The sequence below is a fragment of the Populus alba genome, chromosome 1 (assembly GCF_005239225.2).
Source record: "Populus alba chromosome 1, ASM523922v2, whole genome shotgun sequence".
NCBI classification, from domain to species: Eukaryota; Viridiplantae; Streptophyta; class Magnoliopsida; order Malpighiales; family Salicaceae; genus Populus; species Populus alba.
Genome location: NC_133284.1, coordinates 10,431,600 through 10,575,778, shown reverse-complemented (window position 1 = coordinate 10,575,778; position 144,179 = coordinate 10,431,600). Strand labels below are relative to the sequence as shown.

At 33.6% G+C, this 144,179-nt stretch overlaps 11 protein-coding genes, 1 long non-coding RNA gene and 2 pseudogenes across 19 annotated transcripts; 6 read left to right on the top strand and 8 right to left on the bottom strand.

Annotated features, from left to right (window-relative positions):
* The first annotated feature begins 5,186 nt into the window (after positions 1 to 5,186).
* Positions 5,187 to 7,609, top strand: LOC118036053 (ATP-dependent Clp protease ATP-binding subunit CLPT2, chloroplastic). The gene is made up of 5 exons (XM_035041745.2): positions 5,187 to 5,509; positions 5,600 to 5,641; positions 5,744 to 5,853; positions 5,964 to 6,143; positions 7,206 to 7,609. The coding sequence occupies exons 1-5, from the start codon at positions 5,283 to 5,285 to the stop codon at positions 7,364 to 7,366; spliced, it is 720 nt and encodes a 239-aa protein (XP_034897636.1). The 5' UTR covers positions 5,187 to 5,282; the 3' UTR covers positions 7,367 to 7,609.
* Positions 7,610 to 7,680: 71 nt separating this feature from the next.
* Positions 7,681 to 9,597, bottom strand: LOC118036052 (protein DETOXIFICATION 56). Its single transcript, XM_035041744.2, has one exon. It carries the CDS (start codon positions 9,482 to 9,484, stop codon positions 7,958 to 7,960), a length of 1,527 nt encoding a protein of 508 aa, XP_034897635.1. The 5' UTR covers positions 9,485 to 9,597; the 3' UTR covers positions 7,681 to 7,957.
* A 26,724-nt stretch (positions 9,598 to 36,321) lies between these two features.
* LOC118036050 (AT-hook motif nuclear-localized protein 24) lies at positions 36,322 to 38,168 on the top strand. The gene has a single exon (XM_035041743.2). The coding sequence runs from the start codon at positions 37,028 to 37,030 to the stop codon at positions 37,934 to 37,936; it is 909 nt and encodes a 302-aa protein (XP_034897634.1). The 5' UTR covers positions 36,322 to 37,027; the 3' UTR covers positions 37,937 to 38,168.
* Positions 38,169 to 44,248: 6,080 nt separating this feature from the next.
* Positions 44,249 to 53,328, bottom strand: LOC118036048 (kinesin-like protein KIN-UA). Of its 3 annotated transcripts, none has more exons than XR_012167588.1 (20): positions 52,904 to 53,326; positions 52,576 to 52,676; positions 52,361 to 52,483; positions 51,747 to 51,932; positions 51,369 to 51,590; positions 51,103 to 51,259; positions 50,569 to 50,718; positions 50,403 to 50,491; positions 49,944 to 50,147; positions 49,414 to 49,560; positions 49,106 to 49,240; positions 48,873 to 49,004; positions 48,313 to 48,451; positions 48,089 to 48,181; positions 46,958 to 47,083; positions 46,701 to 46,826; positions 45,552 to 45,695; positions 45,237 to 45,365; positions 44,732 to 45,150; positions 44,249 to 44,610 (listed from the first exon to the last, which is right to left on the bottom strand). XR_012167588.1 is itself a non-coding variant. In XM_073403772.1 (20 exons), the coding sequence occupies exons 1-20, from the start codon at positions 53,082 to 53,084 to the stop codon at positions 44,990 to 44,992; spliced, it is 2,715 nt and encodes a 904-aa protein (XP_073259873.1). In that variant the 5' UTR covers positions 53,085 to 53,328; the 3' UTR covers positions 44,612 to 44,989. The 3 variants fall into 3 exon arrangements, 2 of the variants coding, with proteins under 2 accessions (XP_073259873.1, XP_034897632.1); XM_073403772.1 differs by lacking the exon at positions 44,249 to 44,610 and having other exon boundaries at positions 44,612 to 45,150; positions 49,414 to 49,446; positions 49,477 to 49,560; positions 52,904 to 53,328; XM_035041741.2 differs by lacking the exon at positions 44,249 to 44,610 and having other exon boundaries at positions 44,612 to 45,150.
* A 4,525-nt stretch (positions 53,329 to 57,853) lies between these two features.
* LOC118036049 (zinc finger A20 and AN1 domain-containing stress-associated protein 1) lies at positions 57,854 to 59,815 on the bottom strand. Its single transcript, XM_035041742.2, has 2 exons — positions 59,545 to 59,815; positions 57,854 to 58,724 (listed from the first exon to the last, which is right to left on the bottom strand). Exon 2 carries the CDS (start codon positions 58,706 to 58,708, stop codon positions 58,193 to 58,195), a length of 516 nt encoding a protein of 171 aa, XP_034897633.1. The 5' UTR covers positions 58,709 to 58,724; positions 59,545 to 59,815; the 3' UTR covers positions 57,854 to 58,192.
* Positions 59,816 to 65,048: 5,233 nt separating this feature from the next.
* Positions 65,049 to 72,730, bottom strand: LOC118036046 (uncharacterized). Of its 5 annotated transcripts, XR_004685299.2 has the most exons (7): positions 72,361 to 72,730; positions 71,951 to 72,029; positions 70,820 to 70,888; positions 69,285 to 69,545; positions 69,162 to 69,187; positions 65,848 to 65,943; positions 65,049 to 65,728 (listed from the first exon to the last, which is right to left on the bottom strand). XR_004685299.2 is itself a non-coding variant. In XM_035041740.2 (4 exons), the coding sequence occupies exons 1-4, from the start codon at positions 72,669 to 72,671 to the stop codon at positions 69,438 to 69,440; spliced, it is 567 nt and encodes a 188-aa protein (XP_034897631.1). In that variant the 5' UTR covers positions 72,672 to 72,730; the 3' UTR covers positions 69,206 to 69,437. The 5 variants fall into 5 exon arrangements, 1 of the variants encoding a protein (XP_034897631.1); XR_012169003.1 differs by lacking the exon at positions 69,162 to 69,187 and having other exon boundaries at positions 65,049 to 65,745; XR_012169002.1 differs by lacking the exon at positions 69,162 to 69,187.
* Positions 67,418 to 68,461, top strand: LOC118036047 (uncharacterized). The gene is made up of 2 exons (XR_004685300.2): positions 67,418 to 67,890; positions 68,043 to 68,461. It is a non-coding gene; the product is annotated as an uncharacterized lncRNA (long non-coding RNA).
* Positions 72,731 to 78,792: 6,062 nt separating the features above from the next.
* On the bottom strand, positions 78,793 to 83,034 carry LOC118036081 (probable sodium/metabolite cotransporter BASS5, chloroplastic; annotated as a pseudogene).
* On the top strand, positions 82,918 to 86,848 carry LOC118036045 (uncharacterized). The gene is made up of 4 exons (XM_035041739.2): positions 82,918 to 83,357; positions 84,246 to 84,482; positions 84,583 to 84,800; positions 86,167 to 86,848. The coding sequence occupies exons 1-4, from the start codon at positions 83,094 to 83,096 to the stop codon at positions 86,339 to 86,341; spliced, it is 894 nt and encodes a 297-aa protein (XP_034897630.1). The 5' UTR covers positions 82,918 to 83,093; the 3' UTR covers positions 86,342 to 86,848.
* Positions 86,849 to 90,061: 3,213 nt separating this feature from the next.
* LOC118036044 (probable LRR receptor-like serine/threonine-protein kinase At1g12460) lies at positions 90,062 to 93,724 on the top strand. The gene is given in 3 exon segments (XM_035041738.2): positions 90,062 to 91,442; positions 91,444 to 91,880; positions 91,984 to 93,724. Coding segments are annotated over 3 exon segments (2,787 nt in total). The 5' UTR covers positions 90,062 to 90,584; the 3' UTR covers positions 93,476 to 93,724.
* A 6,178-nt stretch (positions 93,725 to 99,902) lies between these two features.
* On the top strand, positions 99,903 to 105,424 carry LOC118036041 (protein TPX2). 2 transcript variants are annotated; one of them, XM_035041735.2, is made up of 17 exons: positions 99,903 to 100,278; positions 100,437 to 100,574; positions 101,323 to 101,476; positions 101,860 to 101,965; positions 102,450 to 102,500; positions 103,012 to 103,109; positions 103,192 to 103,258; positions 103,357 to 103,419; positions 103,580 to 103,666; positions 103,852 to 103,904; positions 104,019 to 104,097; positions 104,186 to 104,242; positions 104,345 to 104,407; positions 104,581 to 104,658; positions 104,762 to 104,806; positions 104,894 to 105,000; positions 105,076 to 105,424. In XM_035041735.2, exons 1-17 carry the CDS (start codon positions 99,966 to 99,968, stop codon positions 105,092 to 105,094), a joined length of 1,578 nt encoding a protein of 525 aa, XP_034897626.2. In that variant the 5' UTR covers positions 99,903 to 99,965; the 3' UTR covers positions 105,095 to 105,424. The 2 variants fall into 2 exon arrangements, with proteins under 2 accessions (XP_034897626.2, XP_034897625.2); XM_035041734.2 differs by having other exon boundaries at positions 99,905 to 100,278; positions 104,186 to 104,251.
* On the bottom strand, positions 105,422 to 106,423 carry LOC118036043 (guard cell S-type anion channel SLAC1). Its single transcript, XM_035041736.2, has 2 exons — positions 105,624 to 106,423; positions 105,422 to 105,531 (listed from the first exon to the last, which is right to left on the bottom strand). The coding sequence occupies exons 1-2, from the start codon at positions 106,267 to 106,269 to the stop codon at positions 105,521 to 105,523; spliced, it is 657 nt and encodes a 218-aa protein (XP_034897627.1). The 5' UTR covers positions 106,270 to 106,423; the 3' UTR covers positions 105,422 to 105,520.
* Positions 106,424 to 110,314: 3,891 nt separating this feature from the next.
* Positions 110,315 to 112,928, bottom strand: LOC118036042 (probable sugar phosphate/phosphate translocator At1g12500; annotated as a pseudogene).
* A 10,072-nt stretch (positions 112,929 to 123,000) lies between these two features.
* Positions 123,001 to 124,233, bottom strand: LOC118036040 (growth-regulating factor 12). The gene is made up of 3 exons (XM_035041733.2): positions 124,078 to 124,233; positions 123,669 to 123,974; positions 123,001 to 123,470 (listed from the first exon to the last, which is right to left on the bottom strand). Exons 1-3 carry the CDS (start codon positions 124,124 to 124,126, stop codon positions 123,217 to 123,219), a joined length of 609 nt encoding a protein of 202 aa, XP_034897624.1. The 5' UTR covers positions 124,127 to 124,233; the 3' UTR covers positions 123,001 to 123,216.
* Between the last annotated feature and the right edge of the window lie 19,946 nt (positions 124,234 to 144,179).

The window sequence follows — 144,179 nt, the reverse complement described above, 5'->3', positions numbered from 1 at the left end:
TCTCGGTTAACTCGTCAAACACATTCATCCGGGTTATTAACTCCTTTGAGTTTGAATTATTTTTTTATTTTGTTATGTAGATAAAAATACAAAATTGATTTACCATAAATTCAATACTTAATTATAAAAATCAATAAAAAAATCTATATTAAACGATGAATTGTTTTTTTAAAAAGCCAAAAAGAATAAACAAAGGGTAAGAAAAACCCAAAAGCCAAATAAAAAGGAGTCAATGATCTATTATAACAAAGCCCAAGTATGTGGGCCAACAATCCAAGTAAAATAAGAAAAAAAAATCAAAAGATAAAAAACCAAAGGGTCCAATACAAAAGGACCCAAATGTGTGGGCCTAAGTGGCGATCTCAGCTTCCTTTGCGTGCTTCAAACTATAGCTACTACATAATGTTTGTTATTATACAATTAAAAATATATGCTAACTAGGTTTACTTTGTTGAGTAAATCCAACTTCAGCTTTTTTAGTTGTTATGACCCATGTTATATTATAGATTAAGTTAAAAAAATTTTTTTTTTAAATGTAAAATATATTTAGATGTTGAAGATTTTTTTTTCTAGCAGAAAAAAAATCTTAACCGTGTGAGGGTTGATTCTTATATAATTTAATTGATTTTACGGGTCTATAAACAATACATTAGACCTGTAAAAATCTAGTTTGACTAAAAATAATTTTAAAAATGATATTTTTTTTTTAATATTGAGATAACAATATATTAGATTGATTTGAATCAATACGAGTTAATAAGTCAAATCTATTATTTAAATTATGAGACTATGTAACGTAAAAAAAAAAAATTTCTAATTAATCTAAATTCTTTAAAAGCAAAATATTAAAATAACTTTTATCAGTTTGATTATTAAATATCTTTGAAGATTGATGAAACGTTCATGCCTACTAGTTGTCATTTTTTCATGTTCAATTGCCACTCTTTATTGCAACATCCATTCTTCACTTTGATGATGTTGAAAGCAAAAGAAATATGAGGCCATTTTGTTTACGTTTACAATGAAGTTGTTGAAATGAAGGCGATCCTTTTTCATAATTTTTCTTCCTCTATTTTCCTTCCACTCTTCCAATTGCAAGCTTTGCTTCAACGACATCTCTTCTTTTTTGTCTTCTTCTTTCCTTTCTCTTTTTATTGATAGCCTATACATACCATATTCTACTCAAAATTTATTTTGGTTTGACAAAGATGACGACTTGCAAATAGCTAATTTCTTTTTCCTCTCGCTTTGTATTGATACTCTACACCCTTTTGTGAATTCTATACAAAGAAAAAAAAATTATATTCAATACTTAAAATAAAAAGGAAGGTCATGTATTTGAAAAAAAAAGGTCGCTAAAAGTACTATAAAAGATCAAGAAAGCAAGTGCAAATCAATATTGTTGCTATTAGGCTCATTGTTTTTACCATGAAAGATTAACTTTATTTTTTTTTGCTCTTAATATATGATTAGAGTTCTTTTTTTTTTTTTTAAAAAAAAAAAATAGCTCATTTGGTTCTTATTGATGTTAGCTTTGTATGCCTATGTTTTTTCACTTACCTAGAAACATGATTTTGAGGATTGGGGAGTTTATTGATTAAACTAGCTTTTTAAATTTTTTTTATTTTATGCACGAAAACAATGACATTAAAGATTTTAAATATATTTTACTTTATGAGATATTTGATGAAGATAACAGTGATATAAATAGGGATATGATTTGGTTAATGTCAAATTAAAAATGGTCAGTTTAAATTAATTTTTTTTTTTTTATTTTTTTAAAAATTTAATTTGATTATTTTTTCTATGTTATCGTAGAGAAAAAAAGAGGAGTGGGAATGTAGAAAGAAATTGAGAATATTGATCGTAGTGGTAGTAAGAAAATACGGTGATGGAGAATAAATAAATAGGATTAAAGAAGAAAGAAAGATAACATTTTGTTAAAAAATATGCTTGTTATTAGCACACCATTAAGGACGGATAAGACTTAGATTTTTTCATGACTATTATTTTAATTTCAATTGCATTGATTGGTTTTTGAAGATGACGATGGCGACTAATGGTGGTGGATAATGACGTGGAGTATCTTGCTAAAGATCTTGGTATTATTGAAAATATTACCTTGCAAGACAAGGACCTGTTTGTAGAAAAAATCATAAATGTAATTTTATTTTTGGAATTTTTAAGAGTATGGTGCTCTTAGTGGGTTTCATTTCTTTACTTTCAAACCTCATTAATTTTGTATGATTCTATGTGTAATTTATGCCTTAAAGCTGTAGGGAATATTCTTTTTCTTTTATCTTCTCACTTGCGATTTATTGAAGTTTTTTTTTTTTTTTTTTTTTCCATTTTCCCCTAGTTTTGGCAATCTACAACTCTTAGAGAGACATAACTATTGATTTATGATCTTATATGAAGACAAGTGCCTCGTGACCTACAAAAGCTTCTCAAAGCTAGCTTTGTTTGCCTCTCTAATTTAAAGTTCTTGTTTTTAATACTTAGTTTATTGTATATATTAACAAAAACTCTAAATTCTACAATCAAACATGGTTCCAGACAAGAGCAGATCGCCCAGCTTGCCCTCGGAGGAGGAAGATCATTCTGCGTGCACTCCAAGAATACCCTGGTTCAAGCCCTATTTCAAAATTCAAAGGGGCCCAGGTGGTTCAAAAGACCAGACGGTGATCCAAGTTAGGTAGCAGCAGTTTGGTTATGATGATCCTTAAAGCCATGAAAAGGTGCAGTCGTGGTCCAGCTAAACCAGTGTTCCGGTTTTAATTAAGGATCATCTTACCTGGAGCCCAAAGATCCCACGATTCACGTCCCTCGTTCGTGTAAAAATGACGAGTCTCAAGATTTTTTAAATGACAGAACAATACCTTAAAAAAGAAGCGAATCCAGGTCAAGCGTGGGTCTGGCTTGCGCGCGTCTAGCCCACTACTGATAGGCCAAGAGTTAAGATTGACCTTTTGCTATAATTTTTTTTTTTTTTTTTAACTTTTGTTTTAACACTGAACAGATTTTACCAAACTCCTTTTTTTTTTTTTTTTTTTTTTTTTTTTTTTAATTTTTAGATGTTTCTTGAATATTATTATAAATTTTTATTTAAATTTTATAAATTTTATTTTAGTTATTATGTATATAATATCAAAATAATAATACTAATAATAAATTGTTAATGGAAATTTGATTCAAATTGTTATTTTATTCTTAAAATTTTTAATTAGATTTTCAATATAATTTTATCATTTTATGACTTTTTAAACTTTCAATTACATATAAAATATATAATTATTATTTTGATTTTTTTTATTGGTGTAATAATCATAGGATGTTTTTGTTTTCTGAATACAATTTCAATGAAAAACTTTATATTCACTGAGATAAATAAAAGATGTATTTTTAGATTTAGTAATAATTTTGATATCCATATTTTTTTTTAACATTTAAATAAATTTTGGTTCTTGTAGTGTAACGTAGGTGTTCCTATGTCATATTTTAATAATATTTAGATATTTGAAATTATTAAATACTTTTTTAAGGTATTGTTCTATCATTTAAAAATTCTTGAGACTCGTCATTTTTACTGACACGTAGATCAAGTGTTTTTATTCATATGGTTTATTGTAAAAATGTAATTATACTGCAAACTAAAAAAAAACAGGGTAAACGCAGCTGCTTTATTGTTCATGCCCCTCTTTTTTTTTTTTAAATAATATTCTAACATTTAATTGATTCTTTATTGTGTGAATGTTTATTTTTTTTTATTATATAATTAAGTAAAAAGTAATTTTAAAAATTAAAATTAAAAAACTCATTGATGTCTAAGACTTGAATTGTGGGTTTAATAAATTAAATCGTGAACTTCAGACCGATCTAATACATCATCTTTTTAATATTAAAAAAAATTATTTTCTTGATTTTTTTTATGAACAATGAAGCAAGTCGCCCTTGTTTCCCCCCATTTTGTCTTTTTTTTTTTTATAGTTTGGTTCTTATTTATTTATAATATATCGGCATTTAGTTTGTGTTTGATTTTATAAAAATCTATTTTTGTTATCATTTAACTAAGTAAAAAAATAGTTTAAACACATTTATTAGATCTAATAAAGTCCATGACTCAAGTCGCGAGTTTAATAGGTTAAGTCACGGAACTCGAGTTGATCTAATATATTTTCATATTAATATTAAAAAAAAGATGCATTTCTATATTTTTTAAAAAAAATTAAATCATGTTTTTATGCGTTATCCAAATTAGATTTAGATCTATCAAATTCTCCCGGTCACATTAAGACAACTCATAATAGTTAAATTGAAACTCTCAGTTAGATAGGGGATCATTTTTTTTTCTTTTCTTACAATCATTTTTTTTTGGGTTTAATTGAAAGTCTAGCTAGACAGGGGTACATTGAACCAAATTTAATAACAATGCTAAAGAGATTTCCATGGGGTCTCAATATTTTTTTACGTTCGAATTGTTTTTGAATCCTATTTAGAGTGTAGTGCAGGCTTTATTGTCCTGATTTTTTTCCTTGTCTCATTTTGGCCTTTTTTTTTTTCTTTAGTATCGTTTTATTTTACATTTATTTTATATTTTTTTATAATATTTTGACACTTGATTAGTGCTTAATTTTAAAAGTATCTATTTTTGTTATTATATAATTAAGTAAAAAATAGAATTTTTAAATCTAATAAAATTAATGTCCTGGATTGCGGGTTTAGCAGGTTAAACAACGAAGCCCTAATAAATTTAACATGTCGCTGTTTTAATATTATAAATATTATATTGATTTTTTAAAAAGAAACCATGTTTTTTATCGGTCATTTGGGTTATCTTTTAACTCATCAAGTTGATTAAATCACGTTAGAACAATTTTACATAATTTAATAAATATATATGCTAGGCAAGAAGGTTAGAAAAAAAAATTAAAATTAACTTGCTAGGATGGGTTTAGAAACAACATCAAATAATTTTATTCTACATGAATATTTTTTATGCTTAAATTTTTTTTATCCAACTAAACTAGTAAAATCTAAATATGCATTTATTGTTTTTTAAAATGCCAACAATGTTTTTTCTTAGTAGAATTGGGCCCCAATTTGGGTAAGTCGGGGCGAAAAGCCTCCAGGTTTGTCCAACTTAATTGCAGTCTCAAATGTAGACGACGTCGTCGAAGTACATGACCTTTTTTCCTCCTATCCACCCTCTATCTTCTGAAGTCCAAAAAAACAGATACAGAGAGTTTGAGAAATAGGTAGGGCGTGTGTTTGTCTTTCAGAAAATGGCAGCAATTTGTTTCACAAAGCTTCCAAATCCATCATCGACAACAGCCCAACAAGCGCTCAATCGTCAACGGCACCACCACATAACACAACCCCATTCTCTAATAGTACCTCCTCACTCTCTTAATCCCTTCACTTCATCACCATTTTCACGCAAAATCTTAACCACCCGCTTGTCCACCCACCTCCCCATCTCCGCCACTGTCCTCTCCAGCCTCCCTACTGCGTATTTTTTCCATTTAATTCCTCTCTCTCCTTTTTCGTTTTCTTTTCTTTAATATTTAGTCGACTAAATTGCAATTTCAGGTTTTTTCAGGAAGCCAGAGAGATTTGGTTCTTCCGGTGAGAAAGTTCCCAAGTGAGTCTATGAATTAATGAATGAATATATTTTAGTTAGTGGGTTTGCTGGGATTAAGGTAAATTTGATGTTTTCTTTTTGTTGGTGTGAGTGGAAATATAGGTGGTCATGGAAGGCTATAAAGGCATATACTATGGCTGAATTGGAAGCCAGGAAGCTCAAGTTTGCAACTACTGGCACCGAGGCTCTTCTTTTGGGTATCTTGATTGAAGGTGCTTTTTTTTTTTTTATAAATATTTTCTTATTCATTTGCATCGTTAATTTTGAGCCACTAGCCACTTGCTGTTTTGCTGTTATATTAATGTTCTTCTTTGAATCATAGGGACTAGTGTAGCTGCGAAATACCTGTGGGCAAATGGAATCACTGTTTTCAAAGTACGTGAAGAAACTATCAAGGTACTTGGCAAGGCTGACATGTACTATTTCCCTCCTGAGAGGCCTCCCTTGACTGATGATGCTAAAAAGGTCCTCGATTGGGCTCTTGATCATAAACTAAAATCTGGTAAGTCCTGATAATTTGCTCTGTTTTTGGTTGGTTTTTGTTCAATATGAAATATTATATCAATGAATGTCTTTTCAATGCAATCCTTAGTTTTTGTAGGATGCCATGTAAACTCAGTTGCTAGTATAAAGAACATGCAAACAAAATTTCTCTGAAGGGTGCGCTTATTAGCCAAGCTAATGAATTAGTGAGAACTAGTATCTGAAATTTGTGATCCACATGCTGTTATCACACTTGTATCATGTGTGATTGACTGTTGCCCGTGTTCGTTGATTTGATGACATCCTTAAAAGTAGTGGCTTGTAAACTTCATGGTTAACAAATCTAATTTATGGTTTCTGCCTTTTTAGGGCCCTAGTTTTGCAAGTCTTTATATTTGAGATCTCCAATGCAACCTTCCTAATACCATTGCCCAAGACTTCACCGAGACTCATGATGTTTTCAGCAGCTGCCAAAGATATTTTGTAGTATGTTTATGGTGCTGAAAGAAAAGTGATGTCATGCACAAATGTGTGAATTGTCTTTGTACCAATATTTTGCTGTTTGGTTGCCCCTTCTACAAGTTCTGGATTTTTACCTTTGAGTTTGACTATCTTGTAATATGCTAAGAAACTAGAAAATCTATATGATTCTCTAATCGCAACAAATACATGGCTTTTGTTATTAGAATCCGCTCATCTAACACCCCTTTATATCTTTGTAGGTTTGGGATGTTATATGGATTTCTTCCCTGTTACATATAATCAATATACTATTTTACATTTATTCTTGAGTGCAGTTCTTCCTATATTGGAAGAACTGCACTGTTCTGAAAAATATTCACATTCTCCGAGTTCCTGGTTGAGCTCCATTATACCTACATGGCTTTGTCTTTTTGCTTGTCCAAATTTTAGTTCTTGGCTGATGTAACAAAGCATGTTGTTGGTGTGTGTTTTATTTCCTGCTTTTTCTTGAATGAAACTTTGCTGGGAACTATTATCCAAAATAGAGGGAGACAAATAGCTGTTGCACCATGCAGAAAGCTTTTAATTTTTTTTCATCGATGTATCTTTGAATTTACAGGTGATAGTGGTGGGGAAGTTACAACAAGTGATATGCTTCTAGGCATTTGGTCAGAAGTGGAATGCCCCGGCCACAAGATACTGGCTGTCCTTGGCTTTAATGATGAGAAAGCTAAAGAACTGGAGGCTTCAAGTTCTGGACCTGGGTTTATAGATGATTGATACCTTCAATGTTCATGATGTCCATCGATGCAATTTTTGTAACTGGACATGGCAGTTTGAGCCTTTTGACTGAAATTGAAAACCCCATCATTTATGGATGCACAAAAGAGTCGTTTCAGTAACTAACAAAAGTTGGCATCTTATCCTTAGTGAGCTTTGTAAGTTGTTTTTTGCCCAGATATGTTTATTGAACGTTGGAAACAAGGAGTTCTTTTGTATTGAATCTTGTATATGTTCGACTTCCATCTTTTGCTTCAGAAACCTTTCTTACGACCCATTCATGATTTGATGAAACTATCTGAAGACAGAATCGTAAATGGCTGGCCATATAAGAACTGAAGCTACCAGGAATTGAAATTTGGAGTGATTCATGAACAGTGAATTGATGAAATGATGCCTTTGAATTACCGAAAGGCTTGAAAATGGATAGGAATCCCGAATTTTTAAAAGTTCCATTAGGGAGTTGTCTCAAATGAGTTTGGTTTTGCTGTAATTTTTCCTTAGAGAGTTGTGTCATGCCTTTTCGATTATACCAGGAAGTCCAGCATTTATGGGAGTGTTCGAAACGAGACAACCGTTTTCTGGTCATTCTCATGCTTCATCACCATCAACTGTTTCCGTGGTTCGGTGATTCACGCGTTCTTTAACGTCCACTTCTTGCACGTCACAGGACGCCAGTTTTTGTGCCTTTTCAGCTTCTACTTCCCAATCAATCCTCACAACAAATACTACCAACAAAATCAAGCACGCGACCACTCCAATCAAGAAACCTACCAGCAACCCACCGAGCCCTAGTGCTGCTTTGAAGGCTAAGAGTACTGCCACTGGTAAGGCTAGGAAGTAGAACCCACCAAGATTGGCATACATGCCCAACCATGGCCGAGCTGTTCCCCGGACGATGCCTCCACAAACTGCTAAAGGAAAATTTACTACTTCAATCAAAGCCATTAGCAACATCATCTTCTTTACACCTTTTATGATTCCCTGATCATGGCTAAACAGAGACCCCCAAACACCCCGGACTCCTACCATCACCAAGGCACCAATGCAACCTGAAATGGTGCTTGCTCCTAGAGACACATATGCTGACCGGTAAGCACGACCTGCTTGATTTGCACCAAGCTCATTCGACACACGAGTGGAAGCACAAGTTGCTAGTGATAGCATCACAGAGAAAAGCAAGTAGTCAAAGTTTAGCACAATTGCTATCACCCCAACTGCTTGCTTGGCATTTGGGAGTCGTCCGGTAAGCAAGATCAAGATCTCCCAGCACCACCATTCAAGGCAGGTGGTAAGGCAACATGGTGCACAAAGTTTTAGCAACCTGAGCCAGTCATGAACGCCCTGGTCTAACCACCCTCCCCCCTTCCAATTCCCTCCCTTCCTGTTTTCCATCGTCAACACGTATGAAGCAAGTAAAATCACGACCATAAGATCGGTTATCCATATTGCCATAGACACCCCTTCAAGACCCTTGGCTTTTGCAAGTAAGATGTTGATCGGGATGTGAAAAGCTAGGCCCAAAGCTGAGCTAAACATTATAGGAACTGTTACACCTTGTGAGCTCAAGTAGACTTTAAGAGGACATAACAAACAGGTGATTATTAAGTCAGGGAAGAGATAGAAAAGGTAGTTCTTTGCAGCACGCGAAATGTCTTCTTGTTGGCCACAATGGATTAGAATTTTGTCCACATTAAGCCACAAGAAAGATATAGGCAGGGTTGCTAATAGCAACAAGAATGTTACCATGAGGAGGGTCTTGTGTAGCAGCATGAAATTCTTAGCCCCATGAGCTTGACCACAGAGAGGTTCCATGGCAGCGGACAGCCCATTCAAGACAGAAAAGCCAGTGACGTTAGCAAAAGTGAACCCGAGAGTGCCGCTAACCAACTGGAGCTCTCCAAGCCTGCCTAAAAAAACAGTTGTGATGGCTGTTTTGGAAAACCATGTCAAATTCATTGCCAACAAGGGCAGAGTTATACCTCGTTGTGTTTTTATTTCCTGAAAAATCATTTGCATAAGATTTGCCGGCCATATTCGGGTGGTTAGTGAAGATATTGGTGGAGGTTGAGAGGTTTTGCCAATAGGGCTCTCTTCAGATTTTGATGGTGGAGACATGATGGTTGGGCAAAATGGATTGTTGGGCTTATACCAAATATATAATTTCCTTGACGAGAGAAGTAGTTTTGTGCTCTTTAAATAAGATGGATAGATATTTTCTTAGTGCGTGGTTTTCGTGAGGCTTCTGGTGTCTAAAGGAGGAACAAGAGGAAGCTTTTTCTTAGTGGTGGATTCTTAGTAGTGTGTGATGAGACTGCAAAGCCAAATCATGCTTACAGATTTCCTTTCAGACATGTAAGATAACGTTTTCAAATTAAGAGGATTGCTGACTGCGCTTGCACTGTGTAACTGCCACATGAATTCCCTCCTAAGCTAGCTGACAAAAACAATTTAGTAACTGGTAAGCAAGTTGGTTTTACTTGCCAATCATGCCTTAAAAACTAGGATATGTTCATCAAGCTTTTTAATTAGAACTGTGATCGACGGTAATTTTGACTCGAGACCTACTCCTCCTGCCTTGTATAAAGTGATATTGAGATCGTTTTCATATCTAAATTTAACCCATAAGATGTTAATGGATATTTTTCTTTATTTTTCTAGTTACTTTAAGATTTCTTTCTTAGTTAGGTTTTAGAATTTTATTTGGTTTAGGTTTCATATCTAAATTGAGATCGTTTTCATATCTATATTTAGCCCATAAGATGTTGATGTTCTTATTTAAACATTATTATGTTATTTTCTCAGTAGAGATTCCATATTATTTAGAATTTACAAAACAAATTTTCTCTACAATTTGAGTTGTAACATAGGGCTTGACAAATCCTGATTTTCCATCTTTTGCTATGTGTCACAAAATATCATTGTGTATGATGTGTTTTGGTCCTAGTTAGGGAGAACTTCTCGCGGAAAAAAATATATTCCTATATGTCCATACTACTTAACAAAGAAACTAAAAATGTTTGGGCTTTTATTATGCAATCCACATTTATCCTCTCACAATTTACTATTCATGATACTGTTTAACATGGAAGTTTTAGTTCTAGATCCCTCCAGTTTTGATCCATTTTGTTTTGATCATCAAAACTTTCTTTCTTATCAATTAAGTCCTTACATGTTTTTTTTTTTTTTTCATTTTTATTCAATTGTTTAATTCTTTTCATCTATTATCATCGTGTATCCGTGATGTCGAGGTGTATTCTAAGGTTAAATGACATGTAAATTATACATGATAAAAATTATGGTTGTAGAAATTAAAATTGAAAGGGCATAGACCAAAATTGATATTGGTAAAGATTTAACAACCTTTTCCCATGTTAACTGTGCAAAAATCTACACTTTAGTCCTTTAATTTGTAAACGTTTAAAATTTGATCCTTTCTATTTTTTTATTTTGTTTTTAAACTTCATTTATTTTATGTTTAAGTCCTTGAAATGTATGAAACTTCATTTATTTTATGTTTAAGTCCTTGAAATGTATAATAGTAGCGAGAGAATACATGTGATATTCAAAAGAGAAAAAAGCTTTTAGTTAGCTGAATTATGGCCACCAATAACTTTTATTTTGTGTCATTGGATTCAACTTTGAGAGATGAACTCAATGGAGGAGATTTTCACATTTAATGATATAAAAAAAAAATAGATTAGAGCTTAGAAAGTTATTTTCTTAACTTTATTTGATTTTAAGTTCTTAGAACAATTAAAATGTGTTTTATTACTAGAGATGAGGATATAGAGGTCCATGAGATTTTTTTTTAAAGTTTTCTAGTTATTTTTATTTTAGGCATACAAGGGTTGTTCACCCTTTAAAATAAAAAGATGTGTAGGCATGTGGGCCAAGCAAATAGGTCTATTCTTCCAGCCCATACATGTCTAGCCCTTCAATTCTTTTTATCTCATTATTTTTTTTTCTTTTAGTATTTTATAATTACATCAAACAATAACTAAATTTATTTTAATGATGTTTAAATAATTATCCAATTAGTTTTAACTAATATTAACAATTATATTTTGAATAAATATATATGAACCTAACATGCATGATTTTCTAAATGCAAATGAAATGAATATTTTTTTTTTAAATTTTAAATTTTATCAAGTTTTTATTATTATTATTATTATATTTTTTTAAATACATTCGCACCACTCATTGATTTTTTTTTTTATTAAAACTTTTTTTTAAGATTATGATTGGTTTTTGTTTAAAAAACTATACTTATGATTAAAAAATATATTAAAAAGGAGCACATTATTAAACGAAAGAGGTTTTGACTAAAGATATATTTTTGTATCCTTCTTTTAAATTATTAAGTTTTTATATTGATTTTAATTACTTGCAGTTTCTATACAATAAACAACATAGATAAAACAAAGTTAAAAAATACATTAATAGCAAAAAGACGATTTACACTAATAACTACATTTCTTTCTACATCGTTTAAACTATTCATTTTCTTACAAAATTCATTTTTATTGCTATATATTTTAATAAAAAAATTAAAAAAAACATCCTATATCATAAAATCAAATATCTTTATCTTTTAGCTCTTTGCTTTAGTCTTTGATTAGTGTTGACATCTTTTTTATATGATTTATTGATTCATATGATTTTCAATTTATTTTATTGAAGATACACATCGACTCTTTAATTTTCAATTAAAATTTTTTATGATATTAAAAAAAAAGATTCAAAATGTATACACATTTATTTTTTGTATTAAAATGAATTAAAATTTTAACTAATTTGTGCTAAAACAAATGGTAGATATTCAAAATCCGAATGGGTAAGTTAAAAAAAGAGAGTGAATTTAATTAAAAGGTTTGAGAAATAATGTTGTGGTCCTTAGTGACATTTCAAGTTGGGGTGGCTAAATAGGTTGCAAGGTTTTGAATTACGACAAATCAAAGTTTAATTAGTTGGGTCTTAGGTTGTTTTCTAGAGGTTACCAGTTCAAGTCTTATAAACCTTAGGACCACTAGAGGCTTATATGATCGTTAATTTCAGGGCCTGTAAGATTAGTCGAGGTGCGCGTAAGCTGGCCTGAACATCCACATTAATAATAATAATAAAAAAACTTTATGGGCAACCATATCTAAGGCATTTCTTTCTATTACTTAAAAGGCACTAACAATTTTGTATTTTATATTCAATCGTTTTCTTTTACCAAGAGCATCCAACTCTTGTCTGTTTTTAGATATAAAATAAGTCTCGCATGCTGTTGCTAACTGATGAATTTTTAAAAAATTCAAGTAGTTTAGGAGTGAAGTTTATATCTTGAATAATTGGTTAATTTTTTTAGTTTTATAAATCTATTTTATTTTTTTCAAGTTAAGGTGGTTGGTATTTGATACCTACAAAAAAGTTTTTTTAAGAAATTTGAAGACTCTCTGATAGTTAAGCCTGTGATTTTTTGACAGAAAAATGTGATAATATTATAGGTAAATACTTTAGAACCTTTTGTTTAAAGAATTCATGATCTATATATAGCCTACAAGTCTTTTTATTAAGACGAGAGGCAAAAATGTAATTTTGCATTGATAGTTAAAGAGAGAAAATATCATTGACATAAGTATTAATATAGATGGAAATATAGCAAGTTTTTAAAAAAAATTTACACACTATCTCTTACACAACATTAATATCAATAAAAATATAATGGGTTTTTGCAGGATTTTTATACACAGAGTAAAATTTAAAATGTAGCTATACTAAAAAAATAGATTCATCCCATCTGCTATTGATTCTGCTGCTACCAGATCTGTCGTGCGAATCCTAACCTTTGTTCTGCCCCCGGCTCCTCCTTCTTTGATTATCCCACAACTACTAGCCTCTGCACCAATGCTTTATTCCTCTTCCATTCTGACATCAGGTTCTTTGCCATCCTCTGCACCAACGTTTTATTCATCTCCTCAGTCTGCTAGTGAGTTCCTAACTGCTCCTTTTGTTGCTGATTTACATCCTTCTACTCCTAGTTCTCACATCAATTCTGTGGTTCCTTTATCCCACACACAACATGTTATTTCCTTGAAACAATCTCGTAACAACTACTCGTATTGAAGGATGCAGATGAAACCGTATCTCATAGGCCAAGCTGGTGTTTTCTCCTTTGTTGATGGTTCTCTACCATTCCCTCCCTCTCATATTATATCATCATGTTTGGTTGTTCCTGACCCCAATCCAACATTTATGTCCAGGAAACAACAAGACCATCTGATTATAAGTGCTCTTTTGTCCTCTTTGTTTACTTAACTCTTATACTTGGTTGTCAACTGCCACACCTCGTCTTTTATATGGTAGACTCTTGAGTAAGTTTTTGCATTTCCATCGAATTCTAACATTATGCATCTCCACGAGTCTTTCCAAGACCTAAGACTGTGTGATGACACGATCAATGTCTATTTACAGAAGGCCAAAATTGCACTGGAGGACTTCAATCTCTATATCTTTAGGGGTCTCCGTGGAGAATTCAAAGATTTGGTTACTAGCCTCTCCACCAAAGTTGAGCCTCTTACTTACATTGAATTGCATAGCTATCTACTCACTCATGAATATCTTCACAAGGGTTCTCTTGCCGGCACCACTATTACAGTACCCCTGCTGCCTACCTCGTCCAGCACCTTTTCAGCTTTCTTTGTTCAGCGTTAGCATTTGTCTCATGGATCATCAGCAGTGTATTTCCTAGCAGCAGTGTATTTACTATAACACTAAGCAACTAAGACAGGAACTTCTCCTAAAATATGGCAACAAATAAAATGGCCAAAGCAGAAGCAACTCACGTGTACCCTCGTGTTAACAGGTGACCAATACCCACTTCCTCATTTGAGAGAGTAAGTTGTTCAATAGTAGTATTATTGTGGCTAACTCAAGGGAAGGCCTCGTAACAGCTTCTAATTAGCTAGTAATAGTTCAAACTCATTCACACTAATGGTGACGGAAAAATAACGTCAATTCGAGATGTGAATTAGTGATCGTTTGGGGCACAAAAAAATTAATGTGCAGCCATGAAAGACGCTGAGAAATTGATTAGAGACTTGGATTCAAATGGGGATAGATATGTTGACTTTGTTGACTTGGATGAATTTATGGAAGCTATAATTGAATGTGGCATCAAGGAAGGTGAACTTATGGATGCTTTTCTTATATTTGACATTGATAAGAATGGATTTATATCAGCCAAGGAGCTGCAAAGGTACTAACTGGCCTAGCTAGGTTACAAGGGATGCAACCTTGAAGAATATTTTCCGATAATAAAAAGAGTTGACAAAGATGGAAATGGGCTTGAAGATTTCCAAGACTTCAAATCAATGATTGAAACAATCATTGTTTTGCTGCAAAATTTTTCTGGTGGATTCAGAGGTGCATCTACCTTGTGCTTGGTGGTACAGTACAATACCGAAAAAATAGAGGAGCACTACAAAATAAATCAAAAGCAGAAAATGGAAGATTAATTTTTGGTATTATAATAACTCTTGTATTAGATTTTTTTTAATAAGTATTTAAAAAATATATTTAGCTGTAGTTTAAAAAAATAATTTTTTTAAAATATATGTTTGATTAAAATTAATGAAAAATAAATTTTTATATTTAAAATAAATAAAAATCAAGTCTTCATGAATAAAAAACAAAACAGGATATTTTAACTTATACAAAACTAAAATTTAAAACGCAATTATATATATTAGATAAAGTAAAAAAAAAACAATACCCATTTCATTAATTAAATGATTTTTTATCAATGTCCAAAGTCATCCCGTCCAACAACAATATAGCATTCAAATCTCCTTCAGTTACTTTTACCTGTCCTCTATCAACTTGCCCTATGAATAATGAAAAATGGGTTGCAAAAACTGAAGTAATGTTATCTATTTCAAATCACTCAAATCATCCTCAATGAGTTGATATTATTCGCAAACTCATTTCAGATGAATATTCTTGGACGAGTGAGTTACTCATTGGATTATTCTGAAACGGAAATGGGAAAAACAAAGAAAAAGAAAGAAAGGAAAAAAAAAGGAAAAAAAAGAAGGAGAAATCGAATTTGTCCTAAAGATCCTGATTCCCATTGGGCCCATTGGCTGCAGAGTGCAAACTTGGTGATCTTGTTAAAGAGACAAGATCTTTGTTGGGTTAGGAAGAAAATTGGTCTGCCCCACTACATCTTGATTATCTCTCCAGAGAACAAAAACAACTGTGATATTTGCTTACAGTATTGTTATCGTTATCATATTATAAACCACAACTGCACATTCCTGTATTTCTTGAAATAATGTTTTGACTTTTAGCGTTTGTCACCGTCGTTGTATAACTTGAGATCCGTTTGGTTAGATGTTGGAAAAAAGAAAGAAAAACTCATAATTTTATTACGATGAAGATCCTATACATGCGAGCTCAAAGTTAAGGAATCCATGTATGTACATATCGGTTTAGATAATTCCTTTCATCATATACAGTGACTACCTACTTTCCAAATTCTGAACTTTGGTTTGACACCACTAGAAAAACGAATTACACCAACTGAATATTCCGTCAATAGAAAAATCGTTTATTTATAGGTAAAATCTTTCTGATAGATTTATCAATAAAACCATATTATCAATTAGAGTCGTGTCAGTAATCTCATTTTCATTAATAATTTCATCGTTGATTTAATCACCAACAGTTAGGCCGATATAATATTATTATTGATGATAAAAATATACAATGACTAATTTCTGATGATATATTGATCAATAAATATTAATAATAGACTTTTAATAGATAATCCGTTGGTAACATATCACATCTTTATGACAGATACCCGACATAATCATCAACAATCATTTTCTATTGGTGATTTTGTAGGTCTATATCAAAACACTTAGCAACTCTATGTAATTCTTTAAGGAAAATTGAGATGTTGTACTGACAGGGTTTTATACCCGTTGATGATTCTGTTGGTGGTGTACTAATTTTTTTTTTAATACTATCAAAACAATTTGATATTAAACAACATTAAACAATAGATTTAACTTGAAGAATACATTTGATATTATTAATTTAATTGTAAAAATCAATTACAATGTTTATAGATATTGCTAAATGCTAACACAATCATTGATGGACAACAATATCATTAGAGAATTACAGAGAGTTCGAGAGGAATTCAAGAATTTTTATTCTCTAATGGTTTTACCGATGGAAGATAAAATTATTGAATAATTACATAATTTTTTTTGAAGAATTTAGAGGATTGGATTCATTGACGGATATATTGATAGATGAAAAATCATTAGTGGTTTTGAAGGTTTCTATAAGAGTTTATAAATTTTTTAAATGATTGATGGAGTCACCGATGGTTTCAAAATTTCTATCGGTGACTCATCATTCCTGTGTTGACATGGTTTGTTATTGATGGATTCACTGGCATAAATTTTCATTGGTGATTTTAAACCTAGATATGTCAAGGCAATTCCTAGTTTTCCTCCATTTCCTCTCTTACCTCTAAATCCCCCCTCGCTCTTTAACAATAATCATCACTAGCACTCTCTCTCCTCCAGTAAAAACACTACAGCCCGACCATATATCCCGGGCTATAGTTATAGAGATACAATAAACTCGATTCATATTAGGTCCACAAGTTTTTCCAGCATCTGAACACAACTCTAGATTATATTCTGGATAGGTTAAAGGGTTCTCCATGTGTTTGGTATGCATGCCAGTGTTATATTGTTCCTACACAATAATGTATAAAAGGTTTAAAACTTGAGATACAATAAATACCTCAACTTGTCTCTCCACTAACTATTATATCCTTTTTTGTTTATCCTCCCTCTGTATATGTGTTTCCATATATAATTCAATCAAAGTTGGCTCGTGCCCAAGATGTGTAACCTACAAAATAAATCCTAGTTAAACATTATCATAAATAATAATAATTATTTTAAGAAAAAGTACTTCAAATTAAAATAGGCTCTCATACTAGGTGCTTTACATGGTTAGTACAAGGAAGCAACCTGTTCGTATACTTGTTAATGGAACCATGAGTCTCTTTGTTTTTGTTTGAGGACTCACTATGTAAATGCCTCCCAAAACCTTTTGATTTGAAGAACTTTAGATATCTCTTCTAGTTTCTCTTAGTGATGTGGGGAGGTATATGATTCTTCCACTTCTCAAAGTCATCTGACTCGATATATCTCTCAGTATGGATGTGTGTGTCATACCATAATTCACATAACATGGTTTAGAAATTTGTTAAGAACAAATATATAACGAAAAAAAGATTACAATTCAACACAAAAAAAAAATTAACTTCACATGTCAAAACTTACTTAGTTGTGATGTGATTTTTTCAGACTTGCCTTGCCACCTCAGAGTTTGCCTTATCCCACTAAAACATGTCATTGTAATAATTTTTGTAAAATAACTAGTTTTTAAATTAAAAAAAAGTCTTTTATTAATAATTACAAGTATGGATTATATATGAATAACCTTAAAATTACCCCACCGATCTTCAATCATGGGCATCTTTTCAAGATGCTTTTTAAGTTGACTTCATTGAAACAAGGGGACTTGCATGGATGATTTCATTATTGATGTTATTATTTATATAATTTCTATATTTGTGAAACTGAAAATCAATTAATTAATGGTTGACTATATAAACATGTAATTGTTAATTTCATTGTATGTTTGAATTAAATAAATTTTATTAATGCTCAAATTTGACTTCCATAATGCTATTAACTTGCCAGAATATAGGTCTCTAGAAGCTAGATCTGTGACCTATAATTGACGAGCCTACGATGTTAGAATGCGCATCAAATGCCTTTTCATGGTCGACATTGAAATGCACTATTGGCTTAGGAACACTAATGCTTAAAGATGCATAATCAGTCCATTTTGACCTTAAACTGTTCATTGGTATCTAAATAATATAAATCAGTAATTAAGAATATTTAATTAAATTCTCAATCTATTTTTTATGGTTTTTTGTTTTAGTGAGTCTATTCATTTAAAATAAATTTTGTCAGCACCTTTCCTATATGAAGCCTATTTAAAATTTTTTAAAAATACAAACAACCAAATACAACGAAACAAATTATCACCCACAAGCTAAACACAAACTTACTATGAATTCTTTTTTAGGACAATGTTTAAAGGTTATGAGCTACTAAAAATTATGATAATTAAGCAAACTTGATGATAAACATGATAACATTGAAAGTTTACCATATTTATTATTGCAATACTCATATACGATTCATAACTTATTCTCTCAACCTATAATTAGAACCAAGTTCAATAAAAATGCTATATTAATAGCTAGCTCATCCCTTTCAAGATTTAAACTTAAAAATTTGACCACATGTTAAATGAAATGATTTTTTAATTAGGCAAATGGCATTTAGCAACATGAATTATCATATTTAAAAAATGTATTGTAAAATTAATTATTTTTTAGTTTATCAACACACTTTAAGACTAATCAATAATAAAAAAACAAATTAGTAATTTATGTATGTAATTACTCAAAAATAAAATTATTTTATTAAAATAACTAACTAAATTACTCAAAAATCAAAATCATATCTAAAAATCAATAAAAAAACACACATTGTATATTTGCTTAGTAGTAATTATTAAAAAAATAATTCTTTCTATAGTCTATTCAAGTCATAAATTCATATAAGATCCAAGATTGACATAAACCCTAACTTCCCTTAAATTAGGGATTTTTCAATTTCAAACACATATAAGTGACAAAACACAATTATAATTGAAGAACGAAGTATAAAAAAAATAACAAGCAACACATAAAAGGGAAAAATATGAAAAAACAAAGGAGAATACATAACATGTCAATAATAGAGTCCAATAGCTTAAAAGAAATCAAACCTTGAGGAGAAAAATGCTAATGATGATTACCATTTGAGGGAGGGGGGAGAGGAAATGGGAAAAAACTAGGAATTGCTTTGACATATCTAAAATGTATTACAGAACTTAAGTTCTCATTGATAATAACACTCGTATAAATACATATTAGAGGTGTTTGAAAAACCTACAAACTAGGAAGGTTATAACTGATTTATGAGTTACAGCTACAACAAACAACATTTGAATCTATTGGAATAATCACAAGCTGATAAGGATAAGGGAGAGCCAAGGATAACAGAGAGCCAACGGATGATAAAGATGCAGCTAATTATCTTTGTTACATCTCTATTATGCCCCTCAAGATGGAGCTTGGGGGAGAATTCCAATCTTGTGTTTAAGCTGAAGAAAATGTTGGCGTGGAAGTGGCTTGGTGAGAGCATCCGTAAGTTGATCTTCAGAGGAGACGTGTGCCACACGAAGAACACCACTTTGAACTTGATCCCTGATAAAATGAAAGTCTATGGCAACATGCTTCATACAGGAATGAAATATCGGATTCGAACAGAGTTGAGTGGCACCGATATTATCACAATAAATGACAGGACATGATAGAAGCGAAATGCTAAGATCAGTTAAGAGATAACAAATAAAATTAAGTTCAGCAGCTGTATTGGCAACAAAATGATACTCTGCCTCTGTGGAAGACCTAGCAATTGTGCGTTGCTTTTTAGAGCACCATGAGATTGGATTGGGACCAAGATAAACAACGTAAGAACTGGTGGAGCAAAAAGTGTCCTTGTCCCCTGCCCAATCTGTATCCGAAAATGCTTGTAAATCGAGAGAAGTGTCAGAAAATGCATGTAAACTGAGCGTTGAGTCTTTGTAGAGTTGTAAGCCATCATCAACAGTGCCAACAAGATAACATAGTAGCCGTTTGACAAAGGACCAGTGATTAGTTGTAGGGCAGTGCATACATTGAGATAATTTGTCGACAGCAAAGGCAATGTCTGGTTGAGTTATAAGCAGACATTGAAGACTGCCAACAACCTTGCGATATTCAGTGGGATCAGAAAGTGAGGAACCTGATGTGAGAGTGAGAGTGGGACTGATTGGTAGGGGGTGATTACAGCTTTTGCGTCTTGCATCTTGGTTTGAATGAGAAGGTCTGTGATATATCTTATTTGTGAGAGCAGCAAACCATGTTGATTTGGGATAACTTCTACGCCTAAAAAATAAGTGAGGAGACCAAGATCTTTGATAGAGAAACGCTGAGTAAGAATGTCAATGAAGTGATTAACTTTGGTTTCATGGTCTTCTATAAGAATCAAATCGTCAACATAAATAAAAAGATACATTGTGTAGCCATCAACATGAAATATAAAGAGTGATGTATCAGCATAGGAATTGGGAAAACCAAATTGCAGGAGGAAAGTCTTTAGCTCCTGATACCACGCCCTAGGGGCTTGTTTCAAGCCATAAATGGCTTTGTTGAGTTTGCAGACATAAAAGGGGTGGTCAATGTCAACAAATCCCGGTGGCTGAGACATGTAAACATTCTCTGATAAATGTCCTTAAAGAAAGGTATTGTTGACATCAAGTTGCCGCAAGGGCCAACCACGGCTCACTGTAAGACTAAGAACAATTTGGACAGTGGTTGGCTTTATAACAGAACTGAATGTGTCGTGGTAGTCAATTCCAGGACATTGATGAAATCCTTTGGCAACCAAGCGAGCCTTGAACCTATCAATAGAACCATCAATTTTTCATTTAGTACGAAACACCCACTTACACCCAACAAGATTGTAACTACTAGCCGGTGGAACTAGAGCCCAGGTGCCATTCCTGACTAAAGCATAATATTCCTCAGACATGGCCTGACGCCAGTTATGATTTTTGAGTGCTTGAGTGAAGGTTGTCGGTTCACGATTATGACAGGTGGATAATTGAGTGTGAAGGTTCATTTTGGTGACAGGTTTGTGTATATTATTTTTGGCTCTAATAATCATGGTGTGAGTAGGTTGTGGTCGAGGTTCGGGTGGGGACTTATGGGATGAGGAGACAGTGAGTGAAGGATCAGGTGTTGATGAGGTAGGGATTGTAGCAGCATGGTCAAATGAAAGGGAAGAGGGATGGGATGCTGGTGATAGCTGAGTGGGGATATGCAGGGTCAGTGGCAAGCAAATTACATCGGGTGAGTGCTGTTGAGCTTCAACTGCAGATGACTGAGTGAGTGGTGGCACTGAAGGCATGATGGGAACGTGAAGTGGCGGTGGAATCCAAGTAGCAATATGATGAAATTGAGAATTAGAGACAGGAGCACAAAGATGTCTAAAAGGGAAGACATTTTCAACAAATTTAACATGCCTAGAAGTGTATATTTTAGAAGTGGAAGGGTCAAGACAGTAATAGGCACTTTGAGTCAAAGAGTACCCAATAAACACACATGGTTTGGAGCGGGTGTCAAGTTTATGAGCAGAATATGGTCAATGCCATGGATAACATAAACAACAAAAAATTTTGAGTTTGGAGAATTAGGAGTTGTGGCAAAAATCTGTTCATATGGAGAAGAAAATTTCAAGGTTGGAGTTGGCATACGATTTATTAGATAAACTGCTATGGCAAATGCGGAAGGCCAATAAATTAGAGGAAATGATGCATAAGAGAGTAAGGTTAGTCCTGTTTCAACAATATAAAGATGTCTACGTTCAGAAAAGCCATTGTGTTTAGGAGTGTGAGGTGGTGTAGTGAGATGAGAAATACCATTAATTGAAAGAAAAGAAGCAAGGGCAATATATTCACCACCATTGTCAGAATAAAGAGTTTTAATCATTTTATCAAAATATTTTTCAACAATGGCTTTAAAGCGAATAAAAATATATTTGACGTCAGACTTTCGCTTAAGAGGATAGAACCAAATATACCTGGTAAAGTGATCCATAAAAATGACATAATATTTAAATTCATTATGAGATATAAGAGGAGACGTCCAAACATCAGAATAGATAGTTTCAAGAGGTTGAGAGAACAATTGTGGATTGAGAAAATGATAATTTGTGACTTTTATTACTCAGGCAAGCATTACATGAAAAATGACTAGAAAGTGAAGAAGAAAATTCAAGTTTATTTTTGGAAACAATTTGTTTTAGAATATTGATAGCTGGATGTCCTAATCTTTGGTGCCACTCGGATAAAAATGTTTTGATGTTGGAAAAAGCAAGTAAAGGGGGAGATACCGGCCACTCATACACGCCATCTTTAGTTTTTCCCTTCAGAAGTATTGTCCCCGTGCGAATGTCCTTGACAAGAAAAAGAGTGGGTAAGAATTGAATAGAAACATGATTGGAGGTGCAAAATTTAGAAATGAAAATAAGATTCTTTTGCATTACAAGGACACACAGAACATTATCCAAAGTGAATGTATTATGAGAGGTGTGAAGAGAGGAAGAACCGGTATGAGTTATGGAGAGACCCGAGCCATCACCAATCATAATGTCATCAAAACCAGTATAAGGAGTATGCATCGAGAGATTGGCTAGATCAGCTGTAACATGGTGAGATGCTCCACTGTCAAGGAGCCAGGATGGCTGACGTGGATCATTGGATGCATAATTGGCCCTGGGTTGCTATGGTGTGGCAGATTGAGTGTGTGAAGCGGGAGAAGAATTTCTTTGTGAGTTGACTGGAACTAGCCGAAAGGAGGGACATCTCTGGGCAGTATGTCCTTGGATCCTGCAAATTTGACAAAAACCTAAGTAGGGCCGGGATGGACGAGTACCTTGGTTTGTGAATGAGCCATTGGATGGCATATGAGGGGACCTGTTATGGTTATTATTATTAGGACGCCATGCAAGAATACATGATGGTGCAGGGAAGCACCAAGGTGCTGAGTTTCTATGTGTGGGATTAGCTGTGGCAGGGCATTGCAGGAATTCCGGCTTGGAAGGGGATGACCAAAGCCTCAAAATTGAGTAGCTTTTCATTTAATTCTTTAAATGAAATAGGCATGTCTTTGGCTTGGACAGCACGGGTGAGTTTTTTGTATTCATCACCAAAGCCATCAAGTATTTTGTCTGTGAGATCCTCTGCATCTAGTGGTGCTCCAAGAAGAGCAAGTTCATCAACTTTGGCTTTGATAGATTGTAGAAAGGCAGTGACATTATCAGAGCCTTTAGTGAGCATTTTGAGTTGGCTTTTGGTTTGCTTTATGCGACCACGAGAAGGCTGAGCATAGGTGGTGGCCAAGATTGTCCATGCTTCACGAGCAGTTTTTGCTTATGTAATAAATGGTATGATGGCAGGAGAGATGGAACCAATGATTGCATTCAAAATTAATTGATCTTGTCGAATTCAGAGAGTGTGAGCAGGATTGGAGGTGGTTGTTTCATTCAAGATGAGATTGGCTAAGGGACATGGCTTTGAGCCATCTATATATCCTAAGAGATCATAACCAATAAAAAGAGTTTGGAATTGTAGTTTCCATGATAAATAGTTGGCAGAGGTGAGTTTGAGAGGGTTTTGAGCAGCAACATTAATATTAATAAGGGTGTTATGAGAATCATTTGTGTTTTGGATGAAAGGAGAAGAAGTAGCCATGGCTGTTGTTGAAGTTAAGAGAGAAGGAAGCGGAAGAAAAATAAATTTTGTTCCCTCTGATTGAGCTCTGATACCATGAAATGTATTGCAGAAACTTAAGTTCTCATTGATAATAACACCCGTATAAATACATATAAGAGGTGTTTGAAAAACCTACAAACTAGAAAGGTTACAACTGATTTATGAGTTACAGCTACAACAAACAACATTTGAATCTATTTGAATAATCACAAGCTGATAAGGATAAGGGAGAGCCAACGGATGATAAGGATGCAACTAATTATCTTTGTTACATCTCTATTAATATCTAGGTTTGAAATCACCAATGAAAATTCATGTAAGTGAATCCATTAGTAACGAAACATGTCAGCACATCACTAATGGAGTCACCGATGATATTGTTATATATTGGTGATTGCATCAATATTTAACATATCATCGATGAAAAGCATTCTATCAAATAAATCATTTGTTGGTTTACATTCTTGTATTCTTCCTTAAACTTGATAAAGAAAGCTCCAAAAAAAAAAAAAAACACTATGTTTTACCTTATTATGAATCACGCCAAAATTAAGAAACTTTTGCTTACCAGATTAAAAACCAAATACAATATCCATATACTGCAGGACTATATCATACAATTCTTCACCCAATAGTACTAGAGGTGCAACATCCTTTTCAACTTTATTTTCCAAGAAGTCTGTTATGTGTTTTTTTTTTATATATCAATGATGACTTGGTATGAACCCCCAGTGAAAAAAAAAAGCTTTATTATTATTCATTAAGGTAAAGACCTTGTTGTTTTCCATACAGTATAAACATGCTAATTTGTGGCAAAGCAAATGGGAGGAGCTACTATTTTGATTTGTAGTTTAAGAAAAAAAAGGAAGAAGATGAGGGGAAGAATTGAGCTGATGTCAGTTTTAACACTTTTAAATTTGCTGATAAAATTTTCAAGAGAATATTGTGATGGAAAATACCATTGATAAATTTGTTGGAAAATAATAATGTGTCATATTACTTATGAAATCACCAACATAATATTTTTTTTAATTATTTTATTTTGTTGGTGATTCCATCTTTAATTATTGATGAATTTTTTTCATCAGTAATTACATTGCAAATCACCGATATAAATGTTCATTGCAATTATAATCAGACATTACTGATGAAAAATATTTTGTTGTTGCTATTTTTTTATAGTGTAATAATTGGGATTAAACCACAATTCTTATTAACATATCATAAGCAGGGGCAGCTTATTCTTAAATGTTTTTTGCAGTTTAAGGATATCAGGTTAAAGATATTATTTACAACTAATGACCGCAAAAGAAGATTGATGGTACGAACATTCTTTAACATATATACTAGCTAACTAGTGGCCATTAATTAAACTCCAATAAGTTAATTATTTTAGTTCCATAGGAAATAGAACACTTAATTATATAAAATCATTGGGGTTTAGATTTTATATGCAATTGTACAACGTGGATATTATTAATGTGCTCATCAATTGAGATAAATCTATTCCACAAAGATTGGAGGTAGTACTCTTGATCATGTCTAAATAATTATAACATATATATATTCCTAACTTATATGTGACAATCGAAAAAAATTGTTCTCGCTTCATGCACAAACAACAAAGAGAAGAAATATAAGCATTATCCAGACATTTTATATATATTAATTACTTTTTAATCCTTCTTTTTCCTGTTGATTGCTCTCTAGTTAACATATAATACGGTCTTCCAATATCATTATCTTTTCAGAAATTAATATTCCTTGTAAACAGTAGTTCATGTAAGCCTGGGACAAATTAATATGTGGCAGCTAAAGTGATTCCAATAGGTAAAAAGTGATGTAGACATCAGGAATAGGGAGATCAATTCCTGTGCTAAATATTGCTTATAAAAGAAAAAAAAAAAAAAGACTATGTACTTGGTTTATCAAAAAAATAAAAATAAAAAGTCCAGCCCTAATTAAGGACAGAGCTCAGAAGGTTCCTTTTCTATTCCAAGTTAAATTAAGAGCCTTTTATATCATTCTTTTCTTAGAAAGCAACTTGTTGAGGGTCATATATATGTGATCCGCTTTGACTTCAAAGTTTTTCCACAAGCTTGAAATAATCCTTACCGACTAAGGCTAATTATCACCTTTAGGGGGGAAAAGAGAGGGGAAGGAGAAGTAAATACTCTATTATTAATAAAGATATTAAATCAAAGTTGAAAAAAGAAGAAGGAATGCTTCCTAAAATAATTGAAAATAAAAATAAAGCAAAGCAAAGCTAGCTGTCACATAAACTAAGTGAATTACTTTTGTAAATAATCATATATTAATCTGACCTACGGCTCTTGAATCCAATTGAGTTCCAAAATTGTCACATGGGTGGGATTTGGAATTCTCTCAACGCTGAGATTGTGAGGTCAAATGTTGAACAAAGAACCAAGAAAAATTTGCGTGGAGCGAAGGTTTGAACCCACAATTAACTCTGTCAGACCAGTCAAGCTAACCTTGGATCAAGCAGGACGGAGTAATTACCAGCAAGATTCGATCCACATCGTTATATATAGCCATCGATCACATGGGTCGTGCCTCGATTTGTCGTTTGCTCGGTCTCTAAAACAAGTCTTAATTAATCTACAGTCTATGAGCTACAATAAAGAGATTAATTTACATGTGAAAAGGCCACCCAAGAATGGTCCCCTGGAGAGTGATTAGCAAATGGGAACAACAGCCTAGAATCGTGCAGCACTGTTCCAGATTCGGTGGCTTTCACATGGGTTTAATTGTTTAACGAAGATGGTCCTGGTTAGGATAAGTTTCTTTAATCTTTTTGATTTCTTTAATGAATTGGACTTTGATTAAAATATGATCAACTCACTAGAGCAGAAATTAAGCTGCGATGGTTTCTAGGCCTTCACGTCATCTTCAACAGCTTCGTCCTCAAGGTAAGAGCCTGCCTTTAATTCTTGATTTTAAGACCCCAACAAACCATGTCAATGAAGCTAGTGGACTATTTTTAATCTGTCATTTTCTGTGGAAGGATAATTCTCCAGCTTGATTTAATGTTGACAATCAAATTCATGTGCAAGACCTCCCTCAGTTTCCATGCCCCGTGACAATGTTATCACCCACACAGCTAATTAAAATAAATTAATTAGATTGACAGGATGTATTTCATTTCTAATAGCCCCAGAACTCGTTAATTGCTGCATCATTTGGAAGACTTTGATGCGTGAAAGAAAGGGCTCTTAGCACTGTCGAAACTAGGATGTTCTTCTGATAGAGAGCAATATTCCCGTTCTTGTGGATCGACTTGAAAGTCTTGGCAGAGATATCAAAGTGAAAGAGCCAGTGTATATTAAGCTATTATTTACGAGTCAAGATATATGTGGTTTAGAATTAAGCGAGTATCACTTTCAAATCTATCTAGGGTTTAATTACATTAATTCCTCACAATTACTGCTGGTGGCGCCCCTGCTGTACGAAACATACCAAAGGCTGTGTTGTTAAAATACTACACAAGTATAGGTAGATTAACTTGTATAGAATTCTTCTTCTTCCCTTTTATTTCCTTTTTTTTTAAATAAAAAAACCATGTAGGTTATTATTAAATTCTCAAAGCGGATGCATTGGATATATTTGATCGAATATTGTATTGGCCTATATGTTAAGGCAACGCCTAAGTGTAAATTAATTCTTGTCTGCAGGGATTAATTAGAATATGACTCATACTCTGTTTTCTTGAAGATATATACATATATAGGACTTGTATTCCTTCTTCTTATTTTTTGAAAATAAATTTAGGTGCTTTTATGATCCACATGTGAATTAATAAGGTTAATTATTTGAGGCTTGAGTATCCTTAATATTGACGAGGAACATTTCTTCATTCATGAACAGTGTCTTATCAAGAATAATTGAGTAGTTTCTCTAGCTACCTTTTAGTTGGTGATTTTTTTGTTTCTCTTGTTCTTTGAATTAATTACCATCTTAATTAGAGTAAACAGCTTAGTTATATACTATTATTGTAATAATTAATGTGTATCATGATACATAAATTTCAATTAAAAAGAGAGGTTCCGTTGACCCAACAAGCTTGAACATGGACGTGAGTAGTTCAATTATATAGTTTTTTCTTTACATAATATGTTTGTTTTCCAAGAAAAATAAAGTCGCAGATCCAGCAAAAGAGACAAGAGAAGTGGCAAGTTGTCAAACGCAAGATTATTTTCAAACGGGGGACCTTTAATTCATGGATGAATTTATTTTAAAAATGCACAAACATGATGCATATTGACTTAGGAAGCTTGATTTCCAACAAAATGTTCGCTTTTGCTTGATATATAGGGATACTGGGGGTTCGAATTTCTTTCGAAACAAGGTAATTGAACATCAAGAACTGGTTGAACATATCACTATAGCATTTTCCTCCATCATCATGATCTCTAGCTTACCATTTGACTCTTATGAAAATGATGAGTAAGGGAACGGGAAGCTGAGCGAAGCTGAGAATTTTTAATGACAGATGGCATGAAGGCCGGAAAGATTGATGTGTGTCGTATTGTATGTCTGGTTTCTCCGATAAATTTAACCTAATCAAGATTAGATAATCATTCAACGTATAGCTCTTAGACATTGCGGAATACATGGCAGTATTTACTGAGGCTTTGGATTATCTACTCGTGTTTTTGTTTTGTTTTTTTCTTGGTCAACATGCGTATGATCAAGGTATAATGAATTCCTTGCGATGGGACAAAATTAATTGTCTAATATATATACATAAGGGACTTGGAGGTAAAAGAAACAGCTTTGATGATTAATTTGTCCCGTGTACATTTCAAAATGAAAATTAATCAATCAGTAATTATAAGATTTGAACTTTGTGTTCATACCAATATAACCAATTAAAAACATTTTAAGATGAATTGCCAATAATTTGTTGTTTTAGATATATTGCTGTTAATACTATAAGAATCGCAAATGTTTTGTAAGTCATAGTGTTGGTTTCTATATATAGAAAAAAATATTTTTTGTTTTTTTTTCTTTTTTTTAAAAAAATAGAGGACATTCATCTTACTAATTATTTGTAATGTATAAGAGAATAAAATGCAGCATATATTTACAAATTAATGTCTATAAAATACTAGCTATACTTAAAAAGTTGATTAAATTAATAGATAGAATGTCAAAGGATTACTTTATAACTCTATGCCTTTTGATGAAAATAAGAAAATTATTGAAAGTAAATATTTGGTATCAATAAGTTAGCTATATATATAGACTATGACATTGAAGAATCAAAGACATATTTATATGGTAAAATATAAGATCATGCTAATTAAGTCAAAAGTATGACCATATCTAATAAAAAAAATACTGAAGTTGTACTATATATTGAGATAAAAGTCCGTGATTATATATTTGCATTTAATTACGAAATTTAATGGATGAAGACTCATTTTTATAATTTTAGAGTTAGAAAAAATATGTTTTTTTTCATTAACTTTAAAGAAGATAGAATAGAGAATAAAATATAAAACTACTGTATTCTTTAAACTGAAAATTGAAACTAAGAACTGTTTCATTTATCATATTTATATAATACTATAAAGTTTGTGATGAATATTTTTTTTATTAAATAAATATATTAAAATGTTGAATAAGTTAAAGATGTATAATAAATATTAAAACTAGTGTTGATCATGAGTATTTTTAAATTAAAAGGTTGTTTTTCAATATATACTTAGAGTGCGTAATATAAATCTTGACATAAATTTTAAATTCTTTAAGTTATCAAAATGTAGTTTTCTATGATAATGGAAAGAAAAATAAAACTAATTTCTGTATAATTTGAGTGTTTATTATTTCTAAAATATTTAATATTATTAGCAACAAAACTATATAATTATGTAATATAATTGTAAAAAAAATATGTCCCGGCCCAAGGATAAGAGTTTAAAAGCATTTTTTATAAAAGAAGACATTATTAGTAATTAAATGGTAATGAAAATTGGAATCGTATATTTGAAAAGGAATTAAAGGCTAATAATTAACCTGTCTCCTCCACTTAAGAATTGTCAAACTTGTAGGAAGTTAGTACTTTAAAGGAATGATCCAATAGCTAGCTAGCTCCCTCCCTCCTGCTTCCAAGTCCAATATCCAATGAGAACAAATAGATTTGGAAGAGAAATTAAGTAATTGAAAGTCTAAGTGGCCAAAATGGTAGGGGAGAAAGACATTAATAAGGCAATGATCCAGAGTGTGAAGACAGAGTAAAGACGCGAGTGCCGCTGACACAAACTGCACCCGCGCCGGAGATATTGCTGCCGCCCTCATGCTTCTCCTGCACCCCCCCCGCCCTAAAAAAAAAAAAAAAGTCTCCCAATGCCTACGCCCTCGCAGCCTGACCCGCTCTCAGCGAACCCATTTGCTTCTACTTCTTTTTATCTATTAAAAGATGCTCTTTGTCGGCTTTCTCTCTCTCTCTCCTCTCTCTCTCTCTAGCCGATGGTGGCCCCTTCCCATCTATTAAAAGATGTTCATTTTTATTTGGTAAAACCTTTTTCAATTTTGTAGGTATTCTCATATTGTAAAGCTTTGAAATAGTTTTCCAATTGATTCCTTACAGGAAAGCCCTGAAACTCTTCTATAAGAGATCATGATAATTTGAAGTTGAAGGACTTATTTAGCTTTATGACTGACCTTGTTAGAGATTTATGTTTTTCATATCAGACTACCTATTCTATGTCAATCTGTCCTTTGTCATATATGTGCCATGATATAAAAGGGAGTTGTCATGGTATCAAGCCGATAGATCTAAATAAAATAAAATGAATTTAAAAAACTTTATCTAAAAAATTTCCTTGAAATAAATCCAATAAAAACACCCATTGGGTTTGGTATCATGAACTCAAAGTACAACAGAGGACAAAAAATAAAAGTGGGCTCGGGCATGGTAGCCTGAGCCCAACACTTAAAGTCTTGCCCGAGCCTATGCAGGGTGCATGCCTAGCATCGACGTGACATGCCCAACACCCTTGGTGTTAGGCGTGCATCCCTGTGGGCTCGGGCTCGAGAGCGTGCCCTGAGCCCAACTTGCTTGGATCTAGACAGTGCGTTTGTACTTATTTCTCATCTCTAATGAGCCCAAGCTTAATACTCGCCAGAGATTTTTTGGGACCCCACGCAGGTCGCTCAATATTTTATATTGATCAAATATGTATTATTTTAAGTATAATACAACTCAAAAGATTACAAATATGAAATTACATTCTAGCTCCTTCTCTCCACAAAAGGATAAGATTCATGAGCTATAAATATACGATCTTAATTTAACAACCATATTGATGTTATATATCTCTTATAAAACAAACAAAAAAGGTCAAATTCCTAAATTCAATTATATTTCTTATTATCAATGCAAATAAACGATCTTAATTACTTGTTTACTATCAAAACACTTGCAATAAATTCTTTCACTCTTATATTGACAAACTTTTTATCTTTTTCCCTATCAATTTTTTATATGAGTTTCCTCATATAACCTAATTGGAGTCAGTTCTCACCCAAGTTATTTTTCTTGTAAATTAAATAGTTTGTTAAAAGTCTCACTAATAAATAAGTAATTAAAACTTCAAGAGAAATAATAAAATATATAACAATAAGCTCTTACTAGGCGCTTTAAATTGTGGATAAATTAAATCACTCTTTTAGCATGCTTGCTCATTGCACCATGAGTTCATTTATTTTTATTTTGTGTGGATCTTGAGCACCTTGTAAAACCATATGAAACCACAAGTTATTGATGCAATGCCCAATTATGTTTTGTTACATACCTTGGTTTATAACCTTTCCAACTTCTGATGTTATTCAACTCGACCTTCTTAATCACTTATTTATAAGTATTATACAAAAAATCATGTAAATTGGTACATAAATTTATTAAACATAAATTAGAAAAGAAAATAAAAGAATATATAAGTTTACAATAATGTATCATTAATTGCTTTAAACTTACCTAATCGCATTGTGGGTTTTCTATAATCTCCTAACAAGTCGCTCTTGTTCTACCAAGAATTTTCCTTAATTGATTAGATATAAGAATTAGTTTTAAAGATTTGAAAAACTAGTAACTTAAATTAGAGACTATTTATTTAACTTTAAACTTTTTCCACTAAGCATATACCATGTACATCCATTCATGATGGTTATAAAGTTGACTCAATTAAAATAATAGTTCTTTGAATGGACACTCTATCGTAGAGGTGAAGAAACAAGTAGCTTCAATATTAATTGGTAAACCTGAAAACCAATTTAAGAAAGAAATTTTTATGTAATTATAAAAATTAAAACAACTCAATAAAAAAAAAATAACATCATAAGACAACAAAAATTATATAGAGAGGTCACCCTTCCATTATGTTATCCAATTGCTTGAAATGGGATATATTAAATAAAAGATGCTTCATCTATTGTTCTTAATGGTTAAGTCTTGGTCGACAACTTTTATATTAGATGCTTTTTCATAATCATCATCTAGATTCACTGCATAATCATTGACATTGGTATTTGATGAAGCATTAACGCTCTTTTTGGACTTGGACTTGTTTCTTCTTGAATACATGTTAACTAAAAAAAAATAATGAACACAATTCAAAAAAATAACACATACTATCAAACACAAATTCAATTATTTATTAACAATGAATCACAATTAACCTACATATTCACAATACATCATCATTTAACCCATTTAACTATCACTAGTAGCACTAATATCATTATCATAACACTTGTCGTCTCAAGTTCAAGTCTCGTGATTGCTAATATGATGGCCACTGAATGCTTATATGGTCGTTAACTTCAGGGCTCGTAGGATTAGTCGAGGTGTGCGCAAGTTGACCCAGACATCCATGTTAATAAAAAAAAATCATGATCATAACAATAACAACAACCACCACCACAACACCATTGTCGACCACACAACCACCATTATCTTTTTATCATTATAATAATCTTTTTATCACTATCTTATCATAGGTTTCCTTCACCTCATCACCACCATAACTAGTCATTATCATCACCCCCTCCTTTATTACTACTAGTTGTCACATCATAACCATTATCAATAACATTATTACCATAACAATAGTCATTATTACCACTGATATTATTAATATTATAACTATCACTACAAATGTTATCATCATAATTGTATCATCATCATCATCAATATCTATATCACAATCATCATAAATTTTTATATCATACTATCATCAATAAATAATAACAACAATCAATGCTCTAATTGTTATCAATTACACATTAATTTATTTTCCCCTATAACCCAACTAATTATCCATTAATTATTATCAATTCCACACAAAGTCAATTCTTTATAAATTTTTAACTTAAACATAAAATTAACACAAAATAATTGGTACCTATTAAATATTCTATCATTTCTTCAATTCTAACACGCGTAAGTTACACATAAATTCATTTCTCTAAAATCCCAAACAAGTTCTAAAATACAAATCATACATAACAAAATTATTAATATAAAATAAGCAAGACACTTAGATATACAAGAAAATTAAAAATACCACAAATAAATTTTAATAAACTAACTTAAAATTTAATTAGGTTAAAACATAAATAGATGAGTTTCTTTACTTGATGGAGTAAAGTTTAATAAAAACGGAACTAAGGAGGAAGCTGACGTTATTGGAGAGAGGTTACATAGGCGCTGACAGGTTCAATGGCTAAATTTAGGGAGGGGGGGTTTGCAAGATATTTTTTAGGAGAGAGAAGGCTACTGTAATTTTAATTTAAAGAAGAATAATAAATGGGGAGATGAGAGGATTGTCAGATTTTAATTTTTTTTTTAAATTACCAATGGAATTTATATCGATAATATGACACATTAGCAATGATGAAAAAATTGTCAACAAAACTTTTTTATTCTATCGTTGTTTTTGTCTTTTCATTGGTAAACAACCATTAAATATTTTATGTTGCTATTTACATTTTTTTTTATTTTCTATAAGTATAAATACAATATCTAAAGAAATCAGGAAAGCAATTGAGAAACAAAATTCTCTTACAAAAGAAAAAAAGATCAGGAATAGCTCTTCGATACTTATTTCATAACAATTTGGTAAAGTTTATATAATTATGATCAATTTGGTAAAGTTTATATAATTATGATCAATTTCAAGTGGCAATACAGCAGTGTAGTTGTATGTTTTTACGTTATTTACAATGGGAAAAACCTGCTACATATTGTGCATAATATATTATGGAGTTATAGAATAGCTTAGCTATTAGAAAGCGTACACAAAATATTAGTAATTAATGGTGGAAGTTAAATTAACCTCGTACATAAATCATCAACATTAGATGTCCATTAGATCATTTTCCCGTCCTAAAATGCGAGTTGTATAATGTTTTTTAACATAAAAAATACTTCAACTATTGCTAATTTGTTTTAGAAAATAAAATTGTGTAGGTTGACTAGATATGACCTAGTTCAAAGATAATCTAAATAACTGATAAAAATATATTTTGATTAAAAAAATTAAGATAGTCTTTTTAAAATATTAAGATGACAATATATTGAATTGATCCAGGTTAACTTGTCAAATCCACAACTATAACCTTTAGAACATGACAACCCTAACATAAATCAAACAAAAAAAATTATAAAGACTAATCTCAATTAACTCAATGTTGAATGATAAATTTTTTTTTTAAAAAAAAAAACTTATCATTCAACATAAAAAAAAAACACACGAGTAAGTTCAAGTTAACTCATCAAGTTCACGACTTAGGCTATAAGACTAAGATAGCCCTATTAAAAGTAAATTGAAATAATTATAAAGCTCAATTCTCAATCAACTCAATGTTTAAAGATAAAATCGAGAAAAAAAAATCAATTACAAAAAAAAACCTGAGTCAGCCCAGTTAACCTATCAAATTCGTGATTCAGGTCATAAGACCGAGATAATCATGAGGTCTAATTTTCAATCAATAAAATATTGAATGATAAAGTTGAAGGAAAAAATGATAATTTAGAAAAAAAAAAAAAAACCCTGAGTTAATCAGATTATTTTATTAAACCCGCGATCTAAGTCATGAAACTGAGATAATTTTACAAAATACAAATATAAAAAATTAAAATTTAATTCCTAACTAGATATTAAAAAATAAAATTAAAATTAAAAAATATATAAATTTAAAACAAAACAAAACATTGAAGTCGGAATATAGTTCTGTGCGAAATTAAAGCACCGCGTCTGGTGTTTTGTTAATGTCAATGTCCATGACAGGAGAAGTGATGTTAAAGTTGGAGTTGAGATTCTGTAGAATAGACCCGCAAGGAGCGGGGGAAGAGACACATGCTGTGAGCATAATAGCTAGAGAAAAAACGATGGAGGGGATTTTTTGCAGAGCATATATAGTCATGGTGCATGCACGGGGGTGATGATGAACATAGTCCAGTTTAATTAACTGTGCCAGCTGTCATTTTGCACTAATCACTATGAGATCCATGTCTGGTAGAGATCTTATATATCATCACCTGTATATAGTTTAAAACTCCATTAATTTAATATCGTTTTTTCTTAACTATATTCTACACACCGTTTCTTAAAAAAAATAAAATGTAAATTTACTCTTATATAATAAGTTTTTTTTTTCCTTCTTGGATTCTCCTTTGCATTTCAATTCAAAATAATAATATTTATAGAATATTAGAATCAAAGACAAAACTTTACCACTTCAGTCAACAATAAGATTTGATTACTAGTTTTTTTTATTATTATTATTATTACAAAGAAGAGGCTTGAACACGAGATTAGATTTTTTTAGGAGAGAGGGATCTTACATTGACAATTACTAGTTGTTATACATAAAAGCAAGCGATAATTAATGATGATCGCTTGTATTAATTTTTTTCTTTACGGTTTTTGTCCATCAAAACTAATTTTATTATCTCTGATTTTAAGCTGGGATCATATATTTGGATTAATGCATTTATATAAAAAAAATTATTTTTCTTACAGATTCATGGTAAAAGTATAGCTAGATTCCACTTGTTTATCAATGATTAAGCCACTAAGGAGTGCGTTAATGTTGAAAATATTTTTTTTTTATGATGCTATAGGAGAACTTGCAATAATAATTAGATGAAGCAAATTAAGCAACTAAACATACACACAGATATATATATATATATATATATATATATATATATATATATATATATATATATATATAAACCTTATAGTAATCGGAACAGCAAGAGAAGAAGAGGAAGAGAGGAAGGTAGTAGGTAGACGGAGTTCAAAAGTTGAAACTTGGAGATAAGGACCAAGGACTCGGTCGAGTTATGAATAATAATTAACAAGTATTATAACTTAATGCTGCATATATAAACCAGAGAGGGAGGGAGAGAGGGAGAGGGAGGGAGAACGTGGAGAGCTGGAGGGGACAAGAGAGAGAAAGGTGGGGACCCATCCACCGCCCATATGCACGCAGCCTTACCAAAACCAAACCCATCAATCTATCTATCTGTGATCGATCTATTCCTCAATCAAACCCTAAACCAAATCCAAAAATATACTTGCTTACCTTCTCTCTAGCTACCCGAAAAAACACGCTACTTTCCATCTCTCCCAAGCTCTTACCAACTAAACCAGGATAAACCTAGCTATAACACCTCTACACAAACACTACAGCTTGTTGAAAGATCAATAGATGGATCCAGCTCAGGATTTGATGGGTTACACACCAAAAATCCACTCATCTTTCTCCTTTTCTGAACCAGCTGGTGAGTGCTAGCTTATAATAGCATCTGGTTCTTCTAATTACTTGCTTCATTAGACTATCAAAAGAAGCCAGAAAAAAAGAAACCACCCCGCCCCCCAATAGTCTTCCATCTTATTATTTTATCCCCTTTCTTCTTCCACTAGCGGCGCCCCTCTTTCTTGAATCTTTAGTATTACTACCTAGCTAGCTAGTGTTTCCATTTTCTGGGTTTAATTTTCTTGCTAGCCACTTATATTTTTTCGTAAGTGAACCAGTTCTTTTAGATATATTTACTATTACTAAAAAAGAAAGTCGTAAAGTTAAAAAAGAAGGAAGACTCTTATGGATCCAGTAACGGCTCATGGCCATTCTCTTCCACCTCCTTTTCACACACGAGACTTCCAATTACACCACCAGCAGCAACAGCAGCACCAATTTCATCACCAACAACAGCAGAATTCAGAAGATGAGCAGAGTGGGAGTAGCAGTGGGCTAAACAAGTCCCTGAAACGAGAGCGAGACGAAAGTAACAATAGCATGGGCAACAGAGAAGGCCAAGAACTCATAACTTCAGGAGATGGAGATGGAGAGATCACAAGAAGACCACGAGGCAGACCTGCCGGATCCAAGAACAAGCCTAAGCCCCCAATTATCATCACACGGGATAGCGCAAACGCTCTACGCACTCACTTGATGGAGGTTGCTGATGGATGTGATATTGTTGAGAGTGTTGCTACATTTGCCAGGAGGAGACAACGAGGGGTTTGCATTATGAGTGGAACTGGAACAGTAACAAATGTAACCCTTAGGCAACCAGCTTCACCAGGTGCAATTGTGACTTTACATGGTCGATTTGAGATATTGTCACTGGCTGGATCATTTTTGCCACCCCCAGCTCCACCCGCAGCTACTGGCTTGACCATATATTTAGCTGGTGGACAAGGGCAAGTTGTGGGTGGGAGTGTTGTTGGTACACTGACTGCTTCAGGTCCAGTTGTGATTATGGCAGCTTCATTTAGCAATGCTGCTTATGAGAGGCTCCCTCTAGAAGAGGAGGATCCACAAATGCCTATGCAAGGGGGTGGAATGGGGTCACCGGGAGGAGTGGGGCAGCAGCAGCAACAGCCACAGCAACATCAGGTTATGGCGGAGCAAAACGCACAACTATTTCATGGATTGCCTCCTAATCTTCTCAATTCTATTCAATTACCAGCTGAGGCGTATTGGGCCACCGGTCGACCACCATACTAACAAAAGATAGATCCAACGCCATGTCAATTAGTTCAGTTTCCCACGATGATCACTTGCAGCTTACCAAAGAGGCGACAGGCTTTGTAGCTAGGGAATTTGGGTTGTTACTTGAGCATTTTCAGGTTTTGTTATTTCTTTTTTTTTTCTTTAGTTGTTGTTAATTTGCATTTGATAATTAGCTTAATTATATGCCTGATTGATGATTGAAGGACTGTAAATTTTAAGATCTTTATTGCTTGGGTATGATTTCATGTTAATAAGTGATGCAAACTTGTCCCATTTTGACGACGATGAAAAAAAGGAGTAAAACAGCCACAATAATGGGAGGGTAGTACACTCTTTCTATCAAATTTTTTTCTTGAACTCTCTTATAGTAATGTTCCTACGAGGTTTGATCACTGTGCCTTCATTTGGGACCAAAATTCCCTCAGTCCATTCTTGTTTAGAAAAAGCTTAGCAGCACAGCCCACTCTCCTCTCTCAAACCAAGACATTAAAACACAATTTTTCTATATATATATAGGTACATTTTTTTTCTTATCATTTCCTCCTCATAACTACAATAAATCGAAGAGTAATAAAAGTAATGAGAGTTATTTAGTGTTGCCACGATGATAAGGTCAAAGCAGGTTCCATTAAAAGCTGGCTACTGACGGTTTCAAGGAGGAGGCAAGAAGGTGTTAAACTATTTACGAGAAGAGCAAAGATGTGCGGGCTTAGAGTTTTCGTGTCTTTTCTTTGAGAAGTTACTAGGGTTTTAGATACAGCTGAAAGATATATGAAAATATACAGGGGGTGCTGGTTTACACGTGCACTGCTATGAACTAGCTCCTTTCCGAGGCAAACCATAGCACTTCCATAAAAAAGGCATTGCATTCTCTCTCATTTGGATCAAAGAATAAGGGATTGGGCACCTGTACTTTCAAGATCATACAAATTATAGAAAACATGCTCAGATTATCTGCACTGAATTAAAATTTGCTTTGTTGTAAAAGCAATATTTGAAGTTAATAGAGGCTTATCCACATTCATCTTTGGAGACACTACTAGCTGCATTCAAATTTTGCATGCCTTGTTGTTTCCTTTTTCCTTTATGCTCCATGATTATGTCTCAAAATTTTAAGTATCTTGAGGTCAAGATTTATATCTTAGATTATCGGTTAATTTTTTTATTCTGACAATCTGATCTATTTTCTCTACTCGAGATAACAAGTGGTTGGTGCCCTGATACATATAAAAGATCTGGTGAATTCGAGAACTTTTCAATGCTTAAATATATATCTTTTTTAAAGGAAAAGCCATTATATCTTAGATAGATATTCTTCTGAAATAAATATGCAGTGAAGAATAAAAGTTCCAATCTTTTTAACTAAAAAGTCTCTTGTGTATTTATAGCTCATGAGTCTATTTATGGAGACAGGGGAAAAAGTGTAAAATTTCCCTTATAGTTTTAGTAAGAAAAAATATATTTGATTTTATCTGAGGAAAATATCTTTATCTTTATCAAAAAAAAATTATCTCTGATTTTATTAGAGAAAAATATCTATGACTTTATCAGAAGAAAAGCAATGTTTAACGATGCCCAAAGACATTGGGTCTGGTAACCTTGCCAACCCCATGTATGATTAGGCTTAGGGTCTGGTAACCTTGCCAACCCCATGTATGATTAGGCTTAATACTTGGCTGAATTCAATGATACTAGGTCTTGTAGCTTTGCCAGACCTGTGTATGATTGAGCCCAGCACTTAGCTGAGCCTAAAGACATTAGGGTTGGTAGCCTTGTCAGACCTATATATGACAAGAATGTTGGGTCTAGTAGCATTTTCAGACCTATACATATTTGAGTTCAGTGCTTACATATGCTTAAGGTTTGTTTATACCATTTACCCATCCCCTAGTTGTTCTCAACGAGGATCCAGGTAAAAAACATATATGAAATACATTGATCCATCAGTTGCCTCCCAAGTCTTTGTGTATTCAATATTTAAAGATTTGAAAGGTAAAAAAAAAAAACTTTACTGAAAGATTCTAACTTCTATGAGATCTTGTTTGTCTCACGTAGAACTGTTGGGATCCTTGTAGCCAGGTGGCTCGTTCATATTGAGGTAGGTGTCCTTTAAAAAGCAAAATGATGGCTTTGTATTTAATACGGTAATTGAGTAGGTTTTTGGAGATTCTAGATGACGAGAAAGGTCATCATTCATCTAACAACGAGAGTGAAAAAGGTTTATCTTTATAACCCTAGTCGTTCTTGCTTTTGTCTTTTCTTTTACTTTTATTTTTTATGATTCCTAAAAAACTACACTATAGAAAAGACCTTAATTCATCTTTATTCTAATCTTAGAGTAAAAAACCTATTTCTGGTATTTTTCATCTTCACTGTTTACCTTTTTATGCCTTTTAACAAAAAAATAAATCTAAGGACATTCAAATCTGTCTCTAAAAGTAGAGATGTTGCTTCCCCTAAAAAGGAGTTTAGGTTTTAAATTGAGACTGAAAAAAACAACAAGGACAGGGGTCCATTAGATTGGATCCCAAAACAATAAGGGGTCACACACCAACATCCATCTCTTGTAGGGGAGCGAGTAGCTTTTCTTGTAGGAGTCATTTTTTTACTACTGCTAGGGAACCTCGAAAGAGAAAGAGGTTACCTAAACCCATAAGAATGCCACCACCAATAGTTTATGTGCCGAGGATATATGATCTATTGCTTGTCTTCATTCAGAAGAGTACACAACTCAGATGCTCGATGAAACTACATGTATCAACCAGCAAACCTTGGGCTATGTCCATGATCATTTTAAGATTATAGCCCTCATTTGTATATATTCAACAGGGTATTTCTTTTGCCTTTAAAGGTTCATGAGGGAAGTGTTCTAATACTACCAAGTGGATCCAAACCAGTTACATCCCAACAAGTAGATCATTTTGTCCTTTAATGATAAGTTTGTAGGCTATCAAAAATCAATGGTACAATTCATGTCTTCAAGAATTTTTATAATCTACCTTTGATAGGGATTAAGGATGTTAGTAACCCAACTTTTGAAAGAACAATCAATGGTCTTTTAATATGTTTCCCACAGACATTGTCAATAATGATGTCCTAAAATTCCAAGTAGCTTAGGAGCAAGACTTATATCTTATATTATAGGTTAATCTCTTGATTCTAACAATATGATCTATTCTACCTAACTGAGGTGACAAGTGGTCGGTGCACTAATACTTGCAAAAGACCTCCTTTAGTGAATTTTGGGACTCTTCAATACTTAAATGAGTATTTAAAAAAAGGAAAAGCCATGGTATCTTAGAAAGATACTATTCTGAATATAAATATGTAGTGGAGAATAGAGATTTTGACCTCTTTTGCTGAAAGGTCTCTTGTGTATTTATAACTCATGTGTCTTTTTATGAAAAAGGGGAAGAAAGTGTAAAATCTCCCTTATAATTTTAACAAGGAAAAATATCTTTGATTTTATTAAAGGAAATATCTCTAACTTTATTAGAGAAAAATATCTCTAACTTTATTAAAGGAAAATATCTTTGACTTTATCGTAAGAAAAGCAGTGTTTGGCATTGCCTAAAAATAATAGGTCTAGTAACCTTTCCAGACACATGTATGATTGGGCTAAACGTTTGATTGAGTCCAAGGACGATGGGTCTAGTAGCTTTTTTAGACACAACATGTATGATTGGGCTAAGCCTTTAGTCGAGTCCAAGGATGATGGGTTTGGTAGCCTTCCAAACACATGTATGATTGGGCTAAGCATTTAGCCGAGTCCAAGAATGCTGGTTCTAGTAGCCTTTACCAGACTCGTGAATGATTGGGGTTAGCGCTTGACTGATTCTAAGGATACTAGGTTTGATAGCCTTGCTAGACCCATGTATAATTGGGCTTAATGTTTGGTTGAGCACAAGAATATTGGGTCTGATAACCTATTCAAACTCACGCATATTTGGACCCAGTATTTAGTTATGCCCAAGGTTTGTTTGGACCATCTACCCAACCCTGGTTCTTCTTAATGAGGATCCACGTAAAAAACATATATGAAAAATACAAATCCATCACTTTCTTTTGTTGTTCATCCAAATTTGCAAAATAAAGATTGGGTTCTTAGACCTGAAGCTACCAATTGTTTTCTTCTTTTAGTAAAGTTTGTATTAATTAAGTTCACTTTTATTAATTCTGATACCTTCGAAACCAACCCATTCTATGTTAGGAGCTTAAACTTTGCTATTTTTTGTAGTGATACTATGTACTTGATCATACAACTAATTAGATCTCTTCTTCTTCCATTCCTTTTCTATCTTGAGAGTATCCACGCTTTAAGAAACTACATTCATTGACGCCTTCCTAGTCGAGTCTTATGGAGACAAGTCTTTCACATTTCTTCTATTGAAATTGATTTATATATTATTTCACTAAAGTTAATTTCAGGAATATTGTTAGCAACAATAAAAACATTGGGAGGAAATTTATTTTTCAAACAAAGCTACCTTGCATACAGTCGATCCTTACGAGTTACGAGTGAAGAGAATCTGAATTTGTACACAAATTTAATGCTTGATAGTTACTGCCATGCTTCATGCTAGTGTTGGGCAACTCGATTAGCCATCCATCTCAAATAGACATGAATCTATTGGTTTCTTTGGAGACATATAGAGGGATAGAAATATACAGGCTGGATGCTATTTGCATTTCATTAAAAGAGATTTTCCCTCTGCAGGTACTATAATAAGATAAAATATTTTTAATTTTCCTTCTATTTTTTCTTGTAATCCTTATGTTTTATCACGCATGAGATTGTAATGGGCGTTTTACCATTCATGCATGACGCACAACAGTACTTCAATCTTAGATTTTGACGATGGTTCTGCAGGCAGTGCTAAACAGTTCTACAATTTACTTATTTTTTCATATCCAAAATATGGAAGATATTGAAATTGTGTGATTTTTGTTACCTAGTTTGTACATTCTTAATATATATATATATATATATATACTTGATATTTATTTCTTTGTTTTTATCATGAATTTTGTTGATTCTGATCTCATATATATTCGTTTATTATCTGCGAGGGCCATTTTTTCCTTAATTAACAATGCTTTTGCCGGGGTTTGGTGGATCTCCTCCACTGAGTTGATTAATTAATCAAACCTTTAATAACTCATTAGAACAGGAAGTCTATTACAATAAAATTTGTTACCTCTAAAGCAGTAGATCTCTAATCATTATATAAATAAAAAATTCAAAGGGAAATTTTATTGCATATTCTTGAAAAGAAAACTGTACCAACATAAAAAATGGTACCAATTATGTTCTGAAAGTGATGTGTCTTGATCGATTAAGAATTATGAATGTCTTTCAAAAAAAGAAAATAAGAAAAAGAAAGATTTGTTGAATGGTTCACATCATAGAAGATATATGCAGATTATAATGAAATCAAATAGCAATGAATTGGTAATTGAAGAGGACAGACACAACCTAGTGGCTTTATTTATAAAATCAAAGTAGGCAGTGGTTTAATTCATAGGAGAGGTGGTGAGCTACCAAAAAATCTAATTAATTTAGTAGGAAAGTTTATATGTCTAATAGGTTAATCTCTTGGTTCTAGTAATTTGATTTATTTTTTCTAGTTAAGATGATTAATAGTTTATATTTGATGTCTGATAGGATAAAATGGTTGATGATCAATATCTATAAAAAGTTTATTTTTATAGATTTTAAGTCTTTCAAATATTTAAGTAAATATCTTTTTAGAAAGATAAAGTCTAAAAATATACATACTAAAAACATTAAGAATAAAAAGATTATAAACATGAGTTTTAAAGATTCATAAAGTATTTATAATCTATAAGTCTTTATTTTTTTGGATAAAAAAAGCTAAAGAGTCATTTCATCTTAACGATATTTTAAATTATATTTTACTTAAAATCAAAATAAAATGTATTGAATTAGTATAAAATATTAATAAACTAATATAAAATATTATCTAGAAAATATTGGAATTTAAAAGGGAAAAAAACCTTAGACACGCCACCCGAAGTTCATGGTGAGTCTGGTAAATTTGGTTTCATCAACAGGAAAACAAATCCATTTATTATAAAGCTCACCTTTCTAAATTATTAACGATGTTACTTCGTGTAAAAAAGATGATGCCTTTTGTTTTTTCTAACATTAATTTTAGCATGATAAATTGTTGTCTTTCGCCATCCACATACAATTGATCATTGATGAAATAAATGGATTTCTATTTGAAAGTCTCGGATTCAAACATTGAAAGCAAGATGGGATTTGGGGAAGAGAAAGATTACCCTTATCTTATATAGCCCAGGAGACATAAATGGGCTTGGGCTTCCGGAGGAGCTCATGCCTTTGTTGCCAAAGGTGATGTGAAGTTATGTGTGCACATGTATTTGATGTCTAGAACCTCGATTGAAATGATCGGTTAATTCCATTATGAGCCTGTTGGCCTAATGACTTAATTATTGTGATTGTTTCAGTTTTACTGCACCCTCCAGCCAGTTTACAGTTTTTAGTGTTCACCATACACAGTTTGGTAACACCTATGGTTGCGGATGCCTCTTCTCCTGTTTACAAGGGAACGCCACAATCACCGGTGAAGAGCATTGAAATCTTGGATCACAAGGAATTGTCTTTTACGACGAGTCAAAGCCTGCCGTTCAAAACAAATTACTGCACAAATCAATCTTGGTTTTTTTTGTCTTACAAGAAATACTTCCAAGCTAGTGTTCGCCTGTTCAGTTCATATACAAACAAATTTATACACTACCTACCAGCTGTGAGGGAGATGGTCTCACTAGGGTTAACAAGATGGTAACTTGATCAACAAAGCTGTACTCAAACTTAGGGCAGACCACAGTACAAACCCAAGTATAACAAGACTTGGACAGGAACAGAGCTGACAAGATCTGATTATCTGAAAGCCTTCCTGCTTTTTTTCTGTCAAAAGAGATCCATCATTTCACAATGAATTAATTTAATATCTGATGTGCTCTAGTTTATCTTCAACGCAACCAGCCACTACAAATTCATCAATGATCTATTCGTAGTCGTCTCATTTCAGCTTGGAAAATGGGACTGGAAGTTAGCGTTCGATGGGCAAGTGTCCTTATATCCTCCCTCAAACAGTCTCGTGAAACACGAACCAGTTCCCAGAGTGCACCTCCGCTAATCATGTCTCTTGCATTCACTTCTGCGTGGAGTAAAGGCTAGCATCTCAGATGACATTCAATTGGCGATCAGCTTGTTAGAACTTTAAAAGAAGGAAAACAAAATTACCATGTTGTGCTAAGTGACAGAGCGCAAGCTCTACATGGTGCCTGATTTGTGAGGCTTCACTGTTGGCATTCTGTACAATCCATGGAAGCACTCCATCCTCAATCAAAAGAGATTTTCCAGTCTTGGTTCCTGCATAATTGAGTGCCGACGTCATGCTTCATGTAGGTGTCATAGACAAGGTGAGGCTTCACTTGGATTTTAACACGGCACAAACAATTTTGGGGTACATAGTCTAGTAGACAATTGCGCGATAAGCAGAGCAAACTAAACACAGACAAACTTAGCCAATGCCTCTTTCTAAGCTATGTACCATACCTTGAGTAGATGCTCTGGACTCGCACTTGGCAAAATTTGCTATTCCACGGGCAACTTGTGCAAGTACATCAGGATGCCTACATCTATCCATCCCTAGCAAAGCCTTGATGCCACCTTCACTTCTTAGTTTCATCTGCAACTTATCTGAATAATTCATCATGGATCAAGGTTAAAGCTTACAACAGCATGCCAGCTGATAGACTAACTTGAATAAATTTTTAATTTGGTAGTAACCTTAAGTTGTAACAAAGCTCACATTCAAACCTCACATGTGCTGACTCATCATTTTCCTCAGATTACTTGTCTATGTACAAAACTTGTATGAAACTGAACTATTTCAAGAACTCAAGCAATTTATATTTTTGTTAGCATTTGAAAATTTCCAAAAACCTTAGAAATGTTAAGTTTTCAAGTGAATTGGCAGACCATACAGATTCTTGTAAACACATAAAACATATTTCTATAACAAAGAATTTTATATCAAACTTTTTTGGTTTTTTCTTCAGTTCAGATTAGACCATATTAATTTTGGCATAGCATTATAGCATGAGCTCAGTAACATGCTTTTGTGCACTGTCCATGCAAAATAGGCTAGTCATATTGAATGAACAGTTGTATAGATCCCAACATGTACAGAAACCAGCAACCAAAATGATGGCCTTAATAATACCAGCCTCCGGTAACAGCATCAACAACTAGCTTAGCTGCTAAATTTACACAGCTCCCAAGTTTTTCAGGTAAATTTGGATGCTAAGGCAACTAATTCAAGAGAAACCACTACTTTACTCATCTAAGGAGGCGGATATTTGCATTTATAATCATATCTAGCTGATCCAAACCATAAGATTGGATTCCTATACATTTGCAAATGCTAATTTAAACCAGCTAAAGTTACTGATGCAAAGTACCTAAATGGGAACCAACAACTCATATACAGTTGATTTTGTCCGTCTGTTTAAAGGGTGATTTCTAGCAGTGGTGAATGAGATCAGGGTTTGCTTATTTATTATTTCATCCATTCCTCACTAATGCGAAACAAACTCTAATCAGATATCCATTTTTGGAATTAAGTAAAGCTTCAAACAAGCTTACAATGCAGACAACTAGCAAACTCAGCAGAATAAACATCAATGGGGTCAAGAAGCTTACCATTGCCACAAAGATTTGCAATGGCTCCAGCAATCATTCGAAGTGTTTGAGGATCTTCAGCGTTGCCTGCTGTCATTGATAACAAACGAATGCCTCCTTGAGCCATTATTAGCTCTTGGTTGGTTTCTGATTGAATACATGAAGAACATGCATGAGGTGAAAACAAAATTTAAAGTACCCATGATTAAAGTAGCAGGAGTATCGCCGAGATATTCATGATAAATTTGATTATCTCCAGTAACGGATTCAAAACTCACCATTCATAGCAAGATTGGCAATTGCACCTGCTGCAACTCTATATATGGTTTCGTCCTCAGAGCTTCTGAGCAGTGTCAACAAGGAATTAAGACCTCCAGCTTCTACAATCTTCTCTTGATTTGTTTCTGCATATTAGATGGGAATTGCAATCATTTTGGACAAATCTAAAAGGAAGCAGGGCCTTTTTTCCCTAGAAGTGATCATGGTGTTTGCAGAAATATAATTTTGTTGTGGTGTAGACTGTCAAAGGCAAATCTATCCAAGAAAAAGTTGTCAATAAATCGAAACAAATTATGAGAAACAACTCTTAACACGACAAAACACTCATCTGATATTGCACAATAAAATTGAGGGCATGAATGTTACATTAGTATGCAATGCTGCAGTTCTTGGTAAAACAATATAAAATGAGGGAGGGCCTTGGAGCTTGAATTGTGCGATTCAAAATACATGATTCATCTCTTGGTTTTCCGGTGTTTGTTAATGCAATCTTTCGATAGACATTTTGAATTGATTAATCGATACTTCTTCCAGTAGAGTTTTTAGATTAATTAATACATCCTGTTGTGGTTATGTTAAACTTCTGCTTTGGGAACTTATGCATGTATAACAAATATCAACATCTCAAGTTTAAGACTGTTCAACTTAGAAACAGCCAGATGACAAAATAACAGTCCTTCGCATCCAATCTGCAATCCATAAATCTGACAAGGAGACAGGTGTTTTCCATTCCAAAGATGTGTCCCTTGCAACTCCATAAGTTCATAACTTAGCCCAGCATCTATTTCCATTCAGATAATCCCCCCAACTAACCTTTTTATTCATCAAAAATCAAGTAGGCAGGGAATAAAAAATGATAAAATAGATGTGAAGCTTGGCAATGATCAAGTCTCAGAATCGATGTTCCCATTTCAAAAGCAATACGCCTTTCAAGAGTTAGATGCTATCATGTTCACCAATATAAACTAGGACATGCATTAATAAGTATACATTAAACATATGTTCAGCAATCACTCAAGTTTGTGACACTCTACTAAAGAGTAGATCAGCACTAGCACAATTCTGAATAAGTTGGCAATGCCCATATAAAGAAGTTAAAGTAAAGTGTTGGTAGAGAACTAGAAAGAAACCTTCCGCTGCCAGATTTGCTACCACCTTCACAGCATGAATTCGCACGTCAGCATCTTCTGCTTCAAGCAAAGACAAGATCTTTTGCAATCCAACTGAAGAAGCATTGGATTTTGTAAGGAAAGTACAGTATGAAAGCAAATCCATTAACTACCACGCGGACCAAATTTAGAAAAAAAAAGAAGTTAAAACTAATAAACAACCGGTGCCAAGCACTGACTGCAACCTTGTTCAAAGAGTTTAGCTATTGAGGCCTTTTCTCCATTTCCTGAATCATTGATCTGAGGCTGCCTAACTTGCAACATCAGAGAATCTAGACCACCAAGAACTTCTTCAGACCCTCCTTTATCAATTCTTCTTGCTGTCTAAGAGATAAACATGCCAGTCAGCCTTTGAACTATAAATACCATGTGGATACATTAGCATGGATTCGATATGTGAACATTTACGCATTGGAAAATGGTAGAATAGATGCCTTTGTTGCCTGCTAATTTGTTACGAATTACAATAACTGATATTACAATCCATGGAAACCATCATCTCTCACTATTTTCTCAGCTTAGGATTCAAGAAGAAACGATCACACCTGTAACAATTTAAATGATTGTATTTGAAGTTTTCAGGTAATTACCAAGTTTTCTATCAACATAGACACTTATTTCCTCACTTTCTTCTATGAGAAATATTTTATTCTCAGAAAAATTCTCAAACAAACAGTTCCTGAAGAAAATCTGTTTCAAGGTAGGTTTCACTAAGCTATAGTTATAAATTGCATGAAGAGTATACCTCGTCAGCCTCAAAACTTATTTGCAACAGCTGACTTTGCAGTGTTGCTATTTCCCCTTCAAGCTTTTCTTTCTGACGAGCCTCATCTTCCAGCATCTTTTGAAGCTTTGAAATATCAGATTTTGCCGATGCCTAGTACATTGAAGTTATAGTTCTATATGAACCCAACCTAGTAAAAGATACAGATAACGGAAATTTAAGAAGTACTGGGAAGTAGAACTAGTCAAACATACCTCTGACTTCTTCAATCCTGCGAGTTGACTTTTAAGGATATTAACTTCCCCTTCAGCAACCTTCCTCAAGAGAGTTTCCTTCTGAAGCCTTTTTTTCATTTCAGCAAGTTCCTCCATATTAGCTACCCTGGAATCCTGTGAGTATGGAGGGAAAACAAAGGCTAAAATTGTTAGTCAAACAGCTGGGGGCAGTGGATATGCATCCACAGAATTTTGGAGAACTCTAGTTGTACAGTATGGAGACCATCAAGTAAATAAGGACACAAGAAAAAGGAGGCATCACAAGAAGGTATCAAGTACAGAACAACCTTTCCATTAGATATCGCATTTGAACTTTCATCTTTGAGTCCAGGTATGTTTTCTCCACCAGCATGCTTCTGCTGATTCATCATCCATTTCTCTTCTAGCTTCTTTATTGATTCCATATACTCTTTCTGATATTTAGTTCTTTCCTTCTATCGAAAGTGAACATAAGGAGTTAGCATATCCCATGCCACGAGCAAGAAAATGCCAAAGGAGATTCAGGGGGGCAAAAAAGACATAAGCAGTACAAGTAGTTTTGTTTTCCCACGTCTACCAATCCCAAGAGAGATATGTAAACATCCAAATAACCACAAAATCCAAAAGTTGTGTCAGCATAAGTTGGCAACAAATTATTATCAGCATAAAGTTCACAAAGGTCAATGTTTAAATTTTGCATTTTGAAATTATTGTGCACGTGACAGTACAAGGCATGATTTTATTCTAAAACAAAAACCAAGCAACCCCCCCCCCATGCTCTCTCCCTCACCAACATAAATGCCTGCACCAAATATTACTTCATTATTACAGCACTTACCTCCAATGCATCTGCATTGTTTCTTTCAGACTCTGAAATTCGATTTTGTGCTTCCATAGTTACCCTTTCAATTTCATCCTCAAATGCTTTCTGCTGCCTTTCATGTTCTGCAATAAATTTGTCTAATTGTAGGTCTAACCTTCTAGACAAACTTTTGTAATCAAATTCCTCCTTTAATTTCAACATATTCTCCACCTTCATTGCCTATGAGAGGAAACAACTTTTAGAAACAAAACAAGCAGCTTTTGCTAATAAGCGAACAATTAATACACTATTGATTTTGTGTCTAAGCAAAGTTCAGGGTATGATATTTAATGGTACCAAACATATCACTATTAAGATCACAGCTCGGATGAAGTATGTCAAGACATAATTGCAAGGACTGCTATGTACATGACAGTAGAAAACAAATAAATGAACTACACAGGCCAGGCATTGACTTCAGTTATTGGTACCCACTCTTTGTCCAAACATTATAGTACTTGCTGTTTCTCCTCGATGGCGGGGTGATGGACCAATAGTAATAACAAGTGAAGTCCTAGCTGTGCCTGTTAAGATTTCACAAAGTCAGGCAACACATATCATATAAGAAGATTAAATAATTCTATTAATGCAAATGTATTACCTCCAAATGAATCTCTAAGCAATCTAGTAAGCTTTGAATCACGAACTGGGACATGTGCGCTATTTTCTGCTAGAGCATTGATGCACTTCCCTAGTGCACTCAAAGAGAGATTGATGGATTTGGCTTCCTCCAATGTGTGTCCCTCACTCCCTGCCAAATAACGGATGAGTAAACAAACTTTAACAAGCAAAAGAGAGCTGGACACTCAGAAACTTATACCTAAAGAATGGCCCATAAATAAGCAAAACTAAAATGAAAAGGGATGAATATTTTCTTTTTTAAAACTGATAAAAGTTGACTAATCAAACCATCTATCAATAATTACACACTTTTTGCAACCCCCAAGCCACCATGCAGGAAGCAAAATTTACCAAAATGATAATTGGTTGTCTAATTTAGAAATGTATTGATAAGAACAAATTTTCCACATGAATGAAAAGCTGGCATATATACGAAGAAAATATTACTAGATCATGTTAACATGAAAGGCAGGAAGGGGGCGCTTTTAATGTCCATTTCTAGATTTCACGAAACCTGATTTATCAATTCGCTCTGAACCAGCAAGATCTACTATGACTAGCTTTCCCTTACGAACAATAGGAGGCTTCAGAATTTTAACCATGCGGGAGCTGTTGCCATTTTCGCTTGAAAGATCAGAATCTCTTCCCCTGACAGATCTCTTTACATGTACCTAAAGCATTTGCGATGTCTATTTCTTGTCAAAATCTCATTTCCAATAGGATTGCTGCAGTTTCAAAAGCACTAGAAGCATCAAAAAGTGTATAAGCAAATTTATTCACCATCAGTATAGCATGACTACGAGATGATTCGGCATTCAATTTTGTATTTGCAGCAAAGCGGTGAGCTTCTCCTAGTCGCAATAGTTCAAGAAAGCTCTGCTGATTCCTTATTTCAACTAGGCTAGCCCCAGGAAGCGAAACATCTCCACTTTTTGGGTCTTCCACAATAGAAATATTGTCATTAGTGGGATTGAGGAGGTCTTGTATGGTCTCCATATAAAGCTGCACATTTTTTAAGAACAGGAATATTAGAGATCCTAATTTGGATCTTGTAAAATTAAAAATATACAAAAAATAAATAAATAAAATAGCATAGATATTGAACAAGGAAAATTACAATATCATGCATACAAAAATAATCATTGTAAATCCAACAACCTGCAGATAGGATATTGAGACAGAATCGGTCTCTAGAGAAACATCTGCTAATATGTCCTCCATAGCACGAACCATAATTCCACGAGCAGCTGTGTCTTCCTCTCCAAGTCGTCCAAGAGTATATGTTTTACCGGTACCAGTCTGCCCATATGCCATGACTGTCCCATTGTATCCATCCAGAACACTCTGCAGTAGCAAATTACAAATTAGCATGTCATCGCAGTCCCACAAAGGAAAGAAAATTAAAAGACATAGGCTTATTGAACACATAAACTACGATCATTGTCTTTATGATTCGGTGCTACAAGCAGAAGAAGTGAAACAATTAATGAAGTTCATGACACAACATTAAAAACGAGTATCTGTAGCAACATTAATTCTAAGTTCCATCACAAATAATGAATCAGAGACTCTATTGGAAATTATGCATGCGGGAGATCCAACTAATTGAACAATTTCTAACTCTATTTGTGGAAGTGCCTAATCAAGCATGTTCGAATAACATTGCTATTTTGTGACAGTGAGCCCCATTTGGGCCAGTAAAAGGCATCTGAAACTATGGTCCTATAAAGCTTCAACAAAATCATAGAATTTGAAACTTCATTTGCTGATACCTCTACAACAGGCTTTGCCACAACTTCATAAACACGTTTTTGCGATGCAAACTCAGTCAGCAATTCATCAAACTCATATGTATCAGAATCCCAGTTGTTCTTCCTAAGTTTCAACCTCTTAACCTGAAACCAAACCAAAATAATAGTTAGGTACAAACAAAAAAATTCACAAAAATACTCACAGGCACATTTAAACAATTTTGTTCTAAAATTACCTCAGGCTGTAATTCTACACAGTCAGCAAAATCAGCATCAGCTACCATTTCCTCTGCATTTCGCGGTCGCAATCTCACTGCTACCCTAACTCTTCCAGGAACTAAAAATAAATAAACAAATAATATCAACATCAACTCGATAATTAACTCATCACTCAATGAATTAGAAAATCATTAAAAACAAGAGAATTCAAATTAAAGACGCAACCTCTTCACACACAAAAAAAGAAGAAAAAAAAGAGTAATGTTGCATATTAAAGAAAATTAAAAAGAAATCAGAAATAATGCAAGATCTCGATAATTAAAAGAGAAGGCCAGAATAATTAACCTCCAGTGTCATCTTTAGCAGCGCCAAGAGCAGCAGGAGCGCTCTTACGTAATGACTTGGATTTAAGTGAGTTTTTAGGGTTTGAATTGACAGAGGGAGGCCTCTCCACTTTGTTATTGTTAGTGATAAGTGAATTCTTACTGTAATTGCCATTTCTATAAATACTTGCCGTAGTAGCCATAGTTAATAGCTCAGTGAGTGAGTGAGTGAGTGAGTGAGCGAGGGAGGGAGCGGGAAAGCGAGCTCGTAAATCTGATTTCTCTGTGTTTTCGTTTAATTTTATGTTTGGCTAGCGAGAAAATTTAAATGAAGTTGCGGTTAGGGAGTGGAAGTGAAGTTAATGGAGAGAGAGAAAAACGGGAATCGTGTTTGAGTTTTTCATTTGAGTTTTTAGAGGGAGAAATGGATTGTGGGACCCGGATTTCACTCTCCATGATTTTAATTTCTTCGTGATTTAGGCTAGGTTACAGGAATGCCCTTGCTTAGATTATGAGAAATAAAGAAAGAGCGTGTTTTATAGTTGTGATTTGCGTGGCGGTGCATTTGATGTGTCGTGTTAATGGTGCGTGATCGATTAAAATGACTAAACTGAAATATGTTGCCGAAAATTTAAAAGGTTCAGGCGCAAGAAAGCAAGCACAAAAAAGCAGAAAAATAAAATAAAATAAAAAAGAAAAAGCTGATTTTATGGCTTAAATTAATAATTATATAAACTTTTAATAATCTTAATATTTATGAAACTTAAACTAATAATTTTTAAAAAATAAATTTAAAATCCAACCAGATAAGTTATATTTTTTAAAATTAAATAATTTTATTTTTAGGCAGAGAAGTAGATTTCAGTTGAAATAGAACACTTTCATCAACAAGCTTAGAATGATTTTTTGAGAGCAGAAACACGAAAGTTCTCTCCTTTTTTTAATGGACAATATTTGAATTTACAATTCTCTCTTTTCTTTTTTTTTCTTTTCAATCGTGATTATGTTATGATCACAATAGAGTAAAAAACACAAGATTTTTTCTTGTTTAAAATTATTTTTTTATATTTTAATATATTAATATTTAAAAACATTCTTTAACTATATATTTTTTTAATATATTTTAAAAAGTAATAACCATACATGCAATGCCAATTATGAGGACAATCTTCGAAACATATCACCACAAATTTAAAAGGTTCAGGCGCAAGAAAGCAAGCATGAAAAGGCGCAAAAAAAGAAGAAGGAAAAGCAGATTAAACAAAGTATAAAAAATTATAAAAAGGAGAAAGCAGGAATGCAAATGAAATTTTGAAATATGTAGCTGCAAAACATATTTATGTTAATCCGCTCTTGTTTTTTATCGATCGAGGTAAGCTCAACTTCAAAGGAAATCTCTCACCTTATAATTCAATCAACTGTCCTTTCAAATCATACTCTCACACACACTTTAGCTTTATTTTCTTATTTGCCATTCAGGTCCAATGATAAAAAGCTTTGCAGACAATAAAAAGACAACGATCCCACTCAAGCCTCCCTGGAAAAGGAAGAAACTTTCGCTGCAGACATTGTACACCTAAGTTGGACTGTCATGTAGTTTTTTACTAGCTATTTCACTCATGTATTGCTGCGAGTTGTAAGGTTTTTTTAAAAAAAAAAACTTAACAAATTAAAGTAGATCAAATATTTAATTTATTTATATTTATAAAAAATATTTATTAAAATAAATAAAAGATAATAAAAATAAAAAAAAATACAAAACTGATTAAATAAAATAAAAAGAAAACAATATCATGTAAAGCCAAACATATAAGGAATATTATTTTAGAATAAATATATTTTTATAAAATAAAGTTCCATGTATAAAATAAAAGGAATTATTCAAAAATTAAACACAAACAAAATTATTTTAAAAAAGACCTTTTTATTCAAAAAAAATTTGTAAAACTCACAATTTAAACCATGAAAATAGGATAAACCTAAAGAGAAGAAATTGAAGATAACCACGAAATCATTTTTTTAAAAGAAGATAATGTTGAATGATAAAATCATAAAAGAAAAAAAAAAACAATCCTTAACCATATAAATTTATCGAATTCGGTACCCATATCATTAGATTAGAAGTACCACAAATGAATGAAAAAAAAAAAAAAAAACTCTTATGGTTTAGGTTGTGGGTTTTGCAAATCTTTTAGAGCTCACAAAATGGTATTAAGACATGTTCATGCCGAGCATGACTTACTCGACACTATATTTTCTCAACCAACAATGTAACTACCAACCATTAAAAAATATTATTTTAAATAATCACCCACAAACTAGGTTAAAAAATGTTTTTTTATAAATACTCATTTCTCCATACAAATTATTGTGTTTTTTTATGGGTATAAAACAATAAATAATGTAAAATTCATTATTGATGCACACATTCCTCATTCTCTTGTCAACTATAGTTATCATCTTCTTTAGTATACCATGTTACATACAACACATAGCCTTCAAGACTATATTCCTTCTACAAAGTATCAAAGGCTCTCCAGAGCTCCGAGACTTGTTTTGTAGGTGTTTATGGGCTACTAATACAATGTTTCTTCCTCAACTTTAGTCCATTTATATGTCATTGAAAGATATAAATCTAATGAAATTTATCTCAAACCTTATAACTCTTCTATGTATCTATAGAAAATATAATTAACCACCTGAAAAGAAATAAAACACAACCTCAGCAATAAAGAATGAACTATAAAAAGATAGAAAGTATTTTGATATCATATTCATGTTCTCTCATGTTGGTGATCCCATTAAAATATTTAGTGTCACAAATAGAAAGAAGAAAAAAAAAAAAGATGTGATAATGTAAACAACTTTGCTCATTAAAAACAAGGATAGTCACCCCAATGGATCATCATTCTCCCTTTAAAAGAAGAAGAAAAGATAACAAGGTGGCTAGATCCTTTTCAAGTTGCAAAAGGATGCACATGATGAAAGCAATGTCATGGATTTAAACATAAAAAAGAGTGTTAGAAACAATTAGAAGGTTATTGTATCATGGTATTAATGTAAGATAAAAGTTTGTAAATATATATAGTAGACTAGTGAGCAATGATATTTAACTTATCATAATAAGACATGTTAAACATAAAAAAGTTTTAAAGAAAAGCCTAGAGCTCATACAAGTTTAAATCTATAAGCATGCAAAATAATAACTCATGACAAACATGTTTTTAACATAAATATAATAATAGAATATTAACATGCATTCTAATAATAAAAATATGTGCTGAGATTAAAATAAAAAAAGACACTAATTTGTTGAAGTATTTTGAAGTAATAAGACTTTTGTTATTTTTAATAATGAATCTTTTGTTCTTGAGATTTTATTGCGTCTCACTTGTGCAACTAAGATGTTTGCAATATGCTCCTCAATTTATCGGTCTCAATCCTCACCAAGTCTTGTCTTGGATTCTAATACCACCACCTTATTTTAGATGTACTTTTAAACAAGAACTTTGAATAAAAAAATATGAAACTCAAATATCTCTTAACAAGATGAATCCAAGCTCTAGATTTGAAAGGAAAATCAAAGCATAAAGCAAAATGAGAACACTAAAAAAAAGATGAGAAAGTGTGTAAAAATACAAAAAACTAAAGTTGAAAACTTTCAATCCCCCTTTTTTTATAGTGAATTTTGAAAGTTAAAAGGATGAATAATTAATAAAAAATAATTTTACTATTATTAACATTTGATTAGTCACCATAAATTTAAAATTAAATCAATAAAAACAAAGAGTTCTTTAAGTGGAAAAACTAAAAGTCATTTGAAATTAATTTTTCATTCACATATAATTTATTTAATTAAAAAAAATTTCCAACAGTTAATCCTCCAAGTTATAGTTCATAGTTTTAGAATTCATAAAGAAAAGAATATAGACAGAATATCCTTGTGACTCTGCAGCCAATTTTGACTGCAAGTCTTCAATGTCCTGTTTCGACGGAGCTTGACAAATTATATGGGATGCGGTTCCATTGTAGCTTTGTTGTATATTGATTCAATTTCCTTGCTGTAACTCTTCGACGTGATTTCAGTACGAGAAAACTCCAGAAGCTATCAAACTAGAAAGCAATTCGAGCCCCCAACAGACAACACCCTTGCTGTAAGCGTACAGCATCTTACAACTAAATCTTAAATCGGATGGCTGAGATGTTTGACTATTTCAACTTGAAAAATAGCAATTCAAACAAAATTGAGTAAAAAGCTAGAGCACAGACAAAATACAAGACTGGACTTGGACAGGTTCAAGGCTGACAATTCATTCACAGGCCGCCTCCTATCCTCACCATTTCTGTTGCAATGGGGCCTAGTAGCAAGAACAGAGACAGAATACAAGACAAGACTTGGTGAGGATGAAGACCGATAAATTGTTTAGTTGTGTGCCTGACAGGTCCCTCTACCAACACCATACAGATCCTGGCTAGAAAGCTTCTACCCTCACTGTTTCAATTCGACAAACCAGGGTGAGGCGGTAGCCGTAATACCAGGTGCTTCTGTAATACTCGAGGGTCCTGATAGTTGCTTCGCTTCTGCTACAGAATCTTTTGCATTTCCATTTTACCTCTTTCTCAATCTGTGCATTCCTATCTTAAACACATCAATGCTAATTATATGAACCTCCAATGATGCAATTTCACTGAGGTTCAACTTCAACTTCATAAAACAAAAATGAATCAAGTAGCATTAACCAGTCCAGGCAATATGAAGGAGAAAGTAGGAACCACTCCAATCTTGCGATCTCTGAATTAACCTTATGGAAGGGCATAATTAACCTTTACCTGTTGTACATACAGGTGAATGACAATAACGTGTAGCATAAACCTCTATGCTTATTTGAACACCCAGGAGGATTCAATACTTCAATTGCCATGGGAAGAATATTCAAACGGAGAACAGGCAATAAGGGAGAATCAAACATCCTAAAAAAATAGAAGGCGAGCAAATATTATATTGACAGATAAGTAGAGATACACTGACGTGGTAAAGATTTCTTATGAGAAACAAGAGAGGAAAACCATTCAAACCAAATTGCAACTAACAATCCATTGATCCACTTCATTATGGAATCGACCATCCATAAACCCCCCCAAATACATACCTGGTGCCCCCCTCCTAATCTCCACCATCCCCCATAAAACACTCAACCATAACCAGTATAAAAAGCAACCATTCACAGCCAACTAGCACTAAATTCCTAATTAAAACCAAACCCTGAAAAAAAGAACAATACCTAATTCACCAATCCTTTAAGGATCAGCATCAGAACCTCCCCACCTTATCAGCCTTAATCACAGGATTCGCCTTGGCAATAGCATTACGGCCAGCACCCTTGAAATCGAAGGAGCACTCGTGATTCTCAGCGTACCTATGAGTCCCACAGTATGTGCCACCGCATTTGCACATGAATCCTGTCAAGCCAACCTTCTTATTGCAGCTGAAGCACCTATTTGCCGGTTTCGATGACACCTGATCGCCAGCAGCAGCAACAGTTTCCGCCGACGAAGAGGCTTCAGCGGATTGCATGGAATTAGCCACCGCAACTTGAGGGGCATCAACAGCAACCCTGGAGTCAATATGTTGTTTTGATTTGATGTTTAGAGTCTTTTCCATAGCAGCCTTAGCAATGGCAGCTTGCTCTTCTTCAGCAAGAAGGTCACGGTAACACTTGGAGCAAAGGTTCATGTTTGCAGCCGTGCCAAAAAACCCACACCCATTAGCACAAAGCTGTGGCTGTGACGATGGAAAGCTTGTACCCTCGTTTTGCTCAGAACCCATGTTTTCCTTCTTGTTTCTAGAGTAAAAAAAAAATTCAGGGTTAGGTTAGTCGAACTTTTTCTTGTACTCAATCCGATGAATCTCTAGAGGTAGAGAGACCACCGTTCGTATATTATGCGTGGAGTTCTTATCAACCTAAAGTACTGTGCAATTTATAAAGAACTGCTGGCTTGAGAAATTAAATGTGAGGGGGGCATTTATGTATTTAACTGGAGGTACTTTTGTCAATTGGACCGAGTCCCTAACATGTTAATACTCGTGGAAATTTTGGAATTTACAAAGTTAAAAACGAAAGATAAACTAATAAATAAACGTGCAACTACATAAATACGAAAAAGACCCCGAGTAAGCTCCTCTTTTACAATAATAAGGAGGACAATATTGACTTTTCAAAACACCAGATACCGTAAAAAAGATTCCGGGACCTTCTTGAAGAATCCCTCCAGTTTATAGAAAGATTTTGTTTGGTACCGTTGTTCAACGGTGTTTTTAATTTTTTTTAAATTGATATATTAATATTAAAAATAATTTTTAAAAATAGAAAAATATTAATTTCATATAATTTCAAACAAAAAAATATTTTAAAAACAAACTTCCAAGCAGTATTTAAATACTAGAATTTAATAATAAAATCTGGATTGTCCAAATTCTTCATGCTTAAGGATCAAACGGCTCTAACACTAATATCCACCAAAAAAAAAAACCCAAAACAACGGCGAAGGCATCATAGGATTTCTCCAGAAATCTGTTATCATCGACGAACAACACGAGGAAACAGGAAGATCTCAATGGACAGACACGATCTGTTTATGCAGAACATAAAAAAAACTTCATACCTGGTGATAACCTGGAAAGAGTCGAAACTTTTAAACGCTCTCTAACTTCTGTTTGCGTGTCGTATCTTTTTTTTCCCGAATGATTGCTCCAAATCAACGATTAAGAAAAAACATAGATTCAATTAACATAAGAACGAAATTAGTTCTTAGGAAGTTGGAAGAGGGGGAGAGAGGAGGAGCGGGAGGAGAGAACAGAGAAGTGACCAAAAACCCTTGCTCCAGGGTCGATTGAGGGTAATAAAGAGAGCCAAACTGTTGTTTACGACGGACCCCCTGTTTTATTTATTTATTTATTTTTCTAATGTCGGCAAAATAACGCATATCGTATTATAATGGAACAACAAACCTTAGCTGTCCGATTGAATTCCAATCTGACTCTGACGTCAGTATTTTACAAATCACCGGTTCATTAATGTGGACTGTGGAGCCCATGAGTGTATTTATGTAATTTTTTATTTAAAATACTTTTTTGTTATCAAGAGAGAGAGAGAAAGACCTGCCTTTTATGAGCCAAATTCTTCGTTTGCACGCTTCCTCCCGATACAGGTACTAAGGCCCTACTTACTTTTAACTGGACCGGTGGGGCTCAAATCTAGAATTCTAAATCGGGTCACCTTGCTGTGGGCCAGTACAGGAAAAGATTTTCGTCAAGAAATGTGGTTTAATGGCAATTATAGTGAAGTTACCTATTTGTTTTTACATTTTAAAAATATTAAATTTTTTATTTTTTTCTTTAAATTAATATTTTTTTTAATTTTTTTAAATTATTTTGATGTGATGATATCAAAAATAATTTAAAAAATATATATATATTATTTTTATATATTTCTGAATAAAAAACATTTTTAAAAGCAATTGCAATCACATACCTAAATAAACCTTATTAATTTATATATTATTTTTATCATATTGGACCTTACACTATAAAACTATGCAACAATTAAATTTCCAAACACTAATTAATAATAATAACAATAATCATTAATATTTAGTTTCCTATTCAGATTTAGATAAATGAGGACTTGTCACACTATTTCTTTCCTCTTATGATAAACCATATGCATTTTTCTCTCCATATATGAATCTTTATGTATAAAAATCATAAATTACTTTCACAATACTAAGAAATGTTATTTTTATCCAAATAAGATAAACTTTTAGAAAATAAATATTTGACAATCATAGTAATTATTTCTCTAATCTCACCTTAATTGAAGGCATGGATAAAGTATCTAATTTATATAATTTTAAAAATTTATTAAAAGCTATTTGATACTTCTTATATATCCTAGAGGCATGATTTAACTAAAGATTATTATTATTATTATTCTTGGTGTTGTATTTTTATCATTTAACATATATTATTTATCTTGCACCGTCCAGCAATGTGATCTTACAACATTATATATTTTATGCAGTGTAAGTAATAAACTTTTCTCATGTATTTTGATTATTTATAAAATTAAAAGACATTTGTACTTGACTAGTAATTTTTATAATAAATTCTTATTATATTTACAAGTGGTACAACGTCGTATTAAAGTATTAGCAATGAATTGTTTTATTTATTTGAATATTATAAAATTTCATAACATCGATGAACCACATGGTTATCTTAATATATTCAATCATGCATGTAACGATAAGTTAAGTGTAAAAATGATTCTTTTATCAAGGAAAAATTTGACACCACTTTAATTATCTTTTTGTCTATGCACTTTGAAATTTTAAGATCAGGGGCAAGATTTAAGAGAATCGGATAGAAGGGTCCGCATTGACACAAAACTTAAAGAATAAGGACCTGATAAGTTCGTAAAGAAAGGAATTGGGGACTGGATGTGGGGTTCAAATTCAAAAGAGAGAGCGCCTGTGCGGGGATTTATGCTCTCTATGGCGTCACTTGTGACGTGACTGTCACGCATGAACGGGCCCGTAACGCCGTTGCTTTGCTGGGCGATTTGTTTTTCTCTTTGTTTGAACTGGGCTGACGATGGTTCTATTCCCTCCGTTCCAAATATTATAGGAAATCAAAAACTTGTATAGAGTTTTTTGTTTTTATATAGTAATGGATTACGGAACTCATTAAAAAAAAAAACATCTCCAAGTATTTTAGAACGCTATATAGATTTGAATTTAAGTGGAATTCAATTTATTAAAACCATACAAAAATAGATCAACCAGAGTCTAATTTGCTACAATAAACCATCTAAAATTGAGTTAAAATATATAATAAAAAAGACATAAAAATCCAATTTGCAGCACACAAGATCCTGTCTTCTTCCTTTTCTTTCACAATCACTCAAAAATACCAGTAAAAGGATCAATGCTTCTAGATTGGAAAAAAATAATCTCAGAATTGTGATTTGTGTTGGCGAAATCATGAATTGATGGAATCATCTTAATCTGTTTACGTTTCTTCATCAAAATGTGGTGAGATACAATTAGATTAGATGTTGATCTTGTATTTTTTAAAAAAAAAAAAAAGAGAGTTAAATCAGGTTAATATACCCGACTCATAATATGAGTTTTATACTAAGAGCCCGTTTGGTATTGCTGCCAAACGTTTTGTAAAAATTCAATTTTTTTTTTTTTTTTGAGTTTGTACTTTCTGGATCGTTTTGATGTGCTGATGATGAAAAAACATCATTTGCATGCTTTCGGCACGAAAAGCTATTTGAAAAGCAACCGCTTGCCAAACACGCTCTAAATTAACTTAAATTAAATTTAACAATTATAAATTTGACTCATTAAAAAAAACTTAATTTTTTTTCTTATATCGAATATATGTGTATCCACAAAAACTAAAGATTTAGAAGCCCAGTAATTGATTTTCTTTTAAAAAATATGAATTATATGTCATGATGCTATGCTAAATATATAACACTGACTTCAGATTTTGAACAAGTGATTCTATATTAAGAATCAAATTGAAACTTTATTCAATAATTTGATATTTATGGATTGTTTCTGTAATGAATGTATATCTAAAATAACTCTTTTTTTTTTTTTAATCTAAAAGAAATACAAATGACATGTCATCAATATTTTTATATTCTAATCATCATATAAGTGGTTGAGAAATGGAGATGTGAGATTTTAACTTAAAAAAATGTTCTTCAACCTAATTTAATAATATTGAAACACCTTAAAAACACCATTAGAATATCAGAAAAAATAATTTATTTGCCTAAAATAAACCTAAATTGAAGACCTTTATGGGGCTAGGGTGGGATAAAATTCAAAACTAAATTGAAGAGTTATTTGAAGATTAGAGGCTAAATTGAATGAAGAAAGAAAAACATGTCTAGCACATGTGTCAATATGCGAGGAAGGCTGCCGTATTAGGGAGGCAGGCGCATGTGGCTCCCTCAAAGCTCCATGACAGTTGTCTTTGATACCATTATAATTATCTAGGTGAGGGCTACATTATATAGTGGCGCGTGTTGATGTTGTAGCTCTAGTGACCCATTTTTCATTTTTTCCCCTCTCTTTTTTTGTTGATTTTCACACTTGATTTCTTCATTTTTTTCTCTTTAAGGGAAAAAAATTCCAAAAGAGCTATCATTTTTTTATTTTTGAATTTTCAATTCTAGTCCTATCATTTTTAGATTTTTGAAAAATGAAAATTCCAAACATATTTATGCAAAATCAAGTGTTTACTAAATATCAGAAGGTATTTTTGATACCTAAAAACCCAAAATTAAGTTTATTGAAACAAATTATTAAGTTTAATATCAAATCAATTCAACGAAAATAATAATAAAAATTTTAAAAATCATGATGGAAGGAAAAAAAAAAGGATGTCACTGTGTTAATCCACAGTGCCATTGGGTATGCAATAATATAATGATAAAGAAAAAACCCAGCTTCTTTAGTGTTTTGTTAATTGGCATCCTAAATAATACTAAATGAATCATTTTTTTGTGTGTGAAAAGGCATGTGGAAATATCATTATGGATGAGAGTGTACCAGGGAATTTGATTTATTTTTTTTTATAACAGGGAATTTGATTTTTAAAAATGAAGTTGTTTTTTCTTTTTGAGATCAAGTGGATCCAATGATCATATTCTCCTTGTATCCGTGCTTGAAAAAAAAAAATGAAAAGGAAAAAAAATAAATATCAAAATTGGTAAATTATTATATATCTGTGCACATTTATATATTTTTAATATAGATTATTATTATTTTCAAAAAAAGGTATTGTGAAAAAAATATATTTATTTATGACGGCAATTTTATATCACCTTATTGGTTGGTTATTGTACTCTAAAACAATATTTAGTATATAATGATGATATAATATTCTATATTAGTGAGCCGAGGTTCGGATAACTTATAAATTTTAAATCTCATTTTTTTCCCTTAAAGATATGCCTTTTCATAATAAAATCCAATGCAGGCTATGAGCTCAAATATAAAACAATACCTCTTGAGCGACAAGCCATGTACTGGATTTGAGCTTAATATTATCATTAACTAGGAAAGTTACTATGATATTAATATCCCAAAGGCTAGTAATGTGATGGGATTGTGTCAACATTATTATTAAAAAGACCTAAATTGTTTTTTTATTAATATGAATGTCCGAACTAGTTTGCGCGCACCTTAATTAATTTCACGAGTCCTGAAATTAACGACCATATAAACTTTCAATGATCATCATATGAGTAATCATAGGACTCGAATTTGAGACCACAAAAAAAACAAATCTTTTAGTTTTAAACTTTTATTACTGGATCACCTCCTAGATGATTCCTAATTTTAATTGATGTATAAATGGATCTGAAGATACCCCTAATTATTAATAAATAAATAAAACAACAATATAGCTAGCATAGTCAAAGAAATTAAGAAGAAGAAGATGAAACTGGGCTACCATTACCGACCCCACCTTATCTAAACTTGCTCCACGCATCCAACCTCAGTTAACTTAATGCTTTAAGTTTCTGAACTATAAAGGTCTTCTGCTGCTAATAGCATGAAGACATATTTTTTTTTTGCCAAATTAAACACCTCTCATATCGAATATGAAAAATGCAAATGTTACTTGTGTTTGGAGCCACAGTATTTATGCCTAGCTACTAAAACTTTCCACCGCTACCATCTAACATCTATCAATTTCTGCCAAGTCTTTAGCTATTGACTCTTGAGCAGGAGGCCATTAAAGGTCAAATAAGCGAGGCCATTATGATCATGACCCCAACTCCCAGTTTTCGTAGAGTAATGAAGCTGCCGTGGTCTTTTCATCTTTGGCAGCCATGATATGCTTGTTCTAATCTCCTAACCTATTCTAATTTTCATCATAAGAGGAAAAAAACAAAACACTTTCTAATTAATTCCCTGGCTGGCTTCCAAATACTGCATCTGACACTGTATTGAACGCTATCCTCTTGCAATAATCATAATTTTATGGTGGTTTCCTAGCTACCATTCATAGATTTGCAAGGGGTAACAGACATTACGTAATATCCATAAGTATACCCATCATAATGTACAAGTTGAAAAGATAAACACTCATGATTTCAATTATCAAATTGCCATGATACCCTGTGCACGATATATATATGGGTGGCAATGAGGTTGATGACAAAATGCACACACCAATATAGCAATCAATTGCAGTGCACATACAGGAGGAGATATAGTAGATGGATTGGACATTTAAATGGGAAGCTGTGGAGCCATCATAATTGATGCATGCGAGACCTAACGTCAAGGATGGTGTGCATGTTTACAAGTTTTTACGGCACTTGAAGAGGCAGGAGAAGAAGAGGAATTCCATTTATTTCATCGTTGACTATTGCTCTACTCTCGTGTGTGTGTGTGTGTGTGTGTGTTCTGAGTAGTAGAGGTAGTAAAAGAAGAAATAAGTGAAGAGTCCTGTGAGTGTGGTTCTAGTCATGCTCTCTTCGATTAATGGCTTCTCCCTTCTCTCCATTCAAAAAATGGCATGATTAGGGTTAGGATTTGCCTACACTATCAAGCATTACAGGCGTGTACGGTCAACATTCATATATATTTTCGGACCAAAGACACAGGTAGCATAATTTCTCTGGCATGTCCAATTGGTCCTTCGACTCGAGCTCCTCAAGGATTGGCTTTCATTTTAATCAAGATATAACTTTGTTACCTTGCCGAGAACGTTCTGTGGCCGGTCTCAGAAGGGTAGCACTCCTAAAAATCACTTGACAAATGAAGAATCTGCTATAATTAATTTATTTCTCTAACAGAAACAATTATAGCATGAGAATTATGAGAGTTATACCAAATTAACCAAGCAATTATTATCAAGGGATTTCTCACCATAATATGTGCAAGCAAGATCCATTGATTTGTAGGTCTTCTTCTTCTTCTTCTTCTATGGTTGTTGCAATTGCACATGTCAGGCTAATTATCTACCTGCATTAACAATTTAATATCATTGCAGCCATTATTAAGTAGTGGAGAAGGTCAAAGAAAGAAATGAAGGTATTTGGAATACATGTATGTGAAATATCTACTAGCAGAGAGGGCAGTGCAACAAAAACAGCGGCCTAACCTCTAGTATCACTTGAGACTCCCTCCTTCCCCCCCCCCCCCCCTTTTTTTTTATTTATTTTAATAAAGACAGCTAAAAATTCATTCCATTGGTTCATCATCAGCAAGTACATAATAATTATGGGTATGATCATGATCACTTGAGATCCTATTATAAAAGAGCTTAATGTTCGATACATGTGTAAATATAATTTAGGGTTTTTTTGTTTTTTTTTTTTTGTATTTAAGTTTTTGTTTTAATTTTATCCTTTAACATTGAGTTAACTGAAAAAATCTTTAAATTTATTTCAGTTTACTTTTTATAAGATCATTCTAATTTCATGACCTGAGTTACGGGTTTGACAGATTAACTTGAGCTAATTCAAATTCTGTTTTGTATTTTTTTTTTAAAAAAAATTATCATTTTCATCATTTAACATTGGATTGATTGAGAATTGAACTTCATAATTTGATTTGATTTTCTTTCAATTAAGTTATCTCGGTCTCATAACTCAGGTTTGACAAGTTAATTCAAATTATTTTTTAATTGATTTTTTTTTTAATTTTATCATTCAATATTAAGTTGATTGAAAATTAGACTTTGAAACGTTTTTTGATTTATTTTTTATGAAGTTATCATAGTCTCATGACTCGGATTGCAGATTTTACATGTTAACTTGGGCCAACCCGAGTTGATTCAAGATATTGTCGCCTCAATATTACACAAAAATATATCATCTCGAAATTTTTTTAGTCAAATTAATCATGTATTTTCTGATTATCCAAATTATCTTTAAACTTGTCAAGACAAGCGAGTAATATTGATTTAATCTCTACCCAGTTTAAATTTTTAAATTTTTTTAAAAATAATTGAATCAATAATGATCTATTGTCTACCTACATATACAAATTGCAAAGTGAGTTATCATGAACTTATTCCCCATTATTTTTATTTCTTTTTTTCGGCGATGCATCATTTGTCCCAAACGCAGAGAATACTAGTACCAAGGAAATGGTGGGGTTTGCAGGCCCTCAATGTCAAGTCTGACTCTTACATTTGTGTTCAAACCAAGTATAATGAAACATACAAAAGTGGAGCAAGGAAAGGGTGGAAATGAAGATGCCAACTTCCCCCTGTAATGGTCCACAACCCCAAAAGTCGAGAGAGAGAGAGAGAGAGAGAGTTAGGCTTGGAATGGGGCCATGAGACAAGGTGATGCCAAGAAGCCACTTGTAATCAGCCTAATCATCCATGGATGCTTGCTGACATGGAACTACGAATTGCCATCTCAGAAGGACCATTACAAATTTCAAACATAAACTCTAGTTAGCTTTTCCTAACGAAGCTGATCTTTTCAAATCAATAGCTTTAACATGAACAGTACTCATGCTCCATCGGTTCTATTAATTTTAAATTTTGTTACTCCTTAAGGCCAAGTGTGCAGGAAATGATCAAAGAGAAGCTTCCGTGATCTTAGGCTTTTCTTTGTTACTTTCCTCGTCCATCATCGATACAAGGGGTAGCTTCCCATTGCAATCATGGATCCAATATGACATCATTGCTATAGAAGATAAATCTATCTCTCTATCAAATGCATACCCACCATATGCCCTAGATAATCATGCACACTGTCATGACTCAAAACCACCTGTATATATAGGAACTTACATCCCACCCTCTTTTCTCAATTCGCTTTCTTTCATCTTTCCAATAGCAACAAATATAATGTGCACAAACGGAGTAGAGAGGTTCCCTTCTCCTTTCCACCCTTCAAAAAGAAGGCAAAGATCAAAGAAATGTAAGGTTCAAGTTATCGGGCTCACCTGCAGGTATGTCTTACCAAGCAAAAACTTAGCATCTGCTTGTAACGCAACCTTTACTGTCCCAAGTGTTTTGATGTTTCATTTGCTGTATAGTTCTTACAAAAAATACGTGTTTGACGTGAGGATTTTTCCTTGTTCTCTCTCCTTGTGTAAAGCAGGAGGTCAGGATATGAGGAAATGGAGGGGAAGGACATGGAGCTAAAGAACTTGAAGTTGTGTTTAGAGAACCAAAGAATCGTTGAAGAGAACGAGAAGCTGAGGAAGAAAGCTAATCTTCTCCGCCAAGAAAACTTGGCCTTAATGTCTGAATTTCAAAAGAAATTCCCTCACTTGGATCGCTTATCCACCACCCTACTTCTTTTACACAACACTAGCAAAATGTAACATGGTAAAGACTAACAACTCTGTTTATATCTCTATCTCTCAGTAGTCGTCCTTTTGTTTTTATCTTTTCTTTGCTGAATCAAGCATGTTAGTCACAAGATGTAATGAATTTTGCCTGGTAGTATATGTTATATAAATGATGGAAGCTTCGTATGTTTGCCAACTTATAAAATAAAATATCAATGATTCTCTCTGTTTTTTTTTTTTTTTTTCCTTTTACTTTGGAAGTTGATGCATCACCTAAATTTCAAATTCTAGTATTTGCTTATTTTTTAAGCCTGAAAATGAAACTGGGAAAGACTTTTTAAACCCAGCAACTAATCAGATACTTAAGCTTATCATCTTGAATAGCTGCAATGATACAGTGAAAGAGTGACAAGACAAGTGTTCTTCGAACGCATAAAGGAGGCTTTAAGACCCTATTTTGTCGTGCAAACAATCTTTCCCACCTTAACCCATCTAGCCCTAGCTGTAGTATTACTATAATTAAACATCCGATCCAGTCCCCGGAGTCTACACATAAATACCACTAACCTTTTCCATTGTTAATCTGTTATTATAATCTTTTTTTCACCCTAACCAAGAAAGCATAGTAAGAAAAGAGCATTCCAAGTCTTCACCCACATCTTGCATGCAACTATGAGTGCAAGGAGCTCTTAAGGTTTCCAGGTTCCAGCACTCTGCATTAAATGCTTACATTTTGCTTAGGCTGTTCTTTGTTTCTGTGAGAATTTTTGCTTCAGTGTTTTGAAAGCAAACGAACGAATATTAAACATAGTGCATTCACCTATTTTAAAGCATGAGATAACAAGAGTGTAAAGTTTGATTCTACTCTTATCATTTGAGAGTGCGTTTATTTTGAAGTTAAAAGAAGTGGGTGAATTATTACTTACCTGGGGATGCTTTGTGTGCCAATAAACTGAAGGAAAATTGTGGGTGAAAGGAGAGAAAATAAGGGTTACAAATATATTGGGGTGTGCTTTTTGAGGGAAAAGGAAAAGAGAAGAAAAACTTACATATAATAGCTGCTGGTAATAACAACTCTGAAGGGGTAACAAGGGTATGGTTAACTGTCTTCACAATTCCTTCCCCCTAAAATTAGACCAAACAACTGAAAAACAGAGATTTTACTTTCCAGAAGACATAATTGCATACAGGCTCTGAAACCGTCAAAGATTTTTGGGGCGTTCCTCTGACGACATGTGTATACGGAAAGCAGCAATACACATTGTGGCATTACCTATTACTGTCAGTGCGGCTTGAAGAGCTACCAATACCTACACCTCAGAAACAGACTATATTTATTTTCCATATTCTATATCTATCCGAGAGAAAGAAAAAAGAACCGCTAATTGTATTACAATAAGGTGGATGCATGTAAATAATCATGCTCTATATTGAGGGAAATACTTAAATGATCATAAAAATATGATGGAATGGGCCAGGGAGATGCTCTGAAAACAGTAAAAATCAAGTTCAATACCATGCAGCATACTGTGGTGAAAGAAAGGGGTGGCAATCTCTGATGCACCCAGCATTGATTGAACTGGAGCCAATTTAAAGTAAGTTTGGTTTAAGTTGGTCAAAATATTCAAAGAGCAAAATCAAGAGGTCAGATTGGTCAATCACAAAAAACAGTGGCCCCCACAACTGAAACACTGGCTAGATCCAGGATTTTGGGCAAAAATAATTATCAGAAACCAAATTAATTTTGATGTTCAAACCAGGATTGTATAACTTTGACAATAACTGCCTTCTGCTTGATTTATAAAATTCAGATAGATTTCTTGGGATTTTTTTTTCCAGATTCTTATGTATTTAAATCTCTTCAAACTGCAGCTTAATCTTTCCCTCGGTTAGCACAACCCCTATTTGATACCACACAGACAATTGGGCTGTTCAGAGTGAAATATCCCAGTGGTTCTTTCACAGATAAGAGTACAATGGTATGCTGACGGGTACATGTGACATTAGGGGCTGTATGGCATTTGATTTTCGATGAATGACGAGCAGTGAAAGGCGAAAGTGAAATAGAGACTATTCTCTCTCTCAAGACAAAAGGAGTGAAATAGATACTGTATTTTGTAATGGACATGTATAAAGGACTAGAGATATCTATTCAAGCTAAATGTCATGTTCATTTCCATCTATGCTCCCCGTAGGTTAATCTAAAGCCCCATTTGATCAGTTCATTTAAGATCTTTCCGGTATCTTGTTTAATTTATCAATTTCCAATCTATGCCTGTATGAAACAACAAATGCATTTAGCCATGAAGTGATGCAACTATTGTTATCTCAAGAGACTCGGAATAGAAGGAAGGAAAAAAAAAAAGCAACGATGCCATGCAAATGTATAAAGTAGAGCAGTAATATCCATTTGTAGCTAAGCATTGTATTCGAAATTATCATGCCATGCTTCAGAATCTAAACTCCCATTTGATTGGTTCATTTAAGGCTGTTTCCTGTATTTCAATTGATCTATTTATCTCTAATCTGCACCTGTGCAAACAAACAAATTCCTTTAGTCATGAAGCAATGCAACCATTCTTACCTCAAGGGACTCAGAATTGTAGAAGAAATGCCATGTGCATGCACAAAATGCTCCACCAAGTAAAGGAACCTAAAAATTAGTTGACTATAGTTAGACTAAGAAATTTGGAAATAAAAAGTGTATAGATTTGACTCGAATAGAACACACACAACAACCGCAGACAATAAAGCAATCTCTACAAAAGCTGAAAATCTGAGTACGAAATCAATAGAATTGAACAGAGTGGATATCACCCACATCTCAAAGACATTTCCTATCATATTTGTAACCGTTTCCCCTCAGTTTAGGCTACTCTAAGGTAAAGATTTCCCTGATAAATTGAATGCAAAATTCTTACAACTTACATAACTGTAACCAGTGGAAAATTAACAAACAAAATCAGAATGGCTATAATAAATTCAGGTCTCAAAATAACAGTTACGCCTGAGCAACAACCTATAAAATAAAAGTTTTTCACCATAAAATCTTGAACATACTCACAAGGCAAGAAATATTTATTAGCATGCTCAATATTTCTATGTTATTACCAGTTTCAAGACTTGGAAAAAAGTCTGGAGTGACTCGATATGCTAAAGTAACAAAAAAAGATCACTGGGGATGAGATACTGATTTAGCAAGCAGTTTGGAAGCAAAAACAATCCATATATAACAAAGTTATAAATTAAGAATTGTCATCGAAGAAAGAAGAAAAAATGGATCAGCATATTTAGAAGTTTTAACAAAAGGACAACTTTAAGGGTCATTTGAACACCCCATTGTAATCAAAAGAACCTTATGGTTGTTCAAAAAAATCTCAATCCAATATAATAAACTAAATAACAAATCATGAAGGCAGTTCCAAATTGCCTCAAGGAGACATTGTGGGTTTCAGGCTAGGGACCAAGTTGCAGCAGTGATAACAGACTTGCATAGAGTTTGTGTTCTAAAAATTTGCGCCTTCAAATCTACACCCCCCCCCCCCCCCAATCAACTTAGAGTAACGGCCTTTCAATCATTGAAATCTTTAAACCAGAAGGATATAGCAAAGCAATTCAAGACAGCCTTCATTGCTTCACCAATTTTAAAACTCGCCAACATCCAGATACCAGAATAGCAACATCAAATTTGCAGTGCTTTAAAGCTTTAACTCACCATGCCCCAAGCAAGTCCCTTCCACGATTCAAACCCCGATTTCTCCCCATATTGCCAAACCAATGCCATTGCTGCAATCCTGTTGATAAGAAAGTTCGCTGTTAACATCTCTATTATGGGCACAAAACCATCAAAACAAAGTACAATTAACTGCAATGTTTTACATTGTTTTCAAGAAAGCACCAAACTTTAGTTTTCTTTTCCTCGTTTTACTCAGCAATCAAATATAAATCAAACAAAATAAGGCTAGTGCATCTAGTAGTTAGCTAAATTATTCAGTTTCCGTTGAACGATAATCCAATCTAATCAACTCAAAAATTAACAAAAAGAATACTGCCAAGAAAATCCATAAGGCAAAGCAATAATACTATACATTAAAACCCAGCACCAAGAGTAATTTGAAAACTCACCACTCAACTACACTGGAAACGTGTATAGCCCAGGTGGGCAAAGACAGTGCATTGGCGGGTTCACTGAGTTGACCCAGCAAGGGTAACTCAGTAGCTGATGCTGGTTCCAATGCTGTCAGGGCCACACCTGCCCCAAGAAGACCCACAAAACCAAACCTGGCTAGTTTTTGGGTCACGGGTTGGGTTTGGAGAGTGGCAAGTGTAGGGGCAGGTGGCGGAGAGACAGAAGAGAAAATGGTTTGTTTGGATTTACGAGGGAAAACAGGTTCCGGAGAGAACAATGATAAGGTTTTTGTTGTTGTGGTTGCCATAGTGTTCTTTTTTGTGGCGGGTAGTTTGAGATTCTTTTGTTGCTATTATTTTGAGAGACAAGTTATTTATGTACCTAGCTTAGCCGTACTAATGGAAGATAGATCTTGTCAAAGACTTCGACAGTTGAGATTGTAAGATGGATGGTTATGATTATTTCCTTATTATTTTCATTTTCTCAATTTCAGTCTTTTATACACGAAAAATATTGAATTATGTTTAGTTTTGAAGGGAATCAAAACCATCAAAGAATCTTCATGGTAAAAAAAAAATAAATCAATTTCATGTTTTATCAACCAAAAATCACTTCGAAAAACACTTAAACCATATATTATCTAAAACATTCTAGGAGTGATGATATTAGCACTCCATCTTTTTCCCATTTAAATGAGTTTTTTTTTTTTAGTTTAACGTGGGTGTTCGGGTCAGCTTGCGTGTATCTCGACTAATCCCATGGGCCCTAAAGTTAATAACCATGTAAGCCTCCAGTAACCATCATATAAGCAACTTAGGACTCGAACCTGAAACCATAGAGGGAGCAAATCTCTTAGTTTCAAGTTCTTACCACTGAGCCACCACTTAGATGGTTAATTTCTTGATTAGCATGCAGGTTGGGGTCACACAACATGGAACCCATGCGAAGCCATCGATAAATGATATTATTCAGAAAACTTGATGCTAATGATGGATAATAGGACAAAGTAGTCAAGTAGATATTTTCGTGTGTCAGCATAATACAACTTGACGACGACAGAACTGCTGAAAAGGTCAGTGACTTCTTATCGGAGATGTGAACCATAACACCAGAAAAAGGAACCTATTTTGTTCTCTAGACACACGACATCAAAGGGTGCCACCGTATCTTGCCTCCAAGTGATACCTACTACCTTAAAAAAACCAAGAGCTTTTGAGTTTTGACAATTTCAGAAGCATTAAATGCAAATGTTGATAACGATAAGAATCATCCTACGTGATTAGGATCATCTGCATAGGATGTGTGCATATCTTGTATTTGAATCCCACGTAAACTATATCTCTTGTAAACAAACGTAGAAAGCTAGTTGTTGTATCAGATGTAAACAGTGTGGTTATATAAGCCAGAATACAAAGGATATCTAGCAACCTTTTCCAGAATTATTTCATGGTATCAAAGCAAATTATAGCTAACGCTTTTGTCAATCCTATGACTGCTATCACAGACACTTCTTTTTCTTCCGCTACTTTTCATCTTCCAACTCAAGTTATCTCCATTAAACTTGATGGAACTAACTTCCTTGCCTGGAGTGCTCAATTAATTCCTTTGTTTCGAAGCTATGGTCTAATGGGAATCATTGATGGTTTTGAGCCTAGCCCTCCTAAATTTTCCACTAACGAACACAAGGCCAAAGGGACTCTTAATTCTGCTCATGTAATTTGGCAGTATAAAGATCAAACAGTACTTGGCTGGATTATTTCCTCTTTATCTGCTACGGTGGTTTCCACCATTTATGGTCTGGAGACTTCTCGGCTTGCTTGACAAGCTCTAGGTGCACGATTTGTTGCACCTTCAACTTCACGAATTTCTCTTATCAAGAGGAAGCTACAATCTTCACAACAAGGTTCCATGTCTTGCCAATAATTTTTGGATGAAGTCAAATCCTTTGCCGATGAACTATCTGCTGTGGGGAAACCTATTGATGATTCAGATTTAATATTATTTGTTCTCAATGGTCTTAATTCCTCTTTTCACTCCTTTGTGACAACTTATATGTTGCTTGCTAAGGAGAAGTCCATGTTGTTTTCTGATTTCCATGCAGAGTTGCTGAATTATGATCTTATGCAAAAATTCCATAGTTACTCTATTCAACCTGAGGCAGGACCATATGCTTTGTACACGCATAAAAATGGTTCCAAACCTGGATATCGACACAGTATCAACAAATCTCGTTTCTCTGGATCTTTCAAACCCTCTGGTATTTTGTCTTCTCAGTTTCGACAACCGTTACCTCACATGCCATCTTCATCACCAACCACACCTGCTACTGCGACTTCTCGCTCGCGATCTCTTTGTCAAATTTGCAGAAGGGAGGGACATCAAGCTCTGGACTGTTTTAACCGCATGAACTATTCCTTTCAAAGTCGTCATCCTCCAACTGAATTAGCTGCTATGGTGGTTGAAGCTAATACCACTTATCTCAGTCACAATCAATGGTATGCTGACAGTGGAGCTAATGTTCATGTTACCTCTGATATTGCTAATCTGGCTAGCTCTCAACCTTATACAGGAGATGATTCAGTCGGCGTAGGTAATGGGACAGGTTTGATCATATCTCGTACTGGCACTGCTTCCCTTCATACTCTTTCTTCTACTCTCACCTTAAACAATGTTGCATATTGTCTTCAAGCATCTTCCCATCTGCTCTCCATTAATAAATTTTGCAAAGACAATAATGTTTACTTTGAACTCACAAGCTCTCATTTTTTTGTGAAGGACATCCTAACGGGGAACACGCTTCTGACGGGGCCAAGTGAAAATGGATTGTACCCAATAAACCTACGTCAACTTCCATCTTCCAAATTTCATGCACTTACCATGACAGTTGGCGTCAAGGCTTCTACCTCCACATGGCATTGTCGTTTAGGCCACCCATCCTCTGCCATCTTTCATCGTGTCCTTTCAAAATTTTCTCTTCCAGTTAATAATTCAATTAATAAACAACCTCTTTGTGTGTCTTGTCAACTTGGCAAATCTAAACAATTGCCATTTTCTAACTCTACAACCGAGTCCACAGCTCCCTTAGAAATAATTCATTCTGACGTTTGGTCCACATCCACACCTTCATTGAGTAGCTGTCGGTATTATGTAATTTTTATTGACGATTATACTTGCTTTTGTTGGATATTCCCTCTTTCTACTAAATCTGATGTTTATTCAGTTTTTGTTAAATTCAAACTTTTAGTAGAAAAACAATTTAATTACACCATTAAACAATTTCAAAGTGACAATGGTGGGGAATATTGCTTTAACATCTTTAAGCAATTTGTAAGTGCCAACGGCATTTTTCATCGTCTTTCATGTCCTCATACATCACAACAAAATGGCATTGCCGAGAGGAAACATCATCATATTATGGAAATGGGACTTACTCTTTTTGCCCAATCCGGTTTACCTAAACAATTTTAGGTTGATGCATTTCTCACTTCTATTTTCATTATTAATCGTTTACCTACCAAGGTTCTTGATTATTTATCCCCATTTGAATGTCTTTTCCACATTCCTCCTACTTCACTTATTTACAGGCTTTTGGATGACAATGTTTTCCATATCTTCATCCTTACTTAACTGACAAATTATCTTATCGTAGCAAGCCCTGTATTTGCATCGATTATTGTTCTAATCACAAAGGTTTTCGGTGTTTTGATCCATCTTCTAGGCGTGTTTATATATCCTGAAATGTGATTTTTGATGAAGGTCATTTCCCAGCAATAGTACAATCTATCTTCACTGACTCTGCCAGCAACATGAGCTCCTCAGGTAATTCTCATAATCTATTGTTTTCTCCTCCCTCCACTATATTTATTTCTTCCCCTGTTGTTCCCGCTCCTACTATCCCATCTTCACCTTCCCTTTCTCAAAATTCCATCTCACCCGTCCATGACCTCCATCCATTTACACCAATTTCCACCTCTAGTCATTCTAACACCCCTCTAGCCTCTCCCAATTCCTCTCCACCCATTCATCAATTTTCTTCTTCCCATAACAGTGAGCATCCTACTCATCCAGACATATCACCTTCTCTTCCCCTACCTCCCTCTCATATGGTCACTAGATCCCAGACTGGCCATCTTAAACCTCGTAGCTTTCCTGGTTTCCACATATATTACTCTACCCGTCACCCCCTTCAAGCTCTGCATGCAGGTATGGTCATCTCTGAGCCTTGCACCTATGCTTAAGCAGCTTCTCTTCTTGAGTGGCAGGCAGCAATGGACACTGAATTTCAAGCATTACTCAAGAATGACACCTGGTCTTTATGCTCTCGTCCTCCTGGTAAACATGTGGTGCCTTACAAATGGGTCTTCAAACTAAAGAGACAACCTGATGGAAGTATTGAACGTCACAAGGCTAGACTTGTTGTTGTTGGCTATTTACAAAAAAGTGGGATAGACTTTCATGACACGTTCAGTCCTGTCATCAAACCTTCGACTGTTTGTATGGTCCTTACAATTGCTGTTTCTTTCAACTGGGACATTAGGCAACTTGACGTCTCGAATGTCTTTCTCCATGGCATTTTAAAAGAAGAGGTATACATGACACAACCGAAAGGCTTTGAAGATCCGATACACCCTCACTTTGTTTGCTCCAAACTATCCAAATTTGCTGGGGAACCTCTTTCAGATCCAACTGAGTACAGGCAAACAGTTGGTGCCTTATAATATGTCACTCTCACGCGCCCTGACATTGCATATTCAGTAAATCAGCTATGCCAACACATGCAGACTCCAACCTCTGCCCACTGGACAGCAGCTAAACGTGTCCTACGTTATTTGAAGAATACACTTGATTATGACCTTTTCTACAAACCTGGTTCCTTCTCCATTAATGCCTACTGCGATCCTGATTGGGCTGGTGATCCCGATGATAGAAGATCAACGTGTGGTTATGGTGTTTATGTAGGTTCCAATCTCATTTCATGGTCGGCTAAGAAACAACCTGTGGTCTCCAGGTCTAGCACTGAGGCATAATACTGTTGTTTAGCCCTTGTTACAGCTGAAGTGTATTGGCTGCGTATGCTTTTGTGTGAGCTCAAAATTTCTCTTCAAGCTGCCCCTGTTATTTGGTGTGACAATATCAGTTCTTTAGCCCTTGCCTCCAATCCAATTTTCCATGCACAGTCTAAACACATCGAAGTTGATTACCATTTTATCCGTGAAAAAGTGGCCAATCAAGACATAATTTTACAACATGTCCCCACTTCTTTGCAGCCTGTTGATGTTTTTACAAAGGGATACACAGCTGATCGTTTTTGTTTTCTGCGGGACAAACTCTCCGTGTTGGATCTTCCAGCTGATTTGCGAGGGAATGATAAAGATAAGAGTTGTGTTGTATCTCCCTGCTAAATTGCGAGGGAATGATAACGATAAGAATCATCCTACGTGATTAGGATCATCTGCATAGGGTGTGTGCATATCTTGTATTTGAATCCCACGTAAACTATATCTCTTGTAAACAAACGTAGAAAGCTAGTTATTGTATCAGATGTAAACATTGTGGTTATATAAGCCAGAATACAAAGGATATCTGGCAACCTTTTCCAGAATTATTTCAAATGTACCCTCAAACAATGGATTTCATCGACTTGCAGAGGCAATATCTCATCACACTGCTTTCCTTTATTCTTGGATCAGAGATGGTGAGAGAACGAAACCGCCTAAGGTATGATTACAGACAGCACAGGACAAACTTGTGGTTTGCAAAAGCATAGGACATGATTACTGTCTGCAGTCACACAATGAGCTGCTATTTCTCAGAATTCTGTATGAATATGAATGCTAGATAATATGATGAAAGAACAACCCAAATCTAAATCATATGCGTCGATCTTTTAATTTATGTCAAAGCATTCGACACAACATCAATTGCAGTTCTAATCATTAAGAAATTTAAAGTTAAAAAGGTCAACGAAATGAATGGTGTGGGCAAACCTAGAAAATAAAGGGTAACATAAACCATTTGCTAATCAATGCACTGAATCCAAAAATAAGAAAAAGAATGCCTCTGTGGCCGAGGCTTCTGTCACGTGCAATACAATATAATAAAAATGTCACTCTCCTTTGTGATGTATATACATAATAACCAAGTGTTAAGGATTAATCAGTGATAAAAATGGAAAAAACTGAACCAACAAGATAGCTTTCCCCTGTTTAGTTTCCCGTTACAGTTGCCTCCATTGATGAAAAGAAAGTGCGGCCAGACTATGGAATGAACTGATTACTATCAAACCTCAGAGAGAACCATATGGAGGATCACTGCACATAATGTTGCTTATAACATAAATTATTTTTTAATTGCTGAAGGTAGCAACCACAATTTGCACCAGATTTCTTTGTTAAAGATAATCGTCAACTAAAAGCAAATGTGAAGTTTTAACTTACAAATATGGCTGGATGCACAGCAACAAGTGGATCTTTGAAAAACTTGTTAGCAAGAGCGAGAGCTAGAAGACTGCTCTGCATTCCTGCAAAGGAAAATATTGTCAACTAGAGGAGTATAATCCATGAAAAATGACAGTTGAAAAGGAAGTTGGTAAGTGTCTTACAGGACATCGTTCTCTGCAATGCTTTTAAGTTAGATGCCTCAGGGAAGACAAGACTAGTAAAAAAACAACAGCAACAAATGCTGATAGATGAAAAAGGTGATATAACGGGGTCAACATTAATAGCAGGTGTTGCTCCAACACAACAAGTTGTTACTAGCACTAATAGTTGCGGCAAAATTGGATGAATAACTCTAGACAAGTGTGGAAACAACCTGCAGGCACAAGTAAATAAGACACAATGACATCTCAAGGAAGTTAATCTTAAAAAAAGACACTTGTTTGGATTGAGCATATCACCTGTTTACAAGTAAGCCTGCCTGCAGCAATCGGAGCAACTACAATCTGCGTAATGCTGTATACCATGAGCAAAAGTGATAATAATGGTGTAACAAAAACTGCAGTAGCTGTGGACATATATATAGATGTCATGACAATGCTCAGAGGAGCCATCGTAGAGTCTGTCAAGAAAGAAGCATAGTTTGAAAGCTGAGCTCTGCTAACACAAGATTACCAACATGATCCCAGCACCTGATACGTACATGCACAAGAGGTATTGATACAGTCTCAACTACTTTAGAAATCAGGTAAGCACAACCTCACCTATTGGCAAAGGAAGCCCAAATACCGACACGGGAATTATGTCAAGGAATTTATTCTTATCATTCTGAAAAGGTTCGAATATACCTTATTCTTTTCTCTTGTTATTTGTCCAAATTTAAAATAAATTCATCAAATAAATATTGATAATTACTCATTAAGTATTTTAAGAGTTTCTCGTGGCACTAATAATAGGAGAATTGAGAAGTTAATAATTTAGAATAATTTAATTTATTAATTTCAATGAAATTTAGCTAGAAAAAAAAAAACATACATTAAAGCATTAAAAACTATATCAAGTGCTCAGGGTCCTAAATAGGCCGGCATGCCTAGCCTATAACAAAATAGGTTAGATGCACACAAGCTGCAAGGCCATGCAAGTATAGTAACCAATTTTTTTTAGTTACATTATATTTGGAAATGCTGTTGAAATTATATTCTTTTAAAATTTATTTTTTTTTTATTAATATTTTTTTATATTTTTAAAATTTTTTTAACATGTTGATCTTAAAAAATTAAAAAAAATATTATTTTAATATATTTCTAAATAAAAAACACTTTAAACCATAACTAGACCTTACATAAACAAATAATAAGTTATTTGTCCATTCTCATAAAAAAAAAAATGTAGATTGTTATCTACTGATAGACTTTTAAGCCAATTTGAGTGTTTGAAAAGTTAAGTCCTTACTCCTTACACTAAAAAAAAAAAAAAAACCAACCTGTTTTGAACTTTTTTTTTTTTTTCACTTAAAAACATTTTAGAAATACATTATAAATTCCAATAAACCCATTTCAATACTTACAAAGAAAAAAAAGAGATGATTAATAATAAAGATTATACCAGATAATTTAAACAGAAAGAGAGATTGTGAAGCATGTCACCATAATTACAGGTCTAGAAAACAGAGAGATAGCAGGGAGAAAAAAAAACAAGAAGAATGATTAGGACGAGACGATTTAGATTGGTTTAGAAAACGAAGACACATTTGTTCTTGTTTTTTAAAAAATTTAATTTTAATTTTATTTTATTTTTATCTTAAATTAATATTTTTTATTGTTTTTAGATTATTTTGATATTAAAAATAATTTTTTTTTTAAAAAAATATTTTAATATATTTTTAAATAAAAAACATTTTAAAAAATTATTGCAATGTCAGACAGACTTGAAATTACTAACATAAACTTTGAATAAAATATTAAAAACAATTGTATTCCTTATCTTCCTGTTAAAATTGAATTGGATTAGGGGTATAATTTATCTTTTTTCTGTAGGTTTTTGTTAATGTAAGTGGGGCGACTCAAGTTCTTTGGATGCCTTGCTCGCATGTCATGTGTTTCACCGTGTATCAATTGGAAAGGAAAAGTTATATATTTATATATGACACAATGAAACATTTCTTTTGGAGCATAGGACGATGAAATTGCTAGATTTTAATTCTGTAAGCTTGAGTGGTCTTTTAAATTTTTCGAAGGTAGTGTTGATTTGGCCTCCATTGAAGAAAATTAGGAAATTGCAAAACCTATATCTCAAAAAAAAATATATATTCTGAAATCACAAAACTACCAATTAAATGAGAAATATAATATTAAAAAATACGAAATGTAGTATACATTCAAGTAGCATTAATGAAATATCACATGAAAAGAAACCTACGCTTCTCAATGATTTGATGAATCTTTCGACGAATGATTTTGGTACAGCACAGGATTCTGTCATCTCTTGGAATGCAAGTTTTCTCAATAAATGAAATCAGTAACTACTTCCTTTTCCACTCAATTGAAGTCATTAAAGAAGCAAAGAATAAATTCCCAATGCCTTAGATAATGTAGATCAAAGGGCTCGATTAGTTTTTTTTGGTCTCGGGTTGGTGCTAAATGATTTTATTTTTTTATATTATCATCTTAAGTTTAGATCTAAGGAAAGAAATCCTCATAGATATGCAATTTCTGGAGTTAATCAACATCCTTGAACTTAATTACAGAAATAAATATTTTTATTGTGTACAATTAGATTCAAATTGAGAATACTTTTTTTTTTTCATTTTTAAAGAGGTATTAATATTTAAAAGTTATTTAATATTACGATAACAGTTATTCTTTTAAGAAAATTTTGTTTGATAATACATCAAAATATTTTTTAAAAAAATTATTATCAAGATTAATATGTTAAAATAATTAATAATATAAAAAAATTCATAAAAAATAAAAAAATAATTTTTTATTCACGAATACTTTCATTCCATTCCATGGATTCCCAAATTAACGCACCTAAGATCCCTAGTGTGTTTAGGAATGTAATATGATTGAGTTTGGTAGCTTTTCTTCCTCTTCTTTTTCCTGTACAACCTGGCATAAGAAAACAAGAAAATAATATAAAACTTGCTGATAATATTTTGTATATTAAATAAATTATTTTTAAAAAATAACACATGCAACCACTTCACACCTTAATTTTGAGCCTATTGTTTTAAAAAATATAGTACTGGTTTTTTTAAAAGTATTTTTATTTAAAAATATATAAAAATAATTTTTGATACTAATTTATAAAATAATTTAAAAATAAAAAAATAAATTTTTTTAAATAAAAATAAAAAATCACCGAACACGGTTTCATCATCAGAGATAAACAATTACTGAATGCCTGTCCTTTTCTCATCACACGCGTCGAACAAGACCAGACACTTACGAAAAAAATGTCACTTCTCGCTGTATCTTAGCTGGTTAGCAAAAACCCCAACCGAGTCAATGAACACGGAAACTCGGTTACCAACTCAGCGTCTTAAAATGTACTACTCCCTTGACGGTGAGGCCACGACAAAAATAAAAATAAATCAACACCCGCACTCCACGTCATCAATACATCCAATCATATCACGCCACGTACCTTAACGGATTCCCCCACGACAGCGGTGCTCTTCGGCCAGGTCCTGCATTTCCCACAACTGTAAGCAAACGACCTCAAACGACAGCGTTGTAATGGCTGGATTGTAAATTCAGACACCAAAAGAAGCCAAAAATGTAACGACAAAGTTACTTAACAAAGGAAAGGACTAAAAAGCCATGCGCGATCCCCCTACGTTTTATAATTTATCAAATAAATAGTTATGGTCCTCTAATTTCAATGAGAAATTGAATTTAATTACTTCCACGCAGCCCTACGAGGAGATTAGAGCTAAAGATTGTTCTTACTTGGAATCAGAGGTGTTGATTTGACATGATTGAAGGTAAAGGGTGTGATTTTATCAGTCTGCAAAGTATAGGTTCCTCTTAGCCTAACGGAAAGATTGAAGTTACTAAAATATCAATGTACAAAGCTAAGGGTCCCTAAGAAGTAAAAAGACACAAAAACCAGTGGCAGTGTTTGGTATCCTTTTTAATGTTCCATTGATTCTTCCCTTGTTATTCTTCATCAACAAATCCCTCCTTTGCTACCCATCATGATCATCACCTGAAAAAGCTCTCCCTCCATTATCTCAGAAACCATACAGAAAGTTTCAAGCTTTATCAGTTCTCAGGGTTTCCGATTCAATGACTTATTATGAGGATGACAGTGCGGTGCTAGAGGTAAGGATGAGAATGGAGGGTGATAAAATTGATGATAATAGCAAGGGGGATTATGTGAACTTGAGAGACGAGAATGGGGCTGGTGAAAGATGTAATCATTTTGGTTGTTGTTGGGGGTTTGGAGGGTCTGTGTTCTGGTATTGGGTTAAGTTGGCTGTGACGTTTATATTTTTTGGGTTGTTGGCGGCTGCTTGTGTCGAGTGGGTTGGCCCCTTTCTGATGGATAAGGTTAGTTTTGATCAGGAAGTTTATGCTATTCTGGTTTTAATTGTGTTTTTCTGTAGTTTCAGCTCACAGTTGTGTTTTTTCTGTTATGGGGTTCTGGTGAATTGGGATTTGCTTGCCTTAGGGTTATCTATTGGTGCTTTTTCTTAAATGGGATGTTAGTTTCTTACGAGAAAGGTTGATTTTGTATCTGAATTTTGATGTTTTTGTAGTTTTGCTAATGTATATATGTGGTTTGGGTTTATTTCTTTTGAACTGGTGCTTCCAATTACATGTTTCTGTGGTTTCACTGGTATTTTTTTTCCCCATAAATTGGCAGGTTTTGCTTGTGAGTTTTGATATTTTTTTTGTGTGGATTTTGTAATGTAGTGTGTTTTTCATTCGGAGTCTTATTACATTGTCATGCTATTGGAGGTGTTGTTGTGGTTTTATGCTTTGTGACACGGGTTTGTGTTGTCCCTTAAAATATATTTTATGAGATAGATTGCCTTGTACTCTGTTATGTTTAACAGTTTATAGCTCAGGTTGAGAACATTTGTCTTATCACAAATGTGTATATATGCTCAGGATGAGAATTGTTTACAAGTCGGAGTCTTATGAAGTGTTTCATGCATGTGATTTTCTTTCTGAGCATGGAGGCAATATTGCTTTAGAACATGATCTACTCTTTGTAATCTTGTAGATGTTTCTTTTCTGATACCTCGTTTCCTCTAATTGGATTCCAAATTGGTGCTCTGCAGTACTCTCTTTGTAACTAATCCCACTAAAAACTTACCGTAGGATATGATATTACTGCTTTATACCAGCTGGAGTTTCTAGAAGTGCATTGTGGTTATTGGGTATTTAAACGTATTTTAATTTGTTCCCTATCTGACGAATGAATTTTTTTAGGAGATAATCCCTATCATAAATTGGGAGACAACGACTTTTAGCACTCCAGTACTAGTGGTTCTGCTCTTTGCCTCTGTGGCATTGTTCCCAACTCTACTTCTACCATCGTCTCCTTCTATGTGGGTGGCTGGGATGACATTCGGTTACGGGTTTGGATTTCTATTAATAATAACTGCAGCGGCTGTGGGTGTGTCACTTCCATATTTCATTGGCTCTTTGTTCCTTCATAAAATCAGAGTATGAACCTTTGCCAATATTTGTTCATAATTAATTATAGCTTCTTTTTTTTTTCTTACTTCTATGTTTGCCTAATTTTATTCTAAATTACTTGGTACAGGGGTGGTTTGACAAATATCCAAAGAGAGCTGCTATTTTGAGAGCAGCTGGTGAAGGAAACTGGTTTCATCAGTTTCGAGCTGTGGCTCTGATCAGGATTTCTCCATTTCCATATATTCTGTATAATTACTGTGCTGTAGCAACAAATGTTAAGTATGGGCCTTACTTCTTGGGATCATTGGCAGGAATGGTGCCAGAGATTTTCGTTGCAATCTATACGTGAGAACTCTCTCTCTCTCCCCCTTCCCTCTTGCATAAAGAATTTCGTGTCTGTGTGCTTCTGCGTGCTTCCGATTTAGAGTCTTACATTAATGCATGGTATGCACATTGAATTTTTCACGCGCTCTAATGTAAGTGTAACTTGTCAATTTTTTCTCAGTGCAGTTCTTGTTATTTCCCTCAATTTTTAGAGCAACAGATCACCATTGTCATTGTCTTTTCACGGTGAAACACAATGTTCAATTTTTTTGTTTCTTATTGGTCAAAGTAACTTGTAGAACTCGGGTCAGATGTATATGATTTTTTCTTTTGGTAGAAACATATATGAAAGGAGTAATGTGATTTTGTCCTGGTAAGAAATTCCTACCTTGCTGTGACCTCTTCCCTCACCCATAGCATTATTCTTGAGAAAATAATTTCATGGAAGCATTTGCAGATCTAAATACAAGGCTCCAGCCATTAGTCATGTGATAACTTAAGAAGGAAAGCGACGAGTCTTGGGTTTGAGTCTTTATACCTTCACAAGGGAAAAATATGAAAAGATAGCTTCAGTTACACTTAGCATCAGAAGCTTGGGATGGGTTGCCCTACCTTCTTTGTGAAATCTGTATTTATTTGCACTCATTTTGAGGTCTTACAATAAAAAACCTCTTGTAATTTGTGTCCAGAAGTAGCCATTCATACTCACACCCTCTCTCTCATTTGGTTGGTTTGTAAATCCTTCTTCCCACCACCCTAATCAAATGTGCATCATAATGATTTTACAAATTACCATAAATAACCTGATCTGTATGCCCATTGAGGCTTTATCATCAACCCTTGAAATATCCGTTCTCATCTTCAGCTCCTCCTGTTCCCCCCCTGCCCCTTCTCCAGTGCCTCCACCTCCTCTTCTTCATTGCTCAGCTCTAACTGTTGTAGAAAAAAAATCAAAGGATTTCCTTTGGAGCTACCTTTTTTTTTTTACAAAAAAAAAAGGCACTTTCTTTGCCCCACAGAAGAGGCCTGCTTCACCACTGGATGGCGTGTGTTTTGTGTATCCTAGGTGTTGGTCTTTAATGCAGATTCTAGCAGGGTGCTAATAGTGGCAGCTAAACCGCAGGACTTGATTCCTTGGGGTGAACAAGTGAGCATCACATGAGACTGGTCCTCCCTTTCCCTTTTCACTTTTTCTAAACTTTGAGGTTGGTACTTGTCAATGAGAGGGCATAACCATGCTGGACTAGCCCTGTAGGGTTATTAAGCCAGATGTTTTTCAGACCTGGGAGCCAAGTCTTCTGCTTTTTCATAGATGTGTGATTCTTGTCAAGCAGACATATATCTTCTTAAAGCATTCCTGAACCTGAACCTTCTTTGATTTTTGCAGTGGGATTGTCATTAGGACCTTGGCAGATGCTTCAAATGACCGGCGCGCTCTCTCGGCCCCACAAATTGTCTTCACGGTATTTGGTTTCTGTGCCACGGTGGTTGCCACAATTATCATCACTGTGTATGCCAAAAGGCAGCTCAAGGTGATGCAGGATGAACCATTACTGGCATAGCTTCTGTTCTAGTTCTGAATCAGTGAAAAACAATCTTCCACGTACCAGCACTGTCAGATTGCACACTTAAGCATTGTTTGAGTGATGAAGTTTTATTTTATTACAACTTCATCCATGTGTGTTATTGCACGCTAGCATTGATCACCATACAGAAACTACAGACGGTGTGGAACAGGCAGGCATCTAACTTCATAGTATAAAGCCGCTTCCTTGCTCGCATTCATCACCCTGTATTCTCTATATTTATCTCTTTCAATTGTTGCCTGTATATGATTGAATTATCTGGCTTAGAAGAGGCTACATTGGACATAGGCAAAGAAGTTGAAAGTTGTGAATGAAAGTTGAAGTGTTCTTGACTCGTGTAGTTAATTGCATGTTATTCTGCAAAAGTTTATGCTGGACTGCTGCAGGCTCCATGCCACTATAGCAGCATTCCGTGTTTTTGTACATAAAATATGTATCAATATTTTATTTAGGTCGAATTCATTTGCGAGTCTATATCTTTTACTTTCGTATTTCTTCCTTCCATTGTCAACTCAAAATCTCCTAATCCTTTGCCGACAAGAGGTGTGAAATAGCACTTGCATTCTACTCTTGAAAGTTTCCACGTTCGCTGAGAACTTTTTTATAGCAGGCGCAATGTGGGGTGCACATAACCAACCCTGGGAGACTGGGCCCAAAGCTTTTTTGTTTTCTATATTATCGTTTCGAAATTGAATTGAAGAGGAATGTTGGGAAGTAACTTTTGTGGTAAATATACCGTTTAGAAGGAACGCCGTGAGAATTATTTATTTATTTATCTTATGAATGTACCGTTGAGGATGTAGATATTATGTTTGAAATATGGTTAGGGTAGAAATTGGCACGTCATGACCAAGCACCAGTTTCTCAACTCTTACAGCCATCACTCATTAGGAGAACAGAGATTTATGTTTATGGTAAGAACATAACAATGATAACATATGACACATGCACTTGTAAAATATTGAATGTTGTTGCCTTACATGCTACAAAGTAAGGCAAAACGGGAAGGGAATGATAACCCTTCCCAGCCCATTTTGGCTACACATAACACTTCTAAATCATGCTCGACTAATTGCATCACTTGTTCTAGTTAACCCCTTCCCCTTCAATAAAGAGAGAAATATTTTTTGTTACGTTAAGTAAAATAAATCTAACAAGAAGTACTTTGAAGCTCAAATATTTTTAAATAAAATAAAAATAAATATTCAATAAAAAATCTATCAAATATAAAGACATAAAGAGTATAGGGTATATAGAAGATGCGTTTTTATGTACTATCATATGTAATAATAGTAAATATTACAGGTGGTGTTTTTCTTTCAAGAAGCGAAGGGCAAACCAATATAATCCCAGTTAGTGTATTTGTTTCAAGATCAGGATTGACAAATGAAGTGAGCTCGAGCCCTCTTATGTTGAAAAATAAAAATGCTCAACTAGCTCTTTGATAGCTATTAATGACTCTAGGTAGGAGTTTGAAACTGGGGACACGATGACGGGATGGCCTTAATCAAATGAAAATGCGTGCTTCGAACTGATGAAGACTTGGGTAACAAAAATCCAAAGTAGTTGGTAAGAGTATTTTATAGGAGTTGAAACATCCTTGTTGAATGAGTGAGGTTTTGGTTCATTGAGCTTTCCAATCTTGACAACTTGGAGTTAAAGCATCTCCACTTGTCCACTTTGTTTGCTTCGACTTTTAGTTCCATGTTTTTTGTCTCGCCTTTGACCTCTGACACAGGGAGAGATTCTGATTTCGGGGGCTTTTAACCATAGTTTTAAGACCCGGCCCGGTGGTCGACCCGGTCCAAGTGACCGGGTCGCCGGGTTCATAAAGTCAACGGTTTCTAGATGTTTCGGGGGCTTTTCCCAACGTTTTAAAACGCTGTAAAACATCGATATGCATTACCATTCTTTTTTATATTGGTAAAAAATGAATCTGCAACATAGGCAAACTATTTATCTAGTAAATACATATTTAACACAAACACAATATAAAAAGAAATACATACATAAGCATAAAAGCAATATAGAAATAATAAAAAATAGATTAGTCACTATAAGGAATGCCTAATGCATTAAATATATACATTAATACAAAATAATATATAAAAAGAATTTCAAGCCCTTTTTTTTATAAAAATTATTTTCTAAACTTTTATATATTTATTTATAAATAAAAAAATTATCAATGAAAACACCTTTTCAGGCTTGATTTTAAGGAAATATTGGCCATGCTTATTTTATTTTATTTTTCAAAAAACATACTTTAATCTAACCAATCTTTTAATATATATATACTCCCTTATTTTTTCATTCTTAAAAAAGGAAAAATAAAATATAAAGATTGGTAAGAATGATCAATTTGAAAATAAATTAAAATAATAGAAGGATTAAATATTTAGTTTCTAAAATAGGATTGGGTTATCATTAACTCCATGCATGGTATCTTAAATTAAATTTCGAGGAATTCATTGAGGGCAAATCTAAAAAATACCTCCCGGTTCGTATGTCTACGCGTGCTTTCACTTCCCGTATTAAAAGAGGGACGCACAGGCGGTACATGGGTGGTTGTAAACTGTAAAGGGCGTCGCAGCAGCATAGTGGACATTGACGTGGCAAATTTATAGGAGAACACAAAGGCTTTGATGTGGGACCACAGAAGAATTTATGCCAGCAACGGTCACCGTTTGTGTTCATTAAAGCGTTTTAGGGACCTCTTAAAAAAAAAAAGTCAAGAGAAGATGATGAAGATGATTGGTAGTTGATGAATGTCGTTCTTCATTAACATGTAGGCAGAGAGGTTTCTACTGGTTTTGGTTCATGTTAGAAAAAAACAACTTGAGCAACAGCATACCGTGAACTATCTATCTACTACTAGCTCTAGATCAGAGTAGTTAAAACACAAGAGGCATGGCTTCCCTGCCTGTCTTAAACGGCAAGATCTGGATGGAAAATCAGCGGAGAGGATTTTCAATCTCTAGCTGGAAACTGTTTAAGTCCAAGCCAAGCCTAACCAAGTCATGAGTTGTGTTTTAATTATTAGAATTGTTGTTGCTATAATCATACATCACCACCTCCTTCAATGTAGTAGCATAGCAGAATAAATGGAAGAATAAATTTGACGGCCCACCTTCCCTTCCAGCTACAAAAACAAATGAAGGAAAGTAGGAAACAATGTTTAATGTCCTCTCAAACGTCTCCATCGAAACGGATACAAAGAAAGAAAGAAAGATGGCGAGAAACTTCAATGGTCTCCTCAAAAAAGCAGCAAAGAACTCGTCAACAACACAGACAAAAAAAAACCCACAAAAAGAAATTTAAAGAGCCCTTCTCTTGCTTCACTTTATCTCCTCTTTGTTTTTCTCTATTTTTTATGCATAGCTGGTCCTTTTCTGTCTAATTCGTTAATTTTATCAAGTTAACTGGTCCTTTCCGTAATGATTAGGGCTGTTTGTTTTTGAGATGTAGAAGTGTTTTTAAAAAAATCAATTTTTTTCTTGTTTTAAATTAAATTTATTTTAGTATTTTTTAGATGTTTTAATATGCTGTATAGAAACTAATTTTTTAAAATTAAAAAATATTATTTTAATATATTTTTAAATAAAAAATATTTTAAAAAAACCACAACCATTCTTTACCATATAATCCTGTGATTGGCTGGCATTGGTTGGTGAGAAATTAAATCCATAGCTACAGACAGCCACAGAAGCTACAAGTCATGGCCTAGGATTAGTGACTGAACAAGACAGATTTCTTTCTTTCTTTCTTTTATAGCAATCCATAAAAAGATGAGTGCTCTTTTTTTTTAAAGCATGATTATGTGTTAAGGACTAGAGATAGTGAGAGCGAAATGGACATGCACGTGGTTCTTCTTCAAGTTGGTGTCAGCTATACATACACCATGCTAGAGAGAGAGATGGGGGTTTTTTAAAGCAGAGAAAGAAGGGGTATTAAATTGGCTCACCTGCTTCCTTTCCGGCCAGGGCACTTTCAGTGTGAGTCCACCACTATTTCTTCACCATTTTTATTGCTTCACTTCCCATGCCTCGTCAATTTCATGTATTTACACGAACCTCACCAAAGTGAAACTCCCTAGATCTTTTTTTTTTCGTTCCATAAACAAATTGGGTTGTTTAGTGTGCAATTGTACTCGCCAATTTAAGTGCTTTCTTTAATTTCATTGATACCAGAAGTTGAAAAATGCGTCCTTTACTTAGTCATGATTGTGCTCTTGTGTTTCTCAATGCGAGTGCTGCAAGAATACCCCGATCCTGTTTCAATTGGATCCACCATCAATAATGCCAAAGGGCTAGATCTATTTATCAACATTTATTCAGTGAGCATGAGAAGATTGTATCGATTGTGTCTTTCCCATGCTCTTTTGCTCTTAATTTCTCTCTTCCTTGGATTCGCTGCCACTACAGTTTCACCAGCTACTGAGAAGGAGATCTTGCTGCAATTCAAGGGAAACATCAGTAATGACCCTTACAATAGCTTGGCTAATTGGGTCCCAAGTAGCAATCCTTGTAACTACAATGGCGTGTTCTGCAACCCTCTTGGTTTTGTAGAGAGAATTGTTTTTTGGAACACAAGCTTATCTGGGGTTTTGTCACCAGCATTATCAGGTCTGAGATCTTTAAGAATTTTGACATTGTTTGGCAATCAATTTACAGGCAATATCCCTCAAGAATATGCCGAATTAAGCACTTTGTGGAAGATAAATCTGAGTTCTAATGCCTTATCTGGGTCAATACCAGAATTCATTGGTGATTTGCAAAGCATTAGATTTCTTGATTTGTCAAGGAATGGTTACACTGGAGAGATTCCATTTGCTTTGTTCAAGTTTTGTTACAAGACCAAGTTTGTTTCTTTTTCTCATAATAGTCTCTCTGGTTCAGTCCCTGCTTCAATTGCAAATTGTACTCATCTTGAAGGGTTTGATTTCTCTTTCAATAATCTTAGTGGTCAATTGCCTTCTGGGATTTGTGATGTTCCTGTATTAGAGTACATGTCTTTGAGGAGCAATGTGTTAACCGGGAGTGTGCTTGAAGAGATTTCAAATTGCCAAAGATTGAGTTTTTTTGGATCTTGGCAGCAATATGTTTACTGGGCCGGCTCCATTTGGAATTCTTGGATTGCAAAACTTGAGCTACTTCAATTTATCACATAATGGGTTTCAAGGGGGGATTCCAGAGGTGAGAACTTGCAGTGAGAGTCTAAAATTCTTTGATGCTTCAAGTAATGAACTGGATGGTGAAATCCCTTTGGGCATTACAAACTGCAAAAGCCTTGAATTTATCGACTTGGGATTTAACAGGCTGAATGGGAGTATCCCAGTTGGGATTGCCAATTTGGAGAGGCTTTTGGTTTTTAAATTGGGCAACAATTCAATAGAGGGGACAATCCCTAGAGAATTTGGAAGCATTGAGTTGCTGCTCCTTCTGGATTTGCACAACCTCAATCTTGCTGGTGAAATTCCTAAAGATATCAGCAACTGCAGGTTTCTTCGTGAGCTGTGAGTCCAAACATTATCCTGGTGTTTTAGATTTCTTCAGCTTTTGTTTTTTTAATCCAAACATGACCAGGAATTTCTGTTTTTTATTTTATTTAACATGCAGGGATGTTTCTGGAAATGCATTAGATGGAGAAATTCCCAACACCCTTGACAATTTGACGTCTCTAGAAGTCCTTGATTTACATAGAAACCAGCTTGATGGTGGCATACCTGAGACTCTAGGAAGCCTATCAAACCTCAAACTTCTTGACTTGTCACAAAACAACCTTTCTGGGACCATTCCATTTTCTCTTGGAAATTTGGCCAACTTAAAATTTTTCAATGTCTCCTCCAACAACCTTTCAGGTCCCATTCCTTCAATACCAAAAATCCAGGCTTTTGGCGCAGCTGCATTTCTTAACAATTCTAGGCTCTGTGGGACACCTTTGGATATCTCTTGTTCAGGAGGTGGCAATGGCACAGGTAACAAATCGAAGAAAAACAAGGTGCTCAGCAACTCTGTTATTGTGGCAATCGTTGCTGCCTCACTGATCCTTACTGGGGTTTGTGTGGTATCAATCATGAACATCAGGGCACGCAGCAGGAAAAAAGACGATGTGACAACTGTAGTTGAGAGTACTCCATTGGGTTCAACAGATTCAAATGTTATAATTGGGAAGCTGGTTCTGTTCAGCAAGACTTTGCCATCAAAGTACGAAGATTGGGAGGCTGGAACCAAAGCTTTGCTAGACAAGGAATGTTTAATCGGTGGTGGATCAATCGGTACGGTCTACAGAACTACTTTTGAAGGCGGGGTTTGTATTGCAGTGAAGAAGCTTGAGACTCTGGGTAGGATCAGAAGCCAAGATGAATTTGAGCAAGAAATTGGACGGTTAGGTAACCTTCGACATCCCAATTTGGTTGCATTTCAAGGGTATTACTGGTCTTCAACAATGCAGTTAATTTTGTCTGAATTTATTCCTAATGGTAATCTATATGACAATCTGCATGGGCTTAATTATCCGGGAACCAGTACCGGTGTTGGGAACAGAGAATTATACTGGTCCAGGAGGTTTCAAATTGCTCTCTTAACAGCTAGGGCTCTTTCTTATCTTCACCATGACTGTAGGCCTCCAATTCTCCATCTCAACATCAAATCCACTAACATACTATTAGATGAAAATTACGAGGCCAAGTTGTCTGATTATGGGTTGGGGAAGTTGCTCCCCATTTTGGACAATTATGGTTTAACAAAATTCCACAATGCAGTAGGGTATGTTGCACCAGAGTTGGCTCAGAGTCTAAGATTAAGCGATAAATGTGACGTGTATAGTTTTGGAGTGATTCTTTTGGAGCTGGTTACTGGGAGGAAACCGGTGGAGAGTCCTACAGCAAATGAGGTGGTGGTTCTGTGTGAATATGTTCGCGGGTTGTTGGAGACTGGCTCTGCTTCAGATTGCTTTGATAGAAGTTTGCGAGGTTTTTCAGAGAATGAGTTGATTCAAGTCATGAAGTTAGGGTTGATTTGCACATCTGAGGTTCCTTCAAGAAGACCTAGCATGGCTGAGGTTGTTCAGGTCCTCGAATCCATAAGGTCTGGAGTAGAATCATCGTAGATTTTCGAAGTGCATTAGATGGTTTTCTTGGACCACCTCAGAGTTCATTTAACTAAGCACTTTTAATAATAATAATAAAAGTGGCAGTCTAGCTGGAAGGTGGTGTGAGTCATTGTGCAGAGACAAGGGAGTTGGATATTAGGGGGAAAAAATAGAAATCATTCTTTTGTATTCATTTTGAGATTAAAAGAGTAAATTGTTCCTGACATTTGCAACATTTTGCAATAAAATGATTCATTTATTGTATCACACATGGCGTGGACATCGTAGTGTAGGTGATTAGCTATTAGATTGGAACATTATGAACAGTGTCTCGAGTCGGGTGTCCTCACCGTCGCGATTCAGCCTCCGGGAAGCTCTTTGATCCAGCTCCTGTAAGTGGAATGAATTTTTCACAGGACTCTACCTGTCTCCAAATCAAATGCAGCAGAGAGCAGCTTCACTCCGGAGGTAATGATTTAAAGTGTGGAAAAAACTAATGCTAACACTCTGGATAAAAGGAATTTCTATTGTCCAAGATCATTTATAACAAAGCTTCTTCTACCTTCTCCATCGTCAACAGAGAAACTGCTTCAAGAAACTATCCTGCCTGAAGATCTGCATGGGATCTAATTCTTTAGAACAAACCAAACATTTCAGCTGCTTGATTTACAGTCATCCACACTTTTCTGAGTAACAATGAGCTTTGCCTTATCCAACAATTTCTCCCAAAGCTCAAGCTCCCCTTTCTCTCTATTAGAGCTCATTAACTCACAGGAAAAGCCCCCATTGCTCTTTGTACACTCATTGCTTAATTGCTTCAACCTGCCACAAATGCAGCATGCATTCTTCGAAGCCTCTCCCTATTATTCTTAATTGACTTCTGAACAAAGTCAGCATCTGAAAGCATATAGATAAAAGATTTCTTAAATAAGAAGAGCGACCAAGATGAATCTTCAAAATACAGCATCTTCAAATTCTACAGTATGTTCTTGCTTTATAGCAATTTCATCTACTTTAAGCAAGTCATCCTTTATATAAAATAGCATAGTTTTAATCTGGACACAAAGCAATGTCTCCACACAGCCAGTCCATAGAATCTGTCTGTAATTGGCCTCTCGTAACCCTACCCTTGACAGACACTTGAAGATCAAATCCCAATTTGTCCCTTCTCCTGTCAACCACAACTGAAAGTCTGAAAGGAAAGATTATGCAAAAGGTTCTCGTGATGGAGGTTCCAAACTCCCCCCGTTAAAAATGACTTGTCACTTTCCAATGCTTTTTGGGTTAGCACCATAGATGCTCCCAGCGAATTTCCTTTTATTTATTTATTTGAGCCACATGCTTTTCTTTAATTCATGTGCTTTTGGGATCAAGAAACAAAGTGTTTTGAGTGATCCAATTATACACAACCCACTAGGCCCGGTGCCCGAGCCGAATATTATGTCAATTATTGCGTAAGAATAAAAAAATAAAACATGTGGCTTCGTTAAGTTTAAATGCAAATTAAAAGCTTGACCCATATGTTAGATAACATTGATAGACCATTACATATATCTTAATAAATGTAAAAAAAAATTAAAAAAAATTGGTATAGCCTCTTCCATATAGAGAGCCAACAGGTGAATTGAATGCCTTGTTTAAGTGGTTGTTTGATATTGTGGCTGCGGATGAGGTTCACCCGCAACCACAATTTTTTTTGTTTGGTAACATTCTCACCACAGTTTTTCAATAATAGGCCTCACCATTAACTATGATGCAACCACAAGTATCAAGAAGCAGCTCTCAGCTGCTTCTTGTAATGGTCATGCTCCACTGTTCTCATCCATTTTCTTTAATGCTTCACTATTCACCCATTTTTATCTATCAATAGTAAAATTGATCCGGCCGAACCGATCCGGTTCAAAGCTAAAAATACATTGAATCGGGTTCGACCTAAGAAAATAAAATTTTTTTATTTTTAATTGTGTTTTATTCAAAAAACTAGTGTTAAACATTATTTAATAACTATATAAATTAGACGGAGATTGCTTAATGACGCTACATTTATAGAATTTGACTACAATCTCAATTTCATAAATGATGGAATTGTAGATAATTTAATGGAATAATAAAAAATGACGATCGATTCCAAAACAATTTTCATGGCATCATTGATTTAACTTTTATCTAATCTTGTCAGGCTTAAACTCATAACTAGAATTATTCAAGATTAAATCATAAAATAAAAAAAATTTAAAAATGAATTGAAAATGCAATAATATACTGTATTGAACCAGGTTAATATGTGAAATTTATAACTTGGGTAATGAATATAATAATAATGAGCTAACTTGGTTGACTAATTATTTTTTTTCTTTTTTTTAGTTTCTTCTTGGTTAGGTTTTAATTGAGTGTTAATTGGCCACAAGCTAGATAAAATTTTGGACTAAAATGAAAACTTATAAAAAAATTGAGGATAATTGTTTTTTTTTAATAGCATATTATATCAATTATCATTAACTTGAATTAACTTGTATAATTCTTGGATGATGGATATAAACAAGATGAGGTAACTTGATTGGGTAATATATCTCTTCTTTTTCTCATCATTTTTTGTTCTTTCTTTTGGGTCTTAATTAGCCTTGAGTATGATAAAATTTAAAATTACATTAAAAAATTATCAAATATATGGAGTCTTAAAAACATATATATGAATCTAATATGTATTGTGTTGATATATTTATTTTTAAAATTTTTATTATAAATTTCTTATATGATTCTTCTCAAAATTATTGTTAGTTTTTTATTTATTTGCATCAAAATTATCAATTTATCATTTTATTAAAAATTACTTTTAAGATTATGATATGGTTTTGTTTAAAACACAAATTTTTGATAAAAATATATTTTTCCAAAACAAAAATCTTTTTATTTTCATGTTAATAAATATAAGAAAAATTTGAAAAAACATCTTGATTTACAAGATCAATATTAGCTAATTGCGTCTATTTTTTAGCTTTTCACTTTGGATTTTAGTTTACCAACAACTACTAGTACAACATTATTTTGAGGCCCGTTTATTTGTTGGAAAGTAATTTTTTTTTGAAAAGTGAATTTCAGAAAAATGAAGTATTTTCTGATATTTGGTAGTGTAATGAAAAATAAATTAAAAAAATATTTTCCAGTGTTTAGATATGTCATAAAAAAATAAACTGAAAAATAACTTATTAATATTTTATTTTTTTCAAGTTTATTAAAATAATGAGGAACAAATCTTACAAATTAAAAGGTTGAATGAGAATGAAATTAAAAATAAATATAATTTTATAAATTATCTCAAACAAATAAATAATAATCAAAATAATAGAAATCAAATCTAAAAAATAAAAATAAAATTGAAAGATGAAGAAATTAAAATAATAATAATTACCATTTTATAAATTATTTCAAATAAAATAAGTAACAATCAAAATAATGAGGACCAAATTTGATAGATAAAAAATTTCAATTAAAAAATAATAAGGAAAAAGAAAATAACAATTATAAAAATGAGGACTAAAGTTAATATAAAAATTAAATTCTAAGAAATGAAATTGAAAAAAAATATTCAAAACAAAAATATATATATAGCAATCAAAAGTTTGAGGATCAAATTTGATTTAATCAGCAAATAATATAATATTTCTAAATTTTTCACAACTTTTAGAAGTGTTTTTCACTCAAAATAAAAGAAAAACACCTTCACTTTGGATTTTAGTTTACGAACAACTACTAGTATAACATCATTTTGAGGCCCCGTTTATTTGTTGGAAAGTAGTTTTTTTTTGGAAAGTGAATTCCAAAAAAATAAATTATTTTCTGATGTTTGGTAGTGTAATGAAAAATAAATTAAAAAATATTTTCCAGTATTTGGTTATGTCATAAAAAATAAACTGAAAAATAACTTATTAATATATTATTTTTTCAAGTTTATTAAAATAATGAGGAACAAATCTTACAAATTAAAAGGTTGAATGAGAATGAAATTAAAAATAAATATAATTTTATAAATTATCTCAAACAAAATAAATAATAATCAAAATAATAGAAATCAAATCTAAAAAATAAAAAAAAATTGAAAGATGAAGAAATTAAAAAAAAAATAATTACCATTTTATAAATTATTTCAAATAAAATAAGTAACAATCAAAATAATGAGGACCAAATTTGATAGATAAAAAATTTTAATTAAAAAATAATAAGAAAAAAGGAAATAACAATTATAAAAATGAGGATCAAAGTTAATATAAAAATTAAATTCTAAGGAATAAAATTGAAAAAAAATATTCAAAACAAAATATATTATAGCAATCAAAAGTTTGAGGATCAAGTTTGATTTAATCAACAAATAATATAACATTTCTAAATTTTTCACAATTTTCAGAAAGTATTTTTCGTCCAAAATAAAAGGAAAACACTTTCCTAGAAATCAAGCCAAATTTTTCCTTTGACCAAAAAATATTTTTCATTGACAAACTTTTCTAATGATAAATAAACACATGAAAGTTTGAAAAATGATTTCTTGAAAACTACTTTTTAAAAAATAAACGCCCCTTGAAGCACTAAAAATTCAGACTACCATGTATTTATGTCATTCAACTGTGTTTTCAATCAATGTAATTCAAGAGTAAATGCTACATGTATTTGGAGGGTACCTTTTACCATAAAAGAAATGGTAAGATATAGTGTCGCGAAAAATTTCTTGGCGATCTGATTATTAATTATGTAAGAGAGATAAAAATAAAATAAAAAATAATTAATATTTAGTTTTATAGATATTAAAAAACTTATCTGGTATATAGAGATTTTTAAGTAAACATCTGATTATGTTAAAAAAAAAAAATCATCTTAAAACATCATAGTTAAGATAATTTGCATTGTTATTTAATTATATAACAACAATACTTATTATGTATACATACTAATATTTTACCTAAACTAAATACATATATTTATTAGAAATAAAAAAAATTTAGGATAATAATTTGGGATTTTAGCTTGACAAAAAAGCTATTTTTTTTTTAATATATTTATTATGAAAATACTAATAAGCGAAGACTCATGTTTTGATTTATTTCTTTCCATTACACAATTTATGTTAGCTGCTTTTAATTAATTATTTACCAAGTATTACCATCATGAAACCACAAATATTTTGATTAATTTAATTAATATAAATAAGCATAATCAAACACTTAAAAAAGTAACGAACACATCATGAATTTAATCAAAACAATATAAATATACATTTGCGATTAAAAACAAAACGAATAAAAAAATTTATTTTAACAACAAATAGATTATATTTGAGATTAAGATTGAGTTTTTTGAGTCATGAGAGTTGGTTGAAATCATATGAAAAAGGTTGGAACATGAAAAAAAAAAATGCTGGAAAAATATTTTTTAAAAAATACAGTTTTAACCTAATTCCTAGACGCACTTGTATTCGATTTACATCTCGAATTGCTATTAATAGTATAATACTGGACAAACTTTGTTGGATATGTGTCGAAGATAATTGAACGACTCGACTCCCCGAAACTCGGACCCTCATTCTGCAACTCATCAAAAGCCCATCTCAACATTCAACAACCTAGAAAGGCTATACATAGTACATACAACTGAACTGATATCAAATCATTTTTTAATTTCCCATAGATTTTTCAACTCTAACAATTGACTTTTATTCTAATTTCCAGTTCTACCCCGTCCCTCTCATTTTTGAATTTTCGAAAGCGGACCCTACACCCGATCCCATTACCTACCAAAACGAACAAAACCGTTAATGTCAAATCTCGTAATTTATTTGCACCTACAAGGGCAACGCGAACAAGCGCCGAAATCTTCAGACTCCTCGACAGTAATCTCGATCCCCGATAAACACTTGCCCCTCTGTTCAAAGACAAAAACCTCACTCCCCTCGACAACTAAATTCCACATCTTACCCTTTATCTTAATTCAAATCTCACTCACCACTCGAAACCCAACTACAGCCATTCTTCCAGATCCCCAGGGTAGAACTGTCTTGTCATTTTCACACTCATTATCCAATTATTAATATATTATTATAAACTTCCGTTCCATACAATTCAAATTTTGGATCATTGCAAATAATAATAAAAACTCAAAACCTCATTTTGTGCTTCTCGGGTATTTAACATTCAGGATATAATTCTGCCTATTTTTAGAGTATTTTTTTAGTGTTATAGTAATGATTATTTTTTTTAAAAATATTTTTTATTTTTTTAAAATATATTTTTAAATAATTTAAAAAAAAAAAAAAAAACAAAAACAAACATGATATTATGCATAAAGACTAAATTTATCTTTCCTTATCTAATAAGATTTTAGGCTGTTTTCCCTTTAAAAAAAATTGTAACCTAAATGATAATATTATTGGAGAAAAAAAAAAAAAAACCCACCAACCCAGCGGTGTATTTTTGGCAACTAAATACCAAAACAAATTAAGAAAAAAGAGTATTTATTTTAAATGATTTATTTATTTACTTATTGCATACGATGCTACAGTAAGAGAGGTTTGGCAAGCGACCGTTCTCTCAACGGAATCAACGCCGTTCCTCTTCTCTCCTCCACTATAACGGTTATAGAGTGTGCGTTTTGGAGAGAGATGGAAATGGAAGAGAAAATGGAGGTGGAGTTTATGGTGTTTGAGGCGCGTGAAATTGATCTTGATTACGAGTTTGGAGCTCCAAAGTACTTCGATTTCACTAGCCGGGAGTCAATCGTGGAGGCGCGTGAGGTTCAGCGGTGGTTTGATACGGCGCCGAGCTGTCCTCCCTCTCGTGAGTCTCAAAACACCGTAATTTGTTCATTGCTCGTTTTTCCCTGATTGTTTATTGAATTATGGAGCTCTTAGTAACTATTATCAAGCCAATCCTTATTTACCATTTTTATAATTATTCTTTTTTAGCTTAAATTGGTGTATTTGTTTGTGTTTCAGCATTTGTGGCAAAGTTTATGTACAGTCTACTGGAGAATGTAAATACCTCTCTAAAATCTAAGGATGAGGAAAATAGGGTCACTCTGCTTAATGGTGACATGGGACCAGAAGTTTCTGCAATAGAGGTGGACGATACAGGTACTAATGATTATGCTTGTGTAGAGACTATGCATGCCCTATGACTTTTACTTCACCATAGCAAATTTTAGATTGTGATGACTAGAGCTCGAAATAAAACCTTGCTTGGCCAATACCATTTTCTATTTTTTCAAGATTGACTTGGTGAAAAATAATCTGTCAGAAAAACATTACACACAGAGCTGTTTTCACTTTCACACCAAGTACTCCATGGTTTTTGTTTTTGGAAAAGCAGTGCTTAGGACCAGTGTTCTTTGAAAACAACATAGACCTTGAATTTTTTTGAATGGTAGAATCAATACATGTTGCAATACCAACACTCATTTGTATCAATATTCCATCCTCCATGGCTTGTAGCCTCAAATATGCAATGAAGCTTCCTATCATTGGAGTTGAATAAAAACAATGGCAAACAACTATTTTGAGAAACGTTATATGATTGTGTTATTCTTGCATTAAAATATTACTCCAGCTAGATCACTCTTCCTCGTATTTTTAGCTATTAACTGATGTATGAGATACTGATTTCAATTTAGGATTTATTTGGGGTTCGGGTAGTTTAGGGTTTATTTAGAGAGTTAGGGGTTAAAGTCGTGTTCCCAAATGTGACTTTAACGAAGTTGCGGTTCCTGTCTGCGACTTTAACTAAACTGTGTTATTTTCTAAATACCTTTTCAACTTGTGCTAGTTTGCCAAAACTTTGGTCAAACTGTGCTAGCTTTCATAAAATTCTTGTTTTCGCTTGCAGGATTGACTTTTTACCATCAGAAATCTACTGATAAATCAAACCCCAAGGTGAAGTCCACTGTCAAGCCAACATTTCCCAGGAGTTCAACTTTGATGAAACCTACGGCTAGTCAGTTGGCTAAGCAAAATCACCCCACTCAAATAGGTGTTTCCAGGTGATTCTCACTAAATTCTTTGTTCTTATTTACTTGTGGTCAAAGAAAACAACTTTTATCGTTACTTGTTATACTGTTGAAGAAATATGCTTATTTATTTTATGAAATTTTCCAATAAAGCTACAACTTGGAACTTGTCTTGGTCCTTTTCTTATGGTTTTAGTTAGATGATCCATTCAATTTTAAAAGCACAACTTTGGCAAACATGTGGATTGTTGTGTGAGTATATACCATAAAGCATTCATCTTCTTTTATGAAGAATATTTAATATTCTATGCATTTAAGCTAGAGGCAATTACCATATAGCAACTCACTGGAAGCTAGAATCAGAGACCTTTCAGTTTAATACAGTCACTTTCTAATATTACATCTCTAATTTTTAGATTTCAGATACTGCTGGGTCAAAAGGAGAGAAGCTTATGCAATTCTTCTGCACTTGAAAGTCATTCTGCCAAGAGGCAGAAACTGGAAGGAGGTCACGTTTGCAAGGTACACAGCTTTTGTGAATCTATCTTCTTGCCCATTCCTTTTGCTTGTATTTTGGAGAACTTGTCATGAAGTTATATGTGCTGATCAATAATGGACATTTTGAATAACACGCACAAAAATAAAAAAAGAAAAGAAAAGAAAGAACTCTTGTTATTTATACAAGGGTTTTGACCATGTAGTTGCAGGCAGACCAGTGGCTGGCACATTGATGCATGTTATTGGGAATGTTCCCTCAATTGTTTTACCGTATCTTGCATTCTCATGTTCTATTATCAAATTAAAGGAGTTGATTAGGATGTAGGTGTGGCTGTTTATTAATGACTGGACCTAGCTTGACATTTGGAAGCTCATGTTAGTGAATTGCGGACTGTGAGTGAAATTGATCCCTAAATTTAGTGCAGGGGTCCCGAACTAAATCTTAGTATCATTTTGTTTTCCTTTTTTATAAATATTTACGAGTCCACTTACATGTTCTACATAACAGATTGGTGATGGAAAGCAGCAAACAGATTTTATCCACAAGACATCTAAAAAGGTAGATGCTTGTTTTAATTTGGACCTCAAGTTACATTTTGTATGCGTTGCATATTTGATCAATCATCTCCAGTCTTTCACACCTCAAACTCTTAAAAAAATGATTTTTCCGTTGACCTGAGCTAATTTATGTTGTAATCAACCCTCTAAACCCCAAAGGTATACTTGCAAAAATTTTACACAATTTCTGGGGAAAATATGCTCGCCACCATTGTTTCATAAAAACAAGTTACAATCTTAACTTGTATTGACATAAAGTGGTTAGGACAGCTTTGATTTTTTACCAATAGTCATGAACTATCAAGCACAAAGCTTTTATGTTTTTAGCTGTGATCTTCTATATGCTTTGATATGTATATAAAAGGAAAACTTATAATCATCAGAACAATGGAGGTGAAAAAGAGATGAAGTTCAGACTTTTTGGAATTGGAGAGAGGATTATATAATTCAATCTACATAACGGGATAAAATCATCAATTGAAGTTACCAAATACTTCGACCTGGTCTTGCAGGATGGTTTTGTTGATAAAATCTCTTCTCATGCAAAACTAAGGCTGACTGTTCCAAGAGAGCCTGACCTTGTAACAGCACACAGGGCACAAAGGATGAGGTTTGTGCTTCTGTTCAAGATTCTGAGGTACCAAGTTATCGTTAACACAGATGGCCAAATAATTGACATGTTTATAACTCAGGCCCAAAGAACAGCAATACATGACAGCGCCTGCACGAAGATTCAAAGCACGCCCATTGAACCGAAAAGTGAGTATACAAGTTAAATAGTTTGAGATGTCATATATAAAACTTTTTTTTGTTTTCCCAAAAAAAAAAAAATATATATATATCATTTTGTTTTGCAGATTCTTGAGGCTCCTTCATTTCCTCTTCCAAAGAAGAGTGCCCCAAAGTTGCCAGAGTTTCAAGTAAGTGCTTGAGCTGGCTTCTGCCTGTTTCTATTTCTGTCTATAATAAGTAGAGCAGTGCTGAGAATATGGGTCCTGCTCCAACTATAGAAAAACATTTCAGAAGAAGGAAGCTTTTGTCCTGTATTTGGTGTTGAGAAATGCTTCCATTGCTTCTCAGGAATTTCACTTGAAGACATTAGAAAGGGCAATGCAGCACAACTCTTCAGTTTCATCTTCCTCATTGCAGTGCAATGATTCAAACAAGGTTTATTTAGATTCCTTGAAATCATGATTACTAATCCAACTGAAAACAGTCTTCGTCACTGGTTCAAATCTTTGTGGATAATATGACGAGAACTGTTTTTGGTGGTATTCTGTGTCTTAGTGGCTGTAATCATCTTCTTTGTCATAATTAGTAAAACACGGGGAGACTGAAATGCTTTATTACAGGGGCTGGATAAACCCAGTACAATTTCAGAAAGTGTGAAGACAGAATCCAGAAGGTAATATTTTTTTTTATTAATCGACCTCAGAATGAGTAAAAGGTGATCGACAATTTTCATTTGATGTTCATTTCCCTCAAGTGCTTACTTCAAATTTGCTCCTACTTTGCTCAGACCAACCACCATGAATCCTCCAAAGCAGGACGGATGTGGTGCAACACATACATTCAAAGCTCGCCCTCTGAATAAGAAGGTAATAGAGAAAATAGTGCAGATCTTATGCTCTAAATGTTGTGGTAGCAATTACTAAATGTGAACCTGCTTGTTGTCTCTGATTGCAGATATTCTCTAGTAAAGGAGAAATGGGTGTTTTTCAAACTAGCATTCAGGAAACCACGGTGCCAATGGTAATCCATTGATAGCTCTAGTTGCTATATATGTACTGAACTACTGATTAATGGTATGCAGAATCATTTGAAACAATATCGTGTTAATTACAGGAATTTAATTTTCATACGGAGAAGAGGTTTCAACATAATCCACCCATAGATCTTTTCAGTAAGGTAGCCCTTCAATTTCTATCTTGTAGTTAAAAAAAAAAAAAAAATCATTATGCTATCTCCTGTTTGAGGGATGCATACATTTATTTCTGTTGTAGTGCTCATTATTGTTATCATAGCATTTGCACTCATATGCTTTCCAAGATGCTCACATTCTTTTGGCCTGTGAATGCCAGCTCTCCCTGACAAGTGAACTCCAACCAAATAACAAATCTCAATTGCAATTTCCTCAACCAAGCTATCTATCTACGAAGGTTCTCCTTGTTCCTTATAAATTCTTTGTCATAGCAAACACACATATATCATTATTGCAAGTCTACTCTGCTTAATGTCTTTAATTGTTTCTTTGGCGTTAAGGGTCCAAAAGAAAATAGATTGAATCCCTTGCAAACAGAGCAGAAGGTAAGCATGGCACCTGTTTGGAACCATCTCTGTGCAACATTACCTTCATTTTGTTCCAGCTATAAATTATTTGTTTTCTTCTTTTAGATGGTGCATTTGGTGAAAGAAAGGCAATCTATACTTGTTGGAAAGCAGCAGATTCAATATGGGAGCAATATGGGCACCGATGAAGTCAGAAACCAATCGATCAGGAGGTATGTCAACGGAGATCAGTAATTTTTTCCCTATTTCCATTTCCACAATGATAATTTTATTTGGAATGTCAATAGGAGCTTGGGCATCCGGTGAGATTTGAGAATTACAGGGAATGGAGCATGATGGGTGAACACTTGGACAAAAATAATCAATCTTTTTGTTATACAGAAACCATGGAAGTCCGTTTGAGATCAATTGTTTACCGTGGAAGAAACTGATGTCACGCGTTAGTGTAAATCTAACCTCTGTCTCCTAAAATTTCGTAGGCTTGTCCCCAATCCAATAAAAATTACTACATGGTCGGTGTTGTACAGCCATCAAGGCCTTCTTACCCTTATACCACCACACTTTTTCTGTAGCATTGCATGAACAACACATGTAATAGTTAGTGGAAAATACAGAATACAGTTGATAGTAGTGTAAGTGCAAGTCCCCTGCTTAGAACTCCAGGGTCATTCTCTGCGTACTTGATTGTTGTCACTGATGCTGTTGTCATGGGGAAGGTGTAAGACCACCATGTCACTGAAAACCTGTGAAGTTACAAATGATTATCCACAAGTAAATCTAGGCCTGAAACTAATTGGAAACCTGGAAAGGAAATTCAACGTAGGGGCAGTCTTACCCGAACCCTGTGAAAAAGCTGATACGTACGTCCTTGACAGCCCATAAAAATCACCATATATAGTTTCCCAAGCAATGCTTGCAGGAGATGGGGCTGCAATGAACATAGAGGACACGGGATGGAGCTCCTTAGCCAATGGTTCGCTTGTTGGCAGTCTCTGATGCAATGTGACGAATACCACAAGGTAATGCGCAAAGCCTACTGCCCACAAAAACTTAGATGCCTCCTTCCACCCAACTTTAGAGGCTAAAATTGCCCCAACAAAATTTGCTACTACAGAGAGATGAGAAGATGGATTAGCTACCTTGCAAAGACTCCTCTTTCCACATGATAGCCATTGGCCATAGATCTTGAGCTCAAGGAAGAAGTAAGGTCCCATGAAGGCGCACCAACGGGCAGGATGCAAATCTTCAGGTGCTAGCAGAGGGGGTACACTAATGGCCAGGAACATGCACACAACCCATGGAGCAAAGAAAAAGTTGACACGGACAGGGTGAAAGTACTCTCTCTTGACAGCTTCGAAGTAGAATATGCATTTGAGAATGTAGGTGAAAGAAACAGAAATTAGGATCGCAAGAGGGCAAGGTTGATGAATGGTATTATGTGGAGAAACTGGGTAGCTGGACTTGCTGCAAGTGCACGCCATAAGTCGGCTTCGCTACTAGGACACTTCCATGAAAATTTATTTATTTAAATTTAATTTTTTTATATATTTTCTTAAAATTAATATTTAACAAATAAAAAATTATTTTTAATACATTTTAAAATAAAAATACTTTAAAAAAAACTCCGCTACCACATTTTCTAATACTCTCTAGATCGAAGACAAATACCAAAGCAACCGATTGGAAATCGGAGGAGAAAAGGCCATTTCTTATCTCTGGGAAGGAGAATGTCCTCATAATCCTGCAAAACAAAACAGAGACAACATGCAAATTGAGTTCATCTTATTTGATTGATTGCAGTCTAATCTATAATAAAACTGTTTCTTTGGTACAATTATTAAACACTAAAACCAGAGAGGTTTTTTGTTTTTCAGAATGAATAGTAACCCTAGCATAAAAATCTGCTTACTGAGAGTTGATTTAGTCTTGAAGATTCTAAAATCCCCTTTCCTTGCTTCCCCATTAACCCTACTAGCCGAATCAAATCCACCAAAACAACGTCCACTTCTTGGAAGAACCCTCCTCTCATCTTTAGCCTTCGTTTCTCTTATTTTCTGACATCCTTTTCTTTATGGAAATTTGCATGCTTCATTGCGTTTACAAGTGTAAGAGACATCAAGAGAAAATTTAAGCGTTGAAAAAAGAAGCTCCACAGCTGCTTGCTAATTAGGTGGTGGTTATGTGGTAGATGAAATGGAGACCTATATACTTTCTTGAAAAAAAGTGGGTCTTATGAGGGATTTCTCGTGATGCAAAACTCAGCACAATCTTGCGACTTAGAAAGCTTATACTACACTAATATCACCATTTGATTTCAACAACAATTTGCTTACACGAGAAAGATAAAAGAAATCTTGCTCCACTTCTTGCATGCATGTTTGGTTGCTAGGAAATTAAAAGAGACCTTTCCGTCACTACAACACTAGTCTATCAACCATTAAAAAAACTTGTTGTAGATTTTCTTCTTCTTTTTTTTTTTCTTATTTTAACTGTATTTTTGAGATTTTCACGAGAAGTTTCTGGTCTTGATAATTAAATGGGAGGGACTGCTGGTTCGATGATTCCAGAAATTAAAGCCCACCGTCAAATAAAGCTTATGGAGGCCAACTTACAAAAGTAAGGCCTGATACTTCATCTCCACTTTCAGGCCTAGACGTTACCACAGCATCTCGGTCTGGATATTGGAATTAGATGCGCTGAAGAAATGGGCTAATTACCTAATTCCAAATACTGCACCGATTCTTTTAGGACGGCGACGATGACAATGCCAAAGCCAAAGCCAAGGCCAAGGCAGCAGCATGGTACAAACAGGCATGTTCAAAAAAAATGCAAAAGACAGCTTGACCGGAAAAAAAAAGAGAGAAAAAAGCAAAAGGCCAGGAAGTTTTCTTGCTTGTTTCTCCTTGCCTTTTTACATGTATACATTCATTTCGTTTTCGATCTCTTGCTTCAAGAAAACGCCAAAAATCATGACATTCGTTTCCACATTTGGCAGGCAATATGTGCAAGATATGTCCAAGTCCACGATGACCACTTTTGTTGAACAAGTCTTACGTAGCAAACAAAATCTGAATGGCCTCTAGCAGAGTAACTTACTGTGTAAAGTGGATCCATCAATTTTTTAATCTTTAATTTTTAAAAAAGGAGTAGCTTGCTTGGCAATATTGTTGTTGCCTATTGCTGCAAATTCAAGAATTTTATGGTGCCATTGGTGCCATTGCCGCCCTTGCCGGGCTATGGGCGCGTTACAGAGCTTAGACCCCACTATTTCCCCCCCAATGAGAAACTCTATATATAGGCAAAAGTGATTGAACACTTTGCAACAATCAAATTGCATCGCAGAAACATCTCACCAACGTCAATAAAAAAAGAAAGAAGAAAAGAGGGAGAGAATTGCTTAACCAGTAAAAAGTTGTCAATAATGTCTTTGCACATCCTTGAATGTGCAGGTCAATTCACTTGCTGTTTTACTGGATCCTTTTCGAGAACGTTATGTCTTTGCACCGGACTAAGGCAACTCTCATCGGTCTGCTAGAAGCTGGAAGAGTCAATGAGTGGGTTATCACAGAAAAACTAGGAAATACACTTCAGAAAGCAGCAGATGCAAGGAAAGCAAACACCAAAGCACCCAGAAATTCCGATTCAAATTCACCGAAAGGTAATATTTGCAGTGTCTGCACGCAAGCACTGGGAACTGAAACAGAAGCCTGCCACAGCTGTTCTTCCTCAAAATGAGACAGCCGTTCTTCCTTCCCAAGGACGAGGCACCTTCACCTTCTCAGGCCTAAAACAGTAGCTGGTGGAAGGACTGCTTCTAAACTGTATGCATGTATGGTAGTGGCATTTAGCTTCCTCGCAAGGATCATGACATAGAAATGGAGAAAAAGGTGAAATTTCCTGCATCTGTTTCAGCTTGACAGGCAATCCATTTTACTTGTTATTTATGCACATTTTAGCATTGCATCCATTGAGATTAGTGAAGTTTAATCCTTGTAGTTCAAGGTGGTTAGCTAAAGATTTGACAAAGGCAGCCTGAGCTTTACGTGAGAAACTAAGAAGCTGGGCCAAAACATGGATGTCCAAGTTTGAACATGAGTTGTTGATTAACATCTGGTTTGACTCATCTATCTCACTTGAGAATTGAGAAGTGAAAATGACTAGAATTCAACCAAAGAGTTACATTACCCTTCAACTTACATGATGCGTACTACTGAGCTAAGCTAAGTTGAGCTGAGAAGGAAGTTCCAATTACCATCAAGATTTAAGCAAAGGCAACTCTTCATGTCCCACATGACGCGTATAGCATATTGTGCATAGGCTATAAAGTTTACACAACAATGACCAAATACAAAACTATCTGCGGTGGTTGGGACTGACAGCAAGGCACCTTAACTAAAAGTAAGAGTCTTGACTTAAACTGAATGTGAACATGTCACCTTCATCTGTTAAAACAGTCACTTTCCAGCTTAAAGTATAATTGTCACCCAATCAAAAAAGAAAAAGATACAAAAAATAAATAAATCCAAATGACTCCGAATTGGGAAAAAATCCCAGTCATTTTTTTTCAACCTACATGAAGAAATTGACCAATTAAACTATGAAACAAATTCATTTGTTTGATCCAAAGGATGTTTGTCATTGCGATCATGTCGAAATAAGGCTGCTCTTTGTATAGTTATTGCATTTGGGAACCATTTCAAAATGTCCCTACACCTCGCACCTGTCATCTAAAACCCAGCAAGAAACAACTTCTTTTGCATTTCTTACCTAAAGGAAAACTCCTCCCTGCTGATTAAATCAAAAGAACTGGTCAAAAGGGGAGGCAAGAATAACATGCTTGCAACATACAATAACCATGATGCAGAGGTGTAATTTTAACTATATTCGGAAAAAGCTTGATCAAATTTGTTCTTTATTCAGAGCCCAGTTTCTTATAAAAGAAACTTGGAATCTTAGAACCATGTGAATAGAGATGGCAACTGTGAATGCAAGAAACTTCTATCATCCTTTTTTTGATAGTGACTAGAGGAGCGTTGATAACCTCAATGGTTATCTAGAAATTTGCAAACAGGCTCACTCAAAATGTAAATGTCATTATGCCCATCAACATTCAATTTTATGCATGAAATTCTCAATAGATCCAAAAGGCAGTATAAAAGGCATCATCAATCAGGAAATAAAAGCCACAAATTGACCTATGCCATATGACCAAGACATGAACTCCTAATAATTATTACATTTCATATCACAGGAACGTATCATCTGGGTATGTCAAATAAATTAATCACCAACTTATTCAAGCATTCCATAATTCCAGTTCCAAACCCTTGTAACTCATCCACTAATTTTTTGCTGCTAAAATTAGCTGAAGAAGCCAACAAGCAAGCATCCAAAGCAAGAGAATGAATCCAAAAGGAAAAAAAAAAAACATAAACCCTCCACACCCAGAAACGAATTCAAGGAATGCCAATTTTGCAGACAAACATGTGATAAAGAATGGAATTGCTTGCTGACAAGACTTGTAGATGAAAAGAGAGAACTTTGTTCCCTCCAATTTAAAGACTTGAAAATCAATATCTGCACAAGTTCTTTCTGTGTTCCAGTTGCAGTAAACTCAATTATAGAAGGTTACACACAGAGGAAAGTGAGAGAAGTTCATTCCCTTAACCACTCCCAACAGGAACAATTAAAAAGCCAAAAAAGAGAGAAGAAGAGCATAACCCTTTCCCTTTTCTCCACATCCTATACAATCCAATTGATCCAAATTTTCCTTATCTAATATTAAAAAAATTTAAAACATTAAAGCAAAAGTAAATAAAGCAAAAGAACCAAAAAAAAAAAAAAAAGGACCCGCACCAATGTTTGTGGCAATCAAAATGAATCTTTATATTATCCTTCAGTGAGTCGTGACCTTAGATCTCTTCTTTGCCTCGCTGTAAAGCACCACACCCATGATTGTAACTGCGAATCCAGCAATTCCCATCGCAGTCACCGGATTCCTAAAGATCAAGATCGAAACGGCAGCAGCCACGGCAGCCTTAGCATTGCCTAATACTTGAAGAGTCAGGGCACTTGTGTGCTTGGTCACCAAAAAATTCGTCAAATTCACCAAATAAGCCACAGTTGAATTCCCAATCAACAAGAACACAATATACGGATCCCCTCTGGCTTTCTCAATCGTAATTGAAGCCACATTCCCTTCTATGTAAAGAGTAAATGGTAACAAAATCAAAGCAGCCATCGGTGCCATATAGAGCAACAAATTCATAGAATGTAACTTCTCAGCTTCTGATGTTAACAAAATCCCTTGAACCACGGATTTTAAAGCACGTCCAGCAGTTGAACCAACACAGACCAAGAACCCAAATAAATGAAACAAAGGCTCACTATTACTGGCCAAAACAATCCCAAAAACCACAGGCAAAAGTGCACAATAAACCTCAGCAGATTCTTTCTTACAAGTTATCAAGAAGGCAAAAATAGCAGTAAAAAAAGGTGTGGTTGCCCCAATAGCTTGATTAAAAGACACAGGCAAGTACCTCAATGAAGTATTACCACAAACCACAGAGAAACAAAAGATAGCACTCAAGCGAAAGATCTTCAAAAAACTGCTTTCTTGATGAAATATGCTGCAATGGTACTATTTGAAGAAATTTTATAGCCACATAGCTATAACAAGCACAAGAAATCATGTGCAGCATTGTTAAAAATATCGGGTACCGGTAGCCATAAAAACTTAACAAGTACTTGTTAAGTAACAAGACTCCAATGTTGGACAGGTACCATGATGCAATAATCCCAGCTGTTAAAATAGTCGGAGAAAAATACGATCCAACGGAAGAATATGCATTGTTTCTTACATCACCAGGTGGGGTTGCAGGTATGTCAAGAACTTGGTCATTGGCGGTGGTTGACACGGTGGTGCCATCCATTATTCTTGGGTTGCTCATTCTCCTTGTTGCCCATGTTTGTGCCTCCACCATCCTCCTGGGCTTCAAGGGTAAAATTGGTTTTCACAAAAGCCTTCTCTTCCTCAGAATACGCGACTCTGCTTAGAAGAGAGGCATCGAAAGTTAGGAGCTTGAAAATGTGTATGAGATCTGTAAGAGAGAGATGAGGATGATGATATTTTCTTTGTTTTTTTTTTTAATTTAGTATAGTGACGTGGTTGATGTGTGGATCTATGATAAACGGTGGAGATTCAGATTTGGAGCTGAATGAAGCAAGGGCCTTTGGATTAAGGGAGAGATAGTGGGAAGAGAATAAAACATCATTAGATTCCTCGTGAGTAGAGGTTAATGTAAAAAAGTCAGACTGGTCGGTAATGGATACGTGACTGTGGACTGACTCATTTCACCGTGTTTACCATCTTGGGTTGGGTTACTTTTATGGATAAAAAGAGGAGAAAAACAAAGGCTTTTACGGTAGAAAAAAAACAGAGAAAAAACAAAGTTTGTGTAAAACATAATTATGACACCCGTGCGGGGGTTAGGTTATTTCGTGATTTTTTTAAATTACTTGTTTTTTGTGTTTAAATCATTTTAGTATATTAACATTAAAAATTATTTAAAAAAAAAAAAAATATATTATTTTCCTATATTTTTAAACAAAAAATATTTTAAAAAATAATTACCATCATACTCTTGTAAATGTGTCTTTTTTCGACCATGCAAGTCCTATCTATGTTTGTTAGACAAACAAATCTTGGAGTGGATGCGGCTTGTTGCAATCAGGAAAGCCTGCTATATTTAACGCTTCACCTGTTTTTGAAATATCAAAACAACAACTATTTCTTAATTTTGCGTACTAGATGTTTTTAATATCTCTGTTATGCACATGAAAATCTCATATTAGATTATATAAAGTTTTAAAATAACTATTTCTTGACTGGACCATTCATCATAAATCATGAAATGGAACGTGAGAGAGAGAGAGAGAGAGAGAGTAGTCATGGAAGAGTTACAGGCCTGGTAATTACCTGAACTTCAGTCCAGCGTGTGAGCAGGGACTTGGTCAAGAATTGTTTGCAGGTGATTGATTCAGAGGATAAGAACAAACCCTCCCTGGTTCGGAAAGGAAAACTAATGCTAAAAGACGAATTAGAGACTGGGAAAGATGTCTAAAAGCTGTGGAAAATAGTTATCAATAAATGGGGGATTAAAGCTTCTGGATTGTGCAGAAAAACCTCAATATTCTATCGGAAGGGCTAATTTATTTGCCCTACAGAGTTCTCTCTTTAGACGAGTAACAGTAGCCAGCCTCTATATTTATAGAGGGATTAACCAGCAGATCGACTCTTGAAACAAACTTCTCCCTGTAGATTGGATTCAAGCACCGTGCGTCTTAGAATCCTAGAAGGGAAGGAGTATGACTTGCTTGATTTAATCACTTGCTAAGCATATTTACTATTATGCACAAAGTACATTTTGATTTAGTAGCTACCCTGCAATCTAAGGCCTTATCTGTCAAGGTGCCCCTTCATAATTCCATCTTATCACGTAACTTGGCAGATTATTTTCGCTCTCCCTTCTCTCCAAGGAATATACCCTGGACCACTAATATTAGTAAAATAATCCCAGAAAAATAAAAGAAAAAAACTACCCGTAAAATTAGGGTGTTTTTAGCTTGTTAACACCATTTAAAAATTAATATATATGTCGTGATTGAGAAATGAGACATTTTAAATTGTTATTAGTTGAAACTAGAATGTCAAAAAAGATTATTAAATGAGCTTGCACAAATTAGAATGAGGAGAGATTAAAGAAATAAAAAAAGAAGATAAAGTTTTTAAGACACAATTCAATTACAACACATAAATGTTACAATCATAAGAAATCTCGACCAGATAAATCCATTGACACCAAAAAGCATTACAAATAGTGACCGAAATAGGCCACATGAACTGCTCAAAAGCAAATGAGCCACCTGTTGCGTGTGGTCCATTGCAGTTATCGTTGGTGTTCGTACTCAGTATTGTTGAATTTGTCTTTTTGAAATCTTTTTTATAGTAATTATGGTGTCATAATTCGAGTTTTGATGTGCTTTTAAGATCTTTTTTTCCTCTTTTTATTATCTCTCCTCAATGTAATTGCTTGTTTGTTTTTGAACAAAAAGCGTGACCCACTCCGATTACGGTTAATGACTTTTTTTGATATCATTATATTTATCTCATTAAGATCTTTTTGATGATACTAGTGGTGTTATAATCAGAACTTTGATGTGCTTTTGAAGTCTCTTTCTTTCTTTATCTTTCCTCTCTCTCTCGTCTTCTTATTGTAATTGCTCACTTATCTTTAGACATAGAGTTTGGTCCACTCTAATCATTATTGATAACCTCTTTAGTATTGTTGAATTTGTCTCATTAAGAATTTTTTTTATGATACCTGTTAATCTATGATATGATAATTGAAGCTTCAATATGCATTAAAGGTCCCTTTTTTTTTTTTTTTCTCTCCTCTTACCGTCATCATAATTTGTGCAAGCTCATTTTAATAATTTCTTTTGATATTTATATTTTTTTAATAACGACAACATTGAAATCTTATGTTTTTCAATGGTGTGTTATGTAACAAACTATGTTATCTTGTCAATTTTTTTTCAAAATGTATTACTTTGCTATTTATTTTAAATAATGTTAATTTAAAAAAAAATCATAAAATTGAATGTCTATTAATTTTAGTCAAACTCCATTTATTTGTCTTACTATTCAGTTCATTCATTTTAAATATATATTTTTATAAAAAAATATCTCTTTATTTGAAAATCTCCTTTTTACTGATTAGATATTTTTTTATTAAGATAAAAAAACATTATTTTATGAAAGAACAAAAATGTCTTGTAGTCCAAGACAACAAGAGTTACCATAACATAGTTTGTCAAAGGTGTTAAGAAATAACTCTGAGGGGTAGTTCAACTGGTCAAATCTTGGGTTTGCTCCCTAATAATCATGAATTCGAGTTCTCTCAAGACCACTGGAGACTTACATAGTCGTTAACTTCAAAACCCGTGAGATTAGTCGAGGTACGTGCAAGCTGATCCGGACACTCATATTAATAATAAAAAAATATTAAGAAACATTAATAGTTACTCAATTAATTTTGAAGGATATTAAGCATCATGTTTCTTTCCTCCTCTAGTTTTTCATTTTTCATTGTAAGGTTTTATTTTTTTAATAATGATAACATATTATATTGGCTAAATAATTAATTGTATCTACACATAGCAATATTGATAATTGCCAAGTATTGAGTTGAAGGAACTTCCCCTACTGAGGCATAGAAGATTTTTATTCTTTATGAAACTCTGAAAAAAAAATCCTCTAAATTTATAAAAGGTAGTCTTTAAAATTAATGATTCTCAAAGGCTTAATGTCACGATTTATGTCCAATGGATTTTATCCTTATAATTATAGCCAATATATAAGTATTTATAGATTGATCAGATAAATATTATACTTTTTTATAATTTGGAAGCTTGATACTTTCATAAATAAGACTAGTTAAATATAAATATACTAAACGCTTTCAAAATTACATTTGCACAATTCCAATTCGAAATCTTGAAGTGAATGAATTTTTCTTTTTACCATGAAAACCAGTCCTTGGGGGACAATCGGACTAATATCTGTGCAAGCAATTCTCTCGCACTTAGTTAGTTGAGGGAAAATGTTATGTCCATAGCACTTACTAGATCGGTAACTCGTGGTTTGTTGTGTGTCATATAATTTTTTTTTTTTAGTGCAAAACAATTATCTAGATATTATTAATGTGTTTTTAGTATGAATTATTGATTATTATTATTATTATTATTAATTCAAAATATGATTATATTAGATTATATCTTTTTTAAATATTGAGACACTGGTATATTGCATAATATTGTTTTTGAAATACTTAGATAATTAAAAATTAAAATTGATCAGTACTAGCTTGAGATAACCTACTAAATCTATGATAAGAGTTATAAATGATAAGAGTTATAAGACCGTGATAATCATATAAAAAAATAAATAAACAAAAAAAAATTAAATTTAATTTTCAATCAATAAAATATTAAATAATAAAATGATAAAAATATTATTAAAAAAAAAAAAAAGCCTACATGCACACTCGTGAAAACCAAGAAAATGAGAGAGAGAGAGAGAGAAAAATTGTGTCGTTAGAGCTAAACCAGACCTCCTACATGCACACTAATTGCCTTGGATGGAAGAGGAAACTGAGATGAATAAATTGATTCCAAGGAAGGCTGCCAACGAACATCCATGGCCGTCGCATGCGTTCCCCATACGAGGTAGACCTTTTCACACACGCCAGCCACTCCCATCATTTTCTTTCAATTCAATCCCTAGATAATAATTTCATTTTCAAGATCCTTAAAATTTTAATTGCTCTAAATCAATGAAATCAAAATGTATTTTGCCAAATCAGTATCAACCCAGCACTATAATTTTTCTTTGACATCACGAGGAGCCAACATAAAGTCAATTGGCAAACAGTCAAGCATCCCAAATAAATCCAATTTGAAAAGATAATTGAAGGGCAAAGAAAACCAACAACAACAAAAAAAAACACTATTATATTCTACAATAAATCTGTGTCTTGATGTAAAAAATATTCCCTAAATGTTTTAGTTTCTTTTGTAATTTTACATCACACAATCAATAATCACAGTCTTGTGTTCGAAACCCATCAAATTTCATTCATAAAAAAACCCAGTAATTTACTAAAATAAACCAACTATAACTAAAAGGTGTCTTACAAGTGTTAGAGTCCCAACGACTTGCTGTTTTGATACAAGTATATATATAGCAGATCAACCTAACCACTTTAACCATTTCCATTATTTATCAACTCCCGATTAACAATTTTTTTTTAAATAAATAAATAAACGACAACGTATGCCTAATATACGTAGAGGGAATTCTCCTCTAACAGTTTATCTTCCTCCCAGCCCGAAGCCAGGTTGGCAACAAACACCTGTGAAGACAAGAAGAAAAATCAACATGACAGTCAATATCCAGAAACCCGAAAAAAGGAAAGAGCATCATCTTGCATTTGGCTTGTTGGCCATTTGGTGGGTGCAGTTACATGTTATTGATTAATAAAACATTAAGGGTTTAATAGGTTAAGTAGATTGATTTTGGTTATTTTTTTAAATTATTTTTTTAATTGATTTTTTTTTTGTTTTATCTTTTAATATTGAGTTTATTGAGAATTTATTGTTAATTACTTATGAAATTACCAATGAATTATATATATAAAAATATTAAATATTAAACTTATTATATATAATAAATTACTTTTATCGACAAAAATACAATTGATTATTCCATATCAAAGAATAAGCCGAATTAATAATAGACCACAATCTCTAATTCCAAAACTCTCCTCCCCTCTCCCTCCCCTCCCCTCTCCCTCTCCTATAATTCAAAATTCCTTTGTTTTTATGAACAAGACAAGCTAAAGATATATAATTTCACGTTTGATGTGAGCAAGTAAGACTCGTGATCATTCATGAATTAAAATCATTAGATTTGTTTTTTGTTATCTATATCAACCATGTGATTCTGAGCGACAATTAATTGTCCATATCCCACGTTTTAATATTATTTTTAACGTAGTCACCAGCAAACATAATGTATTAGAAATCATACAAGAAGAGATCGCATAATCATGTGTTTTTTTTTAAAAAAAAATTTCTTAGAGCTTTTATCTAATTTTGAATATATTCTAGATTTTAGGGTTTCCATGTTGTAGGATGCATGTTACATTTAACAAATTTGTTTTATACATTAACTAAGCAATTGATTGTCAATGTAACCCCGTAAAAAAAAAAAAAAACAGATTAGATTTTCAACATTTTCGAATACTGAATTTAATTTTGATCCGAAGACTATGTTTACAATGTTAATTTTGATGGGGAAACTTCCATTTTCTAATTCACTCACATCCTATCTTTAATGACTCCACTATTATGTTGATTTTGATACAATAAATATTATCATAAACAAGGTGCCCTAAGAGATTTCCGAAAGCAAATCAAAATTCACTTGACAAATTATATAGTGTTTTTCGTTTTCAGGGTTGTTTGGTGTTTTTAGTGAGGATGCAATTGTGAGTTCTTAGGGACAAATATGGTCTTGATTGTCTGTTCATGGAATTTCTTTGAAATTGAGCATTTTGGATTGTGTGTTCTTGTGTAATTTGATTGTACCCCAGATTCATTTCCATGTAGCAATATATATTTTTGAACTAAATTTGTTTATTTATTTAGTGTTTAAACTAAGGGTATACTCTCTGGTTTTGTTGTGGGCTGATAAGAGACAAATGAAAATGTGTGTTCTCTTGTTATGGTTAAGGTTGCGTATTGATTTAGGTTGTTATTACTTAAGTATGTTATTGTAATGTAATCTCCATGCTCTCTGCTATCATCTCAATATGGTTGTTAATTCTCATGCGGGGAATGTGGCAAGTCTGAATTAGAAACCTCGAGCAAATATTAGGGTATGGGTGTTCATAAGCAAGAATTTATACGTTTTTTTTTTTTTTTTAATTACTAACCATGCGGGCGATAAGAATGTGGCTTTTGAGATGGTATTGTTTGATACGTAATCATGTTACAAGATTTATGACTTCAATTGCAAGAATTAGATCCAACTTGAAGGTTTGGCTAATGGGTTGTCTAAATAAATTCAATTGATTTATGTCATGAATTATTGATGTGTATTTACATGTTTTAAGATTTTTGGATAGGGTACTGGGATTTTCTTAAAATAAAATATAGTGATAATATTATTATTATTTTTTTTATCAAATTTGTTTAAATGAGGAAGAGAAAGTTAGCAAGGATAGAGACCAACATGACTTTTATTGGTTCTTTTGGTAGCGCTTTTAATAAGCATGAGCAAATAGTGCCGCCAAGTGTTGACCATGATGAGACATCTTAGACACCATCTCGTTATGTAAGCCTGTTGGGTGTGAGTGTGACTCATAGAGTTGGTGTCCTTTTTGAACGAGATGTTTGCACTTGGAAGTATATTGCTTAGTTAAAGCTCTGACAATAACATGCAAGTTTATTTTCTTTCCTACCCAATACAAAATTAAACAACAATGAATAAAGTTTGAATAATTAATTTTAGTGAATGAATTGAAATTCAAGTTTACAAATGTTGAGCCTACTCGCACGATAACATCTACAATGAAATCATCAAAGGAAGTGCTTTCGTTTCAATGGAGTCAGGTTTTAAAAAATGTTGAATGGAAGTCTATGATTGATGCTTGGTTTGAAAAGTTCAAGTATATATACATAAATAATTATTCTTTTAGTATTTAATTCGGTTTTTTTTTTTAAATTTTAATAAAGTAATTATTTTATGAAATTGACGTGTAAGGAAAAACAATTGTTGGGAGGAGGCTAATAATGGTGTGGCCAATAGAGTGTGGGAGAATCACAAGGCTATTAGGTAAGATTTCATTCAAATTATGATATTTTTTAAAGAGAAAATAATAAAATTTTATTTTTTATTATCTTATTCGATTTTTTTTCTTGTGGACCAAGTTGCGTGACTTCTAGTATAATGCAAAAAAAAAAAAACAAAGAAATATGCAAAAGATAAATGTCTTCTAGGTTGGGAAGACATAGACGTGTGAAGAGATTTCAAATATTCATACATAATAGAGGGTATCTAGGACGCTTATCTCAAACTCATGATGCCAGAGCATTTCTTAAGGCGATCATAGTTTGGCTTGGAGAATTGGACCAAAAAGATTCATGGTTTCGTGACCACGCACACCAACAAATCCATTATGTTCATTTCACATGTAAAATAGATAGTAAGATTATGTTTTATATGATCTTTATTTAAAAACATTTAACTAATAATAGCTTTCTTTTGCAAGATACAATGCTTGGACATGATCCAAAATCACTGAAGCTTTTTGTTAAAACCTAATTGTGAAAGGAGAACAGATAGAAGTGCAACAACTTGTGGATAGCCAAGCTGAGAAGTTAATGGTAAGTATGATTTGAACTTTTTTTTTTTAGTTAATTGTTTATATATTTGATGACTTGTTTTTATTTTATGAAACATATAAACATCTGATTGCATGAGAGATATGAGGGAGATCTTTTGACCCATCCAAGATTTGGATTTGTGGTTGGAGGATTGATCTACCAATAGCCTCCGTAGAAATCGAGTTTACAGTGTCTCTAAAGCTATGGTCGAGGATATGTGGGCAAACCATAATGTCTTGGCCGTTAGGACCTCGCAGTCCAGATTAAGATAGTAATCACCGATCATCCAGGCGATTATACAAGAACATGTTCAAGATGAGATGACCTAATATAGGGTTAAGATGAACTTCTAAAGGATAAATTGAATGTCATCGAGTAAATGCTAGCAACTTTCACCTAGTACATGTGATTCACCTCATCACCTTCTTGGTTCTAGCGAAGATTAGTCTTTGTCTCCTATTCCATCTTTTGTTACCTAGATAGATAAATTGTATCTGATAATATTTTTAAATTGATAATATAAATTTTCTTTTTATTTTAATTTCATTTCATTTAAATTTTCCTTTTCTTTTAGGCCTTGTTTGTTTCCCGGAAAGTAGTTTCCGGGAAACCATTTTCCAAACTTTCTTGTGTTTGTTTGTCATTAGAAAAGTTGGTCAACGGAAAACAATTTCCGGTCAGCGGAAAACACTTTCCGGTCAACAGAAAATACTTTCCGATCAATTTTAGTCAAAAAAAAAAAATTTGACTTGGTTTTCAGGAAAGTGTTTTCCTTTTAACTGTGTTTGTTTTCCGGAAAGTGGTTTCCGGGAAATCACTTTCCAAACTTTCTTGTGTTTGTTTGCCAGTAGGAAAGTTGGTCAATGGAAAACACTTTCCAGTAAAAGGAAAATTTGGCTTGGTTTTCAGGAAAGTGTTTTCCTGAAAAATTTGAAGGGAAAACATTTTCCGGAAGTTGTGAAAAATTTAGAAATGTTATTATTTGCTGATTATATCAAATTTGATCCTCAAACTTTTGATTGCTATATATCTTTTGTTTTGAATATTTATTTTTCAATTTTATCTCTTAAAATTTTATTTTTATATTAACTTTGGTCCTTATTTTTATAATTGCTATTTGCTTTTTCCTTATAATTTTTTTATTGAAAATTTTTATTTATCAAATTTGATCCTCAATCTTTTGATTGTTACTTATTTTATTTGAAATAATTTATGAAATGTTGATTATTATTATTTTAATTTCTTCATTTTTCATTTTTTTTTAATTTTTTAGATTTGATCCCTATTATTTTGATTATTATTTGTTTTATTTGAGATAATTTATGAATTTTTTTTTTCAATTTCATTCTCATTCAACTTTTTATTTGTAAGATTTGTTCCTCATTATTTTAATAAACTTGAGAAAAATAAAATATTAATAAGTTATTTTCCAGCTCATTTTTCATGACATAACCAAACACTGGAAAGTGTTTTCCAGTTCATTTTCCATAACACTACCAAACATCGGAAAATACTTTCTCGGAATTCACTTTCCAGGAATTCACTTTCCCCGGAATTCACTTTCCTGCAAACAAACGGAGCCTTAATTTAATTTTGTTTAAATTTTCTTTTTTATTTTAATTCAATTTTTTTAATTGTATTGTTTATTTTTAATTTTTTTTCTAAAAATAATTACATATAATTATGACTAAATTAAAATTTATTTATTATATCGGTAAGATAGATATAAATGTAATTCTCTGACAAATTAATTCTATAGGTAATATACATACAATCACTAATGGATTTACCATTGATTTATTTTGTCAGTAACATATATATAATTTTAATTCATTGATGGATTAATTCCATCGATTATATGCCAAAATTATTGATTGATTTATTGATGGAATTATTGCCGATAATTTTTTTGGAACGATAATTCCATCGGTGATTGTATTATCGATGGAATGATCAACACAATAGAAATCACCAATAATGTGTTTTCTAATGTCATTTTTCCATCTATTCTTTTGGTACCTCTGACAAAATATTCTATTGGTGTTTTTCTTTTTTCTGGTAGTGTTTCAATCCCTTTTTTTAGAGGAGATAGAGAGAATCGTTCTATTCTAGCGTAGAAAGAGGAATACATCATTAACGCTGATTCTGACAAAAACAAATGGTTGATTTTAGTGTTAATAAATTTCATTTAATGAGGAAAATCTCACTTAAGTGTTATTTTTTCTTCTCATTGTCTGAGAAGTTAGATATGCTAGCGAGAATATTTTTAGGTTCAGGTTGATTTTGGGATTTGAGTTGTTTTTAGGTTGTTTGATGCTATAAATAGATTTATTAAAGCATCTAGAGTGTTTTAAGTAAAAAAAAAATGTGTTGAGAAATAGATTTTTAGCAATAAAATAAAATAAAACAAAAACCCTGATTTTTAAGTAACTCTTTGGTCGTCGAATTATGTAAACAGTAGATGATGCGTCATCTCTCTCTTTGTTTTTTTTTTTTAAAAAAAAAAAAAAAGAAAATAGAGGTGGACCACAAGTCATTGGCTCCTTTAAGAAAAAATAAAATAAAACCGAGTCGAGGAGCACGCGTTGGGCTGGAAGGCCGACACACTTGGGCCTTTTTTTAGATGGCCGAGGCACATTGAACTGCCAAACCCACACACTTGGGCTTTATTTTGGCTTCTTTTTAAAAAAAAAAAAATTAATTTTGTTATTTTATATTTAGGTAAAATATAAATTTAATAAAAAAATCATTAAATTTAATTTTTTTTTCTTCGAGTAACTTACATTAAATCTTATGATCTAAATCATGAACTTAACAAATTAGAGTACTGCAAAGTTGTGAAGCCTAAGTCAATAAAATGTATTGTTTTATTTTAAGCATTTGGTTTCGTTAGAATTAATATTTTTGATATGTTTTATTTCGTTTTTTATATGATTAATTCGCTTTGATTTATTTTTTATCAAATTTTTATGATTTTGATTTTTCTTTAAATTCAAACCACATTATCATTAGTTTATCAAGTTTAATAACACTTCTAAATAAATTTCCCTAATCTTGATATTTCTTTTAATGTATTTTTTTTAAAATGATCTGGTCAATGGAATAGTATCTCTTACGGGCAAAAACTTCGATGTCATGGACTTGAAAGCCTGAAATCATAACCATTCGAATGCTTGTAGACGAGTGGACGAGAGAGGGCAAGTCCCAATTTAAACCTTACTCAATTACGTTAGACAAGAGAAAAAAAGGTAAAACTACATAGTACGTAGTACATGCTTGATTCTTCTGTTTGAAAATTAGCTTAAACCGACTCTCGAAATCCTTAAACAGCTTTTTTAGCAGCTGCTCCTATTACAAACTTCTTGTGTAGTACACTCTTCGGAGAGAGACAACATATTGGAGAGAGATTAGTACTGCTAGGCGCTAGCACTACCGATTCCAGGGAGGGAAATGGAGAGGTTGGTGCTGGTATTACTATGAGAAGCAGCTTCCACAAGCTTTCTTGAACGCTGGCGTCCTCTGTGTATGTGCCTGTCACAGTACTTTTGATCTGGAAGAACCTCTTTGCTACACCTCCACTTCTTTCCATCCGTTCTCCTACATCTCCCTGACTCATGTTCCGTTCCATTCTTATATTCCAAATATATCGGGTTACACTTACACCCCATAACTAGACCCCCCACGAGAAAAAAAAGAACCAAAATCAAATCTCTTTTAAGGATTAAGAAAAATGATTTACTTGTAAATTAGTCAATGATCAAGTATTTATGAAAAGAGACAAGCATTTAGCATCCATTTTGTAGTAATTTGGTAAGAGATAATCATCAAAAGAAAAAAAAAACGTGAGATTAGATTTTGAGGGACTTACAGTTAGGGTAGAGCTGGTACAAGCTTGAACTGAGACCACCAAGGGAAGCAGTAACACTTTTCCATATAGGTAAAACAAGATGGTAAGGTACAGGAAATCCAGCTTGGATATACTTGTAGATAAGAGACTGAAGTTCTAGCTCATGCAGTTGAAGAATAGTGAACCCGTAAGGTTTTTTGCAGCCAGTTATTGGTCTTTGACTAGAACCACCACGTCCAAGCTCAACTCCTAGCCCAATTGAAGGTGACCGAGACCTGCCATTGCGCCTATTTCCCTCCATGTTCCAACCGTTTAGCAGTCCAGTCCCTAGAAATTAAAAATAAAGAAAAAGAGTGAAACAATGATTGTTAATTAGACTTGTTTAGTTGAAAAGGAGAGAAATTGGAAAAACAAGAGAGCAGGTGCAAACTAGAGTTCGAAAGACGGGCAATCTTGGAAGGTGGGGCTTGAGATTTCATTTCTTGCGTAAGGGCATCAAGATGGTCAAAAAGAACTGAACAGAACAGACTGAGTCGCACTGAGTGAAAGAAAGATCCTATAATGAAATGTAGTTGCAGCAATAATAGATCTCAAAGTCAGAAATTTAACAGTAGTGATAAAAGGTAAATGTAAAATTGCCTACCGGCTACCTTCTCTTCACTGTCACGAAGTATTTCCCTTTCATTTTACAGCTGTAAAAATCTGTGCTATGAATAAAGACAAGTAATGCAGCAGCCACTGTAATGACAAACGTACAAGCTTGTCTTTAATGCCCACCTATTTAAGAGAGAGAGAGAGAGAGAGAGAGAGAGAGAGAGAGTGAAGGGAGACAGGAAGTCCGCTGACATGTCATATTTTGTCAGAAACCAACACGTTTGTCAGACGGTGACAAATAGTAGAGTGTAGGACCTATATGAACATTTCATAGACTGATGACAAGGAGGCTCTTGTCGGCTAGTTGGAACAGTTTAATCACAATCTCATCGTTTATATACGGCGCGACGCCGCCTTCTGGTGCCATATGGAGGTGGTGCCTTTTTTTTTCTCTTCTTCTCATGTGTTTGGGGTTGGGTAGGAGAATTCAGGGAAGTTCACAGTGAGAGGGAGAGACAAAAACAAGTAGAGTAAGCGGTGCATGAATGAAATACCAAATCTAATGATGCAAAACTTTTTATCAACGGTAACGAGGATTGTGCAAAACCTTTCTAATAATATAAGTAGGTCGATGGGCTTCATAATCTAGGGATCATGATGAGTACCTATAAACATGTTTTTTTTTAAAGATCTTTCAGTACTTAAATTAATAGGATCAATTAAGAAAATATAACATTTTGAGGCTGTGGAGATTAGAAAAAAAAATGATAAAATTAATGATTGAAGAATGTTGTTCATCCATACCTTATGATTCATAGAGTTATGTTTATTAACTTCATTAACTTGCATGCTGCAAGGGAAAAATAAGGAAAACAATTACTTCGGTTTACAGCCCAAATAGGTAATGGTGTTCTATTCGAGAAGAAGAGATTTTGTCATATAGACTATCAATTAGGCTTAAACATAGCAGACGGGACCAACATTACTTTGTGGCCTAATGATGAGAAAATGACATAAACATCATGGAGGTAAGTGAATCCATTTGAGGTGGGGTGTATTTTCTTAGATGTGTGTCCTAATGAGAAAGAAGGGGACTATGAGCCCATTATGAAGTTACGAGGGTATTTGAGTTAGTTTGGTTTTTTAAGAGTTTATGTTATATTTGTTAAGTTTCTGGAAAATCACATCAACTCACCTAAATTTAAAGTCTCTTATTGAGCTATGCAGCATGATTGAACCTAATTAAAAGATGCTTTGCATCTAGATTTGGGAATCTTGGTACACACTCCATCATATCATCTTTTAAGCTCAAACTATATCTCATGCTTTATATTATTTGGACATAGGTTGTGCCTCATATCTCACACTTTTAAGCCTAGGTTCTGGGTATACATTTCAAACCAATTAGTACCCCCCAAATCTTTATGATGGAATAACAAAATGACTTAGTTAGCTTTTTGAGTGGTTTTGTGGTCGGGTAAGTTTAATTGGGTGAGAGCCCTTTTTCATCAAATTACCTTGTCATTCGTTGTTTAATGAACTTGTCTTTTGTTAGTTGGGTGCTTTTATGTCTAGGCACCTAGGAAGTCTAAGAGGTAAGTGTGTAAGTGCGTGGATGAAGCTGAAAGATTGGTGTCCTTTAAAAATAACACCTTTTGTTATGATGTTACTATGTTTCCATGTAGTAAGGCACATGGATGAAGATCATATGACTACATTAAATTTACTCCTAGACCTGTGCAAGACATTCAACCTACTTATAATTATCATTTTTCATATATGCAAAACCTTCTCTCTTTTAGTGTCTAGGCAGTTTCCCACAAGTGTTTTATAATGAGAGAACTAAAAAATAACCCCATAAATATTCTTTTAAAGCTTTTAAAACTTATACAAATGCCATTCTCCTTACTTTCAAATCATTGTCAAGGTGCAATAAAAGGATTTCACCCTATTATGATGTTGGTACTAAGGATTGTAATTTATAGCAATGCAAGTTCTCTCTTATCTAATTGGAATTCAGTGGAACAAACTCTAGTAAAGTTAGTATTTCCTTTCTTTTTTTTTTCAAAATAATACTAAACATGGTAGATTCAAGTAAGGTGATTATTATACCTAAGCTTTTTATAAGGGAGGATGCTAAAAAAGACCACAAAATGGGATTAAGGTGTAAATAGCTTGGAAATGGGGTTAAATAACCCATTGTCGACATTATTAAGTTTTTAGGGGTAGTTAGACAACCCTAGTGTCATAACCCAATTTTTTGATCATTTTCTTTTAATTATTATTATTATTTTATTTACTAAAAATGAAAAAATAATAATGAAAAAATAAGTAAAATGAAATAAATGAAGAAAGAATTAAAATTTGGGTTAATGGCAAAATGATTGGAAGTTTTGGGGTTTAATTAAACTTTGGAATTAATCTAATTAAGCTTGAAATTAATTTAATTAATCCAATTAAGGGTTTTATTGGAGAATTGATAAGTTTTGAGACTTAATTGAGCTTGGAATTAATTTAATTTATCCAATTAAGGGTTTAATTGGAGAATTGATAAGTTTTGAGACTTAATTAAGCTTAGAATTAATTTAATTAATCCAATTAAGGGTTTAATTGGAGAATCGATAAGTTTTGAGACTTAATTGGACTTTGGATTTTATTAAATTAATGAAATTAGGGACTTAATTGAAGAATTTCAAAGTTTAGAGTTTAATTGGGGTCCAAATTGCAAAGCTTAAAATCCAAGGAGCAGCTTGAAAATGGCGCGGAAATACAAGGATCCAATTAGAATTTACACAGGGGCTTGATTGCATGATTTCAGAACTTCAGTGACCAGATTGAAAATGGATATTTACACCACACAAACGGTGCCGTTTTTTGTCAATCGCCTTCTTCGTCTTCCTCCTAGCTGTTTCTGGCAGTAATGGCTGTGAAGCCGTTTCAACAGTGGAGATGCTTGGCATTCTCTGGCTATAAAGCCAGAGAAGATGAGAGAACACGGAGAAAAAAAAAAAAAACCATGCACGGCAGGGAATGAAAACAGAGAAAGAACCCAGAAAAAAACCAGAAAAACGCAAGCAAAAAACCCAGAAAAGAAGAAGAAAAACAACCCAAAAACAGAGAGCTCACAGCACAAAAACAGAGCATAAATAAAAAAAAAATATATAGAGAGAAAGAGAGAACAAGAGGGCAGCACACAGGACGAGAATTATCCTTGAAATTGTCTTCATCCCTGCAGAAAAAGAGTAACCCGGAATCAGTGAAAAACTCAAAGAAAACCGGCATACCCATTATCTGCTTAGTTCGTTCATCTCAAAGAACTGTAAAAAGGGGACAGTGGGATAGCTGGGAGATAAAGGAAGCAGAAGTAAATGTCATAGGCAGGCGAGAGGCGACCACCACGCTGCAAGCATCTTCGTCATCTTCAGAAAAACAGGTACGCCCCTTCTTCAATCTGTTTTTGCCTTCTGTGAATTAGTGTTGCAAGAACACTGTGCGAAGGTAATTTAATTACCTTCGCACTGTTCATGCACGCGTGAAATCACTTCACGCGTGCTTTCTTTAATTTCTGCCCAGCCGGGTCACTGGCTTGGGCCAGTGACCTGGCCGGGCTAGCTGGGCTCTGCCCAGCCCATGTGGGCTGGCCTGGGCCCAGCCACCAATATACAGGCTGGGCTGGATTAAGCCCAGCCCAGCCCAAAAAATAAATAAAACAGAAAACAGAAAAAATAAAAAATAAAAAAAATAAAAAATGTGTATGCATAAATAAAAATAATGTAAATTTATTGGTTTATTCACTAACGCCAGAGTTAGGAATAAAAATACCGATTTAAATTTATATTATTTTTATTCGTTGTATTTTATTTTATTTAGCTAGAAAAATAAAAAAAATATGTGCACGCGTAAAAATAAATGTATTATTATTTATTTATTCACTGGCGCCAGAGTCGGGAATAAAAAAAAAACATTTGATTTAAATTTATTTTTTTAGCTACGTAATATTTATCAACGCCAGAGTTGAAAATATTCGTAGTTAATATTCACTGGCGCCAGAGTCAGGAATATTGTAAGAAAATTTTCATAACATAAAAAAAATAAACATTTAGCAATTTACGACAAAACTAGCAATGCAGCCTGCCTCAGGCAGGACGTTTAAGGGGTGATAATATCTTCTCTTTTACGTAACCAGTCCCGAACCATAGAATCTCTGTTGACCAGTTAGGGTTCCTAGTGACCATAATACTAGGTGGCGACTCCTTAAACAAGACCTTATCCACATTAAAGAACATGATGCCAGAAATCTGTTCTTTCCAAAGAATTAAATAATTTTGGGGGCCGCCGCGATGTCGGGTGCGACAGAATGGCGACTCCGCTGGGGACCCTAGGATTAAGCTTTGTCTTTTGTCTTATTATTGCTATTTTTTTTGTGTTTATTTGTTTATTTTTCCTGTATTTACTACTTTAACATGCATCCTTATTTATGTTGTCATGCATCACTTTGAGAGCACACACTTGACAACCTAGGATAAGTGGGAAAGTAACGGTACCCCAATGGCTTTAGCCTGGGTAAGACTCGTGAAACCATCCAACTCTCGCTTGATTGTTTACTTGGAAGTGGTTGATATGCCAAACTGATATTACTCAGGGCCTCTATCTTCACACTACTTGTAAGCCTCATATCGACCTTTCATGGACGATCACTGAGCATGCAAAAGACCCTTTGAGACTAGATAATGACCAACCCCTTGATGCACTCAATAATTAGGATCTTCCAATTAGGTTGTCATCCCGTGAAGGGCAAGTTCGCATTTCATACGCATTTTTTTTTTTTTTATTATTGCTTTAGCATTTTTGCATAATTGCATGATTTACATTTAACAGGCTGAAATATAGGTCCCCCATTGAAACTCATTTATAACACTCGTTCGAGAAAAAGACAAATGGAAAACGAAGAAAGAGCCCAGTTGGAAGCCCAACATCAAAAAGAGGTGGACAATCTTAAGGAAGAAGTCGCAAGGCTTACTAGTCTACTCGAGTAGGCCTTGAGAGATAAATCCGGAAAAGCAACACTTATAGCTCAGCCTGGAGATATGCATGTAACTCATTTTGATCCAGATAATCTGGGGGCAAATAAGGAGTCATCTGAATTTCAACAAGCTATGCATTTCCAGCCAGCATACTCTTCAAGAATTTCATCTACCACTGATTCCACCGAGAAAGAATCTCAAAAGGGCAAGATGGTAAAAGAAGAGGATTTGGAAAAATGGACTACCCTAGAGAAGAGGATAAGGGCAGTTGAGGGAAACCATTTGTGTGACCTGGTGAAAGCTGTCAATATGTGTTTGGTGCCCAACGTTGTCATTCCCAAAAAGTTTAGAGTGCCAGAATTTGTCAAATATATGGGAACTCAATGCCCTATAACTTATTTCAAAGCATATTGAAACAAAATGGCTGAGGTGGTTGATGATGAGAAACTACTGATTCATTTTTTTCAAGACAGCTTGAGTGACGCTGCCCTCACTTGGTATATGTGGTTGGATAATACCAAGGTTAAAAAATGGAAGGACTTAGTTGATGCCTTCATGAGGCAATATAAGTTCAATATAGACGTGGGCCCTGATCGGTTAAGCTTGCAAGCTATGGAGAAGAACAACAAGGAGTCCATAAGAGAATATGCCCGGAGATGGAGCGAGGTAGCTGCACAAGTTAATCCTCCCATGTTGGAAAAAGAGATGATCAGTTTATTTTCCAATACATTTAAAGCTCCGTACTTTGAATACTTGGTTAGAAGCTCTGCACAACATTTTACTGACTTGGTTGTTATAGCGGAGAGGATTAAACAAGCCATCAGGTTAGGTAAGATTGCTAACCCGACTGAGAAGAACAGTTTCATTGAAAGTGGTTGCCAAGGCACTTATCATTTATGTAGCTAATTGCTTCACATCGACTCCTAGAAATCAACTATCTTGAAGATAAAGCTATGGTGATATTAGGTTGAGAATGATCTACATTTGATTTCAATTGACTGTTGAAAAGATGCCCTTGTCGAGGAGAATGAATGATTGAAATATTCCAGAAATTCCAATCAATGATCGCTAAATGTTTAGCCCCTTTATATGTTATCATGCCAGTATTCATAGCCCAAGATGTTGTAATAAGTTCTTTCTTGTTGAACTTATTTTCTAAAGTTTCAATGAAAATAATGAGTTTGTCATTCAATCGTGTTTACGATTATCATTATTCTTTTTTTTTCTGAGAGAGTTTTCTTATAAAGATTCACAAACACATCTTTGAAGCCTCGTGTGATCTCATAGACACAATTCATCTTTTTTAACAAAAATCAGTTTCCCTATTGGAGTTTTGAAAAAAATTGATCTGGCATTTTGATTTCAAAAAATAATTTGATGTTTATTCAAAAATGATATTTTTGACATTCTACTTGTAGAATGACAATTGAATCAAGCAACTCCTTCATAAAGGTGACCAAACTCTAAAAAGAAGAAAGAAAAAAGAAATGAATAAATACCCTTACCCCATGACTCTTGAATCATGTGTTTTTAAATGTATGAATAATGGTATGTAGTGAACTTGTTGCTCATAACTCATGAATTACATCTTTGCAAAGACTAAACCATCACACTAGATGAGGTCAAAGTTTATTGATCATAGCTACTTGCGCTTGAAATGAGGAAAGGCCATCTTTGTTATTCCTTTCACGTTTTGAAATAAATACATCCCTTGCGATCCCTTTTTGAGCCTGAATAATTTTTTCTTTCATAAAAAAATCCCGATTAAGATCACACCCTGCACTGGGGGCAAGTGAAATTTCAATGATCAAGAAAGATGATAAAGCCGTGAGAAAGCCAAAAGGCAAAAGAGCCCAAGAAACACAAATGCTAAGGATCATGCCCACATCACAAGAAAAAAAGTAAAGGGTAAGTGAAATTTCAATGATCAAGAAAGATGATAAATCAGTGAGAAAGCCAAGAGGCAAAAGAGTCCAAGAAACTCAAAAGCTAGGGGGCATGCCCAAATTACAAGAAAAAGTGATAACCAAGATAAAATGAGTATGCTCTAGCAAAGCAATGAAAAAGAAAAAAAGAGGGGCAAATCAAAGAAGAGCGGCAAAAGAAAATATGAATGACGCCAAAAGTCAAACTATTGATCGTGATCTTCAGTCTTTGAAACCCTGAAACACTCTTTGAGCCTTATGAATCCATTTCTTTCATAGCCAAAAACCACAACCTACGTTATGTACCTGTAGAAATCCTTTCTAATCAAGTAAGCAAGCAACCTAGAACAATAAACAATGCTCTCAAAATGCAAAGAATATTTTTTCATAAGATTCATGACCTCAAGAACAAGCTATTCATTATTATTCATGCTGATAAAAATGAGTGTTCAAAAAGAGACAAATTTTTCTCAAACAAAACCTCGAGCTTTTTCTCAAGCCCTTCACTTTGAAAAAAGGTCATCTCATGATGTATTTTCACCAAAGATATCATTGCCAAACACAAGAGCAAATAATCTCTTTTCCAAGAAAGAAAATAACCAAGGAGTTGCAAGATTTCAAAAGCAAATTGTTTTAGACTCACATCAAAATAATTTTTGTTTTCAAAATGCAAGATCAAGATTTCAAGATTCATTTTAGACCCATATTCCTTCACCAAACTGAAAAGGAGAGAAATGAAAGAATGGCCTCTTAAAACCATAATTTGTCTAAGTCGCTAACAGAGCACACTTAGGGGCAATGACCAATACAAGGGGGCAACATTGTGCTTAGAAGGAAAAATTCTAGAAAAAGGAGATGGAACATTTCCTACAACAAGACAAGGGGGCATTTTGGTTTATAAAATACAGTTTGATCCTTTCAGCAAGTGACACCGAATGTTTCTAGTAGTGAAACGAGGAGTAATGAATGATCCTCTCAAATTATTTGACAAGTCAAAAAAATCTTTAGCAAGCAAGTGGGTCACAATGGGCACCACAAAGGCTGAGTTGTGCAAACAAATCTAGAAATAGATTTACATGGGCTAACTCGAGTGGGCTAGAAGCCAAGTGACAAAGATGACCCGAATCAGAGGTAGCAAGTCCTCATCAGTCAAGCAACAAGAAGACTAAGAAGAAATGGGGGCCTATATTTCAAAACAGGTAAAGATGCATGCATATCATCTAAACTTCGAGACATTGAATAATGAGTTTTGCAAATTTCATATGAGAAAATTCCAACGGAATCTATCAAGTGGAAGGCCAACTTGAAATGGCCAAGATTGAAATTGCTTTTGAAAATTTTTCATTTTTTGAGAATTTTTCATCCTGGGCAGGCCGCCCACGAGAATTAGGCCACCTGAAAAATCTCTGTGTTTTTCCACCTTTTTCGAGTGCGCCTTTGAGCCATCAACCATCATAGGTAGTGCATTTCCTATCCTACCTCCATTCAAGCGCACCGTCGAGCCCTCGTCTTATCTTCATTTGAGCGCGCCTTCGAGCCCTCGCCTCATTTCTTTTCGAGTGCGCCTTCGAGCCCTCGACCATCAAAGGTAGTGCATTTCCTATCCTACCTCCTTTTGAGTGTGCCTTTGAGCCCTCACCTCATTTCCTTTCGAGTGCGCCTTCGAACCCTCGACCAGCAAAGGTAGTGCATTTCCTATCCTACCTCCTTTTGAGTGCACCTTCGAGCCCTCACCTCATTTCTTTTTTAGTGCGCCTTCGAGCCCTCGACCATCAAAGGTAGTGCATTTCCTATCCTACCTCCTTTTGAGCGCGCCTTTGAGCCCTCACCTCATTTATTTTCGAGTGTGCCTCCGAGCCCTCATTTCCTTTGAGCTTCCATCTTGAAAAATCATCGTATTTTTTTTCACTGGGCTGGTAACCCATTACAATGTGACCAACTGGGCAGGTAACCCATTACAATGTGACCAACTGGGTTGGTAACCCATTACAATATACCAACTGGGCAGGTAACCCATTACAATGTGACCATCTGGGTTGGTAACCCATTATAATATACCAACTGGGCAGGTAACCCATTACAATGTGACCAACTGGACAGGTAACCCATTACAATGTGACCAACTGGGCAGGTAACCCATTACAATGTGACCATCTGGGCTGGTAAACCCATTACAAATGTGACCAACTGGGCAGGTAACCATTACAATGTGACCAACTGGGCTGGTAACCCATTACAATCTACCAACTGGGCAGGTAACCCATTACAATGTGACCACCTGGGCTGGTAACCCATTACAATGTGACCAACTGGGCAGGTAACCCATTACAATGTGACCATCCTAAAAAATAAAAAAAATCATCCTCGTATTTTTTTCCAATCATCGGGCAGGTTGCCTGGAACAATTAGACCATTCGCGAAATTCTTCGCGTTTCTTTTATCATCGGGCAGGTTGCCCAAAATAATTTGATCCATTTAAAAAAAAAAAAAAAAAGGTGGGTCGTCTTCCAAATGACTTGTTTCTTAATTTCAACATCTCTCTGTAAAGGTCGTGTGTCAATTTACTGTTTTCAAAGTTTTCAAGACTAAAAAAAAAAAAAGGTTCTTTCTATATCTACTTTTCTTTATAAATTTACTACACAAAGCTAAAGAAAAATGAAATTTTCCAATACCTTTGCATAGTAAATATTATAAAGAGGGGGCAACTGTCATAACCCAATTTTTGACCATTTTCTTTTAATTATTATTATTATTTTATTTACTAAAAAATGAAAAAATAATAATGAAAAAATAAGTAAAATGAAATAAATGAAGAAAGAATTAAAATTTGGGTTAATGGCAAAATGATTGGAAGTTTTGGGGTTTAATTAAACTTTGGAATTAATCTAATTAAGCTTGAAATTAATTTAATTAATCCAATTAAGGGTTTTATTGGAGAATTGATAAGTTTTTGAGACTTAATTGAGCTTGGAATTAATTTAATTTATCCAATTAAGGGTTTAATTGGAGAATTGATAAGTTTTGAGACTTAATTAAGCTTAGAATTAATTTAATTAATCCAATTAAGGGTTTAATTGGAGAATCGATAAGTTTTGAGACTTAATTGGACTTTGGATTTTATTAAATTAATGAAATTAGGGACTTAATTGAAGAATTTCAAAGTTTAGAGTTTAATTGGGGTCCAAATTGCAAAGCTTAAAATCCAAGGAGCAGCTTGAAAATGGCGCGGAAATACAAGGATCCAATTAGAATTTACACAGGGGCTTGATTGCATGATTTCAGAACTTCAGTGACCAGATTGAAAATGGATATTTACACCACACAAACGGTGCCGTTTTTGTCAATCGCCTTCTTCGTCTTCCTCCTAGCTGTTTCTGGCAGTAATGGCTGTGAAGCCGTTTCAACAGTGGAGATGCTTGGCATTCTCTGGCTATAAAGCCAGAGAAGATGAGAGAACACGGAGAAAAAAAAAAAACCATGCACGGCAGGGAATGAAAACAGAGAAAGAACCCAGAAAAAACCCAGAAAAACGCAAGCAAAAAACCCAGAAAAGAAGAAGAAAAACAACCCAAAAACAGAGAGCTCACAGCACAAAAACAGAGCATAAATAAAAAAAATATATAGAGAGAAAGAGAGAACAAGAGGGCAGCACACAGGACGAGAATTATCCTTGAAATTGTCTTCATCCCTGCAGAAAAAGAGTAACCCGGAATCAGTGAAAAACTCAAAGAAAACCGGCATACCCATTATCTGCTTAGTTCGTTCATCTCAAAGAACTGTAAAAAGGGGACAGTGGGATAGCTGGGAGATAAAGGAAGCAGAAGTAAATGTCATAGGCAGGCGAGAGGCGACCACCACGCTGCAAGCATCTTCGTCATCTTCAGAAAAACAGGTACGCCCCTTCTTCAATCTGTTTTTGCCTTCTGTGAATTAGTGTTGCAAGAACACTGTGCGAAGGTAATTTAATTACCTTCGCACTGTTCATGCACGCGTGAAATCACTTCACGCGTGCTTTCTTTAATTTCTGCCCAGCCGGGTCACTGGCTTGGGCCAGTGACCTGGCCGGGCTAGCTGGGCTCTGCCCAGCCCATGTGGGCTGGCCTGGGCCCAGCCACCAATATACAGGCTGGGCTGGATTAAGCCCAGCCCAGCCCAAAAAATAAAATAAAACAGAAAACAGAAAAAATAAAAAATAAAAAAAATAAAAAATGTGTATGCATAAATAAAAATAATGTAAATTTATTGGTTTATTCACTAACGCCAGAGTTAGGAATAAAAATACCGATTTAAATTTATATTATTTTTATTCGTTGTATTTTATTTTATTTAGCTAGAAAAATAAAAAAAATATGTGCACGCGTAAAAATAAATGTATTATTATTTATTTATTCACTGGCGCCAGAGTCGGGAATAAAAAAAAAAACATTTGATTTAAATTTATTTTTTTAGCTACGTAATATTTATCAACGCCAGAGTTGAAAAATATTCGTAGTTAATATTCACTGGCGCCAGAGTCAGGAATATTGTAAGAAAATTTTCATAACATAAAAAAAATAAACATTTAGCAATTTACGACAAAACTAGCAATGCAGCCTGCCTCAGGCAGGACGTTTAAGGGGTGATAATATCTTCTCTTTTTACGTAACCAGTCCCGAACCATAGAATCTCTGTTGACCAGTTAGGGTTCCTAGTGACCATAATACTAGGTGGCGACTCCTTAAACAAGACCTTATCCACATTAAAGAACATGATGCCAGAAATCTGTTCTTTCCAAAGAATTAAATAATTTTGGGGGCCGCCGCGATGTCGGGTGCGACAGAATGGCGACTCCGCTGGGGACCCTAGGATTAAGCTTTGTCTTTTGTCTTATTATTGCTATTTTTTTTTGTGTTTATTTGTTTATTTTTCCTGTATTTACTACTTTAACATGCATCCTTATTTATGTTGTCATGCATCACTTTGAGAGCACACACTTGACAACCTAGGATAAGTGGGAAAGTAACGGTACCCCAATGGCTTTAGCCTGGGTAAGACTCGTGAAACCATCCAACTCTCGCTTGATTGTTTACTTGGAAGTGGTTGATATGCCAAACTGATATTACTCAGGGCCTCTATCTTCACACTACTTGTAAGCCTCATATCGACCTTTCATGGACGATCACTGAGCATGCAAAAGACCCTTTGAGACTAGATAATGACCAACCCCTTGATGCACTCAATAATTAGGATCTTCCAATTAGGTCTATGTATGTGTTAGAAAAGAGAAAGAGGACTATCATAGCTCTACTATATATGGATGGTTTGGAAGGTTGATGATGGTTGTGTGGCGTAGCTTGTAGTGGTTATGGGTTGCTAGGAGAGAAATGAGTTTAATGGAGTAGCTTGAAGGTCATAAGTTGTCAATGAGTGTTGGTGTTGTCGTTGTCATCATTGCAATGGAAAAGAGAGAGGATGAAGACTGTCATGGTGTTTTTTAGAAAACAAAACTCAGCTTGGTTTTGCTAATAGTGGCTGGATCTCACGGTGGTTGACGGGTGGAAAAAAGCTATGTTATGGTGATTGATGGTTGTGGGTATGAGGTTGTTAACACTGATATAGAGATCTTGAGAGAGGGTACTCGATTATAGAATGAAAGAGAGAAGCAACACTGATTTGAGGTTGTGGACAATGAGGGTTGGTAATTTGGCCAGTAAAAATGGTCGAGAGAAGGAAGCTATGGGTTAAGAAGGTTGATGCTTCAATGGTCGATTGATGATTTGGGAAGTGAGGTTGATTAGTGGCAGTGCCATTCATGGTTGTAGGTGGTGGATATTGGTTTGGGAAATCAAGAATGAAGCTTATAGGAAATTTTTTTTTTTTTTTGCTTTAAAAAAATGTGTTGGATCATGCCTCCAATCACTGGTGGAGAAGAATCAGAGGTTAGTAAATGAGGGAGATTGGTTTTAAATTGCTATGAGAGAGGCTCCATGCTAAGAAGGGAGGCCTTTTCTTTTGTATTTTTGTTTATGAATGGATACGTCTAGAGACCGTGAGCTTGCAGGAGGGTTATGTTTTTTTAGGTGAGAATCTTTATTGTTTTTTTTTTTCTAACTAATTTCTCTCAAAATTCTCTACCCTTTTTGTGTGGTACAATCACTTATTTATTTGTAAAATAATCTGTCATTTTCCTTCCAATTGCTTGGTCCTCAGGCAACTAAAAAATTATTTTGGTCCCTCATTTTTCTTCCTTTGTATTTTGGCCCCCTTGTCTAAACATTATTTATTCTTTATTTTTTTAATTTTTTATGTTTTAATATTTTTTTGAAAAAAAGGTAGCACCAATGTCAACTCGATAAAAAGGTAGCACGTTAAAAACGAACGCGTCAAAAGTAAATTTTTAAATTTTTAATTCTTTTGAGAAGACTCTAATTACCAAAAAAAAAAATACAAACACTTCAAAAATATAAAATTTGGACTTTGTTTTTGCTGTTTTTTGGATTTCCTAAAAAAAAAGTAAGAAAAGGGGAGTAAAATATTGGGTGGTTACAAATTACACACACACACACACACACACACACACACATATCCTTTTAATAAATTTATTAAAAATAATTTTACTCTAAAAAAATAGAAAAAGGAAAAAAAAGCTAAATCGTGATGAAACACAATGTCTTCTAGTGTAGATTGTCATAACTCAATTCTGGGTTATTCCCCAAAAATATATTTTTTTTCAAAATAAAAATAAAATAAATAAAATAAAGGCTGGCAATATGAAGAAAATAGGTCGGAGAATTAAGCTGCAATTTTTTGTACTCCATTATGCCCAAAAAAGAAGAAAACAATGCAAATTCAAGGTCAAATTAAATGATTATTGAACGAATTTGCATAAAAATTAAGTCCAAGGACATAATTAAATTTTTAATAGGCCAATTTGATTTAATCATAGGCCAAATTGAATTTTTAATTATGTTTAAGAATTAATTTGGGTCCAATTAGAGGATTTAATTAAGTGCAAGGACTTAATTATACTTTAAATGGGTCAAATTAATTTTATTTTGGGTTTAATTAGTGAAAAATTAAATCCAAGGACATAATTAATTTTTTAATAGGCCAATTTGATTTAATCATGGGCCAAATTAAATTTTTAATTATGTTTAAGAATTAATTTGGGTCCAATTAAAGAATTTAACTAAGTGCAAGGACTTAATTACACTTTAAATGGGTCAAATTAATTTTATTTGGGGCTTAATTGGTAAAAAATTTAAGTTTGGGAGCCTGATTTAGACTTAATTGAGAAGATTGGAATTTTAAGAAATCAAATTTAATTTTTACCAAGTTAATTGGTTGAAATTAGAGGCTAAATTGGAAGCAATTGAAAGTTTGATGGTCAATTAGGGGTTCCATTGAAAGAAATTGATAGATGGAGGACTGCAATGAAATTTGATCAAAAAACTATTCATTATCTTCTTCACTTTTTTCTGAAAAAAAGCTGGTCCGGTTACCTACTTAAGCTAGTCCGTTTACCTACTTTGCAGCTGAATTTAGTGTACCTACCAGTCACCAAAGTTGACAAATCTTGCACGCCAATGATCCCCTGCAGTTTCTCTACATTTTTAAGTAAACAGTTCAGTCTTGTTCTTCTTCTTCCTTCCCTGTTGTTCACTGCGTGAACAATAGGCATGAATTATAATCCACGTCTTACTGTTCATGCAAGACGTGAATTGTGGTGTGTGTGTATTATAATATTTAAAAAATAAAAAAAATCTAAAATTTTTCAAAAAAAATCATTTTAAAAAAAAATGTGATTTTCTCGCTTATTTTTTCTACTAATTTTTGCATAATATTGGGTTGTATATTTACACTGTAAAATACAAATCCGGTATTAAAATACTGGTTTTCTCCAAAATATTTCAATTTTTTTTTAAAAAAATTCAAAACATTTTCAAAAAAGAAAAAAATATTTTGTCGCATACGGCCAAATCCTAAAATTTTTCCAAGCATATTTTTCATAAAAAAAAAAACAAAAATTGCATATTTTTCATTTTTAGAAAAATTCCAAAAATGGATATCGTAACCAGTTTACGATAATCCATTAGGATTTTGCTAACATGTCAAAAATCTCTTTCCAATTTTTTTTTTGGGTCCAGATGTAGACTTTAATATTTGTAGGGTGTAAAATTACACGATAAAGTACACCCTCGAGTATTAAAGATACAATGTGTTGAAATGCGATGCTAAAATTCAAACTTTAGAACGATTAGGATTTAATCTAATAAGGTAGAGACTTTCTCATGAAGAGAGATTTACCTTGAGCCTTAGAAAAGACCAACAAAAACCCGACTCTGAAAAAAACAATCAAATAACAATGCAACTTACCTTAGGTAGGGTGCACTAGGGGTGATGCGTCTTCTACTTGCACAACCAGGCCCTTACCCAGACTTTCATAGACCATAGATTTCTAGTGACCATAATACTAGGTGGCGACTCCTAAACATTAATCATAATCTTATGATTAAATCAAAAAATCATTCCCAACACACAACACAACACACATAGGAGGCACAACAAAGAGCCTCCGTCGTCGTCACATGACGTCGCGACCCCCCGCGACATAGATTATGGCTATATTCGATGATTGGAAAGTTAGATTTAAGTATTTTTTATTATAAAAATCAATTTTTAAACTTGTTTTAACATGAAAATAATTAAGAGCAGCCATATTAAACCCATTTTTAACCCTTAGACCTCCTACAATTGATCAAGAAAATCAAAATTAAACTGATAAATTTTTTTTCTTAGGCCTTGATCTACTTTTTTTCAACATGATAAAAAGATCCCAGCCACCTTTACAGAGCTCCTCCGTCCAAGACAAACCAGTTGACAACTAGATTGGTATTTTTCATGATCGAAATGTGCCTAGCCGACCTCTTCCTTCCTTCCCTACAACGCCACCCAGTGATAATCCAGTTCAACTGCTTTTTCAAGACTGAAATCAACCCAGTAATAATAATAAAAAGAACAAAATATCTCAGTGGTAAAATTAAAAATCATTTCTTGGATGGATACATAAAGACAAATGATAGAAAGACTCGCTTTTGTACGCGATTTAATAATGTTTGAAGGAGAAATCTGGATTGGGACTGCAACAAAATCATTGATTTCTACTTTAAGCTCTGTGTTGTTTCAAATTGTGTCCCTCTCTCTCTCTCTGTATCCTCACTTTCTGTTTTTCTATGTGAATCTGAAAGTGGTGATGATTATGATGATGATGATGGTAGTAGAGAGAGCGCTCAACCTTCCTTCCCTACAACGCCACCGCCAGAAAAGATTGATTGGCTATAAGACATATTTACTGACAGATAAGACTTTCAACACAGCAACAGAGCTCTCAGATTTTCTCAAGAAACTTTCAAACTTCAATCAAGGTCTCGATACATTGGAAAACTTGTGTAGAAGTGTAAAAACATTTTTTATGTTGATAAGAAATTTTTCTTTATTAATTCTTTTCAAGAGTAGTATTAAAAATCATTATAGAAAATGCACTCAGTGATCTTTATGATGAAATTTGGATTTAACAGTTTTTTTTAATATCCTCTTGTAGTTATTAGATTAGAATACATGTCCAACGAAATTAAAAGGATTTTTTGGTGTTATTTCTTTCCTCTCATTTTAAATGTTGAATATGCAGTTATAGAAACCTACACGTATACCTTTCACGACTGGTGATTCTAAATCTCACGGTACATTGCTAGCTAGCACAATCACAGATTTCAATTTAATTTATAAAATAAAAAAAATTAATTTTTTATTTATCCATAACTGATTTTATACATCTTAATATACTCTTGTTTGGAGAATAATTTTTTAACAAAGAAATAACTTAAAACATAAAAATACACTGTATTATCAATTAATTATATTTTAAACTAATTTCTAATAATCCCTAACATAAATGAAATTGTCTAGTCAGTATTTGAAGACTTAAAATATTCACATAGAAAATTAATAGGTAGATTGCTACGCCAAGATAAATTGTCTAATCAATATCAAATGTTTTTATTGTTGTTTTTTTCTTTTACTTCTTATTTCAATTTCATCATCTTTTATAAATCTTTCATCTATAATTTGAACATGACAAGTTTGCTTCATTCATCCTTTAAGTGAATGGATTTTTTATATTTCTTTATAAGTAAACACCTTGTCAAAGTGATGCAACTGAGTTGGTAATATTAATATTTTAAAATATTTTAAAATTAAATTTGAAGTATAAAAAGAAACACAAATTTTTTCTTCTTCCAGAAAGCCTCCAATAAAATAAAATATTCCCAACCATAATATTTATGTTGTGGCTTCTAAGAGGGCTGAGCTGTCATGATGAAATTGAAATTGATCTGGTTGTTTTAGAATCTCATTTTGTGTAGCATACTTCTTGAACTTTCTACGTCAACTTTTTTGTTTGAGGACCATATGTTTTCTCCTTTCATGTCAAAATCAGAAATGAAAGCAAACGTACTTGAATATCTATCCCATAATGCCATTGATGCCGTGCCTTTTTTCATTTACTTCTATTTTCTTCTTTTGTTTTCTTCAAAGTGACAAGAAGTTTGGACCCAGCAACTTCAAGGTGTTGCGATTGATGAATTACATATATAGCAGAGACAAGTACATAGTCCCACATTACGTTTTCCGGGGTAGGTTATTTTTTTTTTTAACATAAAAAAATATTATATGATTAATAATTTAAATAAATTCAGGTTCACTTAACTAACCCGTGACATGAGACAACACCAAATGAGGGAAAATGAAGAAAAAAGTAGAAAACTTAAGGCCCAACCAGCTAATTTCAAAGGATAAAATTAAAGATAAAATTATTTTCTTAAAAAAAAACATGAAAGATAAAAACACACGAGTTACCATGGTTCACATTACTAACTCACCATGCCCAACATGAGATTGCGATAATTTTTTTTTAATGACCTAGAAAAAAGGATCAAAGCTAAATAAATTAAAAAACTTTGAAAAAAAAACTTGAGTCACACGAGGTTAACCTAACGAACCTACGACCCAAGATAACCCTATAAAAAAAAACATAAAAAATTAAGAAATCTCAAGACCCAATAGCCCAAAGTTAAAGAATGAAATTAAAAAAAATAAAAAACATTGAAAACAAATTTTAAAGCAACCTGTGTTAACTTGACTAATCTGGGATTCATGATAACCCTAGAGGAAGGAAAGAGAAAAAAATTAAAAAGATTAGGACTCAATAATTTAATATCAAAGGATAAAATTAAAAAAAATAACCAAAGTTAAATCAAGTTAATTTTTGAAACCAACAATTATGATCATGAGATCGAGATAACCCTACAAAAAACAAACAAAAAATATTTTGAACAAAATTCTTAACCATAAAAAATTAAAAAGAAAACAAATAGTAATAGACAAATACGGGTCAAATCTAGTATAAAAGTAATTAAAGAAAATAATAAGTGAACTAATCAGAAAAAAATAAAATAAAAAAAGAGCAATTAAAATAATGAAGATCAGAATTGAATAAAAAAACAAATGAAATAACATTTTGAGAGACTAATTGGAAGGAAAAAAAAGAGGAAATGATTAAAAAAATAATAATTAAAAGAATAAGGACTCAATGTGAAAAAAAATGAAAAAAAATGTTGAGTGACAAAATTAAAAGAAAAAAAAACCAGGAAAATGATAAAAAAAAAACAACAATTAAGAGAATGAATATCACATTTGATATAAAAACAAAAAAAAAAAAGTTAAATGGAAAGGGATGAAAAAAAAATCCAAAATAAAGAAAGACCCTTTAGAAGAAAAGGAATTATAATTAAAAGACAATAAATGAGAGAATAACCTAGATTTTGGACTGAACTGACACGAATTTCAAGGAATGAAATGAGAAAATAAAAGGAGGGAAAAAAAGGTAACCTTCGCCAAGTTATTATAATTTGAGCAATACATATGACCCCATAAACTTCATTTTTATTGTATGTTTTGTCCAATATATTGTTAAGAAATTTTGATAATTTTTTTTTTAATAGTTCTCATTCAATCCAAGATATGGATATAAGTCTCTGATCTTGATGAATCAACATATAAATATTAGATTAATATTTATAATGTTGAGAAATTTTGATAATTTTTTTTTAATAGCTCTCATCCAATTTAAGATATGGATATAAATCTCTAATCTTGATCTTGATGATTCAATGTATAAATATTAGATTAATAAATCTCATCATAGAACATTGAATATTTTCAATCATCGCACAATGAACTAAACAATATCAATTTGGTTACAACATATGAAACTTTTAACCAATTAAGCAAGAGATAACTATTATTTAATAAATTGATGAATATCAAGACACAATGATCTTTACTTGTATCAAAATACAATGAATCAGAACCCCACACAATGATCATTATTTAATAAACTGTTGAATATCAAGACACAATGATCATTACTTGTATCAAAATACAATGAATCAGAACGCCACACAATGATCATTATTTAATAAATTGTTGAATATCAAGACACAATATGGGCACTTCTTTTTTATTCATTAGAAATTGCACGCTAGTGTTTATGTGACATTCTACCTGGTTTCACCTGGAAAGGTACATTTTCAATAGATTTTACATGTCTACCATCCTTGTAAGAAGCATTTTAGATATTAATCCAGATAAAAAAAACACACGAATTAGAACGTGTTTGGCAGTGTAGTAGCGATTGCTTTTCAAATAGCTTTTCGTGTTGAAATACATGCCAATGATGTTTTTTCATTTTTTAAAAATTATTTTTGACATTAGCACATTAAAACGATCCAAAAAATACAAATCACACTCAATTTTAGCAAAAAAAAAAAAAAAAAAAATTTACCAAAACACAGGTTGCAACGCAGAGACAAACAGTGCCTTACTATGTTATCAAGTAAATTTATGAATCATTGATTAATCGAGTTTAATTATTTTTATTACTAGTTTCATTT

Excerpts from the sequence above, each read along its gene's own strand:
- LOC118036041 (XM_035041734.2), top strand. The coding sequence starts at position 99,966 with ATGATTTATTTATTTACTTATTGCATACGATGCTACAGTAAGAGAGGT. Across the intron at positions 100,279-100,436 it reads GCCGAGCTGTCCTCCCTCTC|CATTTGTGGCAAAGTTTATG; the intron begins GTGAGTCTCAAA and ends TTTGTGTTTCAG. Across the intron at positions 104,098-104,185 it reads CTCGCCCTCTGAATAAGAAG|ATATTCTCTAGTAAAGGAGA; the intron begins GTAATAGAGAAA and ends CTCTGATTGCAG.
- LOC118036043 (XM_035041736.2), bottom strand. The coding sequence starts at position 106,269 with ATGGCGTGCACTTGCAGCAAGTCCAGCTACCCAGTTTCTCCACATAAT.
- LOC118036052 (XM_035041744.2), bottom strand. The coding sequence starts at position 9,484 with ATGTCTCCACCATCAAAATCTGAAGAGAGCCCTATTGGCAAAACCTCT.
- LOC118036049 (XM_035041742.2), bottom strand. The coding sequence starts at position 58,708 with ATGGGTTCTGAGCAAAACGAGGGTACAAGCTTTCCATCGTCACAGCCA.
- LOC118036046 (XM_035041740.2), bottom strand. The coding sequence starts at position 72,671 with ATGGCAACCACAACAACAAAAACCTTATCATTGTTCTCTCCGGAACCT. Across the intron at positions 72,030-72,360 it reads GTTTCCAGTGTAGTTGAGTG|GATTGCAGCAATGGCATTGG; the intron begins GTGAGTTTTCAA and ends TCTTATCAACAG. Across the intron at positions 70,889-71,950 it reads AGGGACTTGCTTGGGGCATG|GTTCCTTTACTTGGTGGAGC; the intron begins GTGAGTTAAAGC and ends ACTAATTTTTAG.
- LOC118036048 (XM_035041741.2), bottom strand. The coding sequence starts at position 53,084 with ATGGCTACTACGGCAAGTATTTATAGAAATGGCAATTACAGTAAGAAT. Across the intron at positions 51,591-51,746 it reads TCTCAATATCCTATCTGCAG|CTTTATATGGAGACCATACA; the intron begins GTTGTTGGATTT and ends AAAAATGTGCAG. Across the intron at positions 45,696-46,700 it reads TGCAAATCTTTGTGGCAATG|ATAAGTTGCAGATGAAACTA; the intron begins GTAAGCTTCTTG and ends TGAATTATTCAG.
- LOC118036053 (XM_035041745.2), top strand. The coding sequence starts at position 5,283 with ATGGCAGCAATTTGTTTCACAAAGCTTCCAAATCCATCATCGACAACA. Across the intron at positions 5,510-5,599 it reads CTCTCCAGCCTCCCTACTGC|GAAGCCAGAGAGATTTGGTT; the intron begins GTATTTTTTCCA and ends AGGTTTTTTCAG. Across the intron at positions 5,854-5,963 it reads TTTGGGTATCTTGATTGAAG|GGACTAGTGTAGCTGCGAAA; the intron begins GTGCTTTTTTTT and ends TTTGAATCATAG.
- LOC118036050 (XM_035041743.2), top strand. The coding sequence starts at position 37,028 with ATGGATCCAGTAACGGCTCATGGCCATTCTCTTCCACCTCCTTTTCAC.
- LOC118036040 (XM_035041733.2), bottom strand. The coding sequence starts at position 124,126 with ATGAAATCTCAAGCCCCACCTTCCAAGATTGCCCGTCTTTCGAACTCT. Across the intron at positions 123,975-124,077 it reads TGCCCGTCTTTCGAACTCTA|GGACTGGACTGCTAAACGGT; the intron begins GTTTGCACCTGC and ends TTTAATTTCTAG. Across the intron at positions 123,471-123,668 it reads GTACCAGCTCTACCCTAACT|TTATGGGGTGTAAGTGTAAC; the intron begins GTAAGTCCCTCA and ends TGGGGGGTCTAG.
- LOC118036045 (XM_035041739.2), top strand. The coding sequence starts at position 83,094 with ATGACTTATTATGAGGATGACAGTGCGGTGCTAGAGGTAAGGATGAGA. Across the intron at positions 83,358-84,245 it reads GCCCCTTTCTGATGGATAAG|GAGATAATCCCTATCATAAA; the intron begins GTTAGTTTTGAT and ends GAATTTTTTTAG. Across the intron at positions 84,801-86,166 it reads ATTTTCGTTGCAATCTATAC|TGGGATTGTCATTAGGACCT; the intron begins GTGAGAACTCTC and ends TGATTTTTGCAG.